Source organism: Eleutherodactylus coqui, chromosome 3, assembly GCF_035609145.1.
Source record: "Eleutherodactylus coqui strain aEleCoq1 chromosome 3, aEleCoq1.hap1, whole genome shotgun sequence".
NCBI classification, from domain to species: Eukaryota; Metazoa; Chordata; class Amphibia; order Anura; family Eleutherodactylidae; genus Eleutherodactylus; species Eleutherodactylus coqui.
Genome location: NC_089839.1, coordinates 143,177,435 through 143,299,330, shown reverse-complemented (window position 1 = coordinate 143,299,330; position 121,896 = coordinate 143,177,435). Strand labels below are relative to the sequence as shown.

The following is a 121,896-nucleotide window of genomic DNA, read 5'->3' as shown; positions in this document are numbered from 1 at the left end:
TCATTGGCTGATCAGCACCATGTGACGGGGGCGGAGCTACGCAATGACGCTGAGAAGGGGAAGGAGCCAGGACGCAGTTTGCTCGTCGCCATGGAGACGGGGACGCCAGCACCAGGAGAGGGTAAGTGTATAACTTCTGTATGGCCAATATTTAATGCACAATGTATATTACAAAGTGCATTAATATGGCCATACAGAAGTGTATAACACCACTTGCTTCTGCGGGACAACCCCTTTAACACCAAAAGCAAGATCATAGTACTTACAGATACTTAAAGTGGGGTTGGGAACAGTTGTCACTTTTCAGTCAGTGTGCAAAGCAGAGAGGAAGTGGGAGGGGTGATCTCTCTCTCATAGGATATCAATAGTTGATCGGTCGGGGTCCGTTGCTTGGGATCCTGGCCCATCAGCTGATTGGGCACCTGCTGTCTGCGCGGGGATACAGAGGGGTTGAAGGGGAAGCTGTGTAGTAGCCGGCACATCTGCCATTGAAATCCCAAGGAGACCTGGCCGATCAACTATTGAGTACATATCATGAAGATAGGTCATCCATAGTATTTCTGCCTGGAAAACCCCTTTAAAAAGTTATGTGTCACAATATGGGGACTAATTTTTTTTTAAATAGTACAACAAAAAAAACTATATACGAGTCAGTTTGGCATTGTCATTATTGTACTGACTCACAAAATAATGTTATCACGTGATCTCTACCACACCATGTGTGCCATAAAAACAACCCCCCAGTTGGAATTTTTCTATTTCCCCCACTTAAAAATGTAAAAAAAGTTTTCGACATTCTATATAGTAGATTAAATGGTACCAATGAAAAATATAAGTTGCCCCGCAAAAAACATGCTGACAAAAAAATAAAACCATGTAAAAAAGGCTGCTCTTTATGAGGTTAAACTAGTCTCATAAAATGAAAGCTGTGCTGTGGTTGGTTGCAATGGGCATCAAAGTCCCTTTTTCTTCCAGATAGTTCTTAATTTCATAAAGACCAGAAATTTTCCTTTTAATTTTTCATCCTTTTTTTTATTTTTCTGGCTACACAGCTATAGGCCGCCTGCAGACGAGCGGGTCGGATCCGGCTGCGAGGATTCTCGCTGCGGTACCCGACCCGAGCGCCTGCAGAGAGCAGCACGTACTCACCCTCACCCGCGGCTGTTTGATGTGCCGGCTTGCCGACGCATGCGCAGACCGGAGCCGGCTGCCGGGCAGTGACGTTTCTGTGCAGGGTTCTGCGAGTCCCGCAGTGAAATAGAATATGCTGCGGTTTGTTTGCCACGCGAGAACCGTGGCTGACTGCGTCTGCCTAGGATTGCGTTTGCTAACGCAATCCTATGGCAGCTTCCATTGGATAAAACCTGTGTCAAAACCTGCATCAAATGGTGCAGGTTTTGAGGCAGACTTTCTGCCACTAATCTGCTGTAGACGTTCCGCAGAAAATCAACCCCGTGTGGAGCCAGCCTTAGGATATGAAAATACCACAGCAAAACCCGCAGAAACTTTTGCAAAAACACACAAATTCCACACGATTAGTAAACCGAACGATAAGTAAAGAGCCAACAATGCTTTTTTTTTGTCCGCATAAAAAGAACTATGAACGTACAGCAAACGATTTATCATTCGCTGTTTGATCATTGGCTGCGTTTATATTGAACAATTAGCCTTCATTTTTGCTCGTTTGAACGATTTTTTGTACAATAATCATTCCTTGTAAACGGCCTTAACACCTCTGCTGTAAAGAATCCAGCACTGTAGGTTGTCTCTGCCAGCCTCTGTCCTCTGCCTTCTTTCCAGCCGCCAATCACATGATCAGCACTGTGACAGCGCTCGGTGGCCTGCAGTTAGCGGGGCATATTTGTGGGAACTGCAGAAAAGAAAAGCTGTCTGTCTTGCTGGTAGCGGCTTTCATTTTGTATCCTGCTCTTCATAATCAGAGCGGTTTAGTGATCAATACGGTCTGTGGCATTGTATGTTGTATCATGTTTCAGGCTACATTGGAAAGACCACTGCATGGATAAAGGTTGTAGATACAGCGCCTAAGGGTTTAGGAGTCACTGTGTAGAGAATACAAAATACCATCACTGATCCGCTCCTCCGTGCGGTCAGATGAGCAGCGTAAGGAATAGCGGATACTAATTCAATGAAATGGTCATTTCTTCATCTTTGCGTTGAGCAACACCGTGGGAGGAATACTCCGGGTTATATAAACAATTCTAAGTGCCAAAAGGTCAAATATACCCATAGATAATATCCCCTTAAATATAAATGCTTTATTATTCAAAAATAGACAATAGCAACATCGAAAATATTATAAAATAAAGGGGCAAATGGTGGTAGCAATATAGCGTGACCAGCATTCATCAATCAGTATGTGTGTAGATGTGCATATACACACTTAGGGTGCATTCACACGAGCGTAGGCGTATTTACGTTCGCACGTGCGCAGCGTATAATCGCCGGAAAGAACGTTTTTCGGCGATCATGACCAGAGCTAGAAAGCGTATTATCGTTTGTTCCTACTTTGCAAACTATCTTTTCGGCCATCGAATATGCGTTGGCGCGTATTTCGGTCGCGTATGTTCCGTTTTTTTTTCGGGTTGCCGTTTTTACGAGCCGTAAAATCGCCCGTGCGAACGAATACATTCGAAACCAACGCCTCAGATGGTCACGTATATACGATTGGGCGCAAAAATGCGCCGTTTATGCGCTCGTGTGAAAGCACCCTCAAACATAGGCCTGGATGGCCAACGTCCAAAAGTCTATGTAGAAATGAGTAGGTTAGCGCCACCAGAACCCAATTAAAGGTCTAATCTATAGTCACCCTCCCATGTTTCGCCTTACGGCGTCCTCAGGCGGGACAACCAGGGCTATAGTAAGTTACAAATTTGCAACTTTTCTATGCCAGAATTCCGACAGTTAATAAATGTCCCCTTATTTTTCTTTTCACACAGAAAGATAAGTTTATAGGTTCTCAAGAAAAACTGGCTACTGTGCAGTGCCGTCCCCTGACTGCCAAGCACCCCGTGAACGGGGCCTGTAGTATTTAGTGCAATCTGTCACTAGTTCATATTTTATTGATTATATTTATAAAAAAATGCTCATATTTACAAAATTCTACAAGCGTAGTTGTAGATAGAAGTAACAATTTAATACAGTTTACTTAAAGATCGATATGAAAGTCTAAAAGGTGAAACTCCTCTTCTAACGTAACACTGTTTTCATCGAGCATAAACTGGCTTCTAATGGTGAATACAAAGGACTCTGCAGTCGGTGCCAACAGGGAGCGGCACAGATCGGCGACGATCACCCCGTAGGTCACATCCTTACAGCTGGGAAATACTTTGGGTAACAGATTAGCCGCAATATTTAAGAACACAATCCCAACAACATCGGGTGGCACTCGTACACATATGCAACAGTCGTCGCTCAATACAGTTATCTGTGCTGCCCTATAGAAAGTGTTGACTTGGTTGGAGGGGAGGCACTCGTAGCACTGCTCATATACATTGTTGTCATCAATATGGAGCTCTCTTTGGCATTTTCCACAGCCTGTGTATATAATATCAGGCAGAGACTTCAGTATACCAGAAATTGAAGTTTCATGGCTTATTAGTATTTTGCGTTGACCCAGAATATGAAATTCTATCTGCAATATACGACCTTTGACTTGGATTTCACCTGAATACCTATCTTCAATCATGGTAAGAAGACTCATCTGCTGTGTGGAAGAGATATTATACCCCTTCTGGAAGTCTATAGCCCGTTGGTCATCATCAAACAAGCATTCACAGGACGACCAGGGGGTGGTGTGTAACTCCAGATCTCCCGAAATTATGTTCTTCTTACAGAATAAGTATTTAAAGACCCAGATGTGATGTCTCTTCAGGTGGATCTGATCCCTCCACGAGGCACTCGCTCCCCACAGTACTAATGTTCTGCTTTTATCTCTGACTTGTTCAACAGTCAGGAGGACTTTATGTTGCTGTAGTCCCTTAAAATGATACGTTGATTCTTTAAGAATGGAAATGCTCTTCACTTTCAAAATTGCATGCAGCAATAATTCTGGTTGCAGTTCAGCGAGGCTAGCGTAACGGACATCTTCTGGTTTCTGGGGCCGCCGCGGAGAAAGTTCACATAAGTACTGATGCTTTTCCTGAATGTGGTGCAGTAACCCTTGTAGAGCAGAGTCCTCTGGAGCACCAGGCCCTTCTCCAGAGAGGAGCGCAGAACAACTTCCAAGACTTACCAGCTTACTCCTGAAGCTGGACTGAAGCACCATGTCTTCTCTCCACCGATCTTCACAAAGAGACAAGTGTGTCAGCACAATTATCTCCCCAGGAAGTAAGGCTAAACTCCAAAACGCAGCGGTTCTCCACATCAACACTGTATGCTTCACCTCCGACTGGTCCGTAACGACAATTGTTGCTAATGGAAGGGTGGAACCAACGTTTGGGCCACTTTTGACCTTGATTTCTTTTACATGGCAGGGCTGTAAAACAACTACCATAATATTGTAGTCTCCGCTTTTTTCTGAACAATGCTTCAGAAGAGTCAATGCGGGCGTCTGTGGCAGCCGTCCATCACAGCTTTTCACGGCACACTTCAACGATGAAGAGGATTGTTTAGGTTTTTTAGATTGTGGATTGTGTTTTGAAGATGTAGACGAGTCGGAGATCGCTTCCTTCCTTTTAGTGCTTGTGCTCCCGAGATGTTCCTTGTTATATGTTCGTTCTGCGGAGGAGTCAGCTTTGCTGGGCAACAAGACGTTTTCACTTTTCTGGGATCTTAAGAACCTGTCGTCAGGCCCTTCATCAGATGAGACGGTGAAAAGATCCAACGAGTCGGTAAAACCGCTCTGAGAGGTGGATCCTTCGGTGACATCTTCCCAGAAGGTACCTTGTGTTACAAACTCCGCTGCTCCGAGCGCGAGATGATCGGCAGTTGTCGCTCCGTTGTTTCCAGGACATTTTATAGTAAGCTGACTGGATGTCAGAACGCTCAGGAACTCCGTGTGCGCAGATACTGCAGTGCAAGAGTAGCTGAGGAAACCCGGGTCTTGGGCCTCTCCGGTATCCCCAGAATTGGCGCTCTCCAGATGATCCGGGTCTTGGGCCTCTCCAGTACTCCCAGGTCCAGCTCTCTCCAGGATCTGTGGATGATTTGGGTCTCGGGCCTCTCTGGTACCCCCAGATCCAGCACTCTCTGGATCATTTGGGTCTCGGGCCCCTCCGGTACCCCCAGGACTGGCACTCTCCGGATCATCTAGGTCTTGGACCTCTCTGGTACGCCCAGGTCCAGCTCTCTCCAGGCTCTGTGAATGATCCAGGTCTCGGGCCTCACCGATGCGCCCTGGTCCTGCTCTCTCCAGGCTCTGTGGATGATCCGGGTCTCGGGCCTCTTCGGTATTCCCAGGTCCAGCACTCTCTGCATCTTGTGTTATGTGACAGAGTTCTGTGCTAGAGACCAGATCTGTGATGGCCCCAGGGCCATCAGCCCCCACTTCCTGACCCAAGTCACAAGCTGCTCCCCGACTATTAGTCTGGTCACCTGACCGTTCGTCCGGTAAAGATCTCTGGCCGCATCTACCATCCTGTAAGGATGCCCCCTGCAGGCTACCAGCATAAGGAATGCGGCGCCAGCCTGCCGTGCAATCCCCCGAGCTGGCTCTATACGCTGTACATGGCGCTATAACCGGAGCGCCGATAAAAACGTGAATGACATGTTTGCTACACATCCTGTTAGCGCGTCATCACTGCGCACTTGAAAGCCAAGCCTCGCTCCAAAGCCGAAGACAAACCCGGATGTAATCACGAGACCCGGAAATGATTGGCTGACAGTTACTGAGGACGTAATGCACGTACTGGAGCATGCGCAGTGCGTCGTCACTGTTACCAGGGTAACGGAGTAGTTTACTTTGGCCATCGGGTTAGAAAGCAGAAGATCTCCGCCAAAATGGTGAGGAAGAGCGGCAAAGGGACGTGCGCTGTGCTCTTTGTCATCTGTTGTGGGGGGCAGGAGTAGTACTGCAGTGTAACATGGTGGGAGCAGGGCTGCTGCAATGTGCGGCGGAGGGATGTGTGCTGTGCTCCATGTCATCTGTTGTCTGGGGCAGGAGTAGTACTGCAGTGTAGTATGGCGAGACTGGGTCTGCTGCAATCTGCGGCGGAGGGACGTGTGCTGTGCTCCTTGTCATCTGTCGTGGGGGCAAGAGTAGTACTGCAGTGTAGTATGGTGGGAACAGGGATGCTGCAATGTGCGGTGGAGGGACGTGTGCTGTGCTAGTTGTCATCTGTCATGGGGGCAAGAGTAGTACTGCAGTGTAGCATGGTGGGAACAGGGATGCTGCAATGTGCGGTGGAGGGACGTGTGCTGTGCTAGTTGTCATCTGTCGTGGGGGCAAGAGTAGTACTGCAGTGTAGCATGGTGGGAGCGAGCGTGCTGCAGTCTGCGGTCAGTCACACGGCTTCTAGAGGCTGTTGGCAGCAGAGGAGCTCCGTACTTCTAGGTTTCTCCATGTATTCTACGCAGCACAGTGTAGCAGGTTCCACGCTGCTAAGGCCGGTGCACACGAACATATCTGCATTGCATATTACACATGCGAAGTGCGCACACATAATACATGGGGAACGGCGTCATTGTTACATTTACACTTGCATATATTTATTGTGTATGAAGAACGCACCATGTTCTCTTTTCTCTGCGTATTCCGTGCGTGCAGCCCTGTCACTTCCTTTGCATGCGCTCAGAACACCGTGTTTTTAACGCAGGTTCCTAGGAGACATGAGAAGAAAAGTTTTAAAAAAGAACAAACCAGGAAGCCAATGCAGGACTGCGTGCGGAAAACACGCTGCTCATATGTGAGCAAAAGCGCTACAATACGCAAGCAAAACGCTGCAATTTGTTATGCAGCATTTTCCGATACGGTCGTGTGAGTCCGGCCTAACACTGCACCCTCGTCAGAAACCTCTTTACCTCGTTAGATCGCCGTAACGGCGATGCCACAGTTTGTATAATAATGCCACAACTATCCAGCTTTTTACATTTCTAGTGAGGTTCAGAGTTTCTGATGAAGCCTCCTGGGACAGAGCAAAGATTGGCGCTAATAACCGCAGCTATAATATTTTAATTTTAGGTTTTATATTAGCTTTTGTCGGGGAATGAAAAAAGAACGACAATTCCACTATTTCTTTTTTTACTTCTTTTGCTTTTTTTGAGGGTTCGGTCACTTTACAATTAATGTTAGAAATACTTTAGAGAGATCATTAACACACTGATGTATGCTTTATTTGTGGTCTCTGAAGCTCCGCCTCCTTGTCTTCTCCACCCGTAGGATGGCTATATACAGAGGGGCATGTGACCATAGATGGCACACAAGTGCATGGGGCAGGGATCCGGTGGGGGCAGAACTTCACAGAATCAGCATAACAAACCTCTGCATGGATAGAAAGCACACTACTATGTTAACAATCACACCTTCAGAGCATCTTCTATCATTAATTGTTAAGTGGCCAACCCTGTGAAGTCATTATGGGCCATGGACACCTTTTGGGCGCAATGTTTTTACTTAAATTCATGTATTTTGGACTGACTACCATTTTTGAACTGGGGTTCTATTAAAAATGTTGCACCATTTGTGTTTTGCAGCTTCTGCTTATCTCTGTATGCAGAAACTGCAGTCTGAGCCTCAATAGAAGATCCGTCATTGGAGTGACTGCTACTTTTCCTCTCCTCTGTCCTCAGCATTAGGGCTTATTCACACAAGCGTATATCAGCTCCCCTTTTCACAGGCAGCCAATATACGCTACCATCTGATGCATTGGATTCCAATGCATCTGATCACACAGGCGTATTCCCGCAGTGTAAAAGCTCCCGACAGGCCAATATAGCACCGGGCAGCAAAGAGAATCCTGGAACTATCTTTGTTCCCAGAATACGTTGGCCGCTGCATAAACTCCTATGTGAGCCAATGACAGCGGCCGGAGAAGGGAGGTGGGAGGGAGTTTAGCAGCGTGATTGATACACATCCTCCCCCTTCTCTCCTCCCCCTGGCTGTTTGCAGTGGGAGTGGGCGGGAGCTTAGATCCGCCCCCCATCCCATCCCAATGCAAACAGCCAGAGGGGAGGAGAGAGGAGGTGAGCCAGCTTAGTTTAGTTTAGTTGAGCTAAGATTAGATTTAGATTCGTGGACCCGTTCAAGTAAAAACACCTACAGCCGTGTAAAGGAGTCTCAGGCTTTATTCATACAAGCTAGACTTGATTGCGTCTTTTCTTCACTCACGCTATTTTATGGCGCGTGCGGGTGACCGTAAAAACGCATACGCTCATGTGAATAAAGCCTTAGGGCTTCTCCACACGGGCACTGCGATTTCTGGCCAATTGTGTCGTGGCCGTAAATCGCATGGACGAGAGGTAACCGCGATTTTTTTCACGGCTCCATCTCCTGTTTTATCGCGCATTCAGATGGCCAGGTTGCGGCGTTTACAAGCTGCAGCCCGGAATACCGTCGAGCGGGGAAAGAGAGTTTATCTCTACTAAACTCTCTCCGCTCCTTGCCGACTCCTGGAAAGGAGAGGGGGTGGGGTGGGAGTTTAGCAGAGCTAGTGAGCTGATCTCCCGCACTGTTCAGTCTCCTCTCTTTGCTGGCAGCCGGCAGGGGGCGGAGAGGGAGAGGTAGTTTAGTAGAACCACTGCTAAACTCCCTCCCACCTCCCTTTTCTGGCAGCTCTCATAGGATCCCATAGGACTCTATGGGACCAGTCGGTTTATTCTGGGACATAATAGGTCCAGACCTATCTTTTCCAGGCAGCATAAAAGCAGCCGGCCGGAATGTGCACCCTGTGCGCTATCTTTCCGGACTGGGCGATTTTACGCACCAAAACAATCGCCAATCTGTACTGATTCATTAGAATCCAATGCTTCAGATGGTCGCGATTTTTGGCCTGCATTTTTTCGTGGCAAAATAGTCGCGATAAGACGCTCGTGTGAATAAAGACTTAACAACAAAGTCTGTTGTGGTCATAAATTAGCTGATGAGAACATTCAGGAGATGAGAGATAAAGGCTGAAAACCGCCAGTCCAGCCGCACTGACTGACCTATTGAGACAGTCTGCAGTTTCTGCATACACTGATAAGTAATAATATCTTTATATGTATAGCGTCAACTTATTCTGCAGCTGACGAAGACAAACTGTGCAACGTTTTTAGTTAGTTCCTAATCTAAACATGATTGTCAGACCAAGCTGCATGCGTTAAAGGGATATTCTGGTTGTGACAAGTTATCCCTATGGGATAGGGGACAACTAGTTGATCGGTGGGGGGGGTCTGACTACCAGGACCCCCAGTGATCCAGAAAACAGGAATCTATTCAGTCACCAAATGAACGAAGCAAAGGTCATGCAAGTACACCGCCCCTCCCTTCATTTCAATGAGAGTGTTGAAGATTGCTAAGTGTTTGAAGCCTTAAATCTCTCGAGCTATCATTGAAATGAATGAAAGGGCGGACCCCTTTTCCCAAGATTGGTAGGGGTCCCAGCAGTCAGACCTCCACCGATCAGCTAGTTATTCCCCATAGGGAATAACTTACCCCAACCAGAATACTCCAGTCCTGGACAACATCCCTCCAATAGGGCTGACTACCGTAGTACTCGTACAATAAACTGAGCAATACATACCCAAGACCCAGCGCTGCAGCCCCTTGTTATGGCCGCTGATGTCACTGGAAGTTAATCAGAGGCTGCAGCATCACCAGTCTCCTGACATCTGAGCCCACATTCGGACCTCCAAGTTGCCAGTAGTTTGGGAATGTGACGCTGCAGCCTCTGGCTTCATTTACACAAGCACATAAACGGCGTGTTTTTATGGCCGACCGATATACGCGACCATGCGAGGCACTGGTTTCCAATGCATCAGTTCACACGGGCGAATATACGGTGCGTAAAAACAAACCGTGAAAAGTGGAACATACGCGACCGAAATACGCATCAACGCGTATACGGTGGGCAGAAACATAGCTCTGCAACTATCTTTTGGCCGATATACTGCGGCGGCTTCTATAGACTCCTATGGGAGGTGGGAAAAAAAGGGGGAGGCATTTTAGCAGCATCCAACGCTGCCAAAAGCTTACAGGTGCCTCTGTTTGCAGAGTGAGAGTTTTCCGTGGTGCAATGTATTTTTTTCGCTAAAAATGTTGCTCATGGTTGTGTGAATGGACGAGAAAACGCTAATTAACTCTGTCCGTGATCACGAAAAATCAGCCAGTCATGCAAATTTACGGCGCGGATGAGAAAACGTAAAAACACATACAGTTTTGTGAAAGCCCTCTGATTTCCTGACAATTGCCGGGCTGCACCACCAGGAGCAATCAGCAATGTTACACGTTGTTAATGCTCATGTAATAGCACTAATTGTCGGGCTGAACCTCCAAGAGCAATCCGCAATATTACACGCCATTAGTGCTCATGTAATAACACTAATTGCTGGTCTGCATCTGCAAGCAGCCTGGCAGTTTTCAGGAAGTTGCGACTGCCAGAGCTGGTGTAATAGCAGACGTAGAGAGTGCTGTGTTTCTGGGGTAACTTTATAATTGTCATGTCCCCAGAGCCCCCTAAACTAAGTCATGGTGCTGTTAGGGGAAGTGACAGGAAGCCGGGTGACGTATATATCACCCGTGATCCAGCGTTGTCACCCGCTGGAGATCATCTTTGCATGGAAATGTGACTCTTTTCAGATTGCTGTGTGCGATCTCTCCCATAGTTTCTGGTGCTGCAGGGAGGTGACGGGTCCCATTATGGGGATTCTCTGATGACGATGACCTCTTCTCGGGTTGCAGCGGTGACAGTTAGCTGATCACCGCAGATCTGGCTTCTCGCACAAAGTGCAAACAACAGATTCTTCTATAATTACTGCGGGGTAGTTGCATGCAGATAATGAGATGCGGTACGCGGCCAGCTGAAATCTACCAGAGCGTGCGTTGCCGTTTCTCCTCTTTTGCTCTTATGGGCACAGATTGTCTTTGTGAGAAATCTCCCTTATTTGTATTGTTGCATGCTCTAGCATACAAATATCAAATAAAGCATCTTTTTGATTTCAGATGTTATCAAGATCCAAACCTGCTGTGGGCGGCGATCTACAGCAAGCTGAGAAAAGTAAGAAGAAGGGCAAAAAAGTTCCTAAATTGGATGAATTGCTCGCCCAACGAGACTTCACTGGAGCCACAACACTACTGGAGGTGGGATGCCCCTCATTATACCTTTATACACGGTCTATCCTGTGACCCTTCAAGATGTATTTCCTGCAGGGTTTCTACGATTCTCCGCTGCAGAGTACTGATGTCTCATTGCGCCTGTTTTTAATCTGTGCCATCTGATGCTTGAGAGTTTTTCCAGATTTGCTATAGCAAATGGTGTCAGCAACAGTTTTGTCCTTGTCATTTTCTATCCACATTTAGCATTTTATACTGATCGCTGGCCAGATAACCTTTTTTAGGACCGTTAGGGGTCCCGCGGGCAGCCATGCTTGTATCCACTCACTTCTGTAAAACTTCCTTTCATACGAAAGTTGCAGCATAAACAGGATTCTTTGGAGTCATTGAAACTTTTAATCACTTTCATCACCTAAAATGATGTTCTTCTGCTAGAAAATTCCTGTAGACTACTAGGGGTCTCGCTTCCTACTAACTTGGTGGCTATTGCCTGTTCATAATGTGAAGTCCACCTCTTATAACAAAGGCACAAACATGGATTACATGAAATGTGGATTGTAGCCTGCTGCTGTCTCACGCTGTCTATTAGAGTTTATGGAGAGGCGAAGGGGAGGTGGAGAGAGATAGGCAGAAAGACTCGCACAGAGAAGCACTACTGCAGCTTCTAATAGGTGATTTATCATCTCATAACTTCTAAAATCATAGCTACACTGCTCGGTACTGCCGTATAATGTCTTCGAAGATGCTGTTACTTATGACGGTGTACTACAGAGCTATAGAGAAAAGGATATCCTGCTCTCCTATGTGTGTAGTGTATGGGAGCCATCATAGCAACAGTCTACACCCATCAGCTTAGGACTCCTGTCTATGGGTGTATGCGTAAAACGCTGCATATCCAAGCCTGCATATTCCTTGTGTATTTCCCAGCTTCTGGGTGTGTATGAGTTTTTTTTTTTGCACGGGTATAGCTGCATATGTAACCGCGTTTCCATACATGCGTGAAAAAAAAAACGCAGGCTCGGAAATACGCATATGCGGTGATTAATTAGCATTTTGCTAGGCAACAAGCGTTTCTGTAAGCTCTGTGTATGCAAACGCATGCATAGAGTTCAATGGAAGCTGTACGCGTGTATTACGTGGTAAAATAGAGCATGCCACAATTTTTTTCATGCACGTATCGCTAGTGTGCATGGAATAGTTAAAGTCCATTGACTTTTATTGCCTTCATTCCCTGCGTATCACTCATGCGTGTTACTGGCTTCCCACAAATAAGAGGATGATTTCTAAGATATATTAAAGGGTTTGTCTGAGATAGTTTATTTTTAAACAATGTTTCCCATGCAACAAAATAACAAACAGTCATATAGTTGCCCGGTCCCGACACCTCCTAAGCCACTGCTCAGTCCTTTGTGCTCGCTGTTTGTTTACAGGCTGCTGAAACCAATAACAGGGCTCAGCAATCGAGCACTAAGCTCTGTCATTGGCTGTAGTAGCCTGTGACGTCCTGTAAGCAGGCTGTTGCAGCCAGTAAACAATATGTCATGGAAGAGACCAAGATCGGTGACACAGGACACAGCAGGGAGCTGTGATAGGCCAGTATATGACTGTTATTTTGTGGACAACCCCTTTAAGGGATAACTTTATTTGGAATTCCTAACATGTTCACCAAAGTTCTAAAGGTTGACAATGCTGTTAGTGCACATAAGTTCTCTTTGGAAACGGTTTGCAATTTAGAAGAATGACTGTTAATTTGCCAATATTTTTTGCAGGAAGATATTTAGTGATAGCAATTTCAAACCTGCTGACTGTCTCTTACAGATATCTCACAATATGTCTGAAGGTTATCCTCAGTGGACAAACAAATGAGTAGTATGCTGCTGCAGTTGCCCTAATTTTCTGACTATAAGATACAGTTATCAGCAAGATAAAGTGTCTGCACCTTATGGTCCAGTGGGTGGCTAAAGGGGGTGGGGAGATGTTTGCTGATAGATCCTGAGACCCCTGACCGCTGCCTTTATGATTTAGTAGTGGGCTTATATGGCATGCTGCCCGATCATCCAGAGAACTCTGCTGTACATACTGCAGTGGCAAAGTCCTCCTTTTCTCTGCTCGATTCTCTGTATTCTGCCCCATCAGTCCCCTCCAACAGATAACACTGAGGATCACTCACACAACTTCCCTGGGGTCCAGGATCTCCTCTGTACATACAAGGTCAGATAACAGCAAAGATCAAAGCTCTTGCAGTAGCAGCAGGACTGTAGATAATGTCATAACCAGCTGGAGGGGGTCATGTATTATCTGTATGTAGGGATTAGTGTTAATAAAATCAGTGTTTAACATGCCAGCTGCAGATGTTTGTGCACATAGCAGAGCTGTATGTGTGAACTAGCTGATATTCCCGACCTCGCCCGAGTTTACTTTGTACAATGGTTTACCTGTTGTTTGCACTGAAAATTTTATGACATCGTGGTTACTTCAGAGGAACCGAGGAATAAAATATATATACACATAGAGGAGCGTTGGATTCTCTTCAGACTGCATGTACCGATGCCCCTCTGCAGAATTGGCCACCCCACCCACTCTCCTCACTTTTAAACCTTAAAGGTAACACCTATTTTTAAATAAATTAAACCCCAGGATGGAGGTTGCAGCCCCTTCTTAGCCTTGAACGCATGCTCCATTCCTGCAGTTCATGGCCGCTTCCTTATGTACTTTACAGCATTTCAGTATATGCACATAGAGGTGAGGTAGATTCTCCTTAGTATACACACACAAATGTTAGTTAGATTCCTCTCAGTATATACACAGAGAGGTGAGGTAGATTCTCCTCAGTATATACACATAGAGGTGAGGTGGCTTCTCCTCAGTATATACACATAACGGTGAGGTAGATTCTCCTCAGTATATACACATAGAGGTGAGGTAGATTCTCCTCAGTATATACACATAGAGGTGAGGTAGCTTCCCCTCAGTATATACACATAGAGGTGAAGTAGCTTCCCCTCAGTATATACACATAGAGGTGAGGTAGCTTCCCCTCAGTATATACACTCAGAGGAGAGGTAAATTCTCCTCAGTATATACACATAGAGGAGGGTAGATTCTCCTTAGTATATACACACAAATGTGAGGTAGATTCTCCTCAGTATATACACATAGAGGTCAGGTATATTCGTCTCAGTATATACACAGAGGAGAGGCAGATTCTCTTTAGTATATACACACAGATGTGAGATAGATTCTCCTCAGTAATACACATAGAGGTGAGGTATATTCGTCTCAGTATATATACATAGAGGTGAGGTGGCTTCTCCTGAGTATATACACATAGAGGTGAGGTGGCTTCTCCTCAGTATATACACATAGAGGTGAGGTGGCTTCTCCTCAGTGTATACACATAGAGGTGAGGTGGCTTCTCCTCAGTATATACACATAGAGGTGAGGTGGCTTCTCCTCAGTATATACACATAGAGGTGAGGTGGCTTCTCCTCAGTATATACACATAGAGGTAAGGTGGCTTCTCCTCAGTATATACACATAGAGGTGAGGTGCCTTCTCCTCAGTATATACACATAGGGGTGAGGTAGCTTCTCCTCAGTATATACACATAGAGGTGAGGTAGCTTCTCCTCAGTATATACACACAGAGGTGAGGTAGATTCTCCTCAGTATATACGCATACAGTTGAGGTGGCTTCTCCTCAGTATATACACATAGAGGTGAGGTAGCTTCTCCTCAGTATATACACATAGAGGTGAGGTAGCTTCCCCTCAGTATATACACATAGAGGTGAGGTAGCTTCTCCTCAGTATATACACATAGAGGTGAGGTAGCTTCTCCTCAGTATATACACATAGAGGTGAGGTAGCTTCTCCTCAGTATATACACATAGAGGTGAGGTAGATTCTCCTCAGTATATACACATAGAGGTGAGGTAGCTTCTCCTCAGTATATACACATAGAGGTGATGTAGCTTCTCCTCAGTATATACACATAGAGGAGAGGTAGCTTCCCCTCAGTATATACACATAGAGGTGAGGTAGCTTCCCCTCAGTATATACACATAGAGGTGAGGTAGCTTCTCCTCAGTATATACACATAGAGGTGAGGTAGCTTCCCCTCAGTATATACACATAGAGGTGAGGTAGCTTCCCCTCAGTATATACACATAGAGGTGAGGTAGCTTCCCCTCAGTATATACACATAGAGGTGAGGTAGCTTCTCCTCAGTATATACACATAGAGGTGAGGTAGCTTCTCCTCAGTATATACACATAGAGGTGAGGTAGCTTCTCCTCAGTATATACACATAGAGGTGAGGTAGCTTCTCCTCAGTATATACACATAGAGGTGAGGTAGCTTCTCCTCAGTATATACACATAGAGGTGAGGTAGCTTCTCCTCAGTATATACACATAGAGGTGAGGTAGCTTCTCCTCAGTATATACACATAGAGGTGAGGTAGCTTCTCCTCAGTATATACACATAGAGGTGAGGTAGCTTCTCCTCAGTATATACACATAGAGGTGAGGTAGCTTCTCCTCAGTATATACACATAGAGGTGAGGTAGCTTCTCCTCAGTATATACACATAGAGGTGAGGTAGCTTCTCCTCAGTATATACACATAGAGGTGAGGTAGCTTCTCCTCAGTATATACACATAGAGGTGTGGTAGATTCTCCTCAGTATATACACGTAGAGATTAGGTAGATTCTCCTCAGTATATACACATAGAGGTGAAGTAGATTCTCCTCAGTATATACACATAGAGGTGAAATAGATTCTCCTCAGTATATACACATAGAGGTGAAGTAGATTGTTCTCAGTATGGAAATCATTTCCCTAGGCTTTATGGTTTCTGAGAAGAGAACTATGTTTTTATCGCTTATTTTCATGCTTACAATTGAATATTAAACACTCTTCACCGAGGCAATAATTGTCTATATAGAGTATCAAGAAGCCCTTCACAGTTATAGACACATTAAAATAATGATATTTATTAGGATTAAATTACAATTAGACTAGGGCTAAACATAAACAAAGCAAAACACACAATTTCTTATTGTTACTGGATCATATTTGCAATAGGCTTCAGTAAACAAAAATTAGAGGTGCTGGCCTCATGTATGTGAGTCGGTATAGTGAAGTCTCAATAGAGGAGACTAATTCACTGTAAAATGACGTGAGCCATAAAGTCATACTGAGAACTATTAGGCAGAACAACAATTGGTCCACCATATGATTCATATAAATGGCAGTGTCCAAATTCCACTATTGGACTCAAAAGAGGACTAGCTGACACTGTCTGTGTTACTAGATCATGTGTGCAAATACAGTTATTGAGCAAAGCTTAATGACTGAATCAGGTCAGAGTACTGTGGCACAATAGAAGCACAGTCCCCTGAAAAATGAAGTGGAAAATTAAGAGAGGTTCAGAGGTTTGACGCGTTTCTACGTTAAATATCAACGTTTCATCAGGAACATTATACATAATGTTTCCTAGTTGACCTTGTGATATATAGCTAGCACCTACAGAGCTGGTTTAGCGTGCACCCTCATGGTGAGTAAAGAGCCCTAGCTGTATTATGCAGACTAAAAAAGTCCAAAATGTCACAATAGAGCCATGCATAGAGTTATAATAAACTAAAAAATGATTTTGGAGGAGAACTGCTGTTCTACTATAGGGTACAATAGAGCCCTTATGTTCTAGCAGAAATAGAGATGTTCTGCAACAAGCATCTTTGCTGAATTTTAGAAAAGCCCTATCCCTAAGTTCAACTCCTAAACAACTTCTGGTTCAAATGACTAAGAGCCCAGAAACCAGCTAACTACCTAAATATAGGTGATATGGTGCAAGACAGAGGAGAGATAGCGCCTCCGGCCTTGATGGTAGGTCGGAAGTTATCAGAATTGAATATTGAAATTGCAACCCCTTTACTTTTCCTATTAGGATGTAAAGAACTAATTTCATGTTTGTGCAGTTCAGATGTGTATTATTAGTTACATTACATAGGGGGTCACTTACTTTCCCACTTAGAATTGAATAATCAAGTTGCGACCCCTTTCCTTTTACTATTTAGGACAGTGATGGCAAATGTTTTAGAGACCGAGTGTCCAAACTGCAACCCAAAACCCACTTATTTATCGCAAAGTGCCAACACGTTAGAGGGCGGGGTTTATCACAACGTATGATTTTACCCCCGTCGTTCTAAAAAGGACAGGGCTCAAAATAGACAGGGAGCAGATTTTGACTGTTTTTTGGATGCAGAAATTTCTGCTGAGGACATTCTGCAGCATTTCTGCCACGTGTAAACATACCCCAGCGGTAGTAGTGACCCCCCCCCACAGCAGCTCCAGTAGTAATAGTGACACCCTACAGTGGCCCCAGTAGTAATAGTGACATCCCACAGCAGCCCCCAGTAGTAATAGTGACATCCCACAGTGGCCCCCAGTAGTAATAGTGACATCCCACAGCGGCCCCCAGTAGTAATAGTGACATCCCACAGCGGCCCCGAGTAGTAATAGTGACATCCCACAGTGGCCCCCAGTAGTAATAGTGACATCCCACAGCGGCCCCCAGTAGTAATAGTGACATCCCACAGCGGCCCCCAGTAGTAATAGTGACATCCCACAGCGGCCCCCAGTAGTAATAGTGACATCCCACAGAGGCCCCCGGTAGTTATAGTGACATCCACAGCGGCCCCAATAGTAATAGTGACACCCCACAGTGGCCACAGTAGTAAGAGTGACATTTCACTCGTGCCAGCAGGGAGGGCTCTGGGTGCCGCCTCTGGCATGCGTGCCATAGGTTTGCCACCACTGATGTAGGACCTATAGAATGCTCGTGCCAAATTTCAAGTTTGTACTACAGCGGGAAGCTACATAACATAGGGGGTCACTTACTTTTGCACTTAGAATTGAATAATCAAGTTGTGACCCCTTTCCTTTTTCTATTTAGAACCTTATAAATGCTCCTGTCAAATTTCAAGTTTGTAAGACACTGGGAAACGAGAGAATTAGATTAGGTAAATTACATTGGGGGGGGGGGGGGTCGGTCACTTACTTTTGCATTTAGCATTGAGTAATCAAGTTGTGACCCCTTTATGTTTCCTATTTAGGATCTAAAGAAGGCTTGTGCTAAATTTCATGTTTGTATGACACCTGGGAGTTAGAGAAATAGTAGTCAGTCAGTGTGTAATGAGCGTGCAGCAGTGCTGTGTATGTGTGCAGTGAAATCCTATGCGGTTGCGCTATGATTTGAATGGACACACTAGGTTTATAGGAGCCGACTATTCACTGTTAACCCCCTTTTCTATACTAGAACACCAAAGTTAATGACGGGAGCCCCTCTACTTTCTTAGATCACCAGAGATGTTTAAATTAGTATGAAATATTTTTCCTGTTTTCTGGGGGTTTATAGTCCGAAAAATACGATAGATTGGATTCTTTGGCGATTTAAAACAAATCCCAGAGCTTTTCTTGATCATAGAGCAACATAAAAGTTGTGTCATCACATTGAAAATACAGGATCATTATGACACTTTGTATATGCAGTTGCTATGGGTTGCATTGATAAAGATGATTATTGGTCACAGTATGATGCTGTACGGGTGAAACTCTGACATTTCCTAAACCTGACTTTATTGTCTGTCTTCATAGTTTAAACGCCACGTTGGGGAGAGTGAAGATGACACAGATCTGTGGATGGGGTACTGTTCGTTTCACCTGGGTGACTACAAGAAAGCTCTGGAGGTAATGAATGTCCAGGCAACTGGTGCACAAATACATTTTACCTAAATAATCATAGACTTCTTAAAAAGATTGTATCTTCCGGAAATGACCAGTTACATCAACCTGTATGTCAAATAGATTCTGCAAAAGAGGAAAACTTTATACAGCAATAGTGATTAAAAAAATAGTCATAACCAACTGAATATTGAGAGTTGAAAACTTTTACTAGCTGACAAAGGGAATCTATAATCAACTATGGCGCAGTATTTAAATCGAAGAATCTCTGTGAAAAAGAAGACCAGTGAGGGGAGACAGTGAAGGCGCTAATAGGTGTATTAGTGTATGATAACCAAAGAAGAGCAAGAAGTACCACAGTGAATGCTGTCACCTAGTTGTGCCAGAGATGAGCACAATCTCATGTAATCGCTTCAGGATTCAATTTGGTAACCCAAGTAATATTGTTTACTGGGAGCTGCAAAATTTGCTGGTTCTGCGGCAGGCCCTCTCCGTGGACGTAAAACACACCTGTGGACTTGGCCTAGTATTTAAACAAAGATTTTATTCTACTTTTCTCTTTACATGGGGTGAAAATCGCTGAAAATGCGTTCATACGAACAAAATTGAGTGATAATCATCCCGTGTAAATGAAAAAAAGTAGTTGACTACCGTGTTACCTGAAAATAAGATGAACCAATCACAGCCATTCACTGATGTCATTCACTGAATGTCTTGAATGATTGAGTGCCGGGTGTGATTGGCTGGTGCTCAATCCAATCACAGCGCTTACTTGCTGGAGGCAGGTGAATTCAAAGCCCCGTTTACCAGAGAGAGACGACAGCGGTGAGGATTACAGAGCAGCTTGCCACACCGCCTGGGAGACCATATTGGGGGACACAGACGCCGGCTGCGAGGTGAATATTCAGTTTGTTTTTTTTACCTAGTGTGGCTAGGGCTTATTTTCGGGGGGGGGGGGCTTATATTTAAAGCACCTCTGAAAATCAGAGTTGGTCTTATTTTTGGGCAAAACCGGTACTTGTTTGCTGTTCGCTATCACTGACTTTCAGTCAGCCTAAAAACCATCGCTGGAATGCGGCTTGTCATTCCGAGTAAACGCTCCCCACTCAGCGCTTTACATAGAATGGGCCAGCGCTAAGTGATAAGCCGGCGATCCAGGGAAGTCTATCAGTGTAAACGCTCTGCACGAGCGGTAACGACCTTAGCAGTGACATCAGCGCTCGTGTGTAAAAAGGCCATTAGGGCCTTTTACAGGGCCTGATAAATCATTCAGTCTAAATCCTCTGACTGAATTTGCTCACTTCTTGTTCGTTGTTCAGTTTCTGCATGCATAAAAGTGAATAATGGATTGCCCCATGTAAACAGACATTAATTTATGAGCAACTGCCTGTTTACTGAGTGGAGGCAGATGGGCCTAAACGATCCATGGCTGCTCCACCTCCATTCAGTAGATCTGATCGTTCCTGTGTAAAAGGGCCCTTTTACACAGCAAGATAAATTTGAGCTGGTATGTAACCAGCAATCGTCTATCATTGACTGGCATGCATTTACACTAAACAAGAATTGGGTAGTTTGTTTGTGCGTTCAACCATTATCACTTCTGTAGTCAACCCTATTGCCACTGCTTTTTATTCAGCATATCGTTAGGGCATCTGTTTATACAGAATGATTTGCAGCAGACTAATGATGATATTTAGGTCCGCATGAAAGATCCAGTCAGCGATAATTTCATGATTTATCGCTGTACATTTGGTCACTGCAGACATTTACACCAAATATTTATTGTGCAAACAACTTGATCGAACAGTTAATTGCAGAATAATCATGCCATGTTAAAGAGCCCTAAAGGCCCATTTACATGTAACGATTACCGCTCACAATTCATTCAATCGAACGAATTTGAGCAATAATCGTTCAGTGTGAATGCGAAAAAATTGTGCACTTGTCGTTCACAGTTGTTAAAGCTCTCTTTTCAGTCAGCTTAAAAAAGCCTCATTGCTCTCGCCCTACGTAAACACTCCCCGCTCAGCACTTCCCATAGGAGGGGAAGTGCTGAGCGAGAAGCGGAGGAGAAGCCTGTGATCCAGCTGCAAGTCTTTCTGTGCAAACACCCTGCATAAGCGCTGATGACCTTAGTGGTGACATCTGCGCTCATGCAGTCATTTAAAAGAGTTGCTCTCAACGTGGGCATTATTGCCTCCTGGGGGGTGTTTTTACTTCTCAAGGGGGCGGTGGAGCGAACGAAAAGGGGCAGCAGAGGGGACATAAAGGGGGCGGTAGGGGGTGTTTGCTTTGTTGATTTTTTTTTTTTTTCTCGTGTAGTAACTACATTTTTCAAAACATTTGATAGCTCGGTTTTCGTCGATAATCCGTCCGAAAACAGTCGGTGAGTTTTATGCAGCGTGCGCGCCTCTATCATATAATGTATTTATAACCATCGACATGAAAGGCTCCTCTGTGTACTACAGAGTGGAAGAATTTTTCCAAGAAAAGAACATTCCTTCAACAAAAGTACTTGCTTGTGCAACCGGTGGAGCTGCATCCATGATTGGTCGATATCGCGGATTTATAACTCATTTAAAATCTGCTATTCCTGGCATAATGGCAGTCCATTGTGTGATCCATCGGCAGCACCTTGCTGCTAAACATTTATGTGAGAGATTGCGTGATTCTCTGCGCTATGCAATTAATGCTGTTAACAAGATAAAAGTGCATTCTTTGAACTAGCGTCTTTTCCACAAGCTCTGTCAAGACCATGATGAAGAATTCGAACGTCTACTTCTACACATTGAAGTGTGGTGGTTGTCAAGAGGAAAGCACTTACAACGTTTCTACAAACTTTTTGACACAGTAATCGAGTTTCTTTAGCCGATTGACCCAAGCCTTTGTGATGCAATCGAACTACGACATACTGACGTTGCCTATCTCGCAGACATATTTGACAAACGCAACGAGGTCAATACAAAGCTACAAGGAGACAAAATAAATTTCATTAAGGCTAAAGGTATAACCTCTGCCTTCATTGCCAAAACTGGACCTTCACACCAATAACCTGAGTCGACGCCTGGCCTTGGTTGATGCTGCCTGGCCTTGGTTGATGCTGCCTGGCCCTGGTTGATGCTGCCTGGCCCTGGTTGATGCTGCCTGGCCCTGGTTGATGCTGCCTGGCCCTGGTTGATGCTGCCTGGCCCTGGTTGATGCTGCCTGGCCCTGGTTGATGCTGCCTGGCCCTGGTTGATGCTGCCTGGCCCTGGTTGATGCTGCCTGGCCCTGGTTGATGCTGCCTGGCCCTGGTTGATGCTGCCTGGCCCTGGTTGATGCTGCCTGGCCCTGGTTGATGCTGCCTGGCCCTGGATGCTGCTGCCTGGCCCTGGATGCTGCTGCCTGGCCCTGGATGCTGCTGCCTGGCCCTGGATGCTGCTGCCTGGCCCTGGATGCTGCTGCCTGGCCCTGGATGATGCTGCCTGGCCCTGGATGATGCTGCCTGGCCCTGGATGATGCTGCCTGGCCCTGGATGATGCTGCCTGGCCCTGGATGATGCTGCCTGGCCCTGGATGATGCTGCCTGGCCCTGGATGATGCTGCCTGGCCCTGGTTCATGCTGCCTGGCCCTGGTTCATGCTGCCTGGCCCTGGTTCATGCTGCCTGGCCCTGGTTCATGCTGCCTGGCCCTGGTTCATGCTGCCTGGCCCTGGTTCATGCTGCCTAGTAATGATAAGCATCATGTACATACCAGCGTACAATACTGAACAAGTTAACCATTTAGATGCTGTTATTTACCTGCTGCTTATTCTAACAGGAGGCAATACAAATATGCATCACCTAGGTTGATTTGAGAAACAATCACAGAAATTGCATAGATATATATACCATGTTTCCCTGAAAATAAGACACTGTCTTATATAAATTTTTGCCCCAAAAGAGGCACAGTGTCTGATTTTCAGGGGGGGCTTATACTCACCTGGTCTGTGGCGTCCCGATGCCTCGCGATGGTCTCCGTCGACGCTGCGGCAAGCTGCAGTGTCCTCTGCTCTGACATCTCGGCTTCTTTCTGGTTACGGGGCTTTGAATACCCCCCTCCAGCAAAGCGAGCGCTGTGATTGGATCGAGCGCCAGCCAAGCACAGCCTGCGCTCGATGAGCCAATCACAGCCATTCAGTGATGTCATTCACTGAGTGGCTGTGATTGATCAAGCAACGGCTGTGATTGGCTGGTGCTCGATCTAATCACAACGCTCGCTTTAAACTGAGCCTCTAGATCATGCAAACTTGTAGGCTGTAGAAGTTGGTGTCCCAGATGGTCCCATACAGGTTCTATTGGTGATAAATCTGGTGATCAGGCAGCCACGGAAGTGGGACATTGTTGTGGGGACATTCTTGTGACCCCCTTGTGTGTGCGGCCAAGCATTATCCTGCTGGAGATGTAACTGCACGCCAGGTTTTGCAGCAGAATGACAGCTCCTGTGTGTATATGAATTTGTTTGTTCTTATAGGAGTATAGGCATTAGAGATGAGCAAACGTACTCGGATAAGCACTACTCGTCCGAGTAATGTGCTTTATCCGAGTACCTCTCTGCTCGTCCTGAAAGATTCGGGAAGCGCTGCGGAGCGGGGAGCTGCAGGGGAGAGTGGGGAGGAACGGAGGGGAGATCTTTCTCTCCCGCCCGCTCTGCCCCGCTCCCCGCTGCAACTCACCTGTCAGCAGCGGAGCGCCCCGAATCTTTTAGGACGAGCGGAGAGATACTCGGATAAAGCACATTACTCGGACGAGTAGTGCTTATCCGAGTACGTTCGCTCATCTCTAATAGGCATCTACATGCAATGATGGATCTCAGCCAAGCGTGGTAAACTTCATAAACCTGTTCATAATTCCAACTTAAAATATTGGGGGTAATTTCAACTGTTTGTTGCTCATAGCAACCAATCAGCACGGTTTTCAGTGCAGTTTAAAGAATGCTCATTAATTGCTATGTGCACCAAAGATTTTTTTACTCAGTTTCTATAAATAAGGGGTGTTGTATAATTTATGGTAAAAGAAGATGCTTTGTGATTCAGCATGGTGAATAATGTAGACATGTGTTGGATCCGGGAATGCATCTGAAAAAATTGAAACCCATCAGACAAGTCGAGGCAAATGCAAAAAAAGTTAAATTACTGCGAGTTAAGACAAGTGAACCACATGGCCAAAGATTTAATAATTAGTGGGGAATAGCCAGGATATCAAGCACCGCAAAGACCCTGCAACAGCATGAGGCGCAAATTCAAAAGGAGAAAGACAGAGCTAGTGCATCAGGGGTGACATTGCGGTGTTAGTGTAGTATGTCTCCACCGGAAGTATGGGTTGGCTGGGTTCACCTACAGGTAATGCCCAGATCAACCCCAAAGTTGCCAACAATTCCTGACTGACTCCTGCACACACACCTTCACAGATTCCCGAGGTCTGAACTGAGCTGAGCTGCCGACCAATCAGCCCTAAGGCTACAGCCACGCCAACCTCCGAGCTCCTGACCCAAGCTTCCCAAGTGGCCACCACGCCCACCTTTGAGCTCCCGACCTGAGCTCTCCAGCGGCTACTTTCTGAGCACCTGCAAGCTAGTTTCGGCGGCAAAGAAAACATATACTAGCCGGTCGCGAGCTCAGAGGTGGTTGTGGCTGTAGCCTCAGGGCTGAAATCGCTTGTCAGCTCAGAGCTCATGTGGGCATGGCTGTAGCCTCGGGACTGATCGCTCAGCAGCTCAGCTCGGACCTTGGGAATCTCTGAAGTTGTGTGTGTGGGAACCAATCGGGAGCTTTTGGCAGTTTTGGCCATGACCTGGGCGTTATCTATAGGTGAGCCAGGTCAACTCATACTTCCAGTGGAGATATACTACACTAATACCTGGCAATGCTACCTGGGCAACACCGGGTATATAATCTAGTACAATTGAAAAAAAACTACAACATTTCAAAATAATAAATACATTTTTTGTTGGATCATGCAAAATAACTTTTCAATTGGAATAATTGGAAACTGTGTCTAGGTATTACTGTGACATATACTTGTTATAGCGCCCCTTTCTGTTTTTTTGATTGCCTTTCACTACATCAACCTAATGTGCCAAGTGTCTTGGATTTGCATAGTTAGGGCCCTCTTACACGGAACGGTTATCGTTCAGGTTCTGACTGCATCTTGAGAATCTGAACAATAATTGCTCAGTTGTAAATGCTGCGAGCAGCTGGACGATGAACGACAATTCGTTTGCTTATTGTTCGTTATTCAGTTTTGGTAGGCATAAAAATCGAACGATCATCGGCCTGTGTAAACAGTCAGTCATTTATCTATGAACAACTGCCTGTTTGCTGTGAATGGAGGCACTTGTGCAACTGGAAGTGATCTCCAGCTGTTCCGTCTGCATTCACTGAACGATTATTGCTCCTGTGTGACTTTGGGCGCCTAATAATCGCCCCTTTTGGAAGGACCCTGCACTTATACACAGATGGTGGAGTGTACTATTGTGCAGGCCATACAATGATCAAATAGATAGATGTAATATTTAGTCATTGGATGACCCCTTTTTACTAAATTAATAGAGTTTATTAAAAGCAAATTATGCATTAATTATGTTTATATTAAATATAAATTCAATATTTACATAAGTGATATTTTCAGGATAGTTTTTCCGATTTCAACTTGACTCTGACCAAGTGTGCTTTAAACACGCTCCATTGTTAATATATGACATGGGTTTAAAGCTCCTGCAATCTAGCAGGAGCACATTGGGTGTCTCAGACAGCCAGGGACCCTGAGAAGAGTCAGAAGTAGTTTATAACTGTGTCTATCTTCTCTTTTGCTCATTGAGCGCTTTGCAGTAAATAGAGGAAGTAGCAGTGCCGTTACTCATGGTGGAACCAGCGATCAGGTGATTACTGTGTGCCTCCCAGCATGGCAGAGCTGCTAGATGTTAGCAGACTCAGCTGAGCTTTACCAGTGACTAATTTCACAGTTGGGGGATGTTTTGACCTGTAACTGGCTCTCCTATAGATGCCCCAATTACAGTGGGAAACCGACATAAAGAAAAAAGATATTGTGAAAATAGGCCAGTGGTCTTACATGATGTCATTGGGGACATATAAATTTTAAAAAATTATACAAAAATAAGTCTGGAAAATTTTAAATAAAATGCACAAAAAATAGAGAGAACCCCACCGCCAACACCAGAGCAAAAAGGGGGAAACAAATATGAACAAAGGTATTTAAAATAGCCCTGTATATCACAAATAAACTGCCAAATAATTTGGGCAGCACAAGAAAAAAATAGGGCCAGTAAACCACCACATGCCTTAAAGCGCTGTCATTTAAGACTGAAACACTTCTGGTCATTGAGGGGTTAATATAACTGTTAGGCTCGCCTGTCAGTACTTGCAAAAAGTTGAAAACCACTTGTATGATTACATTGATTAAACTTACTTTGAATGTATGCAATGCATGTGACTGTGGAGAAGAATACCCACTAGTTGATGTTTTGTCATGTTTTTAGGTGTTCAAGCATGTAAGTCAACAGGAAGGATGTAATCCCGATGTTTGGGTGAACTTGGCTTGTACGTACTTTTTTTTGGGAATGTATAAAGAAGCTGAGGAGGCTGCTAATAAAGGTAAGACCTTGCAAACACTTTTACGAATATTGCTACATTATAATTAGCATTATAGTTATGTCTGGAACATCCCTTGTGTTTATGGTAATAAGGTGCTGAGCAACATACAAAAGTGAATGTTTGTTTTTAAAATCTTCTGCATTTTCAGTTCACTTTCATGGTATTTTTCACTGCTATAGCTAACCATTACAATAAATCTATATTAAAAGCATGGCTCCAGATGGTGGCTAAGATTTTGCAAATGGCAACAAGATTTTCAGTCTTGTCACCATTTGTGACAAGTCCCATTATTGTTTATGTGCAAATTATTACTGATGCAGTTTACACACCTTAGAGCTGGGAAATGCCAAAGCTAGGGAAGGTATGTGTGCGTAATCCTACGTCTGTGATGCCAGATGTTTTCTGGAGAGTGGTGGTGGTGTGTGTGCAGAAGCCACAGGTTCTGAATCACATGCTGTGGGGCAGGGCTGGGAGGAGGCAGCTGTATGGACGCTGCTGATGGGACTGATCTGCCTAGGAGGAGATGAGGAGGTGCAGGTCCAGATCAGGCAGTATGTGAAGAGTGAAAATGGCGCTGTTGTACCGAGGGATATCATCCCCAAGATAAACTTTCACTACCTCTCCACTAAGCCCTGCAGAGAGCTGTTCATAATAGGTCATAATTAGTTCATAATAACTGCTCTTGTAGTACTATAGCCACGGTAATGCCAAAAGCTACACAGAACTTCATTATCTGCAGTCACTTAAAGAGACTCTGTCATTAACTTTTTGCAGCCCTCACTGAGAGCACCATAAGGTAGTGCCCATCACACTAATTGCAATGGTATTTCTGCCATATAGATATCTGCAGTAGTTTGGCAGAAAATTGCATGTTATTAGTAGCATCCAGACACAGAACTAGTCTGGCATATTAATGAGCTGCAGGCTAGCCCCACCTGCCCTGCCCTCCAGCCAATGATTGGCAGTTCCCTCTCTATTTACAGTAATATGCAGACAAAAGTCGATCAATGGTTTGGGGGCGGGGTGGGTTGTAGCTAGCCTGCAGCTCATGAATATCAGGAGACTACTTCCTGTAGTCCTCTATGCATGTGCTGCCACTGATAAAATGCAAGTTTCTGCAAAACTACACAGATTAACACCATATCGCTGCAGTCAGTGTGCCTGTCACTATATTGTGCTGCCATCAGATAAGGGTGCAAAAAGATGGGGACAGAGTTTCTTTAAGATGATAAATAATGCTGGGGAGAAGTGGGTGCTCTGGATTAGGTTGTACTGTGAGGGGAGCATCATATGTGATTATACTGCGAGGGGAGGCATCTCCTATTCTTATTCTGCGAGGAGCACAGAATGTGATCATGTTGCAAGAAAGGAGTACAGGATGTGAGTAAACTGCGACAGGAAAGCCTCAAATGGGATTATACTGCAAGAGAGGAGATCCACATGTGAATATACAGTGAGGGGTTTGCCAGATGTAACTATACTCTGTGGGGGACGTGACGGATATGATCCATGACATCCTCATGTCAGCAAAGTCAGCTGCTCACCCCGTTCCCCCATATGGGCTAATTCGCCTCCTGATGCTTTGAATGTGTCAAGTGGGCAGCCCCTATCGCACATTGTCAGTCGATGATCAGACTTGATTGACAGTGAATGGTGGGGCTTCCCAACTTTATGCATTCCCAATGCCGAGTCTGAGAATAGCCAATACAGAGAATGGGGTATGTAGGGAGAAAAAAAGATCTGTGATAATGCCAGCAGTCTGCAACTGAAATGCTACGTAGCTACGTGGAGAAATGTCACTAGAAAATGGTCAACCCCCTTGAATTACAAATAGTTGTAGAATAAAACGTGTTGTCATTTACAGTGACAGGATACGTTCACACAGTGGATTTTTCTTGCATGTAAAATCAAATACAAAAAGCAAATACACAAATCTGTGTATTTGCAGTAGGATAGGTGTCAGGAATCAAACTGGGGACCTCTTGCGCTTCAGTCGGTAGCTCTCACTACTGAGCCATCCAGCCTGTGAACAGTTCTCTTGCATGACTCTCAGCCTTGTTCCATTATTCAAGTTATCTAGTTCCTGCCTCCTGGTCCTGACCCCGCCTCTGTTCCTGATTAGGTTCATTATAAAAGCCTGACCATGCCACTGCACCAGTGCGTGATTATTGTGCTCCACTAGCCCTTGATGCGCCTGCTGCTCTGCAATTCTACTGAAACCTCCCAATGCTGACCCCTGGCTTCACTTCTAACTACTCCACTCACCTCATCTACCTTTACTGCAACTGACACCTCCCGCTGCTGACCCCTGGCTTCCCTTCTCACTACTCTCTGGACCTGCACGGTAACTACACCCGTGGCTCTATACCAAACCCAGTGCCAGAATATGCTAAAAAATAATCATGCCTAAATACGGAGCCCACAGTGACCGCCCTGCGGAAGCAAGTAACGGAGCTCTAGGAATTTTGTGCCTCCTATCAAGAGAAGTTCGCTGGATTTCAGGCACTGGTGCTAGATCAACAGAAGGAAATAATCAGTTTACAGAGGCAACTTCTGGATTTGCAACACACAGGCTCGGGATGTCCAATGTCACTGTCTGCAAAATTCAGTGAGGATAGTCGGCAGTATAGAGGCTTCCTTAATGAATGCTGGATTTATTTCCAGATGCAGCCCACCTTGCTTACCAGCGATAGGAAGAAAGTGTTTTTCATCATTAACCTCACTGTTGAGGTACTCGAATGGGCCTCACGGTACATAGAGACCAGTATTATTCACGAGAGCCTCGCTGCCTTCACAACTGCTATGGACCAAATCTTTGACGATCCAGGTCACTGTACTACAGCCAAATGGAGGTTACACAACCTACAACAAGTGCGATGTTCCGTTGCAGAGTATATGGTACAATTTCGACGCTGGGCAAATGATACCACGTGGAACCCAGCCGCACAACAGAGCCAATTCCATCTGGGATTATCTGAGTGAATAAAGGATGAATTTGCTAGAGGTAAGACCCCTGATAATCTGGAAGATTTCATTTAGCTGTACAACCGAATTGACCGGAGACTTTCTGAACAGCAAAAGGAGAGACTGTGAGGTTTGGGCACCAACACCCCGTACCTCTTCAGTCAATCCATGTTTAGTCCCCAGCCAAGGACTGAAGCAGCATCAGAACCAATGCAGGTTGATGTCATCCGTAAACTTTTCTCCACCACTGAAAAAGAAAGGCGCAGTGCTGAAAATCTGTGACTTTATTGTGGGAGCTCGAGGCATTATGCCCTAACAATGTCACGTTTGAATCACCGCTGCAGAGGACCAGTGTATACTTTAGCTATTGTCACAGACTGTAATCCTAGTTTTATTTTTATTCTTATAAAACTTAAAGGGGTTGTCTCGCGGCAGCAAGTGGGGTTATACACTTCTGTATGGCCATATTAATGCACTTTGTAATGTACATTGTGCATTAAATATGAGCCATACAGAAGTTATTCACTTACCTGCTCCGTTGCTAGCGTCCCCGTCGCCATGGATCCGTGTAATTTCGCTGTCTTCTGGCGTTTTTAGACGCGCTTGCGCTGTGCGGTCTTCTGCCTGGTGAATGGGGCCGCTCGTGCCGGAGAGCTGGTCACCGCGCCGTCATCGTAGCTCCGCTCCGTCACGTGTGCCGATTCCAGCCAATCAGGAGGCTGGAATCGGCAATGGAACGCACAGAGCCCATGGTGCATCATGGGAGAAGAGCCGCGGTGCACCATGGGAGAAAACCGCAGTGCATCCCTGGGAAAGGACCGGCGGCCATCTTAGGCAGAAGATTTTTAAAACTTCACATTTCAGCACATTGGTGAGTAGCAAGCGGTTTAAAAACCGCTTTAAATTGCTATTTTATGCCAGGGGGGTGACAGGGGGAATGGGGTAAAGTAAAATTTTATTTCCAATAGGTCTTTATTAGAGTGTTAACAGATGTCCACCTTTACATTTTCAGTAATATACTTATGACCAGTACATATAAAGTGTCTCTGCATATCATAACACTTGTTATTTTAATTTTTCTAAACATAAATGGGGAACGTGTATGGGGGTATGGGGGGGGGGCAGGGGGGGGGGTTAGATAACAAGGTTGGGATATATGGGTGGGTGATAGGCACTAAACCAGTAATTTGTTTCTTTAACTTAAAATTGTCTGTTTCTTGTTATCCAGGCTCTTCTTAGTTTGGTGTTCATAGTTGAGTTTGGTGTTGGTGTGGCAACAATCCTTTTGTTATCCCGTCCAGCCAAGGTTGCCATGTCTCCTTGAAGTTACGCATTCTGTCTTGTTTGGACGCATACAATTTCTCAAATGAACAGTGCTCAGATACCATGTCAATAAGTTTATTTAAGGTGGGAGTATTAGTGGATTTCCACACTCTAACAATCAGTAGTTTGACACTAAGGAGGATGTGTGCTATTAGCTTCCTGTTATGGTGTGGTGTTTCTTCTAGTTCTAGTAGTAGTATAGTTGTCTGAGGTCCAAGCGTGGTTCTTAGACCTAATAGTCGGTTAATCATTGCTAGTACTGAGTTCCATAGTGGCCGTATGTATGGGCATTCCCATAGTAGGTGCAATAGGGATCCAGCTTTGCCACATCCTCTCCAGCATAGTTCTGATGTGCTCGGAAAGAGTGATGCTAGTTTCAGAGGAGAATAGTACCATCTCGTCAGTACTTTCTGGTGAACTTCTAGTAGTCTAGAGCTAACTGTACATTTGTGGGCTCTTCTACAGGATTTGGCCCAGTATTCCATATCATAGGATACCTTCAGGTCTCTTTCCCAATTAAGTATGTGTATTTTTTTTTTGTTTGTTTGTGTCTCCCCTAGCTTCTCCGTTTAATACCTCATACCAAATTTTTAATTTCGTTTTTGGGGTTTCTTTAACAAACAGGAATTTGTGTAGGTATGTGGGTATTGTTAATATAGGGACTTTGTTGTCCATCAGAAAGCTTTTAATTTGTCTACATTGGAAAAGGTTATCTCTGTTTAGATTCCTCTCTTTACATAGTCTGTCAAAGGGTATTAGTTTGGAGTTCTCTTGTATGTCTGATATTAGTTCAATCCCTTTTTCTTTTCCAATCGGAAAGTGATAAGTTTGGTATTAGCAGTTCTAATGTATCAATGGGGAGGACTACCTGGCTTCTCAGTTGGTGGGACTTAGAGATTTTTAGGGTGTATCTCCATGTTTCAATTGAGGTTCTGATTGCTGGGCATTTTGGGGTTTTTATTTTTGGATCCATTGCGCTTGCTAGCAGTAATGTGCGAAGGTTTCTGCCGCCTCCCAGGTGTTTCTCTATTTCTGGCCAGCTAGTGTTGTTTTGGGGTTGGCACCATGGTCTCAGTTGTTGTAGTATTGTTGCTCTATGGTAAGCTGTGAAGTTGGGGACTCCCATCCCCCCCTATCTCTTGAGGAGTATAATATTGCTGCCGCCACTCTCGTTTTTTTGTTTTGCCATATGAATGTCATCATTTGTTTTTGGAGGCTTTTAATCATTTTTTGGGGTAGGGGGCAAGTCATGGTCCTAAAAATGTAGAGGACTTTTGGTAATGCCATCATCTTATAAAGAGTTATCCTTCCCAACCATGATGGTTCTGTTTTTTCAAATCTTTCCAGATCAGATTGTAGTGACTTAAGCAGTGAGTTTATATTTATTTGGGGGGTGTCACTTAGTGGGGTGGTTATCTTTAGTCCCAGATATGGAATCTGTTTGTCTTCCCAAGAAAAGGGGAATTCTTTTTTAATTATTTCTTTAAGGGTTTTGGGTACTCCTACTCCCAATAGTTGAGACTTATGTGGGTTGATTTTATAATATGAGACTCGTCCGAATTTGTTAATGGTTTCTGTTATTGCTCTGAATGAAGGTAGTGGGTTGGTCACAAGTAGTGCAACATCATCCGCGAATAGGCCGATTTTATGTTGGCGAAATGGTAGTGGGATTCCTTTTATATCTGGGTCTGTTCTAATTTTTTCTGCGAACGGTTCCATTGTTGGAACAAACAACAGAGGGGATAATGGGCATCCCTGGCGGGTACCATTGGTTATTTGGAATGGGGTTGAAAGTGTTCCATTTATTAAGACTCTTGCTGATGGGGCTGAATATAATGCTTGTATGGCTCCTAGTAATTCTCCCTCGAATCCAAATTTTTTCAGAACCGAGAAAGCGTACTCCCAATGGATCCTGTCGAACGCCTTCTCCGCGTCCAAAGTGAGGAGCAGAGAAGGCGTTCGCAACCCCGCCATTTTTTCCATCAGGTCCAGTATTCTCCGGGTTCCGTCTGATGCCTGCCGACCCTGGGTGAACCCCACCTGATCGCTATGCACCAATTCTGGGATAATGTTTACTAGTCTTTGGGCCAGGATTTTTGCATAGATTTTTATATCACTATTCAATAGTGAAATTGGTCTGAAATTTGTCGGGGAAGAAGGATCCTTACCAGGTTTGGGGATCGCCACGATTGTGGCTTGAAGCATTTCTGCAGGTAGGGTTCCTGTTTTTTTTGTTTCATTGAAAATTCTTGTGAGATTTTTAATTAGTTCTATTTTAAAAGTTTGATAGTACTCGTTAGAGTACCCGTCGGGCCCTGGTGCTTTGTCTTTTTTTAGAGCGTTAATTGTCTTCAGAACCTCTTGCTCTGTTATTGGGGCATTCAGTGAATCTAGTTGCTCTCTGTTTATGGTTGGGAGAGTGATGTTGTCTAAAAACTCCCCAGTGCTATTTTTGTTGGGCTTGGTCACTGTCGGGTCATCTCTCAAATTGTAGAGTTTGGCATAAAATTTGTTGAATACTTCTGCTATGTCTTTTGGGTTGTGTATTTTATGCTCAGATCCTATCTCCTTTATATATGGAATTCTTGCTTTAATTCTTGCTTGTTTAACTCTACGTGCCATGTAACTGGTAAATTTGTTATTATCTGTGTAATAAGTTGTTTTATATGTTCTGATCTGTTTTTCGTGTTGTAGTAATAGAAGATCTCTTAGTTGTCTGGAATTGAGGAGTTTTTTGTGCAGTGTGTCTGTCTGTGTTTTTTGGATTTCCGTCTCTAAATTTTTTAATTGTGTGAGTAGGTTGTCAAGGATTTTTGCTTTTTCTTTTTTGTAACGGGAGCCTTGCTGAATTAGCATACCTCTAATGACCGTCTTGTGTGCGTTCCATAGTACAAATGAGTTCGTATCGGGGAGGTCATTATATGTAAAATATTCCTTAAAGGGGTTGTCCCGCGCCGAAACGGGTTTTTTTTTTTTTTCAATAGCCCCCCCGTTCGGCGCGAGACAAACCCGATGCAGGAGTTAAAAAAGAAAACGGGATAGTGCTTACCTGAATCCCCGCGCTCCGGTGACTTCTTACTTACCTGGTGAAGATGGCTGCCGGGATCTTCTCCCTCGGTGGACCGCAGGTCCTCTGTGCGGTCCATTGCCGATTCCAGCCTCCTGATTGGCTGGAATCGGCACGTGACGGGGCGGAGCTACAAGGAGCCGCTCTCCGGCACGAGCGGCCCCATTCAGAAAAGAAGACAGGACTGCGCAAGCGCGTCTAATCCGGCGATTAGATGCTGAAAATTAGACGGCACCATGGAGACGGGGACGCCAGCAACGGAACAGGTAAGTGAATAACTTCTGATAACTTCTGTATGGCTCATAATTAATGCACAATGTACATTACAAAGTGCATTAATATGTCCATACAGAAGTGTATAACCCCACTTGCTTTCGCGGGACAACCCCTTTAATGGCTTCAGATATTTGTTTTTTGTACGGGTCAGCTTTCATCAAAAACAGGTTATTTCTCCATATTTTTGGAGTATTTGTTGAGTGTGATAAACTCATGGTTAGGAAAACCGGAGCGTGATCCGACCAAGAGGTTATTCCGATTGAGGCATCTTTCACCTTTCGTAATAGGAAGAAGTCCACCAAGATCATATCGATCCTGGTGAAGGTTCTATGCCTAGAGGAGTAGAATGTAAATTCTTTGGCGTTTGCGTTGATGCATCTGAATGAATCATACATTTCCTCCTTCAGAAGCCAAGGTGCCAACGTGGGTGATGCCATTCTTTTATTATTGGTGTTGATACTTTTATCGTGGATCAAATTGACGTCGCCACATAATAAAAGCTGGCCCTTTTTGATTTTGTTAATTTTCTTCATCAGCCTGTTAAGGAAGTGTATCTGAGCACTATTCGGGACATATACATTAACTAGTGTTACTAAAAGACCATTCAGTTCACAGATCAATATTACATATCTACCTTTCGCATCCGTTGTTGATTCGATCAGTTTGAAATCCACAGAGTCCTTGATCGCAATAAGTACCCCTGCCTTCTTCTTTTCTGTGCAGGACATGTATATCTTGGGAAATTTTGGGTGTGTAAATTTTGGGTGTTTTTCTTTTATAAAATGAGTCTCTTGCAGGCATATGATGTCCGTTTTTGCCGCTAATGCGTCTTTCCAAAGAGAGGACCTTTTGTATGGAGAGTTGAGACCTTTTACATTATATGACATAATCTTCACCTTCATGGTGGCGGAGTGTTTGACTGCTTTGTTTTAAGCTTTTTAATCTTAGAGCTTGGATTTTCCGTATTATTCTTTTCAGCGGAGGAGTTTTCTGTTCGTTCCTTTTTGTTGTATTCCTTTTGTTTTGGCTTTGCTGCCTTCATTGTGTTGTGCCTTTGGTGTGGGGGAAGGTAGTAAGGTGGAAACTGGTCCCCTAACCAAGCGGGGAGTAAAACAATAAACAGAGTCAAAGTGAGAGAGTCTCTCGTTCGGCTTTCAGGCGTCTTCAGAGAGAACATCACTTATTGTTTGGGGGAAAATAAAAGTCCAGCCTGTACGAGAATTCAGGCCCTTTTTAACACATGACCAGGATGTTATGGAGGGTTCTTAATTCTTCCTGTGTTCACTCTCTGTCAGAGAGGAAGAGGACACATCGGAGGTTCTTTTGACTTTTTGTTTGGGGATTTAATTTCAGCCGTTGGATATTTCGTTCCATTCTGGGTCGAGACGTTTCGGGGCGCTAGCCCTTTCCGCATGTATGTTCCATTTTTCTAAAATTTGGAGGCCCTCCTCTGGGTTTTGTATCAAGTGGGTTTTTCCGTCTTTGTTTATAATTAGTTTGGGCGGAAAGCCCCATTTATAAAGGATCTTGTTCTCTCGGAGGGCTAGGGTGACTTCACGGAACTTCTTTCTTGATTGAATCGTCGTTTGTGAGAGGTCTGTGAAAAGCTTTATTTGGTTGTATGGTGTTGGTAAGGATGTATTCTTTCTTGTTTCGTATAAGAGTCTTTCTTTAACATGAAAGAAGTGAATCCTTACAATGACGTCTCTAGGGAGGTGGTTTGGCACTGACTTAGGTCGGGGCAGTCTGTGCGCCCTGTCGATTATTCTTTCCTCCCCCGTCGAGTCAGGTAATAGGCATTTTATAAATTGTTGGATGTAGTTTTTTAGCTCTGAGTTCAGGACCGTTTCTTCTATCCCTCTTATTTTCAAATTGTTTCGTCTACTTCGGTCCTCCATATCAGCCATTTTACTTTTTAATGCTTCCAGCTCATCTGCTACACTGTAATGCGCGTCTATGAGATCGTTATGAGACGTCGCTATTTCTGCCATTTTACCCTCCATGTGGTCCACTCTGTTGCCTAACTCTGTCACTGATGAGTTTAATGAGGCTGACATGGAGGATAAGTCCTTTTGCAGGGTCTCTCTAAGTGCTATTATCATACCTTTTATAAATATTTCAGATGCTGGTTGCTCTGAACATTGCATGTTCAGGATAGTATCAGCAGGGTTAGTTCCTACTGGGTCTGTGTTGCCCTGTCTTTCCTGGGTTTGCACATTCTGAGATTCCTGGGTACTGTTATGGTCTGAGGGCTCTGTTACTGTGTGGTTTGACTGTTGTGTTAGAGTGGCGGGGGATCTGCTTGTCGACCTCACAGCAGGCGCCATTTTAGGTGCCCCTGCTTGTGCCTCCTTTTCTTTCCCTGGAGCTGGGCTTCTTCTTAGTGTTGTGGCTAGGGGCTTTGAGGATAGGGGTATGGGAGAAGGTCCTTTACCTTTCTTTAGGACGTTTCTCTGCTCCTCCGTTTCGTCCGTTCTCCCCCCTTCTCGTTCGCCGGCTGCCCGCTCCACTCCCGCTCGCTCCGTCTCCTCTCCTCCGCTCGGCCGCGCGGCAAAGAAGTTGGTGAGACGCTGCGGTCCCGTCTTCACCCTCCGCCTTGCAGCCATCGCTGGTGAGTGTTAGCGCTGTTTCCTCCTTTGAAATCTCCTCTTTTCGGTCGCTTTTTGTCGCTTTAAGGGCCGGTTCTCGCGGAGCTCAGAGAACTGCGACTTCTCCGGTCTCCATCCAGGCCACGCCCCCGGGGTAAAGTAAAATTTTGATGTTTGCCGCGAGAAAACCCCTTTAAGCCCATACTGATTGATATGGAAACCGTGGATGGGTCAGACTTGTCCCTGGGACCCGTCACACAGGAGACAATCAAACTGGAGCTCCGCATTGAACTTTACCATCAAGAAATGATCAGATTCCAGCTCATCTCGTCCTCTAAATTTCCAGTGATTCTCAGGATCCCTTGTTTTACTACCCATAATTCCTCTATAATTCCCCTAAGGACCATTGCCTTCCCTTCAGAATACTGTAAAGAGAACTGCCAGATGGCACCATCCACCCCTAATCCAGTGCAAGACCTCGATGATGGTCAACAGGACTTCAAGAAATTACCAGTTCAAGACCAGATATTCAGGGATGTCTGCAGCAAGAAGAAAGCTGACCAGCTGCCACCCCATCGGCCGTATGGCTGTCCTATTGAGCTGCTCCCTGGATCTTCTATTGCATTTGGGTGTGTCTGCAACCTATCAGAACCAGAATTAAAGACCCTTCAGGAACATTTGGATGAAAGTCTAAGGAAGGGCTTCATCTGGCCCTCTTCCTTTCGGTGGGAACACCCATTTTCTTCGTTGAAAATAAATATTCTTCTCTTCAACCGTGCATTGATTACTGGGAACTAAACAAGACTACTAGTAAGAATCACTATTCACTCCCGTTAAACCCAGAACTGCTGGAGAAGCTTCAGGCAGCCAAAGTCCAGCTAAACTGGATCTCAGAGGAGCATATAATCTGGTATGGATCCGCCACGGAAATGAATGAAAGATGGCTTTCAGAATAAGATATGGACACTTCAAATCTCTAGTAATGTAGTTCGGTCTCTGCAGTGCTCCCGCTACCTTATAGCACTTTATCAATGATGTATTTTAAGACCTGTTGGATCAATTCATAGTGGCATATCTCGACAACCTCCTCATCTTCTCTGACAATTTGAAGAAACATCGCAGGTGTGTTCGGGTGGTCTTGGAACGACTCCAAAAGAATCAAGTTAGAGAAGTGTGAGTTTGAACAGACCCAAATGCAATTCCTGGGATACATTATCTCCCCACACAGCTGAAGTATGGACCCTAGCAAGATTAAAGCCATCCTGGATTGGCCCATTCCAAGAAATTTTAAGGAAGTACAGATTCTGATTGGTTTCGCAGATTTCTACAGAAGATTTATCAAGGACTTTTCAAAAGTCATCTCTCCTATTACCTCCCTCACAAAGAAAGCACACAAGTTTTTCTGGTCCCCGGAGGCACAATTTGCTTTGGAGAAATAAAAGACTCTGTTTACTTCAGCACCAGTATTGATCTACCCAAGACCGCAAGTGCCTTTTGTTGTTTAGGTGGACGCCTCCGACTCCACAGTGGAAGCTATCCTGTTACAACGAGTTGGAGATAAGATCCAACTACATGCTTGTGCATTTCTGTCCTATAACTTATTACCCGCAGAGAAAAACTATGACGTCGGAAACAAGGCGCTTCTGGCCATTAAGGTGGCTTTCACCGAATGAAGTTACCTCTTGGACGGAGCCCCACCATCCAGTAACATTTCTTACTCACCATAAGAACTTAAAATTTCTCTGTACTACCAAGAGGTTATTTGTGAGACCAGCACAATGGGCCCTGTTTTTCTCCAGGTTCAATTTTATTGTATCCTACCGCCCCGGTTCCAGAAATGGCAAGGCGGATGCTTTGTCCAAGATAATTTCAGAGCCTGAAGAGGGGTCAAACACAGATGACACAATCCTGTCCCCCAAAAATTTTGGCGGTATTCTGCACTCTGAAGAGCTTCCAACAAAGTTTAAGGGAGGATACAAAAGTGACCCTTTTCTGAGTCGTCTTTCTAAGGGTGTGAAGCTCTTTGTCAAAGATTGACTTTGGAGGCGAAAACACCAATTATATGTTCCTGAGGCTGGTCAACTCAAAGTCCTCAAACTAGTCCATGACTCCAAGCTTGCCGATCACCTTGGGGGGTGACAAAGGCATTGGAACTCCTGCTTCATTGTTTCTGGTGGCCCAACTGCAGGAGGGATGTGAAAAGGTATGTCACCTCTTGTGAATTATGTGCTCAGAACAAGACGCTACAAGCTCGCCGTCTGGGTTTTCTACAGCCACTTCCAGTTCCGTCCAGACCATGGGGATCTATATCTATGGACTTTATTGTGGATTTGCCCTTCTCAAAAGGTATGACTACCATTTTTGTTGTCGTGGACCAATTTATGAAAGTGGCGCACTTCATCCCTATCCAAGGAATTCCCACTGCTGAGCACATCATGGAGTTGATGATCCTGGAGATTTTCAGACTAAATGGAATTCTGGATGATGTTGTCTCTGACAGGGGGGTTCAGGTCATGTCGAAATTCTGGAAACACCTTTGTACATCCCTGGGAACCACCGTAAATCTTTCCTCTGCCTTTCATCTTCAGTCTAATGGCCAGACTGAGAGGACGAACCAGAACCTAGAGTAGTATCTTCGCTGCTTCATAACCATCTGTTGCCTATCTACCAATGGCGGAGTTCACCTACAATAATGCCCAGAACAATTCAATTGCCCAGAGCCCATTCTACTCCAGTTATGATACCCATCTCATCTTCATTCCTGGCTTTCAGATCAACACTCCTGTCCTGATGGTCAATCACAGACTGACAGCATTGACCAAAACACAAGGAAAATTAAAGGAAGGCTTATGGGAAGCCCAAGATGCTTACAGGAAAGTGGCAGACAGAAATCGCTAAGCAGCTCCTACCTTCCAGGTGGGTGGGAAGGTATAGTTGTCCACCAAAAACATCAAGACCCATGTACCCTCTCCCAAACTTGGACAGAGATTCATCGGTCCCTACCGAATTACAGCAAAGATCAGCCAGGTGGCCTTCCATTTAAAACTCGGAAAGCTTCAGAAGCCATCCTATCTTCCACGTATCGTTACTGAAACTTTTTCAGAAGAAAACCGTCACTGGAAGACAGCAATCACCTCCTCCTGTAAAAGTTCAAGGACAGGATGAATTCCTTGTGGAAAAGATCTTGGGATTCCGGAAGGCACAGAGGAAGACTTCAGTACCTGGGGCAGTGGCAGGGATATGGGCCAGAGGATAACTCTTCGGGGCCAGATGAAAATGTGCATGCTGCAGAGCTCACTGGGGAGTTCCACAAGAGGTACCCTGGTAAACCAGGTCCTGGGATATCCAGAGGCCATACTTGAAGGAGGGGCTCACTGTCAGGAATTGAATTGGGGACCTTCCGTGCTCCAGTCGGTAACTGTTACTGCTGAGCCATCCAGCCTGTATATGGTTACCCTGCATGATTCTCAACCATATTCCATGATTCAAGTTATCTAGTTCCTACCTCCTGGGGCTGACCCCGCCTCTGTTCCTGATTAGGCTCATTATAAAAGCCTGACCCTGCCACTGCAGCAACGCATGATTATTGTGCTTCCCTAGCCTTTGATCAAGCTTCTCCTCCACCTGCTCCTCTACAATTCTACTGAGACCTCCCGCTGATGACCCCTGGCTTCACTTCTGATTACGCTACTTGCCTTATCCACCTGTACTGCAAAACGAGACCTCCCGCTGATGACCCCTGACTTCCCTTTTGAATATGTTACTCGCCTCATCCACCTGTACTGCAACTGAGACCTGCCGCTGCTGACCCCTGACTTCCCTTCTGACTACTCCCTGGACCTGCATGGTAACTACACCCCAGGCTCTATACCAAACCCAGTGCCAGAATACGCTACACTTGCATTTGCAGCTAGCCCTGTATCACTACGCAGATTAGCTCATTTAACTTGATTCAAGCTTACTAATGTGCTATGCAGATTCTGCATTAATAAGTAATGTATCAATTTTGAAATTTGCTCATGGAGAAATGCAGACTGTATGAAACGCAGTGCAGATTCCTATTGCAACCAATGGGGCGTGAAAACCATGCCAGTTTCGGTGTGGAATCTGCATGAAATTTATGTCATTTAAATGAACATTAATGTTCCACAGCAGGAAAGTGTTTTCATCTACTGTTTATGTAAAGAACTGCTTTTAGAGGTTTATGTTTTGTAGAACAATACATAATAGACAATTATCAGTTTATGAAGTTTACCAAAATACAAAAGCTATCAAGTCTTACTTATGGGTGTTCCTTTATTTTCTTCTGCTACATTTTTTTATTAATTTAACTTTTTTGTGTACAATTACTTTTCAGCTCCAAAAAGTCACCTGCAGAATCGCTTGCTGTTCCACTTGGCTCATAAGGTATAAAACAGAAAAAAATAATTGTAATTTTGTTTTAACAGATGCACAAGGTCTGACTGCAGATCTTGAAAGAGGTTTTCTTGACACATTTTCGTGATACAAATACACTAGACTAGATGTTATTTAGTAACCAACTAGCTTGAACCAGATTGGATGAAGTGCAATAAACGTTACTTTTTGCATAGTGCTTTCGGGCCCTTCTACACAGAAGATGCAGATAAGCGGCTTATAGTAACTTTACTGCGCTGAATTCAAATATGATATCTGTTTTTCTGCCACAGAAAGTTTTCTAATTATGGGGAATAATGTAATCCAAATTCCTTTGTATAGTATTTTTTGGAAATCTGCCTATACAATTAATCCAGTCGGCCTGCCATTTAACCTTGCTTAATAAAAAGAATAAAAAAAGTGATTGCACAACTATTTCACAATCACTGTTACACACCATGCGCTGACTGAACACTATAAGGGTAGGTTTATGTAATATATAGGGTATGTTTCCACGTGGCGTAAACACTGTGGATCATCCACCAGTAGGTTGTAATTAATGAACTGTGTTTTTACAGGTCATTGGTTAGACTGCATAAAAGAATCAAAATCATAAAACAAAAATACATGTTTAGTATCACTGTGTTCGTAAAAGTCCGATCTATCAAAGAAATGCAATATTTACCCCGCATGGTAAACGTCGTCCGAAAAAAATTAAGAACGCCAGAAATGCGTTTTTTTGGTCATTCTGTCTCCAATAAAAAGTGATCAAAAAGTCGTATGTATTCTAAAATGGTACTAACGCAGACTACAGGGCGAAGAAATAAACCCTCGCACAACTATGTGGATGGAAAAATCTAAAAGTTATTGCGTGCATTAAAAATTTAAAATTATTGAAAAAAAAATTAAAGTAGTACAGCAAAAACAGAAAAACTACATAAGTTTGGTATTGTAGTAATCGTATTGACCCATAGAATAAAGTTATCATGTCATTTTTGTTGCAGTTTGCGGGCTGTAGAAGCAAGATGCACTGAAAGATGGCGGAATTTCATTTTTTTTTCATTTTATTCTACTTAGAACTTTTTAAAAGTTTTTCAGTACATTATATGGTGCATTAAATAGTACCACTGAAAAATACAACTCGTCCCGCAAAAAACGAAAATGAGACGTGCCGCTATTATTCAGTTTTACCAGTGTAATAATCATGTTTTAATTTTATAGAAACATATTAATTACTTTCTGTTACAAAAAATGTTTAAAAATTTGTTGCACAGTGTTATCGTTCAGGTAATCGTTGGATCATGCAAACCTAAATCGTTCAGTGTAAGCACGGCCAACGATGGAACAACAAACAATATTTTGTTCGCTTATCGTTCGTCATTCATTTTATTCAGCCATAAAAACCTGACAATAAGCAGCCCTTGTAAACAGGCGGTCACTCATTTATGAACAACTGCCTGTTTACGCTGAATGAAGGCCAGCGGCTGGAAGTGATCTCCGCCGTCCTCCGCCTCCATTCAGTTAGTGGTAATCTTTGGGATGACTGTCAGGTGCTTAAGCGCTCTATAGTTGTCCCATGTAAAAGCAACCATAATCAATAATACGTAGTCACAATGATTCCTTCCATTCTCTGAAGGGAAGGAAAACTCTCTTGAGCAGCAGCGGAGAGAGAGGCACAGATAGTTGTTTTACAACTTCTCTCCAGAGCTGCTTCATACTCAGCGATTTCTAGCGCTGTCATTGAAATGACTAAAGCAGCGGTGCATAATGCACAATCTTGCACCGTTTATGCAGGAACCATCAGGTATCCCATTTTTGGGATCTGTGTGGTCCCAGCGGTTGGCCCCCATCGATCATAAAGGTATTATTTATTCTGTGGATAGGCGATAACTTATAATTATGGTACAACCCCTTTAAAGGGCTAAACATTATTTTAAGGAACTGAGAGAAAAGCTCAAGTTAAGAATCTCAAAGGTACTGTTTTCAGAAATTCCCCCTGTGCCACTAGAAAGACAGCAGGAGCTTAGGGATTAAATAAGTGTTGCAGGAAGGAAGGATTTAAGTCATTGGAGAACTGAGCTGAGTCTTCTGATGGCTACAGGGTCTGTAGGAGTGATGGGCTGGAGGAATTTTAAAACAAGGAATGAGAAAAGGTAGGATGGTTATACAACAATGAGATTAGATGGAGTAGATAGAGAGTAGGATACAGTAGGGGTTCATGGGCATTTAGGGTTGATTGGTGGGTAGCAAGAGAATCAGGGTGGTAACTAGGAATAAATGTGTTAGTAATAGCAAGTGTTTGCTGGCAAATGCTAGAAGCCTGACGAATAAAATGGTGATTTAGAGATCATTATGACATACATATGGTAGATAATCATGGACATAATTTATGGCTCTCATTCAACTAAGTTTCAGTTAAATCCCAAGAAAAGCTCACCATGCTGGGATTCACAATAGCACATCAGCTGGGGTAATAGTGGAGTGCACAGACAACAGTCCATCAGCTTGACAAGCACAGCAGAGGAAGAAAGTCCGGAACATCCAAAGTTCCATAAGAACTTTTTGGTTTTAGATCTCATGTTAAATCCGTACAAGAGAGTGATCAACACTTACACGTTCCAGACCAACGGGGTCCTCATTCACAGCATAAATGACCATAAAGCTGGACAACATTTAAAAACAAGGCTGCCCAATCATGATAAAATGATTTACATATGCAAATAAGTTAAATGCTAAATAGATTGATATGAGTACACGTTACAACTGGTTGTGTGTTATCACAAAACTTGCTATTCATGTGATTGGCCCTCTGTGGGGGCTTGTTTCTCCTCAAAATAATATTTAAACTGTTGAGCAAATAACAAGACAGTCAGTTTATGCAGCACCTTTTAAGGATATGTTACAAACTAAGTGATATTAACAAGGTAGTTTGAAAGCTAGAAACATGCATTAACCCTTTCATATACCTAATATACACTGCATCATTTTTGTGATTCATCCTTCACCCTTTTCAATCCACTGTCTGACGTCATAAGACATTCTGATTGAAGGCTGTACAGCTCCGATGTCAGAAGACGACCGGCAGGGTATTCTTACCGTATATTACTGGCCGCTTTGTTATCAGGCACCTCTCCAGCATGTCCCATACCCTGCAGTACTGCCTCTGTTTCATATGTAAATCATTACATTGTGATTGGATAGCCTTGTTTTTATGGTTATTCTTGCTGTGAAAGGGTTAATGAATGTTTCTGGATGATTCAGTCTGGTAATTATTTTGCTAATTAATATGCACTTTTTTCATATGTAAATCATCACATCATGATTGGGCAGCCTTGTTTTTAACTGTTGTCCAGCTTTATGGTCATTTATGCTGTGAACGAGGACCCCGTTGGTCTGGAATGTGTAAGTGTTGATCACTCTTGTACGGATTTAACATGACATCATAAAGCAAGAAGTTCTTAAGAAATTTTGGATGTTCCGGACTTTCTTCCTCCGACTAGACGAGAGCCATGACTGGATAAGGAATGTGGAGGGCTGCACTGTGCTCAGAAAGTGTAGTAAAGATTTATAAAGCGGAGGGGGTTTATCTTTTTGTAAAATCCAACTTCACTTTAGCTCAATAAAATTGGGGGCAGCTATGACAGCGGGGAGTCTTTATGGGTAAATATCCATGGTGCGGCAAGTAATAGTAAACCTCTAATTACAGTTTGTTACAATCCACCTAACATACAATTCCTTGCCAAAGTATTGCAAAAGTATTCACCCCCTGAGTTTTTTTCCTGGATTTAAAATTGATTTCTGGGGGTTTGTACCCTTTAAGTTACATAACTGCCGACCATTTTGAAGGTGAAAAATGTTTTTTACAATGACATAAACAATAATTAAGAAGCCAATTAATGCCTGTATATATATCCTCTTTATATGCACAGTTTTTACCCTGATTATGGATGTGGAATAAATCTTCACATTCCTGAGGTGCCGGAAGTTTTTCCTCATTCATGTATTAAATCTGTCTAACAGAAACCTGGGTTTGTTCCCTTAAGAAATAATCAGAGCTCAGCCTTCATTTCTTAACCACTATAGATCCAGAGATTTCTCATTTTTTTATTTAATTTTTGTTATTTCATTCCGCCTTTCAAAGAGCAATCTTTTTTTAAAATTTTTCCATTGATTTAGAAGTATGATGACTTGTTCTTTGCAAAACAAGGTGTATGTTTTAATGGTACCATTTGGTATAATGAACAGTAAAACTTTAAAAAAAAAACATTTAAGTGGGGAGAAATAAAAAATTCCAACTGTGCCATTTTTGGTGGGTTTTTAGTTTTTGCAGCATAAGGCCTCATGTCCACAGGTGGGTTTGATTTCCTGGACACCTGCAAATGAAGCCACCTATAGGGAAGCATGGGTGTCCGCAAATTAATTTAAGTATGCAGATTTGTATTGTGGATCTTTTGGTCCGGTAAACAAATTGCATCATGCTCCATCTTTGTGCGGATCCCGTCAATGGAAGCCATCCGATCCGTGTCACATCAACAGCTGACACTGCAGTCGTGCCGCAGAACCCTGGGAAAGCAGCAGGGTTTTTTTAAAAACTATACTGTGCATGTCCGACGATGAGCCGTGAGGACCATGCGCAGTACAGCAAACCTGGAAGTGGAGAGATCTGCGCTGACGCCGCTGCCGGGAAAATACAGGTAAGCATGCGTCACTGGCCACAGGCAGGGCTGGATTCCACGCGTGATTCCCCGCACGGAATCCGACCCGCCTATGGACATGAGGCCTTAACAGTACAGTAAAAATGGTATGAACTTTGTTCTGGGGGTCGGTATGATTACAGTGATACCAAATTTATATTGTTTTTTTTCTGTATTTAAGTACATACGGTATGTTTTTTTCTTAAATAAAAATTGCTTTCAGTCGCGATATTCTGACACTTGTAACTTTTTTATTTTTCTGTTGATTGGGCTGTGAGGGCTGTTTTTTTCAGAGTGAGCTGTACTTTTTATTATTACTATTTTGGGAAACCTACGATTACTTTTTATTCCAATTTTTTGGGAGCCAGGTTACAAAAAAAAAATTGCAATTTTGGCGTTCCATCCTTTTTTTTAGAATTTATTTTACAGCCTTCGCCGTACAGGATTAATATTTTGATATTTTAATAGTTCGGACTTTTACGTACACGGTGACACCAAGTGTGTAGGTTTTTTTATTGTTTATGGGAAAAGGGGGGGGGGGGTTGAACTTTTGTTTTGTTTTTTTTTAACTGTTAAAAGAAAAACTATTAAATCCTTTTTTACACTCTTATTTAGTTCCCAAAGGGGACATGAACTTGAAAACAGTTGATTGCTTATACTGTATGTTGGAATACTTCAATATTGCAGTATGTAAAGATTTTTGATGTGGCCGATCCGTTGCGACCAAGCCACACTGAAATTGACATGCCGTGCGGAGTTCAAAGACGCGGCATGTCAATTCTCTCCCCGTTTCTGCGGCGGCCTCTCTCCTCTCTAGGGGGAGAGATGGTCGCAGCGGAATGCAGGCAGGGAAGCTGCTCCAAAAACCCCGTTGACAGGCCGCAGATTTTGAAGCTGCATTTCTCCTTCTTGCGGTATTTCTGTGCGGTCTTTCCGTGAGATTTCCGCGGGATTTTAGTCCGTGTGAACCCAGCCTAAGTGTGTGTAGCTCCAGCCTTCTGTAGAGCACAAAGTTTAATTTTTGTCTTTTTAACAGTTTAAAACAAATTATTGTTGTAGTAAATTGTTCCAATGTCTGTTGTAACTAAACAGCTTGTCTCTTACAATAGTTCAACGATGAGAAAAAGCTGATGGTCTTTCACCAGAACATGCAGGATATTATTGAGGATCAGCTAAGCCTGGCATCTATACATTACATGAGATCTCATTATCAGGAAGCCATAGATATCTACAAGAGAATATTATTAGAAAACAGGTAACAAGAGCACAATTACATCCAATTGTTTGTGGTCATCAAAATACTTAAGTGTCTACACCATCCACTGGCGCCCCATTATTAGTTTTTGTATCAGCGCCTTTTCTACTTCTGGAAAGAGTGAACTACATGTACATGAAACTAGCAGGTATTGAACATTCATAATGCTTTGTTTCAGGTTTTTGTGGTGTAAACTAGGTAAAAAGTCACGGTAATATAAATTCTTGCTTCTATATATTAAAGGGGCACTTACCTTACAGACAACTCATGTCTAACAGCCTGTATGTGTCTCATCAGTCTTGTAATATACTTTCACTTTTTTTGTTTTACCAGTATAAATCAAGGCTGACGTAGCTGCCACTAGGGTTTCCCTCCCAGCTCCTCTGCAATCCACTACCTGTTGTTAGGTATTGAGTGTCTGTAGTAACTGGGAATCTAGGATGTTTTTTTTAGCTCCTCACCCACAGCTGTCTTCATAGGCTGCACCATGTACTCATAGGCTGACAGATCCGCAGTTCACTGTGTAAACAAGCTCCACAATCTCTGCCTCTCTTGCTGTTACAGCACGTGTGTGCACATTACTTGGGGTCTATTAATCATTTGGCCAGAATGTCTCTGAATGTCCAATTTCCTACAATCATCCTGGGACAGGAGATACTACCTCCCTGCTGATTTGAACAGACAGCCCAATGTATCAAGGGAAGTGAGAGGAAGTACAGGACAGTGAACTACTGACAGTTTGCTAGGCTTCCTACACACCCTAGCCTGAAAGTAGATTTCAAACAGCAGGGCAGCAGAAAAAGGGGCAAGACCACCTGAAAATCCAAACTTAAAAAGATGAAACAGGGTGCAAACAGCAGCATATGAGGGGGTAAGAAGAAACTGATTTGTTTTAGAAAACTTGTTGAAAACTCAGGTGCGATTTAAGCATTTCATTATTATTTCATTTACAGGGATTTCCTCGCATTGAATGTCTATGTGGCTCTTTGCTACTATAAGCTTGATTACTATGATGTTTCACAGGAGGTCCTTGCAGTATATTTACAACAGGTTCCTGACAGTACTATCGCTCTGAATCTGAAAGCATGCAATCACTTTCGTCTCTACAATGGAAAAGCAGCTGAAGTAAGGATACAAATAGATTATTGCCTGTCATTATAATAAAGGAAAGGGGGATTCCAGCCAAAAACATTTATCAGTTCATCACATTTCTACTAGATAGATGATGATTGTTGGATCACTTAGGTCCAACTGCTGGGACCACCAACAAACGAGAATCACAGTGCCCGCCCGCCCCCACCCCTTCCCCACTATTCATATAGGGATGATACCATGGAATGGCAGTCTGTGGGTCCTAGCAATTGGAACCTCCACTGAGGTAAGATTTAGCACTTCTGCAGTGGATAGGTGAGCTGGAATACCCCTCTAGTCTGCATGTTATTGTATGGATGGTTGGCCTTCAATGCTTAAGAGAGGCCATCAATCTGAGATCAGTGGTGGTCCGATCCCCGGGAGTGAATTATGTTAGCCTGCAGCACCAGATACAGCGGCATGATCAATGGTGGGACTCTCAGAGATATGATCCCCACTGATTGCATACAGATGATCTATCAGACGGTTAGGCCATCAATGTGTATTCTCTTAATAGCAGTTAAGCACAAAAACAAGATGCACACAATTTATATTTATATCTATCTCAAGATGAGAAAACCCTTTTCACCGACTAGTTTGTAACAATTTTATATATCATTTTTTTTTTTTAATTAAAACTGCTGATTTAATCTTCACTTATTTCTGTTACAGGCAGAATTAAAAAGTTTAATGGATAATGCATTATCTTCCTTTGAATTTGCCAAGGAGCTTATTAAACACAATCTTGTAAGTTGTTTTAGCTAAAATAGTAATGAAGTGTGTCTTGTGGCGTTTTCCGGCGTCTTCCTTCCTTTAAATAGTATTATTTTATTTTGTCAGGTGGTGTTCCGTGCCGGAGAGGGAGCCTTGCAGGTACTTCCACCATTGGTTGATGTTATTCCTGAGGCACGATTGAACTTGGTTATTTACTATCTCAGGCAAGGTAACAATTTGTGAATCATTGAGACATGGTAATAGTTGGATGTCCAAAAACACCTGTCACTGAAAAGGCAAACTAAGACATAAACTTATAATACTAGCTGATATACCCGGCTTCGCCCCAGTTAATTTGCTACAGGTGTTAACCTGCTGTTTGCTTGGAAAATTTTATGAAATCGTGGTTACTTCAGAGGAACAGAGGAATAAAACTCAGACTTCATGTACCGATGTCCCTCTGCGGAATGTGCCACCCCTCCCACTCTCCTCACCTTTTACCCTTAAAAGTACAGCCCCTTTTTATTCAGATTTACCCCCAGATTTGAGTTTACAGATTCTTCTTAGCCTTAAAGGTGTGCACTGTCCCTCCAGTCTATGGCTGCTTCTTTATGTACTTTCCAGCCTCTCAGTATGTGCACACAGAGGTCCGTTAGATTTTCCTCAGTATATACACACAGAGGTCAGTTACAGTGTGTACAGGTCCACAGTATATACAAATAGAGGAGAGGTAGATTCTCTCCAGTATATATACACAGAGGTCAGTTAGATTGTTCTCAGTAAATCCACATAGAGGTGAGGTAGATGCTCCTCAGTATATACACATAGAGGTGAGATAGATTCTTCTCAGTATATACATATAGAGGTCAGTTAGATTCTCCTCAGTATATACACATAGAAGTAAAGTAGTTTCTCCTCAGTATACAAATCTTTTCCCTAGGCTTTATGGTTTCTGAGAAAAGAACTCTCATGCTTCGTGGATTTTCGCAGTTTTTCACGCATAGAATTGAATATTGATATTGTGACCCCTTTACTTTACTTAGTTAGGACATAAAGAATGGTCATGGCAAATTTCACGTTTGTGCGGTACAGAAGTGTGTTATTAGTTGCATTACATAGGGGGTCACTTACTTTCGCACTTAGAATTGAATAATCAAGTTGCAACCCATTTACTTTTCCTATTTATGACCTAAAGAATGGTTGTGCCAAATTTCAAATGTTTGTATGACATCGGAAAGTTAGAGAACTAGTGGCGAGTCAGTCAGTCAGTCAATCAGTGAAGGCTTTCGCCTTTATATATTTATATAGATTCATACACTAAATCACTTGAGAACCTTTTCATTCGCCAGGTTGAGACTTCATGATTACGGTTACAGAGTATTATGGATAATGTTATGTGGTGTTCCTATCAAACCTTCCAAGTTTTATTAGTTCACAAAGCAGAACGTATAAATGGCAGGAAAATGAAAATAAAACTTCAGGGAATTGAAGGACAACTCACATTTTTTGGGCACATACTAATAAAACTATTTTTGGTAGCAAAAACAATATCTAGTCTGTACTCAATTTTTTGCCATATTCTCTCCAACATGCCCACTGTTATAGTAGCCATCGTTTAACGGATGAATGATCACAGGTCTGGGAGATCATTCACTGTAGTCACAAATACATGGTCTTTCATGTAACTCCAGTGGAAGAAATCCAGAATGGTAAGATCTGGTGCTCAAGAAGACTATCACATTGTCTGCTGCATCCAATCCAGGGACCTTGAAAGATCTTATTCAGGGAGCTCCGAACTACCATACACTAATGTGGGGGAGCCCCATGTTGCTGGATGATGTTAAGTTGCAGATTGGCTACTTGGGGATACAGGAACTGTTCCAAAATGTCAAGGTATACAGGAACAGTTTCTGTAGGTTCACAAAAAAAAAAAAAAAAAAAGAATTGCTAATCCAGTTCTTCACTGCACCATATCAGACATTGAATTTTGGGCTGTTCTCTATAAACATGGGAATTTTCAGTTCCCCATATTCCCACTTTATGCAGATTGATATATGCTGAAAGATGAAATGTGGTCTTCTCTGTGAACAAGATATTTCCAAGAAAGTGAATGTTGGTACACACACAGTGTATTAGGGGCCATGTGCTGTCTGTGTTAATCCACCGACAGCACATGGTCCCATTACAGGCCTATGAGCACATGCACACTGACATTTTTTCATGTGGACCGATGGTCGTATTCAATCAGTTCATGATGTGTCCTATGCCTATCCACGCCACGGATAAGAAATAAGACATGCTAATGCATGTCAATATGCTGCCTGTTTGTTTTACTTAAACTATTTAATTGGTTCCCTCCAGAAAGAATCAGCAGAACAAAGTTTGTTGTGGCCATTTTGTCTTGGGGGGAAGCATATTTTAATACCCAAGTATTAATGGCGAGTTGAGGCCTCCTACATTAATAGAGAGGAGACTCAAGGCTATGATGGGTATAAAGTAGGATGGCTACAAGGCTGGCTTTTTTGTACTCTGAAGGGAGCATTTTCCACAACTGGTGGAGCTAGGCGGTCAGAAAAAGATAGGTAGGTAATGAAGAAGAACTGTTTAGATATTTTAATTAACAGCAAGTAAATGAGTGAACCTGGTTTAGACCGCCTGCACACAGGTGGATTTGCATTGCATAATCTGGAGCAGGCGTCTGCCTCAGAAATCTGCAGCAAATACCACCCATAACATGCAATGGAAAAGCGTTGTTTCTTGCACACAAGTGGAAATCAATAGCAATTTTACACTTGTGGTGGAAAAATCGCAGCATGCTCTATTTTTAAGCAGATTCCATGCGGGCGGCTTCCATTAAAATCAATAGAAGCCGTCCGACCTCCAGCCCTTTCACTATCATCATTGTGGAAAGGTCACAGAATCCGCATCATCGCCCAGCGGTGGCGCGACATGATCTACACTGCGCATGTGTGCCGAGCGGACCATCTACAGTACAGATTAAGAAGATTCCATACCAGTACATGGGGTTACCGGCAGGGCAAAGGGTCGGATTCCGCTGCGGGGTCCCGCATGCGGAATTCGTCCTGTTCATGTGCAGCCGGTCTTAGGAGGAAATATGCAGGCGGTTACAAGTCCGGACACTCAGGATAGTGACCTTTTTAGATGGACAGAGGAGGTGAATACGAAAATGAAAAAAATGGAAAAAGATCAAAATGAATGCTGGTAAAAGTACCTTTTGGAATTTAGAGCCATTCATCCAATCTGGAGGGAGGCGAGCAGGATTTTTCAATCCGGGAACAAAGATCCCCTATTCTTGTAGTAATTTTGGACCTTCTTCTGGTTTGTTCAAAATGAAGGTTGTACCCTCTCTGTTTATTAGGAGCTTGGTCGGGAAGCCCCACTTATAGAAGATTGTTGTTGCGTAAAAGTGATGTAATAGGGTGGATTCTTTTTCAAGCTTGCATTGTCACCTGCGACAGGTCAGAGTAAAGATGGATGTCCTCATATGAAGCCTGAAGCTTCTGTAGCTTTCTTACTGCAAACATCACTGCACTTTAAATGTCTGTTAGGCGGAGTTCACAAAGCTGCTGCCGTCCATGTCCCAGAACATTTTCTTTTTTAACAATTGTAGTGGATTAATTATGATGATACATATCTCCTGGGTCAGATAATTGTTTAAAGCGGAGATGCTTATTAATAGTTGATTTCACCAAAATCTATACATCTAAATAGATTACTGTGCTTAAATTGCATAATTTTCTTCATTTCTAGATGATGTTCAAGAAGCATTTAACTTAATTAAAGACCTTGAACCAACTACCCCACAGGTACAAATAAGTTTACTCTATATGCTTGGGAAAGTAAAGACTGATAATGTTTCTTGTTTTATCATCAACTGTCTCTGCATCTGCGTTTACTAATGCTGAAAACATTATTTCAGAATTTTTAATATAACAAACTGTTGCTTAATTGTTAAAAAGGTTTTCCAGGTTGCCTGCAATAGCCAACATGATGCCACTGTCAACCACAAGCCAACCCATTACTTCAGTATGACTCTCCCCAGAGCTAGCATGGAGTCATGCCTCTCGCCGGAGCTGGCATGGAGTCATGCCTCTCGCCGGAGCTGGCATGGAGTCATGCCTCTCACCGGAGCTGGCATGGAGTCATGCCTCTCGCACGACTGTCAGACGCATAAGCTTTACGCAGGAGTGATAGTCATCTAAGTGAATGGAAGCAGAGTGGGCCGGGATTGTCCCATCTGCCTGCCTCCATTCATAGGAAACTCCTGTTTACACTAAGTGAGAAGCCGCTTATCAGTCGTTCTGTTTCAGTGAGTTGAAGGGGAACAACTAGCAACAACTGAGCTACTTCTCGCTCAGTGCCTTGTTGGGCGCTGTATATACATGGGCTGACAGTCACCCAAAGTTGTTTATTTAAGCGATTATTTGGGTGACTATTGGCCCGTGTAAAAGTACCTTTATTTTACCATGCAAAAGTTTGTCAAAACTGGCAACAGACAATTTAACTTCCAATCTTACAGTTGTCCTCATATAAGGATAATAAATTTGCATTTTGTAAGAATAATCCAAACATGTTTGTGTTATACAGGAATACATCCTCAAGGGAGTTGTGAATGCAGCGCTGGGTCAAGAATTGGGCTCGGTGAGTTCCATATAGTTTTGGTGTCCATTGCATTTTTTTCTTTTCCGTTTTAGAAATTAAAGGAGCTTTGTAGGCCAGCCATTTAACCTGTTAAATGTACATCATTAGGTCACGGCTAGGGTATGGAGCTGGCTCTGGAGCTCCATAGCCGGAGGGTGTCTGCTGTTTGAAATAACCACGTTCACAGCAAGCTGACCACAGAATGTAAACTGCTAACCTGGAAGGAAGTCTCCTCCAGTGCTCCATCAGCCCACTTGCGACATGATTGTAGGGTGCCCATGTGTTCACATGGCAGACCGGAGCCTGCCATATGTTAAAGTCTACTAAATCCTGCCTATAACAAAATATTGCAGTATATTGTCCAAGTTATCGCATGTTGATGTCCACTGTAGGGACTTAAAACAAAACTGTTATAAATTAAAGCGATACTCCGGGCTTGAACAAACAAAGATGGCTGCACTGGTTTCTCTGACTACCTGATGTACACTGTACATTAGTATGCATCATTAGTCTAAGACACTACACCTGCTTTGATTAACTACTGCTACTCATATTAGTAGCACTGGCCAATCAAAGCAGCATGTAGTGTCTTAGGGTGCATTTAGACACAAAGATGATTGCTCCAAAGATGGTTTTTGAGCGATCATTTTGCATAAACCACTACTTGGTACTAATGCCTATTAGTACCAATTAGTAGCGTGTGAGCTGCCGGGAGCTGTAATCAGAGAACAGACCATCCGCTGTTCTCTGAATAAATTTCCACGGGGCTGACAGCTGAGACAATGTAGTCAGCGCTGCCCGGGCAAAACACAGCGTGCGGTCCTTCTTATCAGCTGTTTTACCGAAAAATAGATTTCATCCTGAAATGAAGTCCATTGTTCGGCAGAAAAGTGAAAGATCTGCATGTTTACACCCAACGATTATCGCTCAAAGGATGGCTTTTGAGCTAATTTTGACAGATAAGTGTTGTGTCTAAATGGGCCTTTAGACTAATGATGCATACTAATGCATGGTGTGCATCAGATAGTCAGAGAAGCGGTGTGGCCATCCTTGTTTGTCTAGATCTGGAGGGTCACTTTAAATCAGATGTAAGTTCAATATATATTATATGTTTTTTTAAGTTAATAAAGCATATAAAAGACTCCACAATCCTTCTATCCTGCAGAATAACATGAAAATGTCATTTTTACTGCACAGTCACCACTTTTAATTTCACCCCACTTATTTTTTTGTTTTTCTTAAATTACATTGTATGGTAATGTAAGTATAACGCCTGGAGCCATATACATGAGCGATTTTTCTTTTTTTTCCCCGCATCACAGGGAGGGAAAAATTTGCGGCATGCTCTATATTTGCGTGTTCCTCAGAATGTATTGCCCATGGTTTTCAATGGAACTGGAAAGCGCATCGCTTAATGTGTGATATGTACGCAAGTGCGATGCGAGGTTTCCCATTGAAAATAATAGGAAACACTTGCCGATCCTCTAGAGCGGCTAATCGCAACTGTACTGAAGTGATGGATTGCGACACAAAAACACCTTGCATCCGTGGGCACATCGCACATTCATGAGCACGATACCGGCCCGAGTTTCACAGCTCCAAATCGTGCTCGGCCATTAGAGTAATAGTGGTAAAATCTAAAGAGCCATCCATCATGTGAAGTTGGCTAGTATTACTTTGGTTAGTTATTCCTTTCTATATTAAACATCCTGGAGTCCTTCTTCTCAGATGTCATCTTATCTCATTCTGACTACCTGAGATTTACTAGGATTTAGGTTGCTTTCAAAAGTCAGTTTTCCGGTAAGTATAATTCCTGTGGGATGGACCCTACCAAACAAGCTCTTTAGAGGAGGACAGAGAAACTCCTATCACAGTTACTGCTGATGATTAGAGGCTCCTGTCACACAGAATACAAAAGAAATTTTTGTTCAGCCTCCTGATTGTATACTTATAGGTCTGTAGTTTGATTGGATATACAAGGTAGTGATAAGCACACTGTCCTCTCTGGTAGTCAGAGATGGTACAGGCTCTAGCTGCTCATGTGATGTCTGATAAGCATCAGACAGGAGGCTGCCCTGCATGAAAGTGACTACAATCAGGTGAAGCATGCAGGGATGGAAAAATATGTTTTCGCTCTTTAAGATATTTTTTCTGTTAAGACACAATTTACAGGTCATTATGTCACTAGTTAATGTTTTATTATTTTTTCCTTCTTCTATGGACACCTGTTAGGCCTAGTACTTGAATATTCTGATTATTGTTGGTCATATGCAGGGCCAACACAAGTATGTGCAATGAGTATTGAAAATCCCTGTTTTAAATACTTGGTATTATATAATTTTTCTTCATATATATTTAGAGGGACCATCTCAAAATTGCTCAGCAGTTCTTCCAGCTTGTTGGTGGATCAGCTAGTGAATGTGGTAAGTCTTGCACATTACAACTTTTAGGAAAGATAAAAAATGTTAAATACTGAGGTGCCAAATATTTCTAGGTGTGAGATCCAACTCATCCCCAGTCTTGAATTTGGCCTCCCATCATAGATACTTGCCTATACAGATAATAATAAATGTTTTAAAACACCTCAAAATAATGCTATAATAAAGTGACCAAATAATATGGCCATATGGTGGCTCAATAATGATGATGATGGCCTCCACAACGACACCCTAGCTTCTGGCATGCGTTTGAATGTGTGATGCAAAACCAAACTTGGTCTTAAACGTACGGTCACAGGTGGCACAGTATTTGGCGTTTGGTGTCAAGGCGGGATTGCTCAAAAGCATTAGTGCCTGTTTTGACTATACTTCACCATTCTAGTCTTTGCTGATCAAGCTCCTCCCAAGTACCATGTGAAAAGCCACAGGACTTAAGGTGCTGCTTTAAGACATCCTAATATTTAAGGTATTGGCCTCCTTTCTGCATTTTCTGCAGGAAGGTTCGGAATAGAACACAGCTTTGAGTAGTCTAAAGATTCTTGCCAGGGGGTCATCAGTGCATGATGATATTATAGTGGATGCTAACCCACTCTCTCGTCCTCTAATCCATAACACCAGTGGGGTGAAAACTGATACAACTGGCACATAAAAGAGGATGCAGTAAGTGGCCGCCTATTATGGGATCCACATAGGTGCTGTTAACCCCTTCCCGCTCCAGGACGTACCGGTACGTCCTGGGAGCCTGGTACTTCCCGCAACAGGACGTACCAGTACGTCCTGGGGATAGCGCGAGATCACATAAGATCCCGCGCTATCCCGCAGCGGGAGCCGGCTGTCAGTCACAGCCGGTGTCCCGCTGCAACAGCGGGGGGGCATCGGAGATGCGCCCCCCCGCTGTTAACCCCTTCCCTGCCACGATCTAAGTAGATCGCGACAGAGAAAGAGTTCACAGAGGGAGCGCGCTCCCTCTGTGTCTCCGGCCGGCACTCGCGATGTCATCGCGAGAGCCCGGCCTGTCACCATGGCAACAGGACGCCAGACACTGGCGTCCTGTATTGCCTGTGCCTATAATCGCTGTATAAGCGATAAGGCATGGCAGAGCAGTAGCTCTGCCATGCCTTATGACAGGGACCATAGACATAGTGCTGCAAGTCCCTCAGAGGGACTCAAATAGTGTAAAAAAAAGAAAAACGTAAAAAAAGAAAAATGTAAAAAAAAACCTTTTTTTATGCTTTTTCTAATATTAGCATAAAAAAAATTAAAACCCCACATATTGGATATTGACACGTCCGTAACGACGTGTACGAAAAGTTGAACATGCTTTTTATTTTGTACGACAAAAAGCGTTAAAAAAAAACGCTAAAAAACAGGCAAAATGCTATAATTTTTAGCATTTTGCCTCCCAAAAAATGCAATAAAAGTGATCAAAAAAGCCGTACATTCCCCAAAATGGTACCAATAAAAACTACAGCTCATCTTGCAAAAAATAAGCCCTCATAGAGCTCCGTACATAGAAAAATAAAAAAGTTACAGGACTTTGAATGCAGCTATAGAGAAAAAAAAAAGATTTCCAAAAAAAGGGGGTTTTATTTTGGTATCGTTGTAACCGTACCGACCCGCAGAAAAAATTTAGTGTGTCATTTATGCTGCATGATTAACGCTGTAAGAAAAAGAAAAAAAAAATCTATGACAGAATTGATGCGTTTTCTCTCCCTGTTATCATAAAAAAAAATAATAAAAGTTTTACGATATAGCCTATGTAACCAAAAGTGGCACAGATAAAAACTACAGCTCGCCACGCAAAAAACAAGCCCTTATACGGCTGCGTCGGTGGAAAAATAAAAAAGTTATGGCTTTTGAAAAATGGAGATGGAAAAATACCAAAAAATCGCTTGGTCCTCAACGCCAAAATAGGCCATGTCATTAAGGGGTTAATGTGGTGGGGCAGGTCGTCTAGCTGCAAGCTGGCGTATCTCCTGTTGATGGGGGAGAAGCTTTGAGTGTAATTATACTGTGAGGGAGAATGCTTTGGGTTACATTCTCATACTGTAATGGGGTCTCTTGATGACATTATTGTACTGTGAGGGGGAACAAATCACATGTTGTGATGTCGGAGTGCTGAAACCGTGCTCCACTGCCACAGTGAGCAAATTGCAAAATTATTGTTTTGAGGGGGCAGGGGAATTTTAAAAAAATTAAGTTGGAAAACCTCTTTAACCCCTTGAGTGGCACGTCCGGAAATTTTCCGGGACGAGCTCCACTGCTCATAGCGACATAGCCCGGAAGATTTCCGGGCTATGTATCACTATGGGAGCTGCAGAGCACAATGCCACAAGCTGTGACATTGTGCTCTGCCTGCACAGACCCACAGAGAACAAAGCAAGGGCTTGAAAAACCAGCAGAAGATATTGCCGATATGAATTCTTTGTAGGAAGGATAGGGATGTTTGTGGAATTAATTCCTGTATGATTTCGGGCGTTTTCTTGTGTGCTAGAGCTTGTAGGTCTGATATTTGAAGGTCCCTGAATTTTGCCCACAGGCTCCTAGTTGTTGAATCCGTGGGTATGTTAAGCAATTTTTGGGCCAATCTCAGTGGAGTAATTGGTGAGGGTTCGGGGGCCAAAGAGGTTTTCAGTTTATCCCACGTTTCGCAGGGCCCTCTAATGAGTGGGTTGAAGTTTTTAGATCTGTACGAGAGTCTGCGGGGGAACCATAGATCCTCTAAGAGAGAGCTTCCATGTGAGAATGTTGCTAAGGAGAGTAGCATTTTGTCTTTTGTTGGATGTGTCAGGTCCATTCAGTATTGAATTTCAGTGGCTTGGTAGAAGTCGTGGACGCACGGCAGTCCGATCCCACCCTCTTCACGTCTTTTGATCATAAGGCTATATGCCAGGCGGGGTCTTTTTTGCTTCCAAACAAAGTTGGAAAAAGTCGCTCTTAATGTTTTAAAGAAGGTTTGGAGTAGTGCAACTGGTAGCATTCGGATTTTATATAATATTATAGGCAGGATGTAAGATTTTATAATATTTTTTCTTCCGAACCATGAAAGAAATGGTATATCATACTTTTGTAGCAGGTTTCTTATATGCGTCAGTAGCGGTTGGAAGTTAGCATTATATAAGTCTTCTGTTCTCTTTGTGACCTTAACCCCAAGGTATTCTATACAGGAATCTGACCATTTGAAGGGTGAACTGGCTTTCAAGGAGTCGCAGCTTGTTAGGGGGACTGAGATATTAAGCATAGTTGACTTAGAAAAGTTAATTTTGAAATTTGATAATTCTCCAAAGAGATTTAAGACTAAAACCAGGTTGGGTATTCCTTTTTCTGGGTCCGAGATGATAAACATAATATCATCTGCAAATGCAGCTGTTGTTAGGGGGTCGGATCCAGATTTAAGACCATTTATATCTGGGTTCAGTCATACCTCTTGCAATAGTGGTTCCAGGGCCAATACAAAGAGGGTGGGTGATAACGGGTATCCCTGGCGTGTTCCATTGCGGATATTAAAGGGTGGGGATAGAATATTTTTAATTTTTAGCCTTGCATGGGGATCTTGATATAGTGAAAAGATTGCAGAAATAAACATGGGAGGGAAGTTAAATTGGGCTAGAACCCTCTCCATGTAAAGCCAGTCCACCCTGTCAAAAGGCTTTCTTCCTACAAAAAATTCATATCGTTAAGGTTCTGGATGGTTTCAAGGAGAAATACAGATCTACTAGACCCGCTACTCTCTTTGAGAAAACAGTAACTGGGAACTCCCAGAGAAACAAAACAATCTCCTTCATACGGAAAAACTTTATCTCGGCACCCGTAGAATATAAACCAAACTTCTTAAATTCTTGGGAAAAAGAATTAAACATATCTTTATCCCCAGCAGACGTAAAAGTTATCCTACGAACATCTTTCGGCTTATCTCCTTGCATACTCCTGCAGGAAAGCCATTATAAGCTTCTTGTACGTTGGTACAAAAACCCCCAATGGCTTTATGCCTACAAGCTTGCCCCACATAATAGGTGCTGGAGATGCAACACCGAGGAAGGCTCATTTAAACACATATGGTGGGAATGCACCAGGATAGTTCCCTTCTGGAAAGATATTGAAAAGGTACTACGCTCCCTCAAAACAGATTTGACAATCTCAGCGGAAATGATCTTCCTCTGGAAGCCATCCCAGGATTTTCATCCCAGAAAAGATAAATTAATCGCTTTTCTACTCGACTCAGCAAAAGCATTAATACCCACTAAATGGCTACAGAGAGAACCCCCTACACTAAAACAGTGGCAAATGAAGGTGGACTCAATTTGCAACCTGGAGGAACTCTCCAGCTGGAATAGAGGCACACAAGAGGACTTTATTATCACATGGGACCCATGGAGGAGGCTAAGACGGTAGATGCACTCCCCTCTCCCCCTCAGGGGTAGAGTGGGGACCACGGATGGTTGGGACCTCAGACATTGGGACTGTCTTGATCGCTCCTGGTAACGTCAACCCGACCCTGACAGGTCTATTATGTTGGACACCAATGGGGTGAGCAGATGATGTCGGTTTCCACATCCCCCCCCCCCTCCCTCTCCCCTTTCTTTTCTTTCCCTTCCCCCTTCCCCTTCGGACTTCCCCCCCCCCCCTCCCCCTTTTCAAATGGTTTAATTCAACAGTTAATATATAAGGATTAGACATAAGGAAAGACCTCCTAGTTATAACAAACCAACTTTCCGACTGTCGGAGATCTACAAATATGTGCATTATATTGTGTTTATTGTCTAATGAGACTTTATCCCCTGTCAGGGAAGTTAACCTTGTATTGTTAAAATATCTTAATAAAATCTGATTTACAAAAAAAGAAGATATTGCCGATATGCCGGCAATCTCCTGCTTTGTTTACAGGTTGCCATACAGGCCATCGGCTTGTCAGAAGCAAACCGATGGTCTCTGTGGCAGGGAGAGCTTGGTGCTTGGCTGTGAGAGGGCAGCTAGGTACTAGCTCTTACAGCAGAGATCAGAAAAAACCTCCGATCTCTGCTGTGTTAACCCTTTACATTCGGCAGTCTATGTGACTGCAGCATGTAAAGGGCTGTCACTGCAGCATGTAAAGGGCTGTCACCATCGGACCCCCGGATTGTGATCAGGGGGTCCTGATGGGTCCCTGTGGAAGTCCCCTAAAGGGACAAAATAAATAAATAAATTAAATTTAAAAAAAAAAAAAAAAAGTTAAAAAATTATTAAAACATTTATAAAAACACTTGTCTCCCTTTACTTTGTAAAAAATCAAAAATACAATCACACATGTGGTATCCATGCATCATAATGACCCAGAGAAGGAAGTTAATACATTATTTAACCCCTTAATGACATGGCCCCTTTTTTTCTTTTTTCCCCATTTCTTTTTTTCCTCCCCCCTGTTTAAAAAAATCACAACTTGTCCCGCAAAAAACAAGCCCTTATATGGCCATGTCAATGGAAAAATGAAAAAGTTATGGCTATTGAGACGCAACTGCAAAATTAGTTGAAATTCAATGATTAGACCATTTTAAAAAACCTGCCCTGGTGGGCACGACAGGGTGGTAGGAAACCCGCCACTCAAGGGGTTAAGTGAGGGATTTTAGTTTTAGATTATCTATTTTAAGGCATTCATGAACTAATAACCTAACTGAAATATATCATTATTTCATAATTAGATACAATACCAGGAAGACAGTGCATGGCATCTTGCTTTTTTCTACTTCGGCAATTTGATGATGTTCTGATTTACCTGAACTCTATCAAGGTTAGTTCAGTTGCATTTACTTACAGTTTCCTATTGAATGTTATTGATAAGCACTTTATGCAGTGTGAACGCCTTAAAGATGTGTCTGGAAACCTTTTGCTAGATTAATTTTCTCAAACGCTTTGAGCACTTATCGAGACGACCGTATATCGGCCGGGTTTTCACGGCCGTCCGATAAACGGTGTCCCTCTCTGCAGGGGGAGGAGGCTGGAAGAGCCAGGAGTAGTGCACTGAGCTCCCGCCCCCTCTTCGCCTCCTCTCCATCCCCTTTCCAGCCCTCTGCACTATTTGCAATGGGAGGGGGCGGGACAGGGGCAGAGCTAAATCATGAAACTTAGCTCCGCCCCGTCCCACCCTCTCTCATTGCAAATAGTGCTGAGATGCGGAAAGGGGGTGGAGAGGGGGTGGGAGCTCAGTGCACTGCTCCCGGCTCTTCCAGCCTCCTCCCCCTGCAGAGAGGGACACCGTATATCGGCCAGGCGTGAATACCCGGCCGATATACGGTCGTCTGAATAAGCCCTGATGCAAAGCAATTTAAATTGCTTGTTAATCTTGCACAGATTAATGGAATTCTGCAGAACAGACATAAAGCTTGAGCATTCTGTGGCTTGTTTTCCTAATTAGAAATAATCTAAATTTATTCCTGGATAGTAAAACAATTCTGCTTATTTTTTCTTCTTTAAATTCAGAGTTACTTCTACAATGATGATACCTTTAACTTCAACTATGCTCAAGCCAAGGCTGCTGCAGGAAATTACAAAGAGGCTGAGGAGGTGAGTTTATTCTCCATACAGCATGGCGGAAAATATTTAGATGAACTGTGGGCATTTTGTGACTTTATGGAGTAATGCTGTATTGTTCTAACTAATAGATGCACCTTACTACAGGATCGTACCCAGTTTTAACAGAAAATAGGAAAAAATATTTCATACTAATTAAACTGTTGGCATAATCTGGGCATCTTCTGCATATAATTATATATGTACAGTGGATTTAACCAATTCAGGGTCGCCGAGTGAGTATAAACGTCCTGCGGTCCTGACGTATGTATGGAGCTGAGTCTGCTCCATACCCAGTGGAGCAGACAATACTGTCAGCCATTTCTGGTAGTTGACAGCTGCTGGTAACCACTGCGATCAGAGTTTGTTCTGATTGCAGCAGTTAACTTTGTAGATGCTGCAGTCAAAGATGCCTGTGTGTCTAAACAGTCAATGGGTGGGGGGCAGCGCAATAAAACAAACAATTAAAAAAAGACATGTCTAGGCCCTATAAAAATAAAGTCAGAATACCACATTTGCGGTTTTTTTTTTGCATCCTGGTTTCCCCAAAAATGTAAATAAAACGTAATCAAAAATATGTATGCATCCCAAATGGGTAGTAATAAAAACTACAGCTTACCCCTCGAAAATGGGGGCTTCACACAACCTAATGAACATATTTGATTCATCAATGCACTGTGAACATTGTAAAAAGTAAACCCACCAAAAATGGCACAATTGCATTTTTTTCATTTCTCACCACTTAACAATTTTTTTATGTTTTTCCATACATTATACGGTACATTAAATGGCAGCATTAAAAAATACAACTCGTCCCACAAAGTCAAGCCCTCATACAGATATGCCAGTGGAAAAATTAAAAGTTATGGCTCTTGGAAGGTGGGGACAAAAAAACAAAAATAAATGATACATCTCTGGTACTACAGTGGTTAAGATATGTGCTGGATTGTCTTGTATATATTAATAAGGATCATTTTGGTATAAAAAATGTGTGTGGGGATGGGTGGGGTGAATGGAGCAAGAGAAGAGAAATAAAAGCAACAACAAAAAAGGGGTGGTAGAAGGGCATGGTTACAGGGAGAAAGGAGAAAGGAGGAAGGAGATATGGAGATGGTCTGCCATGTAGACCAAGCACAAGATATTTGCCCCGTGTGAATTAAGGTTATCCGACCCTGGAACTCAGCAGAGTCTATGAAAGTCTGCCAAAAGCTTCATGTTGCCATAAATGCCTGAGATCTTTCGTGAGTGTGTGTCAGCTATCAATTCCCCCATGCTCATTATATATCGTACCTCTGTGACCCATTCACAGAGAGTGTACCTCAACGGAGATCGCCAGTGTCGTGGTATTACTATTCTGGCAGCAGATAGAAGGTGTCTCGAGATGCCCTTTTTGATTTGGGCATAGAATCGGGGAGCAGGGATAGCAGAGTTACTTGTGGGTAGTTCTCAACCTGTTTAACAGAGTAGGATCTATAGATAGTGTAGGAGTGCAGTAGACAGAATGGTCCGTAGGGGGCTGTAGACAGGCATTCCGATACCTGAAAGGAGAGAAAATACCAGTGGGTGTGGCAGGAAGCAAGATAAAAGAATCAGTTTCTGCCACACTCGGGGTGAGCAGGGTGGAGTTGGTTGCCAGCCAGAGTGAGAGGCTGTAGAAGAAGCCATCGGGCACTTGGAGCCTTAGGTCTGTGTGGATGAGTCTGGGCCCGTCACAACAGTCTGACAGAGAAGGTTGCTCTCTAGATGCCCCAAGGTAGGGGATGGTGACTGCAACCCTGTAGGTTGTGAACCCTGAGGAACTGCATGTACCACTGAGTGCTGTATGTGAAATAAATACTGACAGGTGCCAGAACTTAAAGAAACTGCAAGTCTCCTGAGCCCGTATGCATGTGTGCCAACCATTCTGACATAAAGTTGGCAATTCAATAGGCGAGTAACCCCAACTTGCCACAGAGAATGGCGCACAGCGCTGCGGGCAGCTTTTAAAGGGCCAGGAGGCTGAAAGTGCAGTTGCTGGAGGGCAATGACGGTTCAAAAGTGGCATTTAAATGGCCTGGAGACTGAAGCTTCGGTTACCATGGGGCAATGAAAGAATTGTCCATCAGAGGTCTGGGCTGTGCTGGATTTCAGTAAAGAGCTAGTATTGCCGCAAGAAGGCAGTGATTGGAGGGGTCTGCTGTGAGACTGACTTTGCTGCTGGGGAGTGAGCTATAGAGAAGCTCCTCAGGCAGGTGGTGCAAATGAATTCCAAGATGGTGCAGATGAATGCCAAGCACTGAGAGCAGAATGAGGAAACCCAGATGCGGCTGGAAGCTGACCGCAGGGCTTTGAGGGCACAACAGGAGGTGTCTGGAGAAGAATCCAAGAAGTGGTGAGGCCATTAAAAAGACTGTTAGTTCTGTGTGGTATGAACATAAAAAGACTGACACCAATATAGTGAAAATGTTGCATGATAGAATGTTTTCCTCGCAGGATGGCACAGTGTGCGTGGACATGGGCAGAGAGACGTGTGGGGATAAGATATATATAAGTAGGTCATCTGCATGGAGGGCTAATTTGTGGTGAATCTGCCCAGTGCTAACAGCCCTAATATTTAGATTATTGCTTAAGGCTATTGCCAAGTGTTGCATGGTAACGATATACAGCAAGGGAAACAAGGGACACTCCTGGCGAGTACCATTGTTGATAGAAGGCCATTTGCCCTCACTCTAGGTGTCCAAGAGGAATAAAAAGCCATGATCCCATCAATAAATCTGGAACCTAATCCTATCTGCAGAAGTGTGTCTTTTAAAAACCTCTAATGAACCCTATCAAATGCTTTCTTGGCATTGACTGATAGGAGACACAATGGCATCCGTTTGCCCTTAATATAGGAGATCATTGAGGGCACGCGTATAGTGTTGTCCCTTGCCTCCCTGCCGGGGACAAAACCCGCTGATCTTTGTGCACCACTGCTGGGATTATTCACTGAAGTAGATTAGCAAGTAATTTCAGAGTATATCTTAATATCGCAGTTAATTTGTGAAATAGGTCAATAGTTGTTACATAAAGTGACATCTTTGTTCGGCTTAGGCAGCACCACCACATGAGCCTCCAGCGCCTGCCTATAAAAGAGACACGACGGTGAAAAGCTGTTAAACACCTCTGCTAAAGGGAGAAGCAGTGATTTAAAGGTTTTTAAAGCACTGAGCCTTGAAGCCATCTGGTCCAGGACTCTTTCCTCCTTTGAGAGTAGAGAGAACTGTCTCAATCTCAACAATGAATTGCGGCAAAAACTCCTTTCTGACCGTTTCTGATATCGAGGGAAGAACTGTTTTCTGAATGTAAGCTTTCATCTTGGCATCCAGCTCCGAACCAGACAGACCTGAATAATGTCCACAGATATTATACAGACATTCGTAATAAGTCTTCAAAGTGTTCGCAATTTGTTGGGGGTGAGGAATATCCGCAATTGTGGATGACAGAATAGACTGAATATGTGAGGGTTCTGTTCTCGGTGTAAAAAACGTGCCAGTGCTCTGCTGCATTTCTGCTCATATATAAAGCTACAGTAATAATCACGATGCCGTTGATGTTTGTGAGCAATATTATCCTTCATCTTTTCCCATATTAAAGTGATCTCTGTTAAGAGACTGGACAGTGGTAAGCATTTATGGGCCTTTTTCAAGCCCTCTAGTTTGGCAAATAATCTTTTTAGCATTGCAGCTAAAAAGCATTGCCACTTCCTGAAGTGTATACATGGCTCTCATCCTGTATGCAGCAATCAGATGGGCAGGAACTGTCTCTGCCTTCTCTGTGGGGGTCCAGCTGTCTCTGCTCTCCTCTCCTATAGCTCTACCACATCTCTGCAGAGTTATATGAAGACCAATGCAATCTTTATAGATGTTCCTTGGTCTGCAGTTGGTTAATAGTTTTAACTCTGCAAGTTGGCAAGGCTGAGCGGTGGTAAATTAAGCTAAAAGTTAACACTTTTTTTAACATTAACAATTTTTATACCCAGCTTTCTACATTTGTGTTGTGTTACTTCCACACTTGGATACACACTGGATCTGCAATCTGAAATCATCACACAACTACACACACGCTAAGCACCAATAGAAAGTGAACTAGAAAGCTGTGAACGGGACTCACGGGCAGACATAACTCAATGACTGACAAAAACCCAAAACACTCATTTAGAATACCTGCACGCATAAACAGATGAAATTGCTACAGTGAGTACGAGGTATTGGTTCATATTTTGGCTAAGACACTTAAGCCCACGAGCCCACCACAAGGGTCCTCATTGTGTCGTGGGTCCCTACTCTCACAACACAACTTTCCCAAGGAGTCCTTCCTGCATGTGGGTGACTGTCCCAATAGGGAGGAACCTAAGGGCGCAGATGGAAAACAATCCAAGCAGAACAGAACACAGTTCACACCAACACACAAGAGAATCCATACCACACAGAACAGGACTATTCACACCACATGCCCTGCCACCTGCACAGTCTTGTCACTGCTCACACCAATACATCCTGAACAGGACTGTTCACACCAAATGTCTGGCTCAGACATACAGAACACGTTGCTGTTCACACCTACAGAACAACATGCATGAATGCAAACACAAGGAGGAATGAGGAAACCATCACCCTCCAGCTAGTGGGGTCAGCACATATATGCAGAAGGCCAGTGGGGATTGGCTGGCTGAACAAATCCACACCCAGTCAGCTTAGTTATCCCACACCTGTGAAGGTGTGCTCCTGGAAACCCACAGTACTACAGGTCCCAGGAGCACAGCCTAACATGTTGTCTATTTATGGTACTATACATTTTATTTGTGTGAAAAAAATGAATTACATAAACTGCATAGTTAAATACAGATGTTCCATGCATTGTTTATTTATCTTTGATCATTTCCATGTTAGGTATTCTTGCTAATTCAGAGTGAGAAGATTAAAAATGATTATGTTTACCTGAGCTGGCTTTCCCGATGTTGTAAGTACTTTTTGATGTTGTCCTTGTCTATTTTTGAATAATAAAGCATTTATATTTATGGGGATATTACCTATGGGTATATTTTACATCTGGCAATTAGAATTATGTTTATATAACCTACTATTCCTAGGGCAATCTTACAATATATTCTATTAAGATACATAGACATAGATAGGCTTCCTCTGACCATGAGGCAGATCTGAGATCAGCTAAGTATATGTTGTAGTTGGCCATCCCACTGCAGGAAAAATGTATAACTGAGGAAAACTTCCCTGTGAGGGGCATGAGAGGCCAAACCCATGGGACTTCTATATGAAAAGATGTTGTATTCATGAGAAAACCCCTTTGATAGTGAAATATCAAGTCCAGCTGAGAAATACTGTCTCTCTGGGTAATATTCAAATAAGGAAGATGGAACAATACCTCTGCAGCGCCACTTATTGGATGAGAAGCAAACACCCGAGCTGTCTGTGTATGGATTCTGGCTTGGTTTTCAATTCCCAATCTTTGTTAAGACCTGTAGAAAGGGTTGGACATTGATTTGCAGGAATGCTGCCATCCAATAGGTGTCGCTGCATGGCCTTATAAGTCTACTCACTCACCTAGGTGCTCTCCTCAAGGAGAGGCAATACCCCTTCTGACTCAATATTGTGTCTGTAATGTATAAATAGTTTAAAGTATAGTACACACTTTGCAGTTCCATCTCAGGCAGTTATACAAATGATTAGAGTTGTGGTGTGATTGGATGAATGGTCACATGAGGCCCTAAAAGTGGTTCAACCCTTGGCTTGTTAAAGGCTCTCAGAGGCTCCTTGCGTGTAGTGAGCTCTTCTTCTACTTGTGTAGAGCTTGTTGACCACTAGACATGGCTCTGTTTCGTTGTTTACCACCCAGAGACAGAAGGCACCATCGTTACAGCTTCTGAGTCTGTTTGAACCATTGCTAGGCATTTGGTTAAAGGATATTTGGTCTCACGGTGCCCATTACATGTTCTGCCTTTGATACCGTTTGCAGCAGTGAACAATGAATTTGGACTGCTATGTGTTGTCTTCAGCTATGAATCCAGGTTTAGTTTAGACACTGATGATGGCCATGTTTGTATCTGAAGACCTCAGGGTGAGCGCCTCAATCCTCCCTTTGCTGTGGAGTGGAACACTGCCCCCACTGCCGGTGTGATGGTCTGGGGGGGCCACCGCATACAACAGTTGGTCACCCCTAGTAGTGATATGAGGGACAATGACAGCTGAGCTATATGTTCAGGACATCCTGCAGCCACATGTGTTCCTCTCAAGGCAGCTTCCAAGAGGCATCTTCCAGCAGGATAATCTGGCTAGGCCGCACACAAGGGTGTCACAGGAATGCCTCCACAACATTGCTATGGCTGCCCGGTCACCAGATTTATCACCAATAGAACATGTATTGGACCACCAGGGATGCCAACTTCAACAGCCTATGTGTTTGCACAATGAGGAGGTGCTCAGTTACAGCAAATGTGGACTGATATGCCACAGGATCCCATATGGAACCTGTATGCCTCCATGTCCGCCCGTATCTCATCTTGTATCCAAGCTTGCGTCTGCCCAACAGGGTACTAGAGCCTCAATGCTCATCCGTATCACATCTTGTATCCACGCTTAGAGGCGGTACGACAGGATACTGGAGCCTCCATGTCCATCCTTATCACATCTTGTTTCCAAGCTAGAAGCAGCCCAACAGGGTACTTGAGCCTTCATGCCTGTTTGTTTCACATCTTGTATCCAAGCTAGAGCTGGTCTAATAGGGTACTAGAGCCTCCATGCCCACCTGTATCACATTTTGTATCCAAACTACAGGCGGTACAACAGGGTACTAGAGCGTCCATGCCCCCGTATCACATCTAATATCCAAGCTAGAGGCATTACAACAGGGTACTAGAGCCTCCCTTCAAGGGGTCAGTTCTCCACAATAAGTGACCCTTTTGTTCTGATATTGTGATCACTTACTTATATCAACGTTACAATCACACAGAATCAAGAAAGTTTCATTTGATTTCAACAACTCCTTCTAGGTGCTTGATTATTTTTGTAGTGTATACATATTTATAGTATAGTGTATATAGTATATTATAGTGTAAATAGCTTTAGTTTGATGTATACATAAATTGTGGGCTCTGCCAACCCACCACTGCTGATTGGCAGCTTTCTCCCTATTACTCTGCATGGGAAGAATTCTGTCAATCAACAGCCAGTTGGTAGGGGCACCTGCAACTCATTAATACCACAAGATTCCTGATTTACAGCACACTGCATATATAGGAATGAAAATGTTGAAATTCAGCAAAAGTCCTGCATCTCTTTGTCTCGTGAGACTTGCTACAGTATTAATACTCAATTTGGTGTATGGCCACTATTTAAGTTACTGTCTTATTTACATACAATATCATATGACAGTTTTATTTGGCATTCTTGGATATTGCTGGTGGGCAGAAAGGAGCTGTAGCAACTGCAGTCGTGTGAAGATCTGTCATCTAGACTTTAGGCTTGGACATGGGGAATCAATTAGTTCTAGACATGGCCATTGACTGTGTTAGTGCCTAATAATACAGAGTCCTGCAACACATTAAGATGATGGCTGAATAATATTTTTATCACACTTTTGTCTCTTTTTTGTGTTCCTTTTTAAGATATCATGAACAAGAAAGCAAGACTGGCATGGGAACTGTATTTAAAAATGGAAACATCTGGTGAATCATTTAGCCTCCTGCAGCTTATTGCCAACGACTGTTACAAAGTAAGACATTTCTTTATCAAATAGTATTTTTGCCTAAGAATATGTTTCATTTAGGGCTGGGTGATTAATCAAACTAATTTGATTAATCCATCCATTTATTGGCCGATGATTTCGTTTTTTTGAAGAATCGTTAAATTTAATTTTACTTACTAGAATGGCAGGCACAGCACCGCCTTCTTTAAGCGGAGAATGCACAGGGTCTCCACTGTGCCATCTCCACCCCCAGCTCTGCCTGCAGTGCCATTGATTGCATTTCTGGTGGCATGCAGAGAGCGGGAGCCAATAATGGAGGCTGAACTCTGGAGCATTTCCTTGATATAACATTTTCTTTAGCTCACCCCCTGACTTTTTAAAGCCTGCTTTTCACTGCCTGCCGCAACTCTGCTACAGGATTTCCAGCCACCGTGCTCTGCTGAGTGTTTCCTGTCGCCACCGCGGCGACTTGATTAGTTTGGCATTCGGCAGTCACTGGGCCCACTCTGACTGGTGTATAACTGTTGACCCACCTAGCTCTGTTTCTCACATCGGCAAATGTGTCGGGCAGCTGTCAGCTCGATGCCAGTTTCACACGGCCGAGATTCTCGTGCAAGATTTGTGTGTTGCGAGACGCGCGAATATGAACCCCATGTCCTATCTTTGGGCATGCCATCATATCCCCCATTGTTCTCAATGGAGCTGGTGGAAGCATTGCACCGCATGCTAGGTACGCGCAACTGCAATGCAAGGTTTCCCATTGACAGCTACGGTGGAGGATCGCTACTTCCCTTAAGTGATAAAAGGTGGTTTTTGAATAAATGCGGCAAAATCACATGTTGGCGAGCGCGATATGAGTTAAATTAGCCTTATGACTTAAAGCGGCTTTCCACACAAAATACTATTTATGACCTATCTTCAGGATAATCGACTGTGTCCAACGCTCTGGATCCCAACTGATCACCTCATCGGATGCCCATCGGAGTGTCAGACCTCAGTTGATCAACTATTGATGACCTATCCTGAGGTTAGATCATGAATAAGAAAAGGTGTGGGAATCCGGACACATGGATAAAATTTTTCCTTTGCTTTATTTCCTTACCAGGCTTGCATAGTCAGATACATGGTTTCACAGATACATGGTTTTACAAGTACTTGTAAAACCATGTATCTGTGAAACCATGTATCTGACTATGCAAGCCTGGTACGGAAATAAAGCAAAGGAAAAATTTTATCCATGTGTCCGGATTCCCACACCTTTTCTTGCTAATGAACAAGCCACAGGACCGAATGGCTCAGCGGATCTAAGGTTGTTTTACCTTTGGGCAGACAAACTACAAGCACCGCAAAGCTCTGCTATAGGTGAGATAATTTTTTCATTTTTGCAAATAGATCATGAATAGTATTTTCTGTGGAAAACCCATTTAAACAGCACTCTCACCGTGAGCTACTTGTACGTAATAGAGCTGCTGTCTGTGTGTTCAGAAGTCATGGAGAGAACCATAACCTGCGTACTTCAGTCATTCTGCCGCACATTCCATTATCTGCTATGAAATCAATTTTTCTTGTAGGGCTGCGTAAGGGTATATTCACACAGCAGAATCTGAGAATCTGACATGGAATGTTTCATACTAATTCTACTCCTAAAACCACTGCAGAAAACCACAGTGAAACTGCATTTTTCTGCTGTGTATATGTCAGCGGAAGCGCATGCAGATTTGACCCTATCAAGGGAAAAAAATATGTAAAAAAATATAGTTTAATAAAATACAAAATAGTACCGAAAAAAACCTGCTTTCCTTATAAAGCACCTTTTTACGGAAATAAAAAATAAAAAAAATTAGGTATTACCATGTTCATAATAGCCAGTACTATAAACATGTACATACAATGGTATAAAAAAAATGTAAAATACCAAAACTGCAACTTTTTCAGCCGTGTCTTAAAAAAACACAATAAATAGAGATGAAAAATTCACAAGAATCTTAGTACAAGTGGAAACTTCAAGTTATCTTGTAATAAACCATACACCGCTCATTTGGTGAAAAAAAATGTTTGGGGTTGTGGAATGCAGGATGCCAGGCAAAAAAGTTCTGCATGCATTTAACTCTCTTAGTATTTTTTAAAACTCATTTAGCTGGAGAAAATCGAGATTAAAATCAGAAATCATCCATAAGTTGTTTAAAATCGAGATTTTAACCTTTTGCAAAATCACCCAGCCTTACTTTAGTTATGTGGCACCAAAATTATTTTCTGCTACTATTTTTGAGAGCCACAACTTTATTATTTTTTTTATTTTTCCATCGACCGTCGATATAGTGTGAGGGCTCGTTTTTTGAGGCGCGTCTTGTATTTTCTACTGATGCAATTTTGGAGTTCATATCACTTGGATCGCTGTTTATAAATTGTTTTTCTTGGAGACAGGGTGACCAAAAAAGGGCAATTCTGTCGTTGTGTAGTAGTTTTTCTGATGACGTTTACTGTGCCGGATAAATAATGTGTTACTTTGATAGATCTGAATTTTACGGATGTAATGATAACTAATATGTTTTTAAAATTTTTTTATTATAAATAAGAGAAAAGGGGAAAGGAGTTTAAACTTTTATTAACTATTCTTATAATTGTGGTGTTTTTTTTGTATGTTTTTTTACTCATTTTTACAGTTTCTTTAGCCTCTAAAGGAGACTCCAAATTGTGATTGTTTCATTAAGCATACACTATAATGCAATGCCATATTATTGCATTAAATTGCAATCCGACAGGCAGTCTATCAAGCCATGCCATAGGAAGGCCCCTTCAGAAAGCTCCAGGATCACTACCTCATCACCGGGGAGGAGAGGGGGGAAGGAACATACTCGCTGATTGTTACTGTTTTCAAAGACATCCGTCTTAACTACCTCCAAAAGCCCTTGTATAAATTTTCTGTAATAGTTAGCGATCCCCAAAAACCTTTGAAGTGAGTTTTTGACCAAGAAAGGCGATCTCCTGAAGAGAGAAAATACATTTTTCTCTCTTGGCATATAAGTTATTATCACAAAGTGCTTGCAAAACCTGTCAGATGTAAGAGACATGGGAGATGAAATTAGGGGAGTAAATGAAGATTCAGCAACACAATATCTCCAATAAACGCACAAAGCACTGCATTGATTAAAGGAGTGTTAACCCCTTACTGACAAAGCCTGTTTGCTCCTTAGCGACAGAGCCAAATTTTGGAAATCTGACATTGTCACTTTAACATAGCATAACTCTGTAAAGGTTTTGCATATCCAAGTGATTCTGACATTGTTTTTTTGCTACGGATTATACTTCATTTAGGTGGTAAAAATAGACCAATAGAATTTGTGTATATTTATTTTGATAGGGTATATATTTTCATCTGTTTACTTTATTCTCAGCGTGCATTTGAAAAACGGAATTTTTGTTAACCATTTAGGAGACGTACAAATTTAGCATTACTTATCAACATTTTGAGAGAAACTTTGTTTTCCTACACCAAACCACAAATGACCTCATTTTAAAAACTACACCCCTTAATGTATTCACAGAGGGGGGTCAGGAGTATTTTGACCCCACAGTTGTTTTTTAGGAGTAAATGCAATTTAGAGGAGAGAAAATAAAATTTCATATTTTTGCAAATATGTCATTTTAAAGGCATATTTTTTTTCTATAGTGCACATGAAAATGAGCATTTACACCCCAAAATGGATCCCCCTGTTTGTCCTGTGTTCTGAAACATACCCATTATGTCCTTAATATTATGTCTGTATGCACAACGGGGCCCAAAATGAAAGGAGCAGCCGGTGGCTTTCAGAACAGACATTTTGCTTGAAGGTTTTTTGACCCCATAGCACACTGGTAGAGCCTTTGAGCTGCCAAAACGACAGAGAACCCCCAGAAATGACCACATTCTGAAAACTAGACCCCTTAACAAATTCCTCTAGGAGTGTACTGCGTATTTTGACCCCACAATTTTTGAATGAATTTAAGCAAAGCAGAAGGAAAAAATTAAAATTTTCATTTTTTTGCCAATTGTGTCATTTCAAATAAAAGGTTTTTTTTGTACAGCACACATTTAAATGAAACTTGCACCCCAAAATAGATCCCCCTGTTTGTCCTGTGTTTAGAGACACACTCATTGTAGCCCCAGTCTGCTTACTGGATACATGGCTAGGCCTGGAATGCAGGGAACACCCATTGGATTTCAAGGCACAACTGAATGTGAGCCCATTTTGAAAATTAGACCCCTTAACTAATTTATCTGGGGGCGTACTGAGCATTCTAGCTCCACTTTTTTTGCAAAAATTATTATAAATTTGTCACTTTCGTGATAGTTTTCTTTGTTTGAAGCAGGAAAAACTGGGGAGATGCACCCCAAATTTTATAGCACTAGTTCTTCTGTCTTCAGCAATACCCCCATTGTAGTCCCAATCTGCTTACAGGACACATGGCTAGGCCTATAATGGAGGGAACACCAATTGGATTTCAGGGTACAACTGAATAAATTCCAGGCCCCATTGCTCACTTGTGCAGGAAAAAAATTGGCTGAAAAGAATCCTCCCTTTCCCTTTTTGGCATTCCCTATATATTAAATAAAATTAATAATGTAAAACAGTATGGTAGGTTTCAAAGCAGGGGTAATTACAGAGGCCTGGTTTGGATGGGCACACGGGGCAATAAAATCGGGTATCTCTCCTCCTCCCTTGCTTGTTGTAAACCCGGCACTTTTTTGCGGGTATTTTTTGCCCGCAGTTTCATGTATGGGGTGCAGAAAGTGGCTCTCTGTGAGCCTTTGCACCTCCTCGGACTGTAATGCATCCTGGGGTGCAGTGGTCTCAAATAAAATGTGCTCTACAAGCTGCTCCTGGAACTGCAGGAAGCTCAGCGTTCCCCGTGATGTCTTATAAATTACGTAGACATATGTAGCGATCTAAATCGGGTAGATCGCTACCTTTTTATACCAGGCCTTGGGTTTACACTTCACCAAATACAGCTGAAGGGCCTGTTTGGACAGGTCTACACCCCCGATAAATTTATTGTAATCCGTGACACAGACAGGTCTTCTTTTCTGCATTGCAGCCCCTCTCTCCCTTACTGCAACGGAGGTGTCTGCATACACGGTCGATTGCATGTAGTCATCTTTCCTGTCATGCCCACTTTACGGCAAGCAGGGGGTCACTTGCCAGCGAGTATGATGCCCCCCTTTCTATGCACCTGGACACCAGGGGTTGTGGGAATCCCACCCTATTTTTGCATACTGCTCTGCAGGCCCCTGTATTTGTGTCAAGTAGGGCTTTATAAAGTGGGAGGCTAGTATAATAATTATCGGTATACATCTGGTACTCTATGTAAAAATGGGCCCATGAGCTCCTAAACGATTTTTCTATTTGTGCCGATATTTTTTAGGCAGTTTGGGGGATTTAGTTGGGGGTCCCTGCCCTTATAAATAAAAAAAAATTACATGTATCTTTGTATAGCTTAACACCATAAATGGTGCGTTTTGAGGGTATGAATTGGCGGAATGATAGAAGGCCCTTAAAGCGCATAAGGGACTCGTCCATGGACAGACTTTTTTCAGGGGTGTATATATTTTTAGAGAAATCTTGTAATAGGGTAATTAGGAACCTCAATTGCAGAATTTGTCATACACAGGGTCATTTCTTAGGGGGATTTGGGTATTATTGACAAAATGGAAAAACCGCATTGTATTTTCAAATTGCTGTCAGGGCATTACTGCCGCAAATACAAGGGTCGCGTGAACAGCACTAGAGGACCAGTAGGACAGTATAGATTTAAATTTTTTTTTTACTAGTTTTACAATTCCCAAGAATTTTTTTAGCTCTTGGACATTTATGGGGGTCTACGTTCTAGAATATACAGAGGTGGGGTGCTCTGCAATATATTGTCCAGCGTAAAAATATTTGTTTGCTGGATAATTCGTTCTAGGTTGTTATCACTAATAAATAAATGTAAAAAATTAGTGACATCCGCATTAACACCCAAATTCGCAGTAAATGGGGGTATTTGGGGTAAAAATAAATCGGTGGAATTCCACAATATTGTCTGAACAGCACTACTCGGCCTTGCTTCCCCAACTTTTTCCTCAACCTCCATAGGGCTAGCGGCAGAGTTGTCCCTGTTGGAATATAGCTCTTCTTCCGACGCAGTTGTGGTATCGCTACCTGAACTGCTAGTGAACAATAGCACATACGCCTGCTCTGCGCTGTAACGAAGACAACTTTTTAGTGGACGTAGACAAAATGCTGCAAAAAAAAATAAACCCTAAAAAACGGACGTGGGTATAGTGGGGTGAGGGGCAGTGATGACGGGGTGATTGTGGTTTTTTTTTTTTCACCTCTATACGGCACAAGATTTTTCTCTCTTTTCTCACAAATCTCAGTTAGGGGGAGAGATAGACAGGACTAATCCTGTGCCGTATTTATTAAACAAATGACATGGATGGCAGTGATGGGTATATCAGAGCCATCCATGTCAGCAGGTACCAATCACTTTGGCCCTGCTGGTTACTATGCCAAAGTCACTTTGGCATATGCTTCTACTGCAAATGCGCTGATATTTTGTCGGTGCATGCACAGGTCACCAGAGGTGGCTGGCACTTTAGGAGGCTTCGGGGGATCTTAGGTGAGTATTTTCATCTTCCCCCACGGGTCGGATCCGTGAGGCGAGATGAAACTTTAACTTTACTTCACCTTCAGTAGCCAGGAGATTTTAAATCCCTCGTGCCGACCTGGTCTTCTGTGCATGTGTTGTCATTTTTCCTCAGCCGCGCATTCATAGAAGTCCTTTTCAGACTGGATGGTCGCGGGACATCGCTGAGGATGGGGGTGAGTAGTTTCAACGCCCCTCATGGATGCGATCCGTGAAGGGAGCTGAAACTCTAACTTCTTTTCACTTTTTGTTTACTTTCATGATCGCATGACCGGGGGTCGAATATCTCGGTCCCCCGTGGCCACTCCAGGTTTTTGGCTACCTCCGTCAGCATGGAGCTGTCACATCCTCAGCCCATATGGCTGTAATCCTCAGAGGAAGCATGTTTTTACGTCTATGAGGATTAAAGCCAACTTAACTAGGACATAAAAAGGCAATTGGGCCGTCACAAAGGGGTTAATAAAGTAAGGCGACCTTCCAGCCTAGAGAAACAAAAATGGCCTAACTGCTTCACTGACTACCTGATGTACACTGTACATAACATGCATTGGTAATCTAAGACACTACATACTACTCTGACCCACCAGCACTGCTCATGTGGACAGCACTGGTTAATCAAAGCAGGTGCAGTGTGTTAGATTAATGATGCAAACTAATGCACAGTGTGCATCAGGTAATCAGAGAATCTTTGTTTCTCTAGGGCTGGAGGGTCTCTCTGAGAGTCTCCTCTCAGCCTTCTCTTTTCCAAACTAAACATCCCCAGATCCTTTAACTGTTCATCATAGGACATGGTTACCATCCTAGTAGCTGTTCTTTGAATTTGCTCCAGTTTATCAAGTTGGGGTGCCCAGAACTAGACACAGTATTCCAGATGTGGTCTGACAAAGGAAGAATAGTGGAGGATAATAATTTCATGTGATCTAGACTTATTACTACCTTTTATTACATCCCAGAATTGTTTGCCTTTTTTGCTGCTGCATCACACTGTTGACTCATGTTCAGTTTGTTATATATATTATATACTCGAGTCTTTTTCACATGTACTGAAACTTAGCCCAATTCTTTCCATTCTATATATGCTTTTTTCATGTTTCTTACCCAAATGTAGGATTTTACATTTTTAGGTTTTAAGTATGCAATCTTTTGTTTTTATAGATGGGTCAGTTCTACTATGCTGCTAAGGCATTTGATGTATTGGAAAGACTTGATCCTAGTCCTGAATACTGGGAAGGAAAGCGTGGAGCCTGTGTTGGTATCTTTCAAATGATTTTAGCAGGACGGGAACCCAAGTAAGTGTCTCATGATGAGAACTAAATTAATTGCTTGATCCTTCACATCTGTGTTAGGGACATGTTATTTCTGTTTCTTTGTTCTAATTTTGGAGCAGAGAAACTGAATTAAAACGGAATTAAATAATTTTGTTTTTTCCCTATTAAAGGGGTTGTCCCGCGAAAGCAAGTGGGGGTATACACTTCTGTATGGCCATATTAATGCACTTTGTAATATACATCGTGCATTAAATATGAGCCAAACAGAAGTTATTCACTTACCTGCTCCGTTGCTAGCATCCTCGTCTCCATGGTGCCGTCTAATTTCAGCGTCTAATCTCCCGATTAGACGCGCTTGCGCAGTCTGGTCTTCTCCCTTCTGAATGGGGCCGCTCGTGCCGGAGAGCTGCTCCTCGTAGCTCCGCCCCGTCACGTGTGCCGATTCCAGCCAATCAGGAGGCTGGAATCGGCAATGGAACGCACAGAGCCCACGGTGCACCATGGGAGAAGACCTGCGGTCCACTGTTGGTGAAGATCCCGGCGGCCATCTTAGCAAGGTAAGTAAGAAGTCGCCGCAGCGCGGGGATTCGGGTAAGTACTATCCGTTTTTTTTTTTTTACCCCTGCATCGGGTTTGTCTCGCGCCGAACGGGGGCCTATTGAAAAAAAAAAATCCCGTTTCGGCGCGGGACAACCCCTTTAATTTCAATAGATTTTTAAAAAAAAACAAAAAAAAATTTCAGTTTGCTTCTCTTCCATTAGGTTTCCATTTTCTAAATGGAGCAAATAGCACAGTCTGCAGGACTATTTATTCTGTTAGAAAAACTGAAATCTAACATAACAGAAGCAAACTGACTGAAAGCTGTCTGTTATTTTGAGAAGACATTGAAATCAACAGGTAGAAAACAGAAAAAATATCACACATTCTTATTTTAGTTGCACTGGAGTCAGTGAAGAAAAAAATGATCCTGAATTAAACCTGAGAAGGAACCCTAAGTAGGTTCAAAAGCTTGCTATAAAATCATGTATTTTTGTTATCCATTAAAAGGTATCATATCTACAAGATTACTTGGTTTCTCTTACTGAGAAAAATCCCTTTTTGCTCTATTGGCTAACACGGTACCAAACGTTTTCGTTTTACACTGTTTTGACATACACGTTAATTTATGCTTTTAATGTATGCAGAAAATGCAGACTGAATGCTACTTCAAGCTTTAGGTAAAACTAGCAAGTCATTTTAGCTCCGGAATGTCGGTATTTCAATATATAATTTTTTTAATAAGTGAGGGGGGTAGCAGGGCACCTTTTGTTTCTGACAGGTGGCCTTTGTGAATTCCATCACAATACGATTTATTAATGTACTAATATGGACTGTTAATATAGCGTGTTAACAACTGTTCACACATATTACCGCATGTTCTTAATGTAGAGACACCCTGAGAGAAGTTCTTCATTTGCTGAGGAGTACTGGCAGTACACAAGTTGAATACATCATCCGGATTATGAAGAAATGGGGCAAAGACAACCGTGTACCAGTTTGATCAAACACCATTTAATTTACCAAACCCTTACATTTGGTAAAATATTATCTCAGGTTGAGTAATGAAGACAATTTTTCTTATGCAGTGAATACCCATTGAAGAATAATACACTTAAGTTTTCTTCATTAAAGCATATGTTCACTTCAGAGCACCAATGAAAGTAAATGGATAACAGCCTCCACTGACAAAGCTTTGCACAAGATTTTGGAGTGTGTCTATGGAATTTGTACGTATTCAACAAAAAGAAAATGTGTGAGGTCAGGCAATTAAGTTAGACAATAAAGGTTGAGACACAGTGTTCCAATCCAAAGATATTTGATGGGATTGATGTCAGTGCTCTGTGCAGTCCAGTAGAGTTCACCATCCCGACCTTGTCAAACATCATGGCAGATGTAGATCAAAAATTCCATGAACTGATTTGTGGCAAAGGTAGCACCAACGACAGTTCAATGTTTAAAGGCGTTGTCCCACCAAAGCAAGTTATCCTCTATCCACAGGATAAGGAATAACTAGTCAATCATAGGTGTCTAACCACTGCGATCCCCACTGATCCCAAGAACTGGGATCAGATTCATCCAGGAATGAACAGTTTAGCAATTGCACATTCATTTAAATGGGACTGTCATAGATAGCTGAGCTCTTATAAACTGATATCTCCATCAGTTTCTAGGTTATTTGAAATCCAATGATCTCTTCATTCCAATTGTCTTGTGGGTTTTATACTGCCCACAAGAGAAGAACCTTTTGACTCAAACTCCCTTCTCACAGGGCTTTAGGCAGCTCCTTGCACCTGGTCTTTAATAGTTCTCCTCCTCCTGTAAAGCACCTCTGTGCTGACCAATAATTTCGGTCCTAATATCAGATCCACTCTGTAATAATTTTCTTTGAGCACCCCATGGTCTCTGTTATACCCTGTAATAAAAGTTACCATTTTGTTACACTTTCAGTGAATTTCTTTTTAAGTAGTTTGTCCCTATTCCTTTTATGCACATCTTCTATTGCTGTATCTAATATTTCTCTTACATAGTTACTGCATTTTTCAAACTCTAGGTGCACCACACTATAAGGCTTTTCCCTAATTAAGGGCATAAAAGGGAAAAATATTATTACTGTATATATACTATGTATAATGTTAATATGATACAGACATAGTATAAAAGCCAGAATTCGTCATCACCATGTCCTGCCACTGTTGACTCTTGTATTTATTAGGCACCCTCCTCCTCTTAACAGTTGCAGTGCAGCAGTTAGTGGGATGGATCTTCTTACAGTCACATATAGCCATGGATCATGGTGACAATTATTTCTCTCTATAAAACGTTTAGGATCAATATCTTTAAGGAAAGTTTTGTTCTGCACACAGTTCTCTCAAAATATTCAGGCCAAAAAAAATTATTCTTTTGAAAGCTTAAATGCTAGAGATGAGCGAGCGTACTCGGAAAAGCACTACTCGCTCGAGTAATTTGCTTTATCCGAGTATCGCTGTGCTCGTCCCTGAAGATTCGGGTGCCGGCACGGAGCGGGGAGCTGCAGGGGAGAGCGGGGAGGAACGGAGGTAAGATCTTTCTCTCCCTCTCTCCCGCCCGCTCTCCCCTGCTCCCCGCTGCGACTCACCTGTCAGCCGCAGCGGCACCCGAATCTTCAGGGACGAGCACAGCGATATTCGGATAAAGCAAATTACTCGAGCGAGTAGTGCTTTTCCGAGTACGCTCGCTCATCTCTATTAAATGCCCATTCCAGTCATTGGAGTATATAGTCTCTACAGGTAGATTTCTTCTGTCCTCCTCTCCATGCCATAGGAAGAGACTGTCGCCTATATATTTCTACCATCTCATTATACTATTTGTCTGATCATGATATACATATTCCAGAGGTAAATGCACGCCAATTCCATCAGCACTCCTTCAACCGGTTACTCGGAGGGGGTGTCAGTAAGATGTGTGCCTCTGGACGGAACCGGATGACGATCCACAAATATTCCAACAAGATAAGAATTCCAGGCAGCATCAGACAGGTGCAGATTAAAAGAGATTCTTTATTGAACGCAATTCCTGCATAGCAGAAACGTTTCGACCCACAAAACAAACCCGTCTTTGCCAGATTACTGCCAACCCTATACATTGTTTGTCTCTAATGCTTTTTATATCACCAAAGGTAACCAGAACCAGTGGTCCCAGTGATAAATTTTGATACCCCAATCCAATATAGTAGTAAAAGAATACTCCAGAAACATGACAATTACTGTAGCATACTTTATTTAAAGACACACTCATCTATAACAATAATTGGTCAATATTGACACCCAATTGGATATCATAACAGTCTATAAGGAAATCCTAGGGAAAGGAGTATCGCCTCTGCCAGCCATCAATGGAAGTCACACCTATGACAAAATAAAATATGCCAACATTAAATATTACATCATAATCTGGCCATAATCTGGGTTCTATTAGGGACACTAAGGGTTAATTGTAGTCAGATAAGGTTCCCTCTATTATAGGACTACATAGAGTGTATATACATATAATTGAAGTGCAGCTGGGGATTTGTCCGATAGCCCACTGTGTCTGATGTAATAGAGTGTCCCTTTGGTGGTCCTTTAACCCCTTCAGTGGCGGGTTTCTTACCACCCTGTCAGACCCACCAGGGCAGGTTTTTTAAATGGTCTAATCATTTAATTTCAACTAATTTTCCAGTCGTGTTCCAAGAGCCATAACTTTTTCATTTTTCCATTGACACAGCCATATGCGGGCTTGTTTTTTTGCGGGACAAGTTGTACTTTCTGATGGCATCATTTTTGGGTATATATAATGTATTGCATAACTTTTGTAAAATAATTTATAGGGAGATTGAGGGGAAAAAAATTCTGCCATTTGTTTTTTGGATTTCATTTGCACGGCGTTCAGTGTGCAGAATAAATAGTGTGATATCATTATTCTCTGAGTCAACATGATTCCGGCGATACCAAGTTTATACAGTTTTTTTTTTTTTTTTTTTTCCATTAGATTTTTATTGAATTTCACAATCAGGTATACAAATATTCATTAGTAATAAAACAATTTTTTCCAGGAAGTTACAATAGAAAATCAGAAACGATCAAATTTTTCAGTGTGAAATCATGTTTAGTCATTTAAGATACACAATGTTGAGTTTGTTAGGTAAGTAAGGTTACAGGGGGGGACTGATAGGTGAGGGGGGGGGGGAGGGAGAGAAGAACAAAGGGATTATAGGATAGCGGGGATAGGAAAACATAGAAAATAACAGTTTTTTAGACATCTAGCTGAAATTTGTCAAACCATTGTTTCCATACTGCCGCGTATTTTAGGTATGAGTTATTTCTAAGCGCAAGAGCTTTCTCAAAGGTTCCGTGTTCCGTTATGAGTTGGGTTAACTCGTTTATATGAGGGATTTCCGTAGTTCGCCATTTCCTAGTGATTAAGATTTTTGCTCCCATCAATATGTGGCTTATTAACTGTCTTTTTTCAGGTTTGATTTCTCCAAGGTCGAGAAGCAAAAGTGCTGTAGCGGGGAGTTTCGGGACATTAGTAGTCGAGATTTTGTTAATTAGTGCATATACGCTAGACCAGTATACGGTGATTAGAGGGCATGCCCAAAGAATGTGGATTAGGGATCCCTCCTGACCGCAGCCCCTCCAACATTCAGCCCCGGCGACTATCCGCCTTTTCTTTAGTTGGTCCGGAGTGAGATACCACCTTGTGAGAGTTTTTAAGTGGGTTTCTATTAAATTGGCACTTTTTGTTGCTTGTTTGGTTCTTTTAAAAGACTCTAACCAGCTTTCAAGAGAGAACTTTGTTTTTAGGTCTTTTTCCCAGTTTAAAAGGTGGCATCTCTTACCCGACCGTAGGTTGCCAGTCATCTGGTCGTAGAGGAGTCTGGTTGAACTCTTGTTTCCCTTTTGTAGTTTTGTTATGTTTGAAATCATTATGTGAGAGATCACTGTACTTTGAGGGTGGATGGACTTCAGTAAGGATCTTAATTGGAAGTATCTATACATTTCTGTTGTTGGTAAGTTGAATTGATGGACCAATAGTGAAAAGGGTTTCAGTGAGTTTTGTTCATAAAGGTCAGCTATTTGTTTTATCCCCACATCTAACCAATTGCTTAGTTTCATTCCCGGAATGAAATGTTCTAGGGTGTCTAATGGTATTGAGTTTTGGTTATGGGTTTTTGTATATTCTATGCTTTGAGTAAGTTTGATCCATGCTGCCGTTGTCGCTGTGATTGTTGGTGAGGTGTTTGGGATCACAATTTTTGACCTCAATTGTGAATGTTGAGTTGCCATAATAGTCGCATAAATTAGCGACTTTAGGGCTTTGGAGTTAATAATTTCTCGTTCCAAGTTTACCCATCCTGTCATTTTCGAGTGGGTTAGCCAGTCTCTTGACTGATTAATTAGAATCGCTGTATAATAAGTCTCTAAGTTGGGAAGATCCACTCCTCCTTGGGTTTTATGTAAAGACAAGATAGAGCGTGCCACTCTTGGTGGTTTACCATTCCACACATAGTCTGACATCTGACTCTGGAATTTTTGTAATATTTTTTGGGGGATCGGAATAGGAAGTGTTCTGAAATAATAAAGGATTTTTGGAAGAATTATCATTTTATATAGTGTAATCTTTCCCAGCCATGTAGAGTGATGTTTTTTAAAGTCGTTTAAATCTTCCTGTATTGCTTTAAGTAGTGGGAAATAGTTAATTGAAGTGGTGGCGGACAGGGGAAAGCATATTTGGATTCCAAGATAGGGAATATTTTGGGATTGCCACTGAAATGGGAATTCAGATTTTATATCTCTTTTTAAGTCATTTGGAATGAGGACTCCCAATATTTGTGTCTTGGACACATTTAATTTATAGTATGAAATTTTTGAGAATAAGGATAAACTAGAATATACATGTCTAAGGGAGGATATAGGGTTAGTTATCATAATTAGCGTATCATCTGCAAATAAGCTGATTTTGTGTTGTCTAGTTTTTGCAGGTATTCCCTGTATGTTAGTGTTCATTCTTATGGATTCAGCTAAGGGTTCCATAGCTAAAATAAATATTAGGGGGGAAAGTGGGCATCCCTGACGGGTCCCGTTAGTGATAGAAAAGGAGTCAGACAGTGTACCGTCGACCAAGATTTTAGCTGAGGGGCTGGAGTAAAGTGCTTTTATTGCGTTAATGATATTTCCCGTGAGTCCAAATTTTTCTAGAACAGCAAAAGTGTATTCCCAATGTAGGCGATCGAAAGCCTTTTCTGCATCTAAGGCAAGGAGTATGGCCGGGGTGTGGGAGGTTTCTAGTATAGAGAGAAGATCGATGACTCTTCTTGTGGCATCGGACGCTTGCCGTCCCTTAATAAAGCCCACTTGATCCGAGTGTACTATGGACAGTAGGACTGTCTGTAGTCTCTGGGCAATAATTTTTGAGTATAGTTTAGTGTCGCAATTGAGCAACGATATAGGGCGGAAGTTAGTTACGGACAAGGGGTCTTTACCAGGTTTGGCTATTGTGACGATTGTAGCTTCAAGCATTTCTCTTGGAAATTTACTTTGTTGAATTGCCGAATTAAACATTTGGGTCAGGTGTGGAGCTAGGATGTCCTTAAAGGATTTATAGTATTCGTTTGGATAGCCATCTGGGCCCGGGGATTTTTGAGGTTTTAGAGTTCTTATATTGTCAATAGTTTCTTGGGTTGTTATGGGTTTGCTTAGGTTTTTTAGTTGCGACTCTGAAATTTTTGGGAGATTTAATGTTTGAAGAAAAGACGCAATTTCTTTTTTGTTCGGCTGGGGGGTGGAGGGGTCTTCTTTCAGATTATACAGTTTTTCGTAGAATTTGCGAAAGCATTCCGCAATCTGTTTAGGATGTGCTATTTTTAGCTTTTTGTTTTCTGGGTCCGATATGTACGGAATTTTTGTTTTTGTTCTAGTTTTTTTGACTAGGTTTGCCATTAGTTTGGAAGGTTTGTTCATTGAGGAGTAGTAGGCTATTTTTGAATTTTTGATAGACTTGTCAAAATCATCTATAAGAAGAGAGCGTAACTTATGTCTTAGTTCAAATAATTGTTTATGTAGTTCCTCTGATTGAACCGTTTGCAGATGAGTTTCGGTAGTTGTTATTTGGGATAGGATGTCATTGAGTTGTTTTTCTTTGTCTCTTTTGTGTTTTGCACTGATTTTAATGAGGATTCCCCTAGTGAACGCTTTGTGGGCGTTCCAGATTGTTGTTGGAGAAACCTCCGGAGTGACATTGAATTGGAAATATTCCGTGAGGGCATCTTTTACTGTTTTTGTATGTTTAGGGATCCCCATTAGGAAGGTGTTATATTTCCATGTGCGTGTCACATTCCCTCCCTCTCCCCATGTGAAAGTGGCTGAGATAGGCGCATGATCTGACCATGTGGACTTTTCAATCGAGGCGCTTGAGATTAAAGGTAGGGACCATCTATCCACCAATATCAGGTCTATTCTCGAAAATGTTCTATGCGGTGGGGAGTAAAAGGTATACTCTCTCGCTGATGCGTTTAGGCAACGGAAGCTGTCATAGAGAGCTTCTTTTTGGATCCATGAGTTTAAGTTTGGGCGGATTCTGCGGGTTTGAGAAGTTGTGTCTATGGAATCGTCAGGGACGAGATTAAAGTCACCACAAATCATCACTTTTCCATTTCCATGCCTCCGCAATTTCTTGATAGTCTTATTCAAAAAACTTATCTGGGCTTTATTTGGTGCGTAAATGTTCAGTAAGGAGAAAGGGAGAGAGTTTAAAGTTCCTGTTACCAAGAGGAATCTCCCCCTAGGGTCCTGTATAATTGAGTTGGTTTGTACATTAATCGTATCTCTAAAAGCAATCAATACTCCTGCCTTTTTGTTTGGGGCGCAGGCCAGGAGAATCTTAGGGAATTTAGTATGGTGAATTTTTGGACATGCGGAAGCATCGAAATGTGTCTCCTGCACACAAAGAATGTCAGCTTTTTGGGTCAACGCTTCTCTCCATAGTGATGAGCGTTTAAATGGTGAGTTCAACCCATTCGCGTTTATGGAGAGAAGTTTAACCGACATTTTTAGAAGTAGAGTATGTCATGAAGCAGCATGGAAAGTATCGATGTCTAAACATAACAAAGGGTAACATTGCAGCGTATAGTGTCAAAAGGTATAATATCATCAAAACAGTTGACGAAATGGGTGGAACTTCAAGTCCAGTTAAATTGTGGACTTGTAAAGTGGGGGGTAAAGTTCACCTGAGTAAGCAGGAGCCAGAGGCAGGCTGTGATGAGGAGGTTTTCGTAGGTCGAGATGTATGTGGGTTTTCAACGGCCGTGTTCGGAGGACATGAAGGTTTTTTCCGGTCTTGGTCTTCTTGTTGGGCCCCTAGGGTTTTCCTCCGGAGGTAGTATGGAGATGCCCCAGGATTTAATTTTTTCTGTGGCTTCTTCTGGATTTGAGAAAAGGTGGGTGGCTCCATCTTTGTGGATTAGGAGTTTCGGAGGGAAGCCCCATTTATAGGGAATTTTAGCTTGGCGAAGGGCGTTGGTAACTACTGAAAATTTTCTTCTTGCTTGTAAAGTCATCTGCGAGAGATCCGTGTAGAGGCGAATTGCATTATATGGGGCCGGTAGCTGATTTAGTTTGCGCGTAGCTTGCATCATGGCCTCTTTAATATGGAAGAAGTGAAATCTAGCAATGATATCTCTAGGCATAGAGTCGGGAACAAATTTTGGTTTTGGTAATCTGTGCGCTCTGTCTATGGTTAGATCCATGGCTGTAACATCTGGGAGGACTGTTTTAATCATTTTCTGGATATAGTTGGTGATTTCAGCTGTCTGGATCGCCTCTGGGATGCCTCTAAATTTGACGTTATTACGTCGGTTTCTATCTTCTATATCTGCAAGCTTTATTTTGAGAGCATCAACCTCTTCTGTCAGAGAGTAGTGATCATCAATTAGATTATTGTGAGACTGAGTAATTTCGCTCATTTTGTTTTCAGTACGGGATACTCTTTCCTCCATTTCCTCCATAGAGGATTTTAGGGTGGAGCTTAATGAGTCAAAGTTCACTTGTAAGGAATCTTTTAGGGCCAGTAACATTTCTTTCATAAATGCCTCTGTGGCTGGTTTATCTGAAGAGGGCATAGAAGTGATAGGGTCTTCCATCTGAGGGCTTTGTGGATCTTCTATCTGCTCTTCCGCTATTTTAGCTCGCTGTTTTAATGGGCTAGCGGTCGGGGATATGTGTGTTTTCTTGTTTTGGGCTGTGTTTGCAGGCATTTTGTTGGAATGTGACTTGCTTTTTTGGGGAGCTTTCCCCTTAATGGCCGACATGAAGTTAGTGGCGTGGGGCAGGGGGTTGTTAAGCGGGGCTGAAGTGTCACTCACCGCTATGTCTCCCCTCCGTTCTGCTGCGGTCCTTGTCTGGAGGCTCTCGTCAGCTCTAGGAGGCTGCAAGCTGGAATCCTCTGTTTGGATTGCAGGCTGTGTCCCAGGGTCAGGATTTGCTGTGTATGGGCTGCCACGCAGGGTGAAGAAGTCTTCTAGCCGTCTGTGCAGGTGCTGACAGGATTTACGGCGGCTCATCTGTTCTCCGCTGCTTTCAGAGCTGGGTTGCCGCACATCACCTCGTTTCCCTCCCTTATGAGAGAGAGCTGTCACCGGCTGTCTCCCACCACCGGGGAGATTACCTGCGATGAGGAAGCTGCCACGTGTAGAGAATGATCTCTCCGGATGTCCGTGCAGGGGATGATATTGCTGACAGCGGCTCCTCCACTCACCGCTAATGTCAGCAGTTCAGGGCTTCTCTCTGCCGGGGGGGGGGGGGGGGGGAGCTACCTCTTCCCTCTCCGTTATCAGTGAAAGCCAACGGAGACCGCCGGCTCTTTAACTATTTGCCGGCTGTCCTTCTCCACCGGGGAGATTACTTGCTATGTAGGTGCAGGGGCCGCTACAAGGAAGCTGCCACGTGCAGAGAGCGGGCTCTCCGGGTGTCCGTGCCGTAGGTGGAAACGCCGACAACGGTTCCTCTGTTCACCGCTGCTGTTGGCAGTGCAGGGTGACTTTCTGCCAGGTGAGAAAACGTCCTTTTCTGCTTTAAAGTAGCTTATAAAAGCCTCTGCGCTCGGAGCACCTTAATTATGCAGCCATCTTGGTGCTCGGTCAGGCCACGCCCCCTCAGTTTATACAGTTTTTTTATGTTTTGCTATTTTTGTACATTTAAAACATTTTTTTTCTTAAAGGTTTGCTTTTGTGTCGCCACATTCCAAGAGCCGGATTAATTTTCTTTTCTATTCCCAGAGCTCTAGAAGGCCGTGTTTTTTGCAGGATGAACTCCAGTCTTCATTTATCAAATTTTTTGAAGCATGTGGCAAGATTAACAAAATCTGTAATTCTGGCATGTTTTTTGTTTTTATTTTTCACTGCATTCGCTGAGCAGTATAAATAACATATTAAAGTAATTCTACAGGCCAGTACGATTATGCCAATATCAAATTGTAATAGTTTTTTTCTTTTCCGCAACTTTTTAACAGTTTAAAAAAAAAAATGATAGTTTAAATCACCCTCCTTTTGCCATATCGATCATAAAAAAAAAATCTAAATCAAAGAAAAATACATATTTGGTATCGCCGCGTCCGTAAAAGTCCGATCTATCAAAGTAGTGCATTATTTACCCCACACGGTGAACGTAGTTCGAAAAAAATATAAAGAATGCCACAAATGCACTTTTTCAGTCACCCTGTCTCGCATAAAAAAAAATGCGATCAAAAAGTCGTATGTATTCCGAATTAGTACTAACATAAACTACAGGACATCCCGCAAAAAAATGAGCCCTTGCTCAAGTATGTCGACAGGAAAATAAAAAAGTTATTGCGCGCAGAAGATGCAGCAGAAAAGTATTTTAAAAAATTAAATGTTTGGTATTGTAGCAATCGTACTAACCCAAAGAATATAGTTATCATGTCATTTTTATTGCAGTTTCTGTGCTGTAGAAACAAAACGCAGTGAAAGATGGTGGAATGTCATTTTTCTTTTTCATTTTACTCCACTTAGAATTTTGTAAAAGTTTTTCAGTGCATTATACGGTACTTTAAATAGCACCATTGAAAAATACAACTCGTCCCGCAAAAAGCAAGCCCTCATACAGCAACGTCGATGCATAAATAAAAGAGTAATGATTTTTTAAACGGGGGGAGGAAAAAAAGAAAACGGGGGAAAAAGAAAAAAAGGGGTTAAATAATGTACTAACTTCCTCCTCTAGGTCATTATGATGCAGGGATACCACATGTGCAATTTTGTTTTTAATTTTTTACAAAGTAAAGGGAGACAAGTGTCTTCATTTTTATTTTTTTACTTTTTTAAACTTTTTTTGTCCCTTTAGGGGACTTCCACAGAGATCCATCAGGACCCCTGATCACATTCCGGGGGTCCGATGGTGACAGCCCTTTACATGCTGCAGTCGCATAGACCGCAGCATTTAAAGGGTTTTCTCCATTCTCTGTTGTGTAAGAGCTGGTGCCCAGCTATCCTCTGACAGAGGTAGCCCCCTCTCTCTGTCAGCCCTTTACATGCCGTGGTCACATAGACCGTGGCATGTAAAGGGTTATCACAGCAAAGATCAGAGGTTTTCTCCCGTCTCTGCTGTTTAGAGCTGGTGCCTGGCTATCCTCTGACAGCCAAGCACCAGCGTTCCCAGCCACAGAGACCATCGGCTGGCTTCCATAGTGAAACATAGCCCAGAAATTTTCCGGGCTATATCGCTATGGGCAGTGGTGCTCGTCCTGGAAAATTTCTGGGCGTGCCACTCAAGGGGTTAATCTGGACTCAGCCGCTGTTAGATGTGATGGGTATCCATGGTGATGGCTGCAGCATTTTGATAATGGGAGCGGTGCCAGTATGTGCATGCTCTATATATCTATATTTACCCCTGAGAGTAGTAGCGATTATGTGATTTGTGTCATGTGACCGGTATCTCTTAGCGCATGCAGTTGGAGTGGAGTGAGATCAGAACTAGTGATCATGTGATGGATGCTGCATTTTGATAATGAAAGCGGTGCCAGTATGTGCATGTTCTGTATATCTATATTTACCCCCAATAGTAGTAGCAGTCATGTGATTTGTGTCACGTGACTGGTAACTCTCAGCACATGCGCTTGGAGTGGAGTGAGATCGGAACTAGTGATCATGTGGGAGTACTCATATGACCCTGCGATGCCTGCGCAGTCCTGAGCAGCAGACGCCGCCGCAACCATCATAGACTTACTTCTTGGAGTTACAGCGTGTAGGGCATAGTGATTACTGATGTCATGACATCTATGGGGGTCACACACACCAGGTATTGATTTTGTCATTATCATGATGAGCTTTGCTTGGGTTTAACTTTGTATATAATATATGTAGTATGTGTCACATAGTAGCTTGACAAAGACCCATTTGTTTTGTGGGTCGAAATGTTGCTGCTATGCAGGAATTGCGTGCAATAAAGAATCTCTTCCTTATGGTAGAGTTTCAATCTGCACCTGTCTGATGCTGCCTTGAGTTATTTTCTTGTTGGAATACATATTACAGAGTATACAATGAATACAGGAGGATCTCTGCCTTTGGTTTGGTTTTACCACCCGTCAGGATCCATAGCATTTCAGTGAAGAAAAGAGAACGAAAGAATTAGACCGTGGAAAACACTATGAAGATCTAAGTAGGGGGGGGGGATGCAAAGATTCAAATTGCTGAGACTGTTGGTTGGGCTCCCACACTGAGGTCATGCGGCCCACCGTCTGCCACAAGTGGGTGGTGCTTTATCCACATGCGGTTGTCATATTGTGAAAACCCAGCCTTGGGCTGGCTGCACACGAACGGATTTGCATTGCGGAATCTGCAGTCGGCATTCGCACTGCAGTTCTGCTTCAAATACCGTTCATAGCATGCTATTGAAAATCGCTTCTTCCTGCACACTTGCGGATTCGGATTGCGATTTCCGCGAGTGGAGGAAAAGTGGCAGCATGCTCTATTCTCATGTGAACTCCGCACGGACGGCTTCCATTGAAGTCAATAGAATCCGTCCGACCCCCGGCCCTTCTGCAACTGACATTGCGGAAAGGTCGCAGAATCCGTGTCATCGCGTAGCAACCGGCAGGAAAGAAAAATTCTAAAAAAAGGTCTGTACTGAGCGTGTCTGAAAATACAGGTACGTGTGGACGCCCGCCGGGCATAGGGCTGGATTTCTCTGCGGGCTCCCCATGCGGAATCTGACCCCTTTGCATGCAGCGGCCTAACCGAAGCTCTGATTTTAATATTGTTGACCCATATTACTACCAGCATTTGTCTATGGAGGTTGCATTGCTGTATAATAAAATGTGTACATCAGTGTGCAATTCGTATGGCGAAAACATCTGAAGTCAATAATTAGGAGGGGTCCAGTTACTTTTGGCCATTTATTGTAGATATATGCATATTTATAAAGCTCAGTAACTATATTGCTCTACATGCTCCAGGCTGGAATCGCACATGCAGGTTACCGCTGGTAAAGTAGTAGAATTGTATTTTTTATATTATATGCCATACATACTAATGATAAAATGTATTGATTTGATAAATATACTTTTGATACAATAAAATGGTACATAAATATTAAAATGAACATATCAAAATGTCAGCATATGAGTCATAACAGACAGAATGCAGAGTAAGCTGGTAGCTGGATGAGTGCTAGAAGGAGTGTACATATCACCTAGTCTATTACACTACATACACACGTAGCAGAGATTACTGTGGATCACTCCTTGGCCTAAAGAAGCGAAATCACCAGTGAAAATCTGTGGCATAAATTGCAATGTTGTAGATTTCAAATCTGAGCCTCATGGCAGTTTTTTTCTACACCATGTGGATGAGATTTGGTAAAGTCTCCTCATAAGGCTTGCACTGTAAATACTGTGTGTAAACATACCCTTAAGATGGGTGAGCTGAGGGAACCAGGAAAGCAGGTTTTTCTCAGTGATCTTGGTTCACTGAGCATTTCGTTCAGTTTCTCTTCCAGGTTTGGATGTTTATAGACTAGCAGGGAGAGTGAATGTAGGACATGCAGTTCCCTCGTGCTCTAGTAAGGGTTTTGAGAAAGAAATCCATTTAGCCCAAGTGCATCTGTATTTCGGCCATGGTTTGCTATGATGTTTAGAGTTCTGGTCAATCGGGGATGAACATCCGTATTACAGACACAAGAACGCGGCCGAAATATGGTTTTGTGTTCCAGGCTGTTTTCTATTCCATTCCTGGAAGTAAAACAAAAAAAGGGGGGTATGAGAGTTATCATACTGAAGGGCAACTTCAACTTCAAATCAGAAGAATTTGGGAGTATAAATTTATAGCCATGTTTGATACCCTCAAGAATGGAATGAACCTCGGCCCAGGATTCTTGCATAAGTGTAGAACATGAAAGGTTTGAAGGAGGTCAAGAGGGATGTCCTCTTCTCAATCATTATTTTATTTTTTTTAAACTTCATAAAAATTCAGAAACTGCTTTGTAAGAATGTTGTAATCCAATAGGTGCTGCTGCAGAGGTAGTGTTCCATCTCCTATGTAGAGGTGGAAGGAGAGCTAACACACATCATAAAACTGTCACATTCCTGAGCTCAGTAGATGGGTTAAGTATTTATCTCTCCGCTCAGTTTGTCTGGTGTTGTAAGTTTTGAGTTCAAAATAGTCTCAAATTTCTGTGTGTGAACATCTGTATTATTATATATGTGCCCCACCCAAACCAGTTTCATTTATCCTGATGAAGGGTCGATAGAAGACCCGAAAGCTGTTTTTTTGTTAACTATTAAAATGTATCATATCTACAAGATTACTTGAAGGTTCCTCTTACTGAGAACAATCGCACATTCCTGGGAGTGAAACCTACGCAGGCCAGTTTCAGATGAGCGTATTATGGTCTCATTTCAGTGTCCTTAATAGATTCCTATGATGCTGACAGTTCAGGTCAATAAACCCCACAGTTGGATGGGAGATGTCGGTTTTACGGACACAGAAATGCGACCATAATACGCTCATCTGAAACTGCCCTTATGGGAAGACTTGCACTTCTTCCATATTTTAAACGCACTGCTGTTCCTGGCTTACAAATATTGATGAAAAGTAATGTGAAAGTTGTATTAGGACTAAACTGGACAGCCATAATGTGGCCACATTTTAGTGTATTATGGCTGCAATTGCCAGCCCAACTGTGAGTCTAATAGCCCGAACTTAGAGCATCACAGGCTTATATGATGCAGTAATTTCAGGTTATTAGACCCCTGGTCATCCTGAGAATTGTGTCTGATGGACGTTAAAATGCTAATTTGTCTGAATTAGCTCGAAGGGAGCTTTCACGTGGAACGGAATAGGTCACACGGCGCACAGCAAGGCACAGTAAAGTCCACACCAAAATCCACTCTCTACCTGCACATCTTGATGCCGAATTGAAAATGCTTTAAAACCTGCCTGCAATTCTGCATCAAAATCCACAGTTAGACCTGCCGATTTTGGTGTGGAATTCTGCAGCCGTGGATTTGGTTGCATCCCGCAGCATAATTCTGTTCTGTGTGAAAGGTCCCTCAGGCAGACTGACTTGGAATTGGGAAGTCACATGGCCTTACTTTCAGAAGTCTGAACCATGGAGCACAGTGCTTTTGGTTTCTGTATAAGTGAGGAAACCCACTACATCAGAAGGGAAGGTGTTTGTTTTGAGACCTGCTGAGTGAACCTGCATAATACCACTGTTGTTATTTTGTGGACTAAATAAAGCCAGAATTTAGACCTCGAAACTGGAGTGCCTGTGAAATTTGTCAACCATGGCCACAATACAAAATGCCAGCAATATTTATTATATAGCAATAAAGATCTCAACTCAATTTTGCACCAAAAAGTGAACTTTCCTGCATTTGTGATGACTTTTGAAATTAACTTTTATTACAACACTAGTTAACCCCTTGAGTGGCGGGTTTCCTACGACCCTATCGTACCCACCAGGGCAGGTTTTTTAAATGGTCTAATCATTGAATTTCAACTAATTTTGCAGTTGCATTCCAAGAGCCATAACTTTTTCATTTTTCCATTGACCAGGCCATAGGAGGGCTTGTTTTTTTGCGGGACAAGTTGTAATTTTTGATGGCATCATTTTGGGGTATATATAATGTATTGCATAACTTTTGTAAAAACATTTGTAGGGAGATTGAGGGAAAAAAAATAAATTCTGCCATTTGTTTTTTGGATTTCATTTTTATGGCGTTCAACATGCAGAATAAATAATGTCATATCTTTATTCTCTGAGACAGCACGATTCTGGCGATAGCAAGTTTATACAGTTTTTATGTTTCTGGGAGGGAAAAAAGAAATGGGGAAAAAAGAAAAAAAGGGGCCATGTCATTAAGGGGTTAAAGAATGTACCAACTTCCTTCTCTGGCTCATTACGACGCAGGGATATCACATGTGATTTTATTTTACATTTTTTACAAAGTAAAATAATTTAATAATTTTTTTACTTTCGCTTTGTTTTTTTTACTTTTTTTTTATTTTTGTCCCTTTAGGGGACTTCCACAGGGACCCATCAGGACCCCCCGATCACTTTCCAGGGGTCTGATGGTGACAGCCCTTTACATGCTGCAGTGACAGTCCTTTACATGCTGCAGTCACATAGACTGCAGCATGTAAAGAGTTAACACAGCAGAGATCGGAGGGTTTCTCTGATCTCTGCTATAAGAGCTGGTGCCTGGCTGTCCTCTGACAGCTAAGCACCAGCTCTCCCTGCCACAGAGACCATCGGCTTGCTTCTGACAAGCCGATGGTCTCTATGGCAACCTATAAACAAAGCAGGAGACTTAGAAGCAGAAGATTGCCGGCATATCGGCAATATCTTCTGCTTCTCAATGTCCTGCTTTGTTTTCTGTGGGACTGTGCAGGCAGAGTACACTGCCACAGCTTGTGGCATTGTGCTCTGCAGCTCCCATAGTGATACATAGCCCGGAAATCAATAATTATACATAGTCTACATACCATATTTTTCACTTCATAGGATGCACTGGATGATAAGACACACCACTGTTTTAGAGGTGGAAAAAAGAGAAAAAATATTTTAAACTCATCCAGGGCTAGTGCAGGGGATAGTGCCTGACGAAGGTGCAGCAGAGGTCTGAAACAGTGAAGCTCCGTGTCACAGCGGCACTTGTTCATCAGGAGGGAGACCAAAAGTCGATTGGTGGAGGTGGGGAAGCAGCAGCAATTCCTGTCTGCGCTCACCACCAATCAGCGGCACATATGGCCATACGTCCATACCTGTCCTCTTAAGCTGGGAAACTCTCGAGCCTAAGATCAATTGGAGAGGCTACCCTAGGTAAAGATCAGTCCTCCCCAAGATTGAATTTGCCGGTGATTTTGTCTCCGATACTTAGTTCCTCGGCCTTCCTGGATTCTGGTTCTGCAGCGAACGTTTTGCATCAGGCCATGGTGAAACACTACCAAACTTCTGTTCGACAGCTTGAAAGACCTTTTGTGGTGACATTTATGGATGGAAGTTCCCTTTCCAAGACCGTTCAGTTTGTCATGGAGCCTCTGGGTCTGAAAGTAGGCGTTCTCCACTCAGAGAGGATTTCCTTGCTGGTCCTTCCTGGGTCCACCAGTTCCCTGTTGTTAGGTTTGCCTTGGCTTCGTCTGCATAATCCTACCTTGGATTGGAGGTCTGGGGAGGTTTTATGTTGGAGGTTATCCTGCTATTCCAAATGCCTACTTCCACACAGTCTGTTCGACGCCTCCCAGTGCCTCAGGGCCTTCTGGAGTCCTACTACAATTTTTCTGACGTCTTCGACAAGAGAGAGGTGGAATGTCTGCCACCACATCATTCTTATGACTGTCTGATTGATCAGCTGCCAGGTTTCTTACCTCCTCGAGGCAGGGTATATCCTCTGTTGCTCCCTGAGACCCAAGCTATGGCAGAATATGTCAAAGACAATCTTGACAGAGGATTTATTCACAAGTCTTTCTCCCTTGCTGGGGCCGGATTCTTCTTTGTTAAAAAGGATGGGTCACTCTGGCCCTGCATAGAGAATCGTGGCTTGAACGCTATTACTATTAAGAACAAATATCCGTTACCCTTAATCCAAGAGCTGTTTGACTGCTTAGGTGGTGCACATATCTTCACTAAACTGGATGTATGAAGAGCTTATAATCTATCCCACAACTGCACAGGTGACAAGTCTTTAGGTCTGAGTAAAGGCCCATTTATGTTCAACGATTATCACTCAAAATTAGTTTAAATGACCGCAAACGAGCAATAATCATTGCGTTTAAATGCGGCCATCGTGTACTTTTCGTCTGAACGCTAATTTTAATGTGAGCTTAAAATCAATTGTTTAGACGCAGAGAGATAAAGTATCTCTCAATAGACTGCATGCTGTGTTCTCCACGGGAGCCGGAAGATTACATTGTATTCTGCTGGCAGCCCTGACGAGAACAATGCAGCTGTGTGCAGAGCCCAGCCCACATGCTGGATTCTGCAAACAGCTCCCAGAGGCCCTTTTACATGCAAGAGAAGATGATAAAGTGTCAATAGACATTAGTGTCCATTAACACTTTATTCAAAATGATTGCTAAAACGTTGAACTGTTTGAAAGATTATCTTGCGTGTAAACAGGTCTTAATGCTCCAGCTGTTCTTCAGAAATTTCTGAATGCTATCTTCAGGGACCACCTTTATGTGTGTTTTATCTTGATGATATTCTGAGCTTCTCGTCAGATATCTGCTCACATCGCAGACAAGTCTGTACTGTACTCCAGCAATTAAGGGAGAACCGACTGTATGCCAAATTCAAGAAATGTGTCTTTGAAAAAAGGTATTTTCCTTTTCTAGGGTATACTGTTTCTAATATGGGCCTGCAAATGGACCCCGACAAAGTATCCGCTGTGCTGAACTGGCCTCGTCCTTCTGGTTTTCATGCTATTCAGTGATTTTTGAGCTTCACAAACTATTAATTGCAGTTTATCCCTCACTTTTCCACCTTAACGGCATCTATCTCTGCCATCACCCGTAAAGGGGCGGATGCCAAGCGCTGGTCTCCAGTGGTCAAAGCCACCTTCTAAGCCTTGAAAGAAGCCTTTTCTTTGGCACCCATTTTGTACTGACCAAAAATTACCAAGCAATTCTTGGAGGTTCATACTTCTACCACTGGAGCGGGAGCAGTTTTGATGCAGAGAAGTCCATCTGGTTGGATGATGACATGTGGATTCTCCTCCAAGTCTTTCTCGGCTGCTGAGCGGAATTACTCCATAGGAGATTGTGAACTGTTGTCCATCAAAATGGCTCAGGAGTTCTGGCGATTCCTGGTGGAGGGAGCCTGTCAGCCTAGAGTGATCTATACTGATCATAAGAATTTGATCTATTTATAGACTGCACAGTGACTCAACCCTCGACAAGCCCAGTGGTCCTTATTCTTTACTAGAGATGAGCGAGCATACTCGCTAAGGACAATTGCTCGATCGAGCATTGTCCTTAGCGAGTATCTCCCCGCTCGGAAGAAAATGTTTGGCTGCCGGCGCGGGTGACAGGTGAGTTGCAGCCATGAACAGGGGGTAGCGGGGGGAAGAGAGGGAGAGCGATCTCCCCTCCGTTCCTCCCCGCCCGCCGCCGGCAGCCGAATCTTTGCTCCTGTGTGGACAGGTGCTCGCTAAAGGCAATGCTCAATTGAGCAATTGCCCTTAGCGAGTATGCTCACTCATCGCTATTCTTTACCTGATTTGATTTTGTTTTCATCCCCAGTCCACTGATAAGAATGTAAAAACTGACGCACTGTCAAGGTTCTTCGATCGCAGTGATCTCGAAGAGAAGCTGCAATAGATCATAGACCCTGCCAGCATAGTAACCATGGCCCCCGTTCGAATAAAAAACATTCCCCCTGGAAAAAAACATTCATACCCGAATTTAAAAGAAGACTAGTTTTGCCCTGGGGACATTGTTCCAAGATAGCTGGGCACTCAGGTCAACATAAAATTGCAGAATGAATAATTTGTCACTACTGGTGGCCATTTATGGGGAAAGATATCCGGAACTTTGTCTCAGCTTGCTCCACTTTTGCTCAAAAGAAGTCTTTTAAACCAAAACCTGCTGGCCTTCTTTGTCCTCTGCCCATCTGCGAAGCTCCATGGCAGCACATAGCCATGGACTTCATCACAAACTTGCCAACATCTAATCGATGCACAGTCATCTGGGTGGTCATCAATCATTTTTCCAAAATGGCTCACTTTACCTGGATTACCATCTGCTAGTCAACTAGCAGAGAAGTTCATTGACCACATCTTCTGGCTCAATTGATTTCCTCTGCGCACAGTGTCAGATAGGGGGGTCCAGTTTACTTCAAGATTTTGGAGGGCCCTTTGTGAATTAATGGGTGTATCCCCGGACTTCTCTTCTGCGTACCATCCACAGTCTAATGGGCAGGTTGAACGTACAAACCAGATCCTGACTAATTACCTCCGTCATTTTACCAATGTACATCAGAACGATTGGTCTAATCTGATTCCCTGTGCAGACTTTTCCCATAATCATCGTGTCAGTGAGTCCAATGATAAGTCTCCCTTTTTCGTTGTGTATGGTCATCAACTCAGGATTCCCCTGCCTATCTCTTCCACGTCTGAAGTTCCGGCAGGAGTTTCATTGGTGGAGAATTTTTCCAAAATCTGGCAGGAGACCAAGTCTACACTGGGGAAAGCAACTACCTAGATGAAGAAGTTCACCGATCCCCTTCGCAGTTTGTTCCAAGTGACAAAGTATGGCTTTCTTCGATACATATCAGGTTAAAAGTGCCCTCATATAAACTAGCTCCTTGATTTTTGGGACCATTCGAGGTATCCAAAAAGGTGAACCCCGTATTCTACAAGTTGTGGCTTCCAGCCTCCTTGTGCACACCCAATGACTTCCACGTTTTGCTTCTCAAACCTCTGGTTCTTAATAGATATTCCAAAAATTTCAAGTCTGCTATGTCTTGAGCCCAAGGTAACTCTGAACATATTTATGAGGTCAAGAACATTCTCAATATGAAAAAAGACAGAAATAAAACATTTTTTGGTGAACTGGAAGGGTTACGGCCTGGAGGAACCTACTACAAAGGTTCTTGCTAAGAATTGGCATGAGGGGGAGGGAGGTGTAAGGGGTGAGGTACTGTTAGGCTGGCTACCCATGTTCTTGCTTTTCTGGGCAGATGCGGGCATCGTTCTGCTTCTCCTATATGAGTGGGCTCGTAGCTTTGTACTTTCCATGAACACTGTAGGAATTAATCCTCCCCAGTGCTCTCAGCCCAGCTGCAGGGTAATAGGATATTGCCCTCCTATTTAGCTGAGCTGGGGTTCCTCCTCCTTGCCAGAGTATTAGTGAGAGTTTATCTCAGTCACCTAGCAAAGGTCTTCTGCTTCTGATTCCTGTGTCTGCCCTGATTCTAGAACTTATTATCTGGATTACGATTGTACTCTGCCTGCCCCAATATTGGACCGACTGTTTCACGGTGCGTTGTACCGGTGTCTTTAACTCCTGTGGGTCAGTTGCTAACTACACCGGGACTACTCCAGGAGGTAGTGGCCTGCTCAGTTTTCCGCAGTAAAGACCAGGTCACTGTACAGGTCTAGGGAACCAGCAGGATAACGCCCTTAGGATTAGGATTCCCAAAGTCAAACTGGTTAGTTGGAACAGTGGGTCCACACTCGTTGTTCGTAACAATTTTCACTGACACCTGTGTAAGAACAGCCTTAATTTGGACACTGATGTTGACCGTCTTTGTATCTGGAGATAAAGGGGTGAGCGCCTCAATTCTACCTTTGATGTGGAGCAGCACACTGCCACCACTGCTGGTGTGATGGTCTTGGGGGCCATTGTATATGACAGTCAGTCACCCCCAGTAGTAGTATGAAGGACAATGACAACTCAGCAATTGTTGAGTCTTCAGCCCGGGAACTCCAGGTGGCAACTCTACCTGTTGAGCTATCCAGCCCTTTGGATAGTTCCTCTGCATGACCCAGTCCTGATTCCCTGGTCCTGTTTTCCTGATTGGAAACTCCTCCATACCGCTACCTGTTATGGGAATAGATTATAACCCCTCTAACTTCACTTCTGCTTCAAATTAATTATAATGAGAAGTTCATGCATGTAAAGTAACTGACAGTGACACAATGGTGGTCAGTCAATCATAAGTACTCTTCTATAAATCACAGAGACAGATCAGTTCTCGAAATCTACAAATTCACTTAAGAAAATCAGAATAAATTCAAATAAAAATTAACCTTTATTACTAATTATTAAAATCATATAGGGAACCAACTACTCAAACAAGGACACACGTATATACATCTAATTAATCTTGCAGATTACTAGATGTTGATTTAGGAAGAAAGAAAGATATAGTGTGGTATATACTGTATTATGTGTAATATTTATATGGTGACTCAAGTTCTTAAATGGTAAAGTACTGGGATATATATATATATATATATATATATATATATATATATATATATATACATATATATATATATACACACTAGCTGATATACCCAGCTTCGCCCGAGTTAATTTGGTACTGGTGTTTATCTGGTGTTCACACGGAAAATCTTATGAAGTCGTGGTTACTTTAGAGATACTGAGAAAAAACATATGTTCACCATTTTGCATAGTTCTCTGCGTTACCCAGGAAACACCACGTGGAGGTAACCATGCGACGTTTCCTTCATATAAAATGACATCAGGAAGTGAGAGAATTAGATTACGCACATAAAATTTGGACACTTAATTCTTTTGCACTTAGAATTGAATAATCGAGTTGGGACCTATTAACTTTTCATATTTATGACACAATCAATACTTGTGTCAAATTTCATGTTTCTATGACATTGGGAAGTGAGAGATTTGGATTATGTACATAAAATTTGGACGCTAATTCTTTTGCGCATAGAATTGAATAATCGAGTTGGGCCCCTTAGCTTTTACTATTTATGACATAATCAATGCTCGTGCCAAATTTCCTGTTTCTATGACAGCGGAAAGTGAAAAAATTACATTCCGCACGTAAAATTTGGACGCTAATTCTTTTGCGCATAGAATTGAATAATCGAGTTGGGACCCATTAGCTTTTCCTATTTATGACATAATCAATGCTCGTGCCAAATTTCCCGTTTCTATGACACCGGAAAGTGAGAAAATTAGATTCCGTACGTAAAATTTGGACGCTAATTCTTTTGCGCATAAAATTGAATAATGGAGTTGGGACCCATTAGCTTTTACTATTTATGACATAATCAATGCTCGTGCCAAATTTCCTGTTTCTATGACACTGGAAAGTAAAGAAATTACATTCCGCACGTAAAATTTCGACGCCAATTCTTTTGTGCTAGAATTGAATAATGGAGTTGGGACCTATTAACTTTTCCTATTTATGACATAATCAATGCTCGTGCCAAATTTCATGTTTCTATGACATTGGGAAGTGAGAAAATTAGATTCCGTACGTAAAATTTGGACGCTAATTCTTTTGCGCATAGAATTGAATAATCGAGTTGGGACCCATTAGCTTTTCCTACTTATAACATAACCAATGCTCGTGCCAAATTTCCCGTTTCTATGACACCAGAAAGTGAGAAAATTACATTCCGCACGTAAAATTTCGACGCCAATTCTTTTGCGCTAGAATAGAATAATCGAGTTGGGACCCATTCGCTTTTCCTATTTATGACATAATCAATGCTCTTGCCAAATTTCACGTTTTTATGACACCGTAAAGTGAGAAAATTACATTCCGCACATAAAATTTGGACGCTAATTCTTTTGCGCATAGAATTGAATAATCGAGTTGGGACCCATTAGCTTTTCCTTTTTATGACATAATCAATGCTCCTGCCAAATTTCACGTTTCTATGACATTGGGAAGTGAGAGATTTAGATTATGTCCGTAAAATTTTGACGCCAATTCTTTTGCGCATAGAATTGAACAATCGAGTTGGGACCTATTAACTTTTTCTATTTATGACATAATCAATGCTCATGCCAAATTTCCCGTTTCTATGACATTGGGAAGTGAGTGATTTAGATTATGTACGTTAAATTTCGACGCCAATTATTTTGCGCTAGAATTGAATAATCGAGTTGGGACCCAATTACTTTTCCTATTTTGGAGATAATCTATGCTTGCACCAAATTTCATGTTTCTACGAAATCGGGAAGTTGGAGAACTTTTGGCGAGTCAGTGAGTCAGTGAGTGAGTGAGTGAGTGAGTGAGTGAGTGAGTGAGGGCTTTCAGCTTTATATATATAGACTAGCTCATATACCCGGCTTCGCCCGAGTTAATTTGGTACTGGTGTTTATCTGGTGTTCACACGGAAAATCTTATGAAGTCGTGGTTACTTTAGAGATACTGAGGAAAAACATATGTTCACCATTTTGCATAGTTCTCTGCGTTACCCAGGAAACACCACGTGGAGGTAACCATGCGACGTTTCCTTCATATAAAATGACATCAGGAAGTGAGAGAATTAGATTACGTACATAAAATTTGGACACGAATTCTTTTGCGCTTAGAATTGAATAATCGAGTTGGGACCTATTAACTTTTCATATTTATGACACAATCAATGCTTGTGCCAAATTTCATGTTTCTATGACATTGGGAAGTGAGAGATTTGGATTATGTACATAAAATTTGGACACTAATTCTTTTGCGCATAGAATTGAATAATGGAGTTGGGACCCATTAGCTTTCCCTATTTATGACATAATCAATGCTCGTGCCAAATTTCCCGTTTCTATGACACCGGAAAGTGAGAAAATTACGTACCGCACGTAATATTTGGACGCTAATTCTTTTGCGCATGGAATTGAATAATCGAGTTGGGACCCATTAGCTTTTCCTATTTATGACATAATCAATGCTCGTGCCAAATTTCCCGTTTCTATGACACCGGAAAGTGAGAAAATTACATTCCGCACGTAAAATTTGGACGCTAATTCTTTTGCGCATAGAATTGAATAATCGAGTTGGGACCCATTAGCTTTTCCTATTTATGACATAATCAATGCTCGTGCCAAATTTCCCGTTTCCATGACACCGGAAAGTGAAGAAATTACATTCCGCACGTAAAATTTTGACGCCAATTCTTTTGCGCTACAATTGAATAATGGAATTGGGACCTATTAACTTTTCCTATTTATGACATAATCAATGCTCGTGCCAAATTTCCCGTTTCCATGACACCGGAAAGTGAAGAAATTACATTCCGCACGTAAAATTTGGACGCTAATTCTTTTGCGCATAGAATTGAATAATCGAGTTGGGACCTATTAACTTTTTCTATTTATGACATAATCAATGCTCATGCCAAATTTCCCGTTTCTATGACATTGGGAAGTGAGTGATTTAGATTATGTACGTTAAATTTCGACGCCAATTCTTTTGCGCTAGAATTGAATAATCGAGTTGGGACCCAATTACCTTTCCTATTTTGGAGATAATCTATGCTTGCGCCAAATTTCATGTTTCTACGAAATCGGGAAGTTGGAGAACTTTTGGCGAGTCAGTGAGTGAGTGAGTGAGTGAGTCAGTGAGTGAATGAGTCAGTGAGTGAGTGAGTCAGTGAGGGCTTTCAGCTTTATATATATAGACTAGCTCATATACCCGGCTTCGCCCGAGTTAATTTGGTACTGGTGTTTATCTGGTGTTCACACGGAAAATCTTATGAAGTCGTGGTTACTTTAGAGATACTGAGGAAAAACATATGTTCACCATTTTGCATAGTTCTCTGCGTTACCCAGGAAACACCACGTGGAGGTAACCATGCGACGTTTCCTTCATATAAAATGACATCAGGAAGTGAGAGAATTAGATTACGTACATAAAATTTGGACACTAATTCTTTTGCGCTTAGAATTGAATAATCGAGTTGGGACCTATTAACTTTTCATATTTATGACACAATCAATGCTTGTGCCAAATTTCATGTTTCTATGACATTGGGAAGTGAGAGATTTGGATTATGTACATAAAATTTGGACGCTAATTCTTTTGCGCATAGAATTGAATAATGGAGTTGGGACCCATTAGCTTTCCCTATTTATGACATAATCAATGCTCGTGCCAAATTTCCCGTTTCTATGACACCGGAAAGTGAGAAAATTACGTACCGCACGTAATATTTGGACGCTAATTCTTTTGCACATGGAATTGAATAATCGAGTTGGGACCCATTAGCTTTTCCTATTTATGACATAATCAATGCTCGTGCCAAATTTCCCGTTTCTATGACACCGGAAAGTGAGAAAATTACATTCCGCACGTAAAATTTGGACGCTAATTCTTTTGCGCATAGAATTGAATAATCGTGTTGGGACCCATTAGCTTTTCCTATTTATGACATAATCAATGCTCGTGCCAAATTTCCCGTTTCCATGACACCGGAAAGTGAAGAAATTACATTCCGCACGTAAAATTTTGACGCCAATTCTTTTGCGCTAGAATTGAATAATGGAATTGGGACCTATTAACTTTTCCTATTTATGACATAATCAATGCTCGTGCCAAGTTTCCTGTTTCTATGACACCGGAAAGTGAAGAAATTACATTCCGCACGTAAAATTTCGACGCCAATTCTTTTGCGCTAGAATTGAATAATGGAGTTGGGACCTATTAACTTTTCCTATTTATGACATAATCAATGCTCGTGCCAAATTTCCCGTTTCTATGACACCGGAAAGTGAGAAAATTACATTCCGCACGTAAAATTTGGACGCTAATTCTTTTGCGCATAGAATTGAATAATGGAGTTGGGACCCATTAGCGTTTCCTATTTATGACATAATCAATGCTCGTGCCAATTTTCCCGTTTCTATGACACCGGAAAGTGAGAAAATTACATTCCGCGCGTAAAATTTGGACGCTAATTCTTTTGCGCATAGAATTGAATAATGGAGTTGGGACCCATTAGCTTTTACTATTTATGACATAATCAATGCTCGTGCCAAATTTCCCATTTCTATGACACCGGAATGTGAGAAAATTAGATTCCATGCGTAAAATTTGGACGCTAATTCTTTTGCGCATAGAATTGAATAATGGAGTTGGGACCCATTAGCTTTTACTATTTATGACATAATCAATGCTTGTGCCAAATTTCCTGTTTCTATGACACTGGAAAGTGAAGAAATTACATTCCGCACGTAAAATTTCGACGCCAATTCTTTTGCGCTACAATTGAATAATGGAGTTGGGACCTATTAACTTTTCCTATTTATGACATAATCAATGCTCATGCCAAATTTCATGTTTCTATGACACCAGAAAGTGAGAAAATGAGATTCCGTACGTAAAATTTGGACGCTAATTCTTTTGCGCATAGAGTTGAATAATGGAGTTGGGACCCATTAGCTTTTCCTTTTTATGAAATAATCAATGCTCCTGCCAAATTTCACGTTTCTATGACATTGGGAAGTGAGAGATTTAGATTATGTCCGTAAAAATTTGACGCCAATTCTTTTGCGCATAGAATTGAACAATCGAGTTGGGACCTATTAACTTTTCCTATTTATGACATAATCAATGCTCGTGCCAAATTTCCCGTTTCAATGACGTTGGGAAGTGATTTAGATTATGTACGTTAAATTTCGACACCAATTCTTTTGCGCTAGAATTGAATAATCGAGTTGGGACCCAATTTCTTTTCCTATTTTGGAGATAATCTATGCTTGCGCCAAATTTCATGTTTCTACGATATCGGGAAGTTGGAGAACTTTTGGCGAGTCAGTGAGTGAGTAAGTGAGTGAGTGAGTGAGTGAGTGAGTGAGGGAGGGCTTTCAGCTTTATATATATACACAAGAACACCCAAACCTCTACCTATATAGTGGGTACTACTGAATCTGAGATAATTCACATACAGTCATTCATGTGAAGACATACAATTTGAGTCTCCTCACTTAGTTTATAGTATATAGTTGCTCTCCCTAAGGAGAAAAGAGCGTTTCTGACCCCTGTCCCAGGCCTCTCACTAGCAAAAGCCAGACTCCTACTGTACACTGATGATGGGCAATAACCCGGAAACAGCTGTATGTACATGGAGTCTGGCTTTGCTTTTGATTCCCAGTCATTGTAACAAGACTTGTATAAAAAGTCCCACTTTGACTCGAAGGAATGCTGCCTTTCAATAGGTGGCACTGTGGAGGATTTATTCCATCTCCCTTATTTGCATATTACATGGAGTCTGGCTTTGCTTTTGATTCCCAGTCATTGTAACAAGACTTGTATAAAAAGTCCCACTTTGACTCAAAGGAATGCTGCCTTTCAATAGGTGGCACTGTGGAGGATTTATTCCATCTCCCTTATTTGTCCACACATCAAAATGTTTGAAATGTCAGTGAATGGGGAATTGATATCTTTATCTAAGAAGAAAGAATACATCACCAGAACCTATCTAACGTTGAAAAGAAGGCCTTGTTATCAATTGAGAATGATAAAAGCATTATAGTAAAACCTTACGATAAGGGAAGTGATTTTGCCATCTTGGAATGCTCTACATAGAGGGATATGTGTTTATGTATGCTCAAGGATACCTCTAGCTATAAAAAACTTGAAAACAACTCTACTAAATTTTTGGAAGAACTCCGAAATATCTTATGGTTAGCAAAAGAGAAGAACTTAGTAAGTGAGAGAGAATTTGAGTATTTACTCCCCAGATATCCACAGGTAGCCACATTCTATGGATTACCAAAAGTCCATAAAGGCCTATCTCCCTTAAAAGGGAGACCAATCATTTCTGGAATAGACAGTATTACTCAAGTTGTCAGCCAATATGTTGATAAAATATTGAGACCATTTGTGGAAGCATTACAATCATATGTTAGTGCCACCTATTGAAAGGCTGTATGTACATGGAGTCTGGCTTTGCTTTTGATTCCCAGTCATTGTAACAAGACTTGTATAAAAAGTCCCACTTTGACTCGAAGGAATGCTGCCTTTCAATAGGTGGCACTGTGGAGGATTTATTCCATCTCCCTTATTTGCATATTACCCAGAGGAGCGTGCGTGGCCATTTGAGTCTCCTCACTTAGTTTATAGTATATAGTTGCTCTCCCTAAGGAGAAAAGAGTGTTTCTGACCCCCGTCCCAGGCCTCTCACTAGCAAAAGCCAGACTCCTACTGTACACTGATGATGGGCAATAACCCGGAAACAGCTGTATGTACATGGAGTCTGGCTTTGCTTTTGATTCCCAGTCATTGTAACAAGACTTGTATAAAAAGTCCCACTTTGACTCAAAGGAATGCTGCCTTTCAATAGGTGGCACTGTGGAGGATTTATTCCATCTCCCTTATTTGTCCACACATCAAAATGTTTGAAATGTCAGTGAATGGGGAATTGATATCTTTATCTAAGAAGAAAGAATACATCACCAGAACCTATCTAACGTTGAAAAGAAGGCCTTGTTATCAATTGAGAATGATAAAAGCATTATAGTAAAACCTTACGATAAGGGAAGTGATTTTGCCATCTTGGAATGCTCTACATAGAGGGATATGTGTTTATGTATGCTCAAGGATACCTCTAGCTATAAAAAACTTGAAAACAACTCTACTAAATTTTTGGAAGAACTCCGAAATATCTTATGGTTAGCAAAAGAGAAGAACTTAGTAAGTGAGAGAGAATTTGAGTATTTACTCCCCAGATATCCACAGGTAGCCACATTCTATGGATTACCAAAAGTCCATAAAGGCCTATCTCCCTTAAAAGGGAGACCAATCATTTCTGGAATAGACAGTATTACTCAAGTTGTCAGCCAATATGTTGATAAAATATTGAGACCATTTGTGGAAGCATTACAATCATATGTTAGTGCCACCTATTGAAAGGCTGTATGTACATGGAGTCTGGCTTTGCTTTTGATTCCCAGTCATTGTAACAAGACTTGTATAAAAAGTCCCACTTTGACTCGAAGGAATGCTGCCTTTCAATAGGTGGCACTGTGGAGGATTTATTCCATCTCCCTTATTTGCATATTACCCAGAGGAGCGTGCGTGGCCATTTGAGTCTCCTCACTTAGTTTATAGTATATAGTTGCTCTCCCTAAGGAGAAAAAAGCGTTTCTGACCCCTGTTCCAGGCCTCTCACTAGCAAAAGCCAGACTCCTACTGTACACTGATGATGGGCAATAACCCGGAAACAGCTGTATGTACATGGAGTCTGGCTTTGCTTTTGATTCCCAGTCATTGTAACAAGACTTGTATAAAAAGTCCCACTTTGACTCGAAGGAATGCTGCCTTTCAATAGGTGGCACTGTGGAGGATTTATTCCATCTCCCTTATTTGCATATTACCCAGAGGAGCGTGCGTGGCCATTTGAGTCTCCTCACTTAGTTTATAGTATATAGTTGCTCTCCCTAAGGAGAAAAGAGCGTTTCTGAATCATATGTTAGGGACACCACCAATGTACTGAAGCGTTTGGATTATCCATGCGTATCAGCTGATGTCATGCTAGTAAGCCTGGATGTAGAGTCTCTGTATACCTCCATTCCCCATCTTGGGGGTATCAGAGCAGCAAGGTAGTTTTTGAGTCAGAGAGGGACACATTTTAGTACACATAATGATCTTGTATTTCAGCTACTTTTGTATGTCTTGGAACACAACTATTTTTTGTTTGAAGGTAAGTACTTCCACCAGCTCAGGGGTACCACTATAGGGAGCCCTTGTACCCCCACTTATGCAAACTTGTACCTGGGCTGGTGGGAGGAAATGCATGTATTTGTGGAATCTAATGTACCCTGTACATCAAAAATAGATTTGTGGATAAGAGTTATTGACAATATCTTGATATTGTGGTCAGGAAGTGTAACCGATTTTGAGGGATTTATGTCCAGTTTGAATAAGAACAACCTAGACCTATTTTTCACTGCAGAAATCCATCCAAAATCAATCACCTTTTTGGATTTACGAATCTCTAAAATGGAGTTAGGCTTTCTTGAGACTACTATCTTCAAAAAAACAACTTTCTGAAATAACCTACTCCATTGGAACAGCCACCATCCTCTGGCTTTGAAGAAAGGTATCGCGAAAGAGCAATTCCTGAGAGCTAGAAGGAATTGCTCTAATGATGAAGAATTTGACCAAAAAGCCAATGATATGGCTGATAGGTTTAAGCAAAGAGGATATCCAGAGGACACGATATGCACCGTTCGTGATTTTGCATGTAGGAGAAAGAGGAGTGATCTGACAGTAAGAAACAAAGTGGAAGAAAATAAAACTATTTGGATGATTTGTACTTTTGATGAGCAATCTAGTCAGATAAGAGAAATAGTGGCTAGATACTGGAATATTCTAAGGGAAGATAAAGATTTAGCTGAATGCCTCACAGAAAGGCCATCAATAACATACAGAAGAGAAAGAAGCCTTAAGGACCGTTTAGTGCATAGTCACTTTTCACCTACACCTGATCCTTGTACATGGTTGGTATCCAATCCCATCAAGGGATCTTTCCCTTGTTTAGGATGTAAAGTATGTAGATTTATGAAAAAGGGGTCCACATTTATTAGTTCATCAACCAAGCAAGTTTATGAAATAAGGGATTTCATAAACTTCAGATCTACAGGTGTAGTTTATGTAGTCACATGTCCATGTCCTATGGATTATGTTCGCAAAACTGTAAAGCAACTAAGGGGACGAGTTGTTGGTAACATTAATCTGAGTGAATTCACGAGTCTGGCAACCCATATACGAGAATACCATAACAATAATCCAGACACCATCAGTTTTAAGGAGATAGAGCTGATTAGACCTACTGGTCAGAGAGGGAACATTGACCATAGGCTCCTTCAAAAAGAAAGCACATGGATTCATCATCTGGATTCTTGTACTCCAAAAGGCATGAATGAATGCCTGTCCTTTTCTGCCTATATCTAAAAGACTTTAGGATCGTGGGAATAACCGCTTGATTATGATTTTCATGAAATTAAAAATTTGCGATCCTTGTACAGTGTTGCGAGTCTGTCTATGCATATAAGTCTAGCATATTAGATTTCAAATTGATTTGGAAGGTATGATCATTTATAATATTTATATTAGGGATATCCATGATTCTCTTTGTTATATATGTTATGCCTACTCCTTATGCGATCTCTAGATTGACAGGTAAAACATAACATTTTGGTTTCTTGTAGTATACTGTCCCTTATTATATCCGGTCCTCTTTTAACTGCAAGCTACTGTCCCATATACATGATCTCTTTCTTTCTTAGACATAATTTATGGTGCAATATGAAGGTCAATTAATAACATTATTAAAAAGACCTAAAGAGTTGATGATAGTCTTGACTGTGTTCTTAATTGATTGTTTACATCATGTTTATGTTTTAGCGCAAGATCTCGCAGCCTGCCAGCATCCCATTACCAAAATATAATTATAAATATATTTAATAGATTTATGGTTTGAGTCTACAAATGTTTATAATTATATTTTGATAGTATATAATGGAAAGGAATTTTTGAATATGATAGAGATAATGATCTACTGATAATTATGATATGTTGTTTAATATACAATTTTACGGAATAAGACTATTTTTTGACCATGTGATTTGGTTTTAATAGAGATTATAGCAGTGGTGAATAGGTTTGTTTTATGAATGAAATAGATGACGTGTTCATCATCACGTGGTTTGTATGTTGGATCACTCCACGTGGTTTCAAGATGGCGCCGGGACGCGGCGTTTATCCGAGCCGGGTGTAGTGAGTAAAGATTGATTTATTTATGTATATAAAGGTGTGTATTTGATTGTGTATGTAATGCTTGAGAAAGACGGCTGTGTACCGTTGAAACGCGTCGCAATAAAAGTTATTTAATTTATGTAACGGAGTTTCCTGGTCCTGGAGCGCGGGGGTCTTTTTCTTTATACTGGTTTATTATACTCAGGCGTTATGGTAACCCTCCCTAATCCTTTTCTTGCTTTTATCACTCTATGTGCAGAACCCCTATACCTACATGTATGTATCTCTCTCTCTCTCTCTCTCTCTCTACACTATATTTATTTTTTATACGTTATGTTGTTTTTAATATTGATTTGATATCTATTTATCACATGAACCTCAGAGTACAAAACTCATATTCTGATTGATTGATTATTTAAAAAAAAAAAAAAACATTAGGATTTTAATTATTTATCAGCTATTTGAAATTCTTTGGCCACTGTAATAATGAGGTTTTCTCTATGAATATAGGCTATTGCAATATTGATGTTTTTAATGAATTTTTAATTACATTTAAATTTTAATTTCTTTTCATCTTTGTCACCTGTATGTTGTGTATTTCTGATTTTTACATAAAACACCCTTTATTTTCCACCTAAAATGTATAACGGCTATGGCTTACACCCAACAGCACTATACTGATCTTATTTTACAGCAAACAACACATTAAGACAGACAACATATAATCTAGACACGTATGAAAGACACCTTTTAATGAGAATGTTTCCACAGATTCAGCATTAACTTGCTTCATGTCATAGAGAGACATGAATGAGAGGATAAAAGCATTCCCTTTCCCCGTTTCCCCCCGCCTTGGAGCGGATAAGACCCTCCATATCTTTTTAGCAACAACTATATGTGTGGGCTTTTTAAACACAATGTCGGGCAAACTGCATGGGGTGGGTGCTAACAGGCTGCGAGGCAGATAGTCGTGGGGGGGGGGGGGCAGTCAGGATGGAGGGGTTCTGAATATTCCTACGCAATTCAGAGAAAACACTCATAATTTGTTTTGTGCTGCCTATGTTGTGGTTGTGTCACAGACTACTACCAGTGCAAGCATTGGGATGCCACGTAAAAGGTATTTATACAGGAGATGAGAAGCCAGACTGTGCCTTTGTGGAGTTAAGATGGAGATTGGGTGGCGGCTGAAGGTTTTGTTACAGCAGATTCTAAAATGGCCGCGGGGGCCATGATTAGCACTGAAATGACCATCAGGGTTGTGGCCTGCCTGGGCGCTGGTAAGGGGCAGTGTCTAGGAGCACTACACACTAGATACGTATCAAGGCAAGCAAACGTCTGTTGGCTACAATGGCAACATGTCCACCTGGGGGCAGGGCAATAGGGAGGAGGCACCATCTGTGACACATCCAGGGCGGAACACTCGGATGGTGTAGAAGGGTTGGCCTTCTTTGTCTTACACACAAAGCACATGTAACAATCGTCATCATTGAATGTCAGCTATATTTCCTCTTAGCCACCTGCCTAGACATTCTTCACCGGGCCTCTGCAAACTTGAGGTATCGTCTTTTAGACAAAGTACCTGCTCATCTATATGGCCGTTGTGACAACATTATGTAATTTCCATTGATCTTTTGCTTTTTCTGTACATGTCTACACAATGCACTATCTCCTGCTGTGAACATGTTATCTGCATCATCGTCAATTTTACAGTTAGCGGTACCCATTATGTATGGTTAAAAAGTGTCACCTATAGTCTGGCTTTCACCATCAACTACTTAGCAATCTAATGCCGAAATAGTTAAAATAACCCTGAGAACAGACGTCTATACAGCCACTGTGCCAGCAGCAAAACTGCTCACATATAACCTTGAGAGCACACATCTCTATTTCTCAAATATCCATCAAGACCCCATTGGGCCTTGGAAACAGGTTACGCTAGTGACGATGATAACACCTACCTGATGTCTAGCAACAATTTTTCAGCACATAGCGTCCCCATTGTTTGTGTCAGCCAAGCCCCGTGCCTGTTGGTTGGGCTTGTTGTTCCAGGTCCAAACATGTCTTTCCAAATTGGGCGCCAGATGTTATGGGAATAAATTATATTCCCTCTAACTTCACTATCTGCTCTAAATTCATTATAATAAGAAGTGTACGCATGCAAAGTAACTGACAGTGACACAATGCTAGTCAATCATCAGTATGAATCTGGTTTATTAATAACATCACAGTACAACCATACCCCAAATGACACAGCAGCAGAAGTACACACACCCTGAAATCATAAGAACTCATGATTGGCTTAATTTGTAATGACTAACACATGTTAACGCCTTAAGGTGTGTGCTACTACTAAACAAGTGATTTCTAGGAAACAAAATTAGAATAGACATTCTGTGCTCATTGTTCTAGTAGCTTCTCTCCGAATGGAGGGGGTCTGAAACCATTATCTCAGGACATTCCTAAGCCTGGGAAAGATGTGTGGGAGTATGTGCCATGCATAGGCTGATGTGAGAAACATATGACAAGATATATATACAATAGAATACATATATTATTACTATAAAATACCTGATATACCTACCTGTGTACCGATCTCTGACTTCCCTGACCACTCTACCAATCCACTCCGGTTACAACATGGGACTTCAAATCTGAACTGAAATGTTATAAAATAACCTACTCTACTAAACTACTGCTTAACTCCTCTGTGCTGCTGTTTGAACTATGCTTACTGCATTTTTATTCTGTTTTGTGTATGGTACGTCTTCCTGCATTATCCCAAGCTGAACCTACTCTGCTAAACTCCTCTGTGCTGCTGTTTGACCTGTGCTTACTGCATTTTTAATCTGTTTTGTATACGGTACGTCTTCCTGCATAAACTTTGCTTTTTAGTAATTTCTGCCATCTTCCTTCCCCATTAGCATTTTAACTTAGCCTTGTTGGAGATGTTTGCTTTATCTAAGGAGAGCAATAAATTCCACCCCTTTCACTAGCTATTAGAGATGAGCGAACGTACTCGGATAGGCACTACTCGTCCGAGTAATGTGCCTTATCCGAGTACCGCTGTGTTCGTGCTCAAAGATTCGGGGCGCTCCGCTGCTGACAGGTGAGTCGCAGCGGGGAGCGGGGCAGAGCGGGCGGGAGAGAAGGAGAGAAAGATCTCCCCTCCGTTCCTCCCGGCTCTCCCCTGCAGCTCCCCGCTCCGCAGCGCGTCCCGAATCTTTGAGCACGAACACAGCGGTACTCGGATAAGGCACATTACTCGGACGAGTAGTGCCTATCCGAGTACGTTCGCTCATCTCTACTAGCTATGCAATGCTAACTCCAGCTGCCTAGTTAATGTAATCTAAGTAGCCACTCCCAGCTGTATCCTTGTTGTATCCGAAACTATATAATAAAATCAGTATTACCATCATAGCCATGCGAGTGAGCTGTATGAAGTGTGAGCTGAATCAAGTTTTTCACGCAGTTGGAAATGGCAGTTTGACAGGGCAGGAGACAGGTAGGTCACAAACTCTGCCTTAATGCCTTGCGCTTCACAACTATGACTAATGCTGTTACCTTTATCCACATCTTTGCTGTTAGCTTTAGAACCTATTTCCAAAGCCAACCTCTCTTGCACTCTGCTCACATCAACCCCTCTCTCCTATCTTCACCCTTGCACCGTTCACATGCACTCTTTACTTTCTTACTAAGCTTTAAACTCCCTAATGCCACTGAGAAACATAACAGCCTCCCTCATAAATCTCCCAACCATCTGCTCACCCTCGCTATCCTGCTGCTACTAGCAGCTGAGGATATCTTTTCCAATCCTGATCCTCCCTCCGCTGCTCCAATAATCACTTAGCTGCCTTCCTTTGACACCCTTCAAGCCCAACTGCTAGCCCATGCATACCCTTTACTGACTCTTTTAAATGTGCGCTCTGGAACTGCCAGTCAGCATGCAATAAACTCCCCACCATCCACAACCTTTTTTACTACTAAATCTCTAATAAATCTACTAGCTCTCACAGAAACATGGATACAGCAGTCTGACACTGCAGGGCAGAAACAGTAGTAGGTCAGTTTTTGAGAGGTTCAGTTTTAGGAAAAGAGAGGACATAGTGTTAGAGACAGTGGACAGACAGTTGGTAGGGTTCTGGAGGACTGTTGCTGTGATGTGACGGGACGAGGTGTATTGGGTGTTGTCAGCATAGAGATAGTACTGAAAGCCAAAACTCCTGATGGTTTGTCCAATAGGGGTTGTGTAGCATATTTAAATGAAGGATGAAAGATGGCAGAGGTCAGAGAGAGGTTGAATTATGGTGGTGAGGTGGGAGGTGACCACCAGAGAGAGGTGTGAGGGAAGAGGGTCACTAGCGTAGGTGGTGGGGCAAACAGAGGAAAGCAATCTGGTGATTACTCTCAAGTCCAGCTTGGCTACTACACCTGGGCTCCAATCCAGCGCTGGTAAGACCTTACAAAATAATCACACCCAAAAATGGAGTCTGTAGTGACCACACTCAGGAAACAAGTCACAGAACTTCAGAAATTCTGTGCCTCCTACCAAGAGAAGGTTGTTGCTATGCAACAGGAAATTGAGGGGCTACAGAGACAGTTCTTGGAGATGCGCAACTCTTCGCCAGATGTCTGTATACTGTTGCCAGTGAAATTTGCAGATGACTATCGCCAATATCGGGGTTTCTTAAATCAATGCCGGATTTATTTCCAAATACAGCCCACATTGTTTACAAGTGACCGGAAAAAGTTGTTGTTTTTTTTTCTTTTTATTATAACCTCCTCACTGATGAGGTGCTTGCCTGGGCCTTGCCATACGTTGAGACCAACAGTAATCTCTTTGACAGCCTCAATGCTTTCACGGCCGCTATGGGACAAATTTTTGATGATTCAAGCCACTGTGCCATGGCTGAAGGGAGGTTGCATAGCCTACGACAAAAGCGACGTTCTGTTGCAGAACATACGGCAGAATTTTGTCGCTGGGCCAATAATACCATGTGGAATCCTGCTGCACAACAGTGCCAATTTTGCCGGGGATTATCTGAGTGGGTAAAAAACAAACTTGCCAGAGTGGAGACTCCCGATAACCTGGAGGACTTCATCCAGTTATACATCCGGATTGACCAGAGACTTTCTGAGCGGTGAAGGGAGAGATTGTGGGGTTCAGGTACCAGCACCCTGTACTCTTTTAGTCAACCCATATTTATTTCCCACCCAAGGACTAAAGCCGCCTACAAACTCATGCAGGTGGACGTCATCCGTGGACCTCTCTCTATCATGGAAAAAGAAAGGCGCTGGCCTGAAATCTGTGCCTTTACTGTGGGAACTCGGGATATTATGCCCTAAACTGTCCAAGCAAGACCCAAAGGACTGTCGCCTTGGCCCACACCAAGCCAATGGCCAATCCAGCAATCATGAAACAAGGGGATGCCCTCCAACACACCTCTGTACCAGTAATTCAGGACAGTGTACAAAACCTTCCCTCAATCCAACATTTTGTCCTCCCAATCGAGATTGTAATGGGCGATCAGAAGACACAGTGGTCAGCGATGTTGGACTTGGGAGCTGGGGGAAACTTCATGGACTTAAAGTTCGCTCATGACAAAGACATTACAACCAGACTCTGGCCATACCGATAGATATGGAAAATGCGGATGTGTCACCCTTGTCTTCTGGCCCTGTCACACAGGAGACAAATGAATTCGAGTTCCACATGAACCCTGACCACCACGAGACAATCAGCTTTCAGCTCATCTTATCCCCTAAGTTTCCAGTGATTCTCGGGATCCCCGGATTTTCTACCCATAATCCCGCTATCAACTGGGAAACCAGGACCATTGCCTTCAGAATACTGTAAGGGAAACTGCCAATTGGGACCATACACCCTTAAACCAGTACAGGACCTTGAAGATGAGCAACAGAACTTAGAGAAATTACAAGTACACTACTAGATGTTCAAGGATGTTTGCAGTAAGAAGAAGGCTGACCAGCTGCCAACTCGCTGTCCCTATGACTGTCCTATTGAGCTGCTCCCGGGATCTTCTATTCCCTTTTGGCATTTCTTCAACCGAACCAAACCTGAGTTAAGGGCTCTTTGGGAACATCTGGATGAAAATCTATAGAAGGGTTTAATCTGGCCTTCTTCCTCTTTGGCAGGAGCATCCATTTTCTTTTTAAAAAGAATGATTCGACTCTTCGGACGTGCATCAACTACTGGGAGCTAAACAAGATCACCATTAAGAATCGCTACCCTCTCCTGTTAATTCCAGAACTGCTGGAGAGGCTTTGAGTAGCCAAGGTCTTTACGAAACTGAACCTCAGAGGAGCATACAATCTAGTGCAGATCCAGTCGGGAGACGAGTGTAAGACAACCATCAGGACAACATATGGACACTTTGAATCCCTAGTGATGCCGTTCGGTCTTTGCAATGCTCCTGCTACCTTCCAGCACTTTATCAACGATGTGTTTTGAGACCTGTTGGATTAATTTGTGGTGGGATATCTCAATGACATACTCAAGTTCTCTGACAATTTGGAGGAACATCACGGACACATTCGGGTGGTCTTGAAATGTTTTCAAAAGAATAACCTCTACATCAAGTTAGAGAAATGTAAGTTTGACCAGACCCAAATACAATTCTTGGGATATATCATCTCCCTAGAGGGCTTAAGTATGGATCCCAGCAAGATTAAAGCTGTCCTGGATTGGCCCATTCCTAAAAGTCTGAAGGAAGTACAGTGTCTGATTGGTTTCGCCAATTTCTACAGAAAGTTTATCAGGAACTTCTCAAAAGTCATCTCTCCCATCACCTCCCTCACACGTTTTCCTGGTCCACAGAGGCACAAAAAAAACCTAAAGACTATTTAACTGATCCACCCAAACCCAGAGTTGCTTTTTGTCGTGGAGGTGGACGCCTCTGACTCCACAGTGGGAGCCATTTTGTAACAGCGCATGGAAGATAAGATGCAACTACACCCTTGCGCATTTCTATCCTACACGTTATCAGCCGCTGAGAAAAAACTATGATGTGGGGAACAAGAAGCTTGTGGCCATCAAAGTGGCTTTCATCGTGTGGAAACACCTCTTGGAAGAAATCTATCATCCAGTGATAGTTCTCACTGACCATAAAAATGTAGAGTTCCTCCACACTGCCAAGAGGTTATCTGCCATACCAGCACGATGGACCTTGTTCTCCAGGTTTAAGTTCATTGTGTCCTACCGCCCTGGTGCCCGAAATGGCAAGGCAGATGCATTGTCCAGGATAAGTACAGAGTCTGAAGAGAGGGCAAATACAGACGACACAATTCTGTCCCCAAAAAATTTGGGGGGCATCTTACACTCTGAAGACACCCTAACAAAGCTTAAGGGAGGATACAAAAAGGACCAGTTCTTGAGTCATCTTTCTAAGAAGGGCTTTGGAGGCGAGAACACCAACTGTATGTTTCTGATACTGCTCGACTCGAAATCCTTAATCTAGTCCACAATTCCAAGCTGGCTGGTCACCTGGGGGCCACAAAGACTTCATAACTTCTACTTAGTTCTTTCTGGTGGCCTGACTGCAGGAGGGTTGTGAAGAAGTATGTCATCTCTTGCGGGGTATGTGCTTGCAACAAGACGCTGGAATCTCGTCTGGGCCTGCTATAGCCCCTTCCAGTTCCATACAGACCCTGGGGATCTATATCCATGGATTTTATAATGGATCTGCTTCCTCAAAAGGGATGACTACTGTCCTTGTGGCGGTGGATCGCCCACCTCACCCCCATAGAAAAGATTCCCACCACTGAGCACACAGCAGAGATAATGATCTGTGAAGTTTTCCGATTACATGGAATTTGGGATGATATGGTCTCTGACAGAGGAGTCCAATTTACCTCGAGGTTCTGGAGACATTTCTGCACTGCTCTGGGAATTATCATAAATCTCTCCTCTGCCTTTCATCCGCAGTCTAATGGCCACGGAATGAACCAATCTGGCTTTATCTCCCATCTACAAGATGGCTGGGTGGATTATTTGCCAACAGCAGAGTTCACCTACAACAATGCTCAACACCACTCTCTCTGCTAAGCTATGGACAGTTCCCTTGCTAAAAACCTAGCCTGGACTTGGACAGTTCCCTTGCTGAAAACCTAGCCTTGTTCTGTATTTCCCAGTTACCTAGTTCCTGCCACCTGGTCCTGACCCCGCCCCTGTTCCTGATTGCACTTCCTATATAAGCCTAGTCCTGCCACTTCTTCAGTGTGTGATTATTGAGCTCTCAGCCTATAATCAAGCTCCACTGCTACTACAACTATGACCACCTGCTAATGATCCAGCTTCCACTTGACTACGATTCCTGCCTCATCCTCTGTACTGCAAGTGTGACCACCTGCTAACGACCTGGCTTCCTCCCAACTACTCTCCAGTCCAGCTTGGCTACTACACCTGGGCTTCAATGCAGCTCTGGTAAGACCTTACAGGGAGACTAGCCAGGCCAGTAGAACTGACTTCAAAAATTAGCTTATTTTCTGAAGTCCTAAACATAACACTGAAAAGCTCACTACAAGCATTAGAAAATTCTCTATGCTCAGAAAAGCAATAAAAAATGGTGTTCCCATGCTCATATGACCTTGTTATGGATGTTTTTTGTGGGTTGAGGAAATTTAAAGCGCTTGATCCTGGGCTTTAATCCTGTGCAGGATTAACCCTTTCCAATCCACTGTCTGATGTCTGAAGACATTCTGATTGAAGGCTGTACAGCTCTGATGTCGGAAGACGTCCGTCAGAGTATTCTTACTGTAGATTAGTGGCCACTCTGTTGTCAGGGGCCTCTCCAGCATGTCCCATACCGCAGCACTGGCTCTAGCCAGCAGATGGCGCCATTGTATAATGGCAGAAAGAGAAAGCCCCCTAGGAAACCCTGAATCCAAAATTGGATTGCAAAGGGTTAAAGCTCCTGCAATCTAGCAGGAGCAGATCATGTTCTTGGCTGTTAGTCACAGCTGAGGAATAGAAAGAGTTTTACTTCTGGTATTCGACACGGCAATACTTGACCTCTGGGTGCCGAATACCACAACAGAGCTGCAGGGTCTTAGCAGACCTGTATCAGCTCTGTTAGTCACTACAGGGGAATGTTTTACCCTGTTACTGGGGCTCCTATGGATGTCGCTACTATGTATGCTCCAGCAAGAGTTGAAAAATGTGAAATTTAACAAAAAAAAGACAATGTGAATAGACCCCAAGGGTCTTATAGGACATCATGGGGGACATAGATGTTACAAAAATTGTTACAAAAATATATATATACAAAAAAAAAAAAAAAAAGAAAATGAACCACCGCCGACACCAACCAAAACCATTTCCATATACTCCCTATAATCCCAAAAATATACAATTTATATATTAAAATGTCTGAAACAAAATGAGGAACCCATTCCTGTACTTTATTTTAGTGTAGATATACTAATTTTAAAAATAAACAAATATAAATAAAAAATATATATATACTTTTTTCAGCTTTTTATACCTATAAAAAAATAATCAACAGAAAAAAAGGCTTTCAGTGAAAAAAGGATATAAAAAATATCCCTATATGTCACTAGACAAAAAACACAGCAAAAATTATTTTGGTAGCTGAAGAAGGAAAAACCCCTAAAGTGTCTAGTCCTTTAGGACCAAAACATGCTGGTCCTTAAGAGGTTAATTACATAATTTGGGTGACCTTTCGATTTTCCAAGTGAGTGAAAAACCACTGTAAATCTAATGCAAATTTCACGTTTTTAGCGCAAAACATACACACATTGCACAAGCATGAAAACGTCAGTAAACATTGCACATAAAAGGGTCAGTTTTTCACTTACCTGCTTCGCGCTCACTCTGGGAATAATTCATTTGTATTTTCGGATGGTTCGCACGGCTCGCCATCGGACATGAGCGGTACAGATTTTTTTTTTTATTTCTTCCTTTCCAAAACCCGCGACCTTTCCTCAGTGTCAATTGCGGAAGGGCCGCGGATCAGCCGGCATCTATTGAGTTCAATGAAAGCCATCCGTGCGGAATCCGCACAAAAATTGAGCATGCTGCAATTTTTCATCTGCGGGAAAATCACTTTTCCATAGCATACTATGGGTGGTATTTGCTGTGGAATCCAGAGGCGGAGACTGCAGTGATATGTAAAAGCTGTAGAAACAAATGGTGCAAATTTTTAATTACACCGTATTTAAAAAATGATTGTCAGACTAAAATATATGCACATAAGTGAAAAAATTGCCCTCCAAAGGTGTCCATAGGCTTTAAGGTGGCCCTTAACATCAGACGATGTGAAAGTTGATAACTGATTGATAATTGATGATCAGGTTCATAATTGCACAGCTGTTG

At 42.5% G+C, this 121,896-nt stretch overlaps 2 protein-coding genes across 2 annotated transcripts; one reads left to right on the top strand and one right to left on the bottom strand.

Annotated features, from left to right (window-relative positions):
• Nucleotides 1–2,256: 2,256 nt before the first annotated feature.
• SHLD2 (shieldin complex subunit 2) lies at nt 2,257–5,761 on the bottom strand. The gene has a single exon (XM_066596217.1). It carries the CDS (start codon nt 5,738–5,740, stop codon nt 3,167–3,169), a length of 2,574 nt encoding a protein of 857 aa, XP_066452314.1. The 5' UTR covers nt 5,741–5,761; the 3' UTR covers nt 2,257–3,166.
• Nucleotides 5,762–5,886: 125 nt separating this feature from the next.
• On the top strand, nt 5,887–80,771 carry IFT56 (intraflagellar transport 56). Its single transcript, XM_066596216.1, has 18 exons — nt 5,887–5,961; nt 11,096–11,233; nt 18,863–18,955; nt 26,465–26,579; nt 41,155–41,204; nt 46,996–47,141; nt 48,095–48,266; nt 48,945–49,019; nt 49,113–49,215; nt 52,758–52,813; nt 53,595–53,648; nt 56,008–56,071; nt 61,762–61,850; nt 62,540–62,623; nt 67,540–67,609; nt 70,272–70,378; nt 78,173–78,306; nt 79,714–80,771. The coding sequence occupies exons 1-18, from the start codon at nt 5,959–5,961 to the stop codon at nt 79,823–79,825; spliced, it is 1,665 nt and encodes a 554-aa protein (XP_066452313.1). The 5' UTR covers nt 5,887–5,958; the 3' UTR covers nt 79,826–80,771.
• Nucleotides 80,772–121,896: the final 41,125 nt, after the last annotated feature.

Excerpts from the sequence above, each read along its gene's own strand:
- IFT56 (XM_066596216.1), top strand. Across the intron at positions 56,072-61,761 it reads TGGATCAGCTAGTGAATGTG|ATACAATACCAGGAAGACAG; the intron begins GTAAGTCTTGCA and ends TTTCATAATTAG. Across the intron at positions 62,624-67,539 it reads ATTACAAAGAGGCTGAGGAG|GTATTCTTGCTAATTCAGAG; the intron begins GTGAGTTTATTC and ends TTTCCATGTTAG.
- SHLD2 (XM_066596217.1), bottom strand. The coding sequence starts at position 5,740 with ATGTGTAGCAAACATGTCATTCACGTTTTTATCGGCGCTCCGGTTATA.